The sequence below is a fragment of the Ahaetulla prasina genome, chromosome 1 (assembly GCF_028640845.1).
Source record: "Ahaetulla prasina isolate Xishuangbanna chromosome 1, ASM2864084v1, whole genome shotgun sequence".
NCBI lineage: Eukaryota > Metazoa > Chordata > Lepidosauria > Squamata > Colubridae > Ahaetulla > Ahaetulla prasina.
Window position 1 is genome coordinate 64,218,531 of NC_080539.1, and position 144,179 is coordinate 64,362,709.

The 144,179-nt window shown below is 37.8% G+C and overlaps 2 protein-coding genes across 2 annotated transcripts in view; both read left to right on the plus strand.

The window, feature by feature from the left end:
- The first annotated feature begins 26,253 nt into the window (after positions 1–26,253).
- CAPN14 (calpain 14) lies at positions 26,254–87,481 on the plus strand. Its single transcript, XM_058163795.1, has 20 exons — positions 26,254–26,572; positions 28,926–28,995; positions 30,544–30,665; positions 31,438–31,574; positions 31,688–31,862; positions 32,984–33,049; positions 38,433–38,518; positions 41,677–41,751; positions 43,511–43,674; positions 47,017–47,192; positions 65,038–65,240; positions 67,769–67,805; positions 70,490–70,546; positions 71,520–71,586; positions 76,694–76,758; positions 77,936–78,004; positions 79,657–79,735; positions 83,439–83,555; positions 84,853–84,908; positions 85,610–87,481. Exons 1-20 carry the CDS (start codon positions 26,324–26,326, stop codon positions 85,634–85,636), a joined length of 2,097 nt encoding a protein of 698 aa, XP_058019778.1. The 5' UTR covers positions 26,254–26,323; the 3' UTR covers positions 85,637–87,481.
- A 33,337-nt stretch (positions 87,482–120,818) lies between these two features.
- Positions 120,819–144,179, plus strand: part of GALNT14 (polypeptide N-acetylgalactosaminyltransferase 14) — a 362,037-nt gene continuing 338,676 nt past the window's right edge. The window contains exons 1-3 of the mRNA XM_058169982.1: positions 120,819–120,913; positions 122,335–122,447; positions 134,255–134,363. Coding sequence (XP_058025965.1) covers positions 120,819–120,913; positions 122,335–122,447; positions 134,255–134,363 — 317 coding nt within the window. The remainder of the gene's footprint in view (positions 120,914–122,334; positions 122,448–134,254; positions 134,364–144,179) is intronic.

Below are 144,179 nucleotides of genomic sequence, written 5' to 3' on the forward strand. Positions count from 1 at the left end.
TTGAAGTCCACAAGTCTTAAAAGAGCCAAGTTTGCAGACCCCTGGTTTAACTCATGAGTTTGCCCATCAGGAGATAAGGAGATCCATCAAGCTCTCAAGCCCAGCAGAGCTTATATGAACAATGGGTTCATAAAAAACCACTTTCTAAACATTAAGCTATTTTAAACATAGCTATTTTAAAATTAAAAGATATATTCTGAGCACCTTTGAAAAACTACTGGATGGGTGATCCATTCCAGAATAAAGGGAAAAAAGTCTATAGACTTTTTTTCCTTTATAGAGACTATAGAGACCTTTATATAAACTATAAAGATTCTCAGTCATCCAGGTCATGGTTGTCCCAAAAGTGCTTTTTCAGGAGGCAATTGGACTTTTTTCTTTTGAAGACATTTTGCTTCTCATCCAAGAAGCTTCTTCAGCTCTGACGGGATACTGGGGAATGGAAGGATTTATATTCCTTGCAGACAGCTGTTAATTTGAAGCACTTGGAGGTTTATCTGTGTCCTCAGGTTACCTGAGTAGTGTTCCTAGTTCCTGACACAGATAAACCTCCAAGTGCTTCAGTGAACCTCTAAAAGGTGCAAATTACCAGCTGTCTGCAAGGAATATACTATTAGCCACTATCCTGTCAGAGCTGAAGAAGCTTCTTGGATGAGAAGCAAAACATCTTCAAAAGAAAAAACAAGGAAGTCCTGTTGCCTCCTCAAAAAGCACCTTTGGGATAAAGGAAAAGAAATTAAGTAACCATTTAAAGAATTTAAAGAATTTAAACAAATAACAAAAACCTAGATAAGAATTTTAAATAGTTTGGAACAAAGTAAGAGGTCAGACAAATTTGAAATATTTCATTTTATATTTAGAATATTATTACTTTAAGATTTTTGAAATAATGAAAAACAAAACAATATCCTTGTGGAAACATAAACTGTTTAGTCTTTCAGGGAAGAAATGATTGGTTGATTTTAAAAAAAGAAGAAGCAAAAGAAATTTGAGGCAGGCTATGTGATTACACAAAGGAGACACTAGATGTGGCTAAAGATACCAGGTAGAGAAAAAAGAAAAGTCTGTTTTCTATTTTATTTTATTTTTGAATTTGATAACCAGAAATGAAACTTGCAAAGATGACAGATAAAAGTATTACACTGGGGACTTTTCAAAGGCTTTTTTGAAGAAATGTGAAAGAAGCTTGCAGCTACAATAACAACAACAATATATGCTCATGAAAAGGCGCTATTTAAAAAAGATCTTAAAGGAGAAATGAAAGATGCAAGGAAGAATATCTTGGAAGAATTTATAGATTGCCAGAATCTGTAACTAAAACAAAACCCAGCATATATGAAAATACCAGAAAATAAAATAGAAGTTTTGGACTGTAAGACAGAGATGAAAACTAAAGTGGAAATACAAATGATAAGCCAACGGATGAGAAACAACCTGGATAATGACTCATTACTGGGTTTACAAAAGCGGGCTGTTAAAGCCATAAAAAAACAACAAAAAACAACAACCCTGAGACTGAGGAAAGATAACCGATATTGTCCTAATTTAAGGATAACTGATATATATGTCAAAGTTAATGATGTCTTTGTAAAACAGCTTTCCCCTTTCCTTTACTGAGTGGACATATATTGATATTTCTTTCCTTAAAAACTCTAAAAATTTAAGACCCTCTTAAATTGTCAGTTTTTTTTAACAGTATGGCTTTAAGAGGAAATATAATATTCACATTAGTACTATAATGGACCACTACAAAGATAAAAATACAATGTCACAGCTCTGAGGAAGAAAAGGAAATTTTAGCTATCATTCATCTGATTCTGTTGGTTTGCATAATGGATTAAAACACATATAAACGTTCTCTAATAAAGAACACCAGGCTGTCTTCAAGGAGTTTAACACTGTTACCACATGGGGTATTCCTTGTCTTATTCTGAAAGCATGTAAAAATATAAATGACTATGGCACTTTAAAACAAAACTTACAAAAAAAAAAGAAGAAAATCCCTTAGACTATCCCGTTTGATGTAATTATTTTTCCTCCTTTCTTTTTAATCTTATTATTTATTTACAGAATGTAGAGGCTGCACCAGCCAGAAGCTGTTTGTACATCAAAATAAAAACATAATAAGAAAATGTTTCTCAGAATCAATTGTTCAGTCAGAAGCAAGCCATATTTCTGGAGATGAGATATAGCTTTATTCAACATTGATGTAGAAGATAGGAAATGGCCAATAAGATTGAGGCTCAGCAGAGTTGAACTTGGTCAATACTTCGGTAGCAGATCACCAGGGAATTTTAGGATTATAGGTTAGATTGGAAAGTCAGAAAGCATCCCGGAAGGGAAAGGGAAAGGCAAATTGAAAGAGAATATTTGTAGATCAGGGTTGAACTGTGGGGTCCTTGGTGCTCTCTGAGCTTGGTTATTTTCTTGCAGATCTTTCATTACCCAGCTAGATAATATCATCAGTCTGGAGAACACCAAGGACGCCACACTAATAGCAAATGATTCTATACTATTGTTGTGAAAACTGTATGGTTGTGTTTATGGGGGTCACCAGAAATTGAATTTGATTTGGAGAATTCTTCCCCTCATACTAAGGAGGAAGAATTTGTAACAATTTCTTTATACATTGCAGGTGTGTGTGTAAAAGAGAGCACAAAGTTACTGTTGTAGAAATCCCAAAATTTCTATTTGTAGAATTCCCCAAATCCCCAAAGCTTCAACTAAAAACTGTCTACTATTGACCTCACCCCATTCCTAAGAGGTCTGTAAGGGGCGTGCATAAGAGCACAAGCGTGCCTACCATTCCTGTGCTATTGTTTTCCTTCGTTATATCCAATTAATATAGTTATTACATACTCATACTTATATATATATGCTTATATATGGTATAGTTATTTCATGCTTATGCTTATATATACTGTGTGACAAAATAAATAAATATAAATAAATAAAAGAAAGAGGGAGTCTATATATTCTATCATGAGCTCTTAAATGAAATGTGGGATAAAAGAAAATAAGACAAAAGTGGCTTAATTACTTGACATTCTCAACTCTACTCTAATAGACCTAATAGGGAAAGAGATGAAAAGGAAACAAGAAGTTAGGCTGCTAAGCAAATCAGAAGTAGCTCAGCTCAGTTAGTCAGAGTGACTCAGGTGACTGTGCATCATGCTGCCGCTCTGCCACTGAAAGGAGCCAGTTGCCTTCAATGGAAGGTGCTATTCGATTACTTGTACTGAAAAAAAGAATCAACTGTTGATCCACTCAGATGTTATGTACAATTGTTATAAGAATTTTTGTCCCAACAACTTCCAAGTTGTTCCAAGAACTTCTAAGAATTGTTTCTAAAACTAAAATGGGAGAAGTAAATGGAAGTCAAATCAAACTTTTTTTAATTGCACACTAGCAAGTTGTGCTAGTGTGGTGTGGTGTCCTCCAGAAGGGCCTTCTCTGTGGGGGCTCCCACACTCTGGAACGAGCTTCCCCCGGGTTTACGCCAAATACCTGACCTTCGGACTTTCCGCCGCGAACTGAAGACACACCTTTTCATCCGCGCGGGGCTGGCTTGAATTGAATTTTAATGTCAAATTTTTATCAATTTTAAATGGGGTTTTAATGTATGGTAAATTTTAAATTTCCAGGCTAATTTAAATAAGTTTTTAAAATTTAAAATTTAAAAGGGCCGGTTTAGCTCAGGCTGGTAAGGCCTGTTATTAAGAACACAAAGCCTGCAATTACTGCAGGTTCGAGCCCGGCCCAAGGTTGACTCAGCCTTCCATCCTTTATAAGGTAGGTAAATTGAGGACCCAGATTGTTGGGGGGGCAATAAGTTGACTTTGTAAAAATATACAAATAGAATGAGACTATTGCCTTATACACTGTAAGCCGCCCTGAGTCTTCGGAGAAGGGCGGGGTATAAATGTAAACAAAAAAAAACAAAAATTGCATTTTAAATTGTACTTTGTATTGTTTGTTTTATTTTGCCTGTACACCGCCCTGAGTCCTTTGGGAGAAGGGCGGTATAAAAATCAAATAAATAAATAAATAAATATGTGCATTTCAATTCCCCAATTCTTAACTAAAATTGTGCTACTTGAGGAATTTGGGGAGTTGAAGCCCACAAATTTGGGAGGCAACCAGGTAGATAAAATCTGGTTTAGTCAGATTATGAGCTGCAAGCAATATTCTTTGCTGTAAAAGGCAGTCATGGCTGAATTAAAACAATGGATGAAACACATTCATCCAATTATCTCAGCCAATTGCCTCTCATCACTTTGGTCTGTCTTTTTCTGAAAACGATGCACAGCTAATAAGTCTGCTATTCGTAGCCTTTATTCTGAAAAAACCAAGCTTTTTGGACGTTTTCTTTCCTGAACGCAATCTTAGCATGTCATGAATGCATTCACAAAATGGTCGTCCACAAAATGACTGCTTTTGCAGGCATGACTAGTCACAAAATATTTCTTTGTCAGAAGGTGAGTTAGCCTTTCAGATGCTCTCAACAATAGCTGTAGATCTTTTTCAGGTCATAGCAATTGTTGATGATAAATATGATGCTAGAAGTTGGTGCTTTGCTTTGCAGCATGCCAGCTTGTTTATTTGTTTTGTTTTAATTATTTTATTTTACTTATTTTTATGCTGTCATCTCCCCTGAAAGGTGACTGGCAGCTTGCAGAGTATAAAAAGACAAAGAGAAAAATAATTAAAATATTAAAACAATACAAATGAAAATGTTAAACACACACACACAGTCACACGACTAAGATGGCATGGGATGAGATCTTCTTACCTTGTTCACCATCTCCATTGGTGAGCATCCCCTGCAGGGCCCCAAGCCTAAGCAAACCCAGATGTTAATACTCTTCCAGAAGGCCAAAAGTGTGGGAGCAGTTTTCACCTTGGGTGATAGAGTGTTCCACAGGGATGGGGTCACAGTGCAAAACACTCTTCTCCTTGACTCTGGCCAGCAGCATTCTTTTGCAGGGTCTGTAGCAGGCCTCTTCCACTGGTGTGAGTTGGGCAGGCTAGTCCCACTGTTATTAAATGTTTTTATTAAAATATTCTTTAAAAAAAATCAGATGGGGGAAATGAATCTGAAAAATATCCAAGAAGCCTGTTGGGAGGTACACTCATATCCATAGATAGCTAACATAATAGACAATGGCATTAAAAGTAACAGTGAGTTCAGCACATTGCTAGTAGATGGATGCCTATAGACTTTTATCACACTGACACTGTTTTCCTTCCCCAAATGCTTAGTAACAATTGGAAGCTAATTGTCCTTGAAACACTGAGAATACTCGACAACGTGTATCTAACCAGTGTTCAGTCTCTCTCTCTCTCTGTCTACCTTTAAGTAGTACTACTTAATTACTTCAAGAGTTGCATTAGTTCTTGTTTAAAAACAAGAGTGGGAGCCATACAAATCTCTTGTGGAGGGGGGAATCCTATTCCAAAGGGCAAGTATTGTGACTGAGAAGACAGTACAAAGTTTTTGACAACTGTGATCAATGGTAAGATAAGGCTTGACTAGAAGTCAAGTTCTTCAATTTCACTCCTCCCATGGAGTACATTACCTAACTCTTATAGAAAAGACAACAGCAATGTAATAAACATTCAGTAGATTTCTTGCAGAACCAGGAGAACGACCTGGATAATTTTCCTATATTGGATTCACAAAAAAGACTTGTTAAAAGATTTTTATGAGATGGGTCAAAAAAAGAAAAGAAATCAAGTTCTAAAATACTATTTGAAGGAGTTAACGATCGAGATTGTTAAAAGTAAAAGGAAGGAATATAAAGCTGGTTTATTTGATCAAGGTTAAAATATTTATTTCCTGCCTTTATTATTTTTTATAAATAACTCAAGTCACTGAACATACTTCCCCCTCCCATTTTCCCCACAACTGCTCTGTGAGGTGGATTGATCTGAGACAGAAAGACTGGTCACCTAGCCTGTTTTCATGACTAAGATGAGACTAGAACTCACAGTCTCCTGGTTTGTAGTCAGGTGCCTTAACCACTAGATCAAACTGATTCTCAATATGTTATATCAATAAGTTGTCTTCTCTAGCAACACTTTATGGACTTTTACTGACATCCTGACTGAATTGACAACGATTTCAGGATATGGTTTATAGATACAAGAAGGGATGTGTGAAGAAGTGATCATTTGTGGCATTTTAAACGAAGATGATATGTTACTAAAATTGTTTATACTTCTGGTGACGAAGAGAAAAATAATTCCTTTAGATATTTTCTTTTTCTCTTTACTATATTCTTATTTTTCTTTTCCTATCTGACCTGCTTTTTCTTTTTAAAAAGTTTGTATTAATTTTTATTTTTTAATATAATTTTAAATAAAATTACTATTTTTAAAAAGAAAGTTTCAAACAACAGCCTATTCAGGAAGTAGTTAAAGCAGCCCATGAGTCATTTAACAGACGGAATATAAAAAAATGATCTGGTTCTGTCACTATTTTAAAAATGCAGCAGCATATTGGCTTCCCAGCATATGACTCCTCAACCGGTAGTGACTACATATGCTTCACACAATGCTTTCTTCAAAAATATATTTCCTTATCTCTCTGTTTTTTCCTCTCCCACAAGTAGATTTATTTTATTTTCCTAAGATTGTGTGCTAGAACTCTTCAGTTTTCCCAAGAAGGTGAGGCTGTCCAGGATTTTGAAGCCATGCTACCATTTCATTTCAGCAGATTAAGTTGTCAGTTTTTCTCTGTTTCCAGATAGTTCATATAATACAGGATTTCTCTCAAGCTCTTATTCAGAACCAAACTGGAAGAACATTTGTTGTGTTATTTGGCCCCATATATATTTTTAAGAATTAGCCAGTGCTGGGAAGTGAATAGTATGGTCTGAATAATATGGATTCTTTGAGTTCCTGCTTCTGTCCAATCTGCTCTGGAACAATTATGAGGCAACAAAAGGAGAGAACTTATCATGTTGTACTCAGTGGTGGGTTTCATATTTTTTTACTACTGGTTCTGTGGGCATGGCTTGGTGGGTGTGGCTTGATGGGTGTGGCAGGGAAAGGATACTATAAACTCTCCATTCCCACCCCACTCTAGGGGAAGGATACTTTAAAATCTGCATTCCCACCCCATTCCAGGGAAAGGTTACTGCAAAATCCTCATTTCCTCCTGATCAGCTAGGACTCGGGAGGCAGAGAATAGATAGGGGGTGGGGCCAGTCAGAATGTTTACTACTGGTTCTCTGAACTACTCAAAATTTCCACTACCGGTTCTCCAGAACTGATCAGAACCTGCTGAAACCCACCTCTGGTTGTATTTCTGCTCAAGAGGATGGGGGAAGGTCTTGTTGCACGAGCAGTATCCTTATCAATATTTAACCCTACTCATCTTTTTTGACATCTAACAAAAGAAACTGTGCATGTGTACTATCCAGATCAAGGTTACAGACACTCTGAGAAATAATTTACATTCAAATAAAAGTTAAAATGGATATGTTAAAGATTGTAAGTCTTAACATATGTTCAAGCCCCTCCTTCAAGTCCTTCACAAAAATGGGTAAATTTTAAACTCAGTTTCAGGATGCTACTAAACACGCACTTGGCTGTCTCCAGATCAAAAATGCATTGCCTAATACAGTATGTGTACAGAACATTGTGAGCAAACATTGGCAGAAAGGATGGCTCATCCCTCAGCAAACTGGTGCTATTGTTTCAGGCAGCAGATACTAGAATATCTCCCCGTCACTCTTGAAATTATCTAACTTGCCAAAACCAAGTTTCAGAAGAGTCTTCCTTATTCTGAGAACTATAATTAAAAGACCTCCACAGTTATATAAGACTTTCCAACTATAGAGGGATCATCTTGGCTTCACGGTGTTTACTCTGGTATTTATAATCTGAAGCAGTAACTGCTGTTTACAGGAGTTTAGCCAGGTTGATACTCTACTGCAGTGGTGAAATCCAATTTTTTTTACTACCGGTTCTGTGGGTATGGGTTAGTGGGCGTGGTGTGGTAGGCGTGGCTTGGTGGGCATGGTAGGGGAAGGATACTGCAAAATCTCAATTCTCACCCCACTCTAGGGCTAGCCAGAGGTGGCATTTGTTGGTTCTCCGAACTACTCAAAATTTCTGCTATCGGTTCTCCAGAACCTGTCAGAACCTTCTGGATTTCACCCCTGCTCTACTGTCTTTGTGCCTTCATATAAGCATATAAACAATACCAGAAGCAATAGTATTTCTGGGTTAGGTCTTGCTTTTTAGCCCTATTGGTAATACAGCTAAAGGAGACTTGACTTGGACCACGGAAATGTTAAGTTTTACATCTAGTGGGAACACATTGCATAAGAAAATCTGGAATGGGAGAAGAGGTACATATCTAAATTATGTAGACTGCAAAAATGAATAAACGAATTCTCATGCAATCAGGCAAGCATATTTCATCCTTGCTCAGCTGACTTCTTTTCTTTTCAGTTTCAAAATCTTTAGGAATATTGAAATGTCAGTCTCTTGCCCATGTTTTCTACAATGTAATCTGTATTGTAGAAGTTCAATAATGTTTGTTTTTGAGATAGTGAACATTTCTTACTTACTCATTTCACTGTATTCTATATTTCTCAAGCTTAAACTGTAAGTTATCAACCTTTCAGTCTACTGGGTATTCATGTAATGTATCCACATTTTCCTTACTTCTCTCATATCAGGTCCCATGTGTGCCTAATCATAACCCAGATAATACCTTGGCAGCATTTATTTTCTTTCTTATTGTGAGTGACACAGGTCAAAGTCATCTTTACAGTGCTGGCATTAAAGTCATTTTCTCTACCATTTCTGACATCCTCTAAGAGCAGTCTCTAGATCAATGTTTCTCAGTTTTGGCTGGGGAATTCTGGGGACTGAAGAGCACACATTTTAATAGTGCCATGGTCAAGAAACAGTGCTCTAGATGAAATCTATTAAGCTTTGTCATTTGTTCCTTTGGAAGAAAGTCAGGTGATTGGCAATGACCAGGTACAAGATTGGGAACAGCAAATTTCATGCCAGTATAATTTTCTGCCAACTCAAAGATATGTAGACACCAATAACACTTGGTAGTGGGGAAATGCCTTCAACCCAGTGGCGAAATCCAATTTTTTTTTACTACCAGTTCTGTGGGCATGACTTGGTGGGCATGGTATGGCTTGGTGGGCGTGGCAGGGAAAGGATACTGCAAAATACCCATTCCCTCCCCACTCCTGGGGGAAGGCTATTGCAAAATCTCAATTCCCACCCCACTCTGGGGCCAGCCAGAGGTAGTATTTGCCGTTCTCCGAACTGCTCAAAATTTCCGCTATCGGTTCTCCACAGTCTGTCAGAACCTGCTGGATTTCACCCCTGCTTCAACCAATATGTGTAGAACTGTAAATAAAAATATGGATAAATTCTCTGGTGAGAATTGTTATTATTTTTTTTTTTTTGCATTGTGAAAGGATTTAAAGAGAGCTTAATTCGATGTCTGGAACTTGTTTTACTGGTTTTGAATTATTTTAGTGACCAGTAAATCAGTGGTAGGTTTCAAATCTTTTACTACTGGTTTTGTGGCTTGGTAGGTGTGGCATGGCTTAGTGGGCATGGCTTGGTGGGCATGGCAGGGGAAGGATACTGTAAAATCTCCATTCCTAGCCCACTCCAGGGGAAGGATACTGTAAAATCTCCATTCCCACCCCACTCTAGGGGAAGGTTACTGCAAAAATCCCCATTTCCTCCCAATCAGCTGGGACGTGGGAGGCAGAGAATAGATGGGGGCAGGGCCAGTCAGAATGTTTGCTACCGGTTCTCCAAACTACTCAAAATTTCTGTTAGCGGTTCTCCAGAACTGGTCAGAACCTGCTGAAACCACTTCTGCAGTAAATGACATATTGTGAGCTACGATCCCTAGTTAATTGTTACTATTGACTGTTTTAGATCTATTTAACCTATTTTTTCATCTACTTCATTGCCAACAAAATTACTATCTATAAGCTGGCTATTTTTAGACAACAGTAGTCAGAATTGTGCTTACTGAGGCTTGAAGCATTATACTTTCTAAAAGTTTGATGTATTGTTTTGCTCCTAATTTTTTTCTAAGTGGCAAAAGGAAGAATGGCACCACTATAAATTGGCATATAGATCGTCCTCACTTAATAACCAGAAATTAGAACAGGAACTCCACTTCTAAATACTGTGATTGTTAAATGAACCATCACATGATTACCGCTTACAGTTTTACTTCTTCATTGTCCATGAAATCTGCTTGTTGCATGCTGTTTGGGAATGGCATTCATGTGACCATGGGATACTGCAACAGTTGTAAATATGAAAATTGGCTGCAAAGCTGATTTTTTTTAATCTTACTATACCTTTGATGGGTCTCTAAACAATACAGTCTCTATGAGAGGACTACCTGAACTTGTTGCCAAATATATAGGGATGTGATCTGAGGGATAGTCTGGGTTATGGGCTGCCAAACAGGTACTGCAAGCCATATAGTTTTTGGCCCATGGATTGTCCATCCCTGTTCCTGTGTTGTCTGGATGCAGCCCTCTTTCCAGCACTCTGGGACCAATCTGGAAACGGACAACCAGCTCTTTTCTCAGGCCTTCCAGGGTGCTAATAATGAGTTAAAACTAGGTGAAAAAATAGGAAAGCCAATTCCTCACACTATCATAGTATTTCTATTTTCGTAAAACTCTAGTTCTCTAAGGTGAAACCTAGCAGATTAAAAAATGCTAAGGCAATGGCTGAGTTCCTATAAGATTCTGAATCAGAATTTACCACCCCACTTTAGACTAAACCATATACATTATTATTTAGTGGGATGTATGAACTCAACCACTCATACCACAGAGAAGTGGACACATAGAGTACAGGAGATGTATTCTATGGAAGCCTTTAATCTGTCCTAGATTAATAATTGGTTTGTTTGGGTGAAAGGCATCTAATCAATATTTGCCATCTTATTGGAAAGATATTTAAAACATTTTCAGTGATGCACAAATACAATATAAAAGACCAATAAACAGATCTTTAACATAAGTGCTAAACATTTTAACTTGTCCTAAAATGTGCAAATTTGAAACACAATTTTCATAGATATACACATGCCCTTTTATCAATGGAAGCAGATGGTCTTTCTGTATCTGTCATAAAATCATCTTAGAATGAGCCTGGTGATTTGGGCAACCCATTCACTATATTATTTGTTTCATACTGAATGATAGCTATTGTGACTTCTATTGCAGGTATGTGAAGCTTCATAGTTCATCCTATAATTTATGAATAACCAGTGATTTCAGTAATATGATTCATGGATTGGAGAGTCATTTTGTGGGTGGATATTGCATTTATGGGCCAGTGTTACAAAGAAGGTGTTCTGGAAATATATCAACTAATGAGAGGAAGGGATTACAAGACAGTAAGACAGACAGACATGTGGAACACACATCAAAAGGAATGTACCGACACCAGTAGTCATGAACATGCTCCCCAGGTCAGAAAGCCAGGGGCCTGGTAGGAAAACAATTGATATAATCCCCCTTGCCAGCCTGCTTACTCTCTTGCAATCCCTTTCCTTTATAACTCTCAGCTCTGCATGCAAAGAAAGAAAACCAAGTCAGGCACAGGATGTCTATTCACTGTAATGGCAATTACATGACTGAGCGATGCTGTGAATGTTGTAAATGTTGATTGCAAAGTTATTTTTTAAGCACCCTTGTAACTTTGAATGGTTGCTGCACAAGGCAGGTCCACTTACAATATATGCTCAAAATAGGATAAACAAAGGAATGAGTACTCTGATCCTGAGATGGAAGGGAAAGCATAGGAACATTCTTGGCTTTCACACTAAATTAAATCCAATTGGCCAGTCAAGAACCATATAATTGGAGATAACAATTTATTTCATGCAATATAAACGTTATCACAAGTTGCTTGGAAATACCACTCTAATCATACTTAGGGTTGGGTCTATTTGAGGACTGGGCCATTCTTTCTGTAAAATCTCTGGGTTATTTAATTTAGAGCTACTTGCATGGTTCACTGGCTGAGCAGTGACTCACTAGTCAGATAATATTTGCATGATGGGTCAGCTTCTTCTCTTTTTTTTGAATCAATGAAGGAAACACACGATCAGATCCTCTGAAATTCCAGACAAACAAGCAACTGCAATGAGAAAAAAATTCATATTATGGATTTAACAGTGTAAATGAAATATAGAATATGCCTCAAAAGAATGTTTTGCTCATCAGTTATTATTGTTTGCTTATATAATACTCATAAAATTAATGATACAGTTGGTCTTGAGCTGAATAATTCTGCATTGCTTTAATTTATTTCCAACTAAAGGCAAGAAATATCATCTAACATTCTGAAATATATTCAATATGTACTGAAAGGCAAAAATTATTTAGAAAATATTTGAAAAATTAAACTGTATAAGATGTATAATCAAATTTTTTAAGTGTCCATTGCCTTTAGCCTGATAAAGGATAATTTTTAAAACATTATAAGTTTTCTCCCATTGTTTTATTAATAAATTGGAAAAATAAAACTTAGAAATTATCTATACTAGGTTAGAACCACACATGCTTAATAAAGGCTAATCCTTTTCAGTATATATTATATAACTATTTTGATATGCATAATTTAGAAGCATTAAGTTGAACAAAAGCAAATGAATGCACTTAGCTAAGTAATTCATCTTGATTAGCAGAGTGGGCAAATTGACTCAAAAATAAACCATTTATTTATTTTACTCATTGGCTGAAAATAACTTCTAGAATAACTTTTGAACATTAGAAAACAGCAGTGCCCTCCTTCAAGTTTACAAACTAAAAGGTACAACACAAAAGGAAAAGGAGTTGGTAGCAGGAGGTAAATAGAAGATACTTTCCGTTTATAAAGTCTTTAAATTTATGATGTGATAAAATCATTTTTCATGATTTTACACTTCAGTAAAGAAGGAATATGCTTCACTTGGGTTCTTGGTTTTTTTTGTTTTACCAAACATGCTTTTCCAATTGTAGACCTCAGCATTTTGTTTCAGCTCTAAGATGTTCACTAAAAACAACAAAACCTAGATTTTAAAAAACGATCACCAAGATCATTTTACTGTGAACAAATTTATTCTTCAATTATTTGTGTGTTTGTTACTTTATTGGACTAACAACAGAAACACACACAAACAAACAAATGACAGTTTTCAAGCAGTTAAAAGAGATAATGATCACAATCAGTTGGCTTGGGTGGTTAAATAAGCAAAGGGGAAACAAGTTTTCACAGATGGCTAAATCCATAGTCCACCTTTATTGCTGTGAATAGTCCTACTTTTGAGGACTACTTTTTAGTAAGCTGCCTGAGATGCCTACCCTGGAGCATAAACCAAGGACAATTTGGGTCCACCTTAGGCATAAAAGTACAGTAAGTTTCTCTGTCATGCTTCCATTACATGTCATTTAGATTAGACTCTGCTTTACTCTGGAATGCCTTCTAATATATTAATTCTTTCTTATGAAGAGTTTGCATTGCACATGTTTTCTGCTTTACCTGTGACAACATATAGACTGCTTCACCAATATGACAATTGGATTTTCTTTTGGGATTGATGGACAAACAGTTAGAAAAAAATCATGGAATTTTGTTTTTGTGGATAATAACTGCATTTGTATTATTTTTTCTGAGATTATTTGTATGCATAAAGATGGAAAAATTCAGTGCTACCACAATGGAGGAATGGTTGGTCAAGATGACAGAACTGAGGGGGCTTAATTGATTTTATTGATGAGAAAATAGAGGAATGGTTGGTCAAGATAACAGAGTTGAGGTGGCTAAATTGATTTTATTGATGAAAAAACACAAGACCAATATTTACATCAATTGCTGAGTGGAAGCTCCATATAGACTTTTTGTGTGAAAAAGAAAAATAGGAGGTTAGGTTTTATGATTTTAATGACTGGACAGGATAGGTTATAGAAAGAAGAGAGTTATATTGAAATCATAGACTAAAAGGTAAATTTATAATCGTTCTTATAAATTGTAAAGATTATCATTTTTGTAAGTTTTTTCTTTCTTTTCTTTCTTTTGTATCTTTTTTTACTTTTTTCTTTTCTGTACTTTTAGCTTCCTCTTTGATTTCTTTCATTTTTTTTCTTATTTTATTTTAGTATGGATTAATTACTGTTGATCTCACCCCATTCCTAAGAGGTCTGTAAGGGGAGTGCATAAGTGCACCAACGTGTCTACCGTCCCTGTCCTAATACCCCTTTTTATTCATATCCATTTCATGTATCATAAATCATGTTTATACTTTTATCTGTAATCTTATATATGCTTGACAAAAATAAAATAAATTTTTATATTCCTTTTTTTAAAAAAAACCTTTTGATAAAATTCTATATAAAACTGTTATGTATATACTGTTATAATAAATAATTTGGAAAACATAAAAAAATGTGGAATAGCTAATAAAACCCAGAGGTTTTTTTGGTCCATGGGTATATCGATAGACTTCAGCTAAGAGGATCTGCTCTCTTACTCTGCATTGTTCAAATCTGTGCTGAAAGTCCCCAGTGTTCAGATTTGGGAAGAGATGTGGGAATGGAAAAAAAGGGAGAAAGGAGAGAGATGTGGTGTGGGCTGGGCTATAAGGAGGAAGAAGTATCCATTCACCAGTGGAGTTTATTCTTATGACAGGTGGCCATGGCTGATTGTAAAGCTTCATGAAAATGAGATGTATTTGCGACTTTTAGAAAGGATACATACCGAATTATTGGCTTGTCTTCTTTAATAAACGAAATTCTTTGAAAGGCAATAGCTGTGATGCTATTTATATTCAGAAAAGAAAGGCTTTAGATGAGTGAAATCTTGCATCACTGCAATCCATTTTGAATATGTATACATAATATAGAAATCAACACATTTGACAGCTAATTAAAGCCAGAAAAAACAATCTGAAACATTAAGCTAAATAAATCCTTCATATTTTGTCATCCCGTTTCAAAGATAAGACATGACAGGCTGTTTAGGAAAGTCAAAAGAAATACTCAGTGGTTGGCCAAATCATAAGGATATCAGATGGTCCTTTGCATACTGGATTAAAGTAACTGAATAGTTACTAAAATGGCTTTTCAAAACTGGGGACATAATTTAATTATATTTCAGCAGTGAAGGTAACTTTTAAAACTATTTCTCAGAAATTTGGATAATTAGCTTCATTGCTATTTCCCAAGAATTTTTCCCCCTATACTACTAAAACCACCTATACCTGGTGGTTTGCTCATCATTTTAGGTTGGCAACCACACTCCCATTTTGCATCTTGCTCAAACCAATGTTGTTCTGGGGATATTAAACATTGTGGAGACTATTAAGAGAAAATTTGGATTGTTGAAGGCTAGCTGAAGAATTCGGGGAGTTTAAATCCATTTAGAAGGTCTGCAGGTTGTGAAAATTTGACTTTCCCAACTGCCTGTAGCAGTTTCTATAGAATCTAAGCCTGTCCATATTATTATTATGGTTCGTCTTGCAGTCAGTCAGATGTTCAGACTGGATCTGGCATTTTTATCCACCCATCTGGTCTTTCCCAACGATCTGGGATAGGCAGATGTTGTGTTTGATGGTGTTGGAGGTATCATCGCAGCATGTAAATTGATCCAAGTAAACATGACTTTTGCAATTATTAAAGTGGCCTTTCATGCAATATTAGACCCCAATATTAGATAAGAAAGAGCCTCTATTAACCCTAACCCTTCCAGATCAATTCAAGATCCATATAGACAGAACTACTTGCTGTTTTTTTTAATCCAGAAGCTCAGACATCTAGAAACAAATACAGGCTTATATTTTCCTCTCTTCACTTTTAAACAAACATCTCTGCTCATTCACACACATATGTATATATTCTCAACTCATAGTCTAGCTGTCCAGGCTATCTACAGTATGTGTTACAAAGCTTCAAGATTGGATACTCACTTTCAATGGCGGGATGCTGCCAGTTTAACAACCGGTTCGGTGATAGTGCACTTCTCGTGCGCAGTTTTACAAATACTAACCTTCTGTGTTACTACTTGGGAGTAACACAGCTGAAGTGCGGTATTTGCCGGTGCTCTGAACTACTCAAAATTTCCGCTACTGGTTCTCCAGAACCTGTTAGAACCTGCTAAATAGCACCCCTGGGTAAGCTCCTTTACTTGCCCCAGCTCCTGCCAACCTAGCAGTTTGAAAGCATGCAACTGTGCGTAGATAAATAGATACCACTTTGGTGGAAAGGTAACAGCATTTCATATACTTTGGCATATAGTCATGCTGGCCACATGACTACAGAAGTGTCTTTGGGCAATGCTTGTTCCCTCAGCTAAGAAACAAAGAGGAGCCTACGGTTGGATATGATTGGACAGGGGAAACTTTTACCTTTACCTTTAGGGCATGGAGTAATTTTAGAGCACTCCACCTGTAGTTGTGGACAACAAAAAAATGGGTAATCAATAAAAGTGCTTCAAAATTATTCTCTAGAATTTATATAATTACAGGAATAGTTGAGATGTACTTCATACAATTGGTAGATTGCAGTTGGCAGATTGCTCACAGACTTTGTCCCCTGATTGTTCTTAGCACATTTTCTTCAGTTGATTAATTTCTGGGCACTGAAATGTCTCTGAGTGTTCATATTTGTGTGTGCGATTATGCTCATGTTTGTATAGAATTTTTTTTGTATGTTGTAAAGAAGTGGTGAGACTCTGCCTCCCCTCCCACCAGCCCACACCCCAAAAAATCAAAATTTATAGTATGTGCTAGATATCTATTAAAAATACAGATGCATTCCGGTGGCATGAGTGTGACCCGCAGCGTCATCTGTTTATGCTTTACGATTTGAAGGGAAAAACAAAACCATAAACAGGAGGAGGAAGTAAAAAGAGGAGAATCATGATGTAATTCTACCTGCTGTGAAGACTCTCAGAAGCCGCTTTGTATCTTTATTTCCTTTTAAAAAGTTTTTCTTTTACTTCTTTGCTATATTCGCATTTTAGCTTACTTTTTTCTCCTCTACTTTATATTAGGTTGTATTAGTTGTTTCCTTTTGAACAGTTTTAACAGGAAGTGCCTTTTTGTATGTGTGCAAAGTGTGTGTCATTTTTCAGATGATCTGACAGGTTTTTTTCAGGTAAGTCATATGACCAGCAAAACTTCAAAAACCTCTACTATTACACGGCACTTAGAACCCAGCTTTTGAACAGGTATCTTCCTTGAACTTGGTGAGTAGGTCTTAGCCTTACATACATAGGAGAGCATGGTATATGCATATCATAATTGTTTAAATAAGATATTGTTCTACCATCCCAAAATTGACAAAGCTTCTCCGGGATTTATTACTTTATTTTGGACAAGAGAAGGTATTTGGACAAGGTACGTCTTCTATGGTATAGACAAAAGTCAGCCTGTTAAAATGTTAGAGCTTCATGGCTTTGGCCAGCTAAGGTTTTAATATAAAAAGGGCATTGTGAAGTGATTTTTAAATTTACAATCAATTTTACATAATTTTAAAATTAACTTAAAATTTTATACTACAGTTAAACTCTACTTACTATGGGAATTGAAGTCCCCTATTGTGCTATGCTGAGAAATATATATATATATATATTTCCTGTGGCAGGATTGGCTTCATTACTTGTCAAACCTGGTGACTGGCTCCTTGTCTCATTTTTTGTTTTTATAAAATGGTGGAGATTCTTGACTAGATCTTTTATCTCTTTAAGTTTGGCAAATAATCATGGTTGGCTTATGGATATGATCAGAGTCAGGCAATAGCACTGGAGAAGAAACAACATTGTACCTTTTCTTCCCAGTGAAAAACATCCCACCAATTCATCATTTTTTCAAAAAATATAGATTTATAGGTTGCATGAAATCACTTTTTCTAAAATGGGAAAATATGATTAGAAGGAAAAATGACTTTTCAGTCATAGAAATATAGCAGGAATTCTGAAATCTGGTAATGGATAATGCCTTTCATACTTTGTTCATTAAACCAATAATTTAGTACATTGCTAGGAATCCTGAGTTTTGAAACACCAAGGACTAGTAAGGAAAATTATATTATTCTAAATATTTCTCTGATCTCTTTTTAGCTGATTTCATTCCCAAATAACTTCTAAGAATGTATGCCCGTATAACCTATATTTTCCAAAATACTACATTTTCTTATGAATGTTCCTATTAATAGAGATGTTGGTGTTTTTGTTACTGTTTACTTTTAATGTTTGAAAGAAAATTTTTACAAGTGACATAATCTGATTTTAACTACAAAATGTAATATGCATAATTTTGTTGGTTTAAAACCAAACCAACTATTTGATTTGTATGCTTTCCCTTTATTAATTCTGATTTAATTAATAATTCCTGACAATTAAGACACAATGCAGTGTTCTTTTCTCCAATCTGTTCCATCAGTTTTCTAATATCTTGTTGTAGGCAATGAGTTGTATAGTTTCTAAATTAAACTAATGACTGTATCCAAAGCAAGTTTTTGGCTACATGTTTATGAGGAATTTTCACATTGCTTTGGATTTATAGCAAAAGTTCCATGTGATCCTTTTCTCTTCTTGTGTGGCCAGTCAGTACTTGTTCAAGAGGAATTTTGTGAGTTCACTGCATTTTGTAGACAGTGGAATCTTAATACAGTTAACAATAATTTTCCACTGACAAAGGAATATTTACCATATTAATATTATAATTTCTGGATGATATTGGATCTCATTCTAATATCTATTTTGCTGTAATTTCTCTGGCAGTACTTAACATGCTCTCTTTTCTTTAAATGACACAGTAATTCAAGTGGCTTTAATGAAATATTCCATTGATCCAGCAGACTTGGAAAGTTCTAGCTTAGGCAAGGTGACATTTTAACATCATATTACTTTAGGAAATATTGTTCTGCTGTTCTAGATCCACATTTTCCTGAGTACGTCATTTTGGGCAGTGGTGCTAGGGGAGGAGCAGTTGAGCTGCTTCCTATTTCTGTGGTTAATGTTCTAGGACTTGGCATCTCTCCTCTGCTTTAACGTCTATCTTAAATTTCTGGGAGTTTAATCCGTATCCAGATCATACCCAATTATGTATTTCCACCAAAAGGTGAAGCTGGTGATACTGTGTAGTTCTTACTATGCTTTACTATATGTTGTGGGCCACCAGAGCTGGCAGCAGATTCGGACTGTGAAGAGGTTGGGGAGGAATGTGGGCCAGTCCTGGAGTCTGAGGAAGACTCAGACGATGGCTCTGAGTCGGAGGCAGAGTGGGGGCCAAGGCCATCTGGGAGTTCTTTGCTGCCTCCAGAGTCTGACATCAGCGAGGCAGAAGAACAGTGTGAACCTGCTCCCAGTGTCTGCATGCACAGAGCTGCCAGGAGACAGGAACAATTAAGGAAACAGGGTCGATTTGGGAGTAAGGCTTGGAGATGATTGGTCCCTCCCATAAGACATAAAAGAGAAGCAAATGGGACGTGAGCTTTTGCAGGAAGCAATTAGTTCATCTGGTCGGTAAAAACTCTGGAAAAGCTCTATTTGACTCTGTGCTAAGTTTGGCCTTGCCCTACGTTTGGCAATTAGTTCTCTGGCAGCATTCCAAGGGAGATAAGGTGCGTGTTTGTAAACACTCCTCTGAAAGACTGTTTATCAAGCCACGTGGATTGTAAATGAAAGTAATTTACAGCCATATGAATTAAAGAGATTTGCCGGGACTAAGATATAGAATAGAATAGAATAGAATAGAATAGAATAGAATAGAATAGAAAGACAAGATACACTTGTCAAGAATCATAAGGCACAACACCCAGTGACAGTCATACGGTACAATAAGCAATTAAATCATACTAGGAAACAATCAATATCAATATAAATTGCAAGGATACAAGCAACAAAGTTACAGTCATGCAGTCAGTGGGAGCAGATGGGCGACAGGAACGATGAGAAGACCAATATCAATAGTAATGCAGCCTAATGTGAATAATTTGACAGTGTTGAGGGAATTATTTGTTTTATAAGTTTGTGCTGTTTACTTTCTAGGGAAGCCTAGGTGAGAACACTGAGCCTGTATGGGTCTGAATGAGACCAGAGAAGCCTATAATTAGTTCTGGCAAAATGGAGGTCAAAACCATTTGACTCCATGCTGGCTCTTGGATTGGTTCCGGGTAGATTCACATTTCCCTGGAAGGAGAAGGACTGCAATTTGGGAATTCTCCTGGACTCATGGTTACTGCATGAATAGTAGGTGGAGTCTATGGTCAGAGAAATCTTTGCCACAGTTCTGGCTCTTTCTAAAGCAGGAGGACTTGATGACAATGACTCATACATTCATCACCTTATGGAAGAGCAGGATTAGTTTATTTTTGTCTGATTTAAATTTTATTTGTTTTTATAGGACAGTTTTGATAGTTTTTAAGTAGATAGTCTTTCTTTTGCTGTATGTTTTTATTGTGAGCCATCTAGAATCATTGGAATATGGAGGCAAATAAATATTGAAGTAAAGAGAATCCTAGGCTGCATTAACAGAGGGATGCAATTAAGATCACATGAAGTGTTAATACCACTCTATAGTGCCTTGGTAAGATCACACTTGGAATATTGCGTCCAGTTTTAGATGCCACAATGTAAAAAAGAATTTGAGACTCTAGAAAAAGTACAGAAAAGAGCAACAAAGATGATTAGGGGACTGGAGGCTAAAACATAAAGATTGGTTACTAGAATTGAGTATGGCTAGTTTAATGAAAAGAAGGAGTAGGGGTGACATGATAGCAATGATCCAATATTTGAGGAGTGAGGGTGTCAACCTATTCTCCAAAGAACCTGAAAGTAGGATAAGAAGCAATGGATGGAAAGAAGCAACCTAGAAGAAATTTCCTGAGAGTTAGAACAATTAATTAGTAGAACAACTTGCCTCCAGAAATTGTGGATGCTCCAATAGAAAGTTTTTAAGAAGAGATTGGACAACCATTTGTCTGAAATGGTGGAGGGTTTCCTGCCTGAGCAAGGGGTTGGACTAGAATACTTCCAAGGTCCCTTTCAACTCTGTTATTCTGTTAGATGATAAATAGATGGATGATAGATAGATAGATAGATAGATAGATAGATAGATAGATAGATAGATAGATGATAGATCAGGGATGTCAAACTGGCAGCCCTTGGGCCAGATGCATCACACGGAGGCCATGCCCATCTAGCTCCCTGAATGAGAAAAATGTTGCAAAACGTCAGGTGATGGCAATGTGACATGGTGATTTTGACACCCATGTGATATACATATATACATAAAGAAAGAAAGAAAGAAAGAAATACAGATAGATAATAGATAGATAGATATAAAGATAGATAGATGACAACAGACAGTAATATAATTACTTGGCAGTCAGATTAGAACTTTAACTGTAATTAACTAACATAGGACAATTGATTTAACACTGTAGGGTTAATCCATTGTTTGACTTTTGATCATGATCTGTTTCTTGACAAGTACTATAAAATCCATTCTTTTTCCAGTTTCCTGAATAATTGACATAGTTTCTTACATCATTATATTTTTATATTTTCAATGCAAAGTTACATTACAAATTGTCAAGGATACATATCTTGTGTGGCATTTTTATAGTTTAAAAGATTCAAACTCTTTTTCAATGTTGAGCACCATAAATCTTATTAATCTGACTCTGCCTACAAAGAAGCTTATATGACTGTGGCTTTGAGTTAAGATTTCCCTACATATATTGAAAGAAATGCTGATTTTTGCAATAATATTTAAAAAGAAATTATGAAACAGCAGTTTATTTTGATTAGTGGCTATATCCAGCAAATGCAAATATTCTCAGATCATTCATCCATCTAGCTCTCTTGTAATGTAATTTATAGTTATTTTGTTTTTATAAATAAGGGACACAATTTCTTTTAAAAAACATTTTGGTTTTATTCATTAGACATATTGAAAGCCTTAATGCAAATCTATCCTACAGAATGTAACTGAGATCTATGTGAACACATATACTTGTAGTTCCAATTTTATGAGGCCTTCAGAAGTCCCCTGGAAGCAGATTTCTGACAAGAAAGTGATGTGCCCTTCTGACACTTCTATAAGCATGGAAGAAAAGAAAAGAAGAAAAGAAGAAAAGAAAAAGAAAAAGAAAAGCAGGTGTAATGCTCATCTGACTTGAGATGCTAATACTTTGGAATAAATACTTACAGGCTGATAGTCTTGCTCAGTGAGAAATGAGCAAAACTTCAGCACTTGAACGTAGGACAAGAAGCAATGGATGGAGGAGAGAAGGAGATAGAAGCAAGATAGAATTAAGGAAAAAAAATTTTTATACTTAGAACAGTTAACCAGTGGAATGGCTTGCTTCAGAAGTTGTGGGTGCTCCAACACTGAAGATTTTAAAGAAGAGATTGGACAACTATTTATCTGAAATGGTACAGGGTTTCCTGCCTGAACAGGAGGCTGGACTAGAAGACTTCCAAGGTCCCTTCCAATTCTGCTCTTCGGAAGTAGAAGTTTCTGGTTGCTTCCAACACTATTGGAACATTTTAAGATGAAAAATGAGAAATAAGCCCATACAACTTTTCTTAGTGCATGTTTGTAATTATACCTAGAGAAAAAGGGAATTGTATCATGCCACACCACCAGAATCATAGAATATTGGATACACAGGTGACTTAACTAATATGTGTTACTATCAGTGTAGTGACCTATTTGAATCTTTGGCCAAATAGCTTAATTGTGGGACTTTGCACAGATTCATCTTGCATGCTGGTTATACCCTTTCTGAAAACAGGAGTATTTGCTCATTGTCACTCACGTCCTGGTCACTTCATGGCTAGATTACTGCAACGGAGTATATATGGGCTGTACTTGAAGAGCATCTAAATATTACTACTAGTCCAGAATGCAGCAGCAAACATAGTTCTGGGTGCTCCATAGCCTGTTCCTATTATACTGTTGCTGCACAAGCTGTAATAGCTTCCACTTTCTTTTCAGAAATTCAAAACGCTGATTATTACCTTTAAAGCCCTGAGTGGCCAGATTATATAAGGGATAGTCTCTGCCTTTGGATATTTGCTCATGCCACAAGGTCAGATAGGGTAGTCATGCCTCAGGTCTCTTCCCTTAAATTATGTCATCTTGTATGATCAGGGAGCATACCTTTTCTGTAGAAGTCCTTGCCCTGTGGAACACCTTTCCTCTTGCAACCTGGCAGGCATTTTCCCTTTTCATGGTTTGGAATGCCTCGAAGAATATAACAGAATACAATAGAATAAATTTTTTTTTATTGGCCAAGTGTGATTGGACACACAAGGAATTTGTCTTGGTGCATATGCTCTCAGTGTAGGTAAAAGAAAAGATACCTTCATCAAGAATCATAAGGTAATGATAGCCATAGGGTACAAATAAGAAATCAGGAAACAATATAAATATAAATCGTAAGGATACAAGCAACAAAGTTACAGTCATACAGTCATAAGTGGAAGGAGGTGGGTGATGGAAATGATGAGAAGATTAATAATAGTGCAGATTTAGTAAATAGTTTGACACTGTTGAGGGAATTATTTGTTTAGCAGAGTGATGGTGTTCAGGAAAAAACTTGTATCTAGTTGTTCTGGTGTGCAGTGCTCTATAGTATCGTTTTGAGGATAGGAGTTGAAACAGTTTATGTCCAGGATGTGAGGGGTCTGTAAATATTTTCACAGCCCTCTTTTTGACTCGTGCAGTATACAGGTCCTCAATGGAAGGCAGGTTGGTAGCAATTGTTTTTTCTGCAGTTCTAATTATCCTGTAAAGTCTATGTCTGTCTTGTTGGGTAGTAAAACCAAACCAACAGTTATAGAGGTGCAGATGACAGACTCAATAATTCTTCTGTAGACTTGGATCAACAGCTCCTTGGGCAGTTTGAGCTTTTTGTTGTGCTTTTTTGGTGACATTTTTAATGTTAGCTGTCCATTTTAGATCTTGCAATATGGCAGAACCTAGAAATTTGAAGGTCTCTACTGTTGATACTGTGTTGTAGGAGCTGAAAGTATGGAAGGGTTTCTCCTAAAGTCTACCACCATTTCTATGGTTTTGAATGTGTTCAGTTCCAGATTGTTCCGGTTGCACCACGAGGCTAATTGTGTAACCTGGCTCTTTGCCCTCTAGCTTCACCCTCTGCAAACATTAGAAGGGGTGAGACTGGAGCCCAGTCAACTGACTGGGGAAGGGCGGATGCATGCTTTTGGGGGGAACTGGAAGATTTTGTAATATTTTTTATTTATTTTGCATGATGTTTTTAGTCTTGTTTTTTGACCTGCCCATGAGGGTCCTTGGTGCTGTCTGAGCTTGGTTGTTTTCTGGCAGATGTTTTATTGCTCAAATTAGGTAACATCATCAGTGCAATTTTGGGTAATGAAATGTCTGCAAGAAGACAACCAAGTTCAGAGAGCACCAAGGACCCCTCATTATAACATATAAAATGAGCGGCCATACAAACAAACAAACGAATGTCTGAACTGTGTCTAAGAACAGTTTATCTGTGATGGTGAACTCATTCTCCATGCATATGATCTCTGCACATCATGCCAAGCATGCAGTCAGTCAAGAACAGGATTGGCAAATGTGTGGTCAACAGTGGTGGGTTTCACTTACCTTTGCTACTGGTTTGCTTGCGTGCGTGCCACTTCTGCGCATATGCAGAGTCTGGGTGGGTGCGTGGAGCCTCCCGCCGCTGTTACTACCGGTTCTGCCAAACTGGGGCGATCCAGTAGCAACCTACCACTGGTGGTCAAGTAGGGAAATCTAACACCCTGGCATATAATCTCACTCCTCCTTGTTCTTTGCAGAAAGTATGGACAATCATGCAAATCGCTGGTGTGAAAATCTGCTGAATTACTGGATGAATGGAAATTTTACGTGATCTTCCTTGGTCCCAACCAACAATTTTTTTCCTGTTCTGCCAAGCTTAGGGAGCATGCATAATAGCATATGGAATGATCATATCTATCTAACTACTGATATATTTTTGTTGCCTTTAAATCAATGTTAACACACTGACTGCCTGGACTTGTCCCTGAGGTTTTCTTGGCAAGACTTTCAGAAACCTTCTTCCTGAAGCAGAGAGAGAATGACTGCCTGAAAGTCACCCAGATGGCTTAATCCCTACGGCAGTAGTAGAACTCACCATCTTCTGGTTTCTAGCCTTATGCCTTAACCACTACACAAAGTGGCTGTCAATTATATCTATACCTAAGCAGGTATATATCTATACCATTTTTACCACTGGCCATTTTATTTAACAATTTTCTAAGTGCTTTAAGAACATTTAGTCAGGATATGGCTGTCAAACTGAGAATCACTCCCTCCCACCATTACAAACACCCTAAATGAAATCTTCATGTACAAAATAAGTTTAATGTTTAATCCTGGAAGGAGGAGCTCATTGGGGATTTTCAAAGTAATAATTATGCTATCTAATAAAGTTTTGATTGACCATATGAGAATACATTTTATGATTTTGAAGAATGCTCTGAAGACTTTTCTTAAAACCATCAAATGACTCTTAAGCACGTTATTACCTCTGCAAAATATTCTGAGAATACACTTTCTAGAGGTGGGGGATATTTGGTTTTAAAACAGTTAGGATTAGTATAGTCAGGAATCAAAACTCCAGCTGCAAAGTACAAAGCTGCTAAAACTATTTTTCCCTGTCTGTTTTAAATAAAAATGCTCAAGAAGAATAAATAAATTTTTGTTTAATAGACCTGTAATTTATATGCTCGACTAGTTTCCTTCCTTTTATTCAGTAAAAGCTGATTCCGAAATCCACATGACCTACATGGATAAATGCCAGTTTAGATCATTTTACTGACTTCAATATAATTCTAGTGTGGTTGCAAAGTAGAGTTAATAATAATATGCACCATTTTTCAAAATATGACATCATCTATACCAGTCAGGCATTCTTTAGAAATCCATATTAAAAGACTGTTCCTACAGCACAGACCAAAGTTCTTTATTTGTTTTTAATGTGCTTTGTATTCTATCGCTTTTCTCTTTTGAATTCCACTTTCCCTCCCAGAAACTTAGAGTGGTGTACATGATTCTTTGTTTGCTTTTTAAAATGTGATGTTGAAAAATTAACCCACCGCAATGTTTTAATTGCCCGGGAAGAGCCATAGAACAAGTGAGTGAGTGGACTTGCTTGCTTATTTACTTATTTAAAATGGTATCTTTCCAAACAGGTCAAATTTAGATTGAAGAACATCCAGGGAGTTAGAACCACTACACAGATCCAGAACAACATTGTGTGACACAGTTATGCCTTTTCAGCAGCTACTATGCATGCGCCAACAGAAGAGGAAGCGACAGCAATGGTGGCCCTTGAAGACAAAAAGCTTCGCAGAGCCCAATAAGCTTAGCCAACAGAACTATCACAGTTTGCTGGCAGAGTGCTTGAAGAAAAGGTGTTTGTTTGAAGACCCGTCCTTCCCAGCAGATGTGAGATCCATAGGCACAGGACCATTGCTCCAGAAACTGCCCCAAAAGATACGGTGGAAGAGGCCACATGTAAGTGATGCAATGTGCATTACAGGAACATTTTATTAAAAGAAAGAAAAGAAAATAGTTTTCTGAAATCTTAGAAGGTATGAGGACCTGTTTTACAAAGATAGTCTTTGTCTAATGACCGGTCATTTAGTGACCATTTATAGTTATGATGGATTCCCAAAAAGACAGTTATGACCTGGTTTTGAAGTTGGGTGACCCACCCCTATCACATGGTTGTATTTTGGATGCTCGGCAACCAACCTGCATTTATGGCTGTATGCAGCATCTCATGGTCATGTGACCACAATTTTTTTGCCAGAAACCAGGGTTTACTTTTAGTTTTCAGTAAAAAACACCCATTGTGAACAATAGGTTTGTTTAACAACCATGCCATTCGCTTAATGACTGCCACATAAAAAGTTGTAAAAGTGTGTTGGTCATGTGATGACCTGCTTAAAGACTGGCACAACATACTTACTCTATTCAATTATGATCATAAGTTGAAGGCTACCCATGGAGGTATAACACATGCTTTGCAATTCACAGATCCCAAGTTCAAGGCCAGATGATTTAGCTTTTTAAAGAAACCCACATAATGGGAAAATTATTAATTGCAAACTTCAGAGAGCTACAGTCAGGGTACGTCTGAACTTTCTACTCAATCCCTTGCCTATACCAGAGACTCAGTTTTCTGAATGGAGGTTATATTATGCCCACTATTCCCAACCCATTGCAAATATATCCTGCTCTTGTGTTTTCCAGCATCAATTCAAAAGTGCTATTTTTTAATGCGAGACTTCTTAAATCCTTCAGAGAGAGATGATCTCCGGCACTTTCTTCTGTTCTTAAGCCGGCTCTAATGGACTGCTTTAACTGAACTGCTCAGCTGACTAGCAGTGCTTTTCCTCCCATTTTTCTTTTAAAAAACCTGCAGTTGATTCATCAGTGGGCTGTTAACTCAATGAACTAGCCTCATTTCTAGAAGTTCATGTTACATTTAGCCAGTGGTGGGATTCAAGTAATTTAACAACTGGTTCTCTGCCATAATGATTTCTTCCAACAACCAATTTGCCAAACTGCTCAGAAAGTTAACAACCGGTTCTCCCGAAGTGGTGCGAACTGGCTGAATCCCACCACTGTATTTAGCCCTTACATTCTTCAGTGGCTTTTAAAAGTAAAAAAAAAAAAAGCCCCTAATGATCACATGGCTCAGCTGGGATCATCAGAGGCTTTTAAAAGCATTTTTTACAACCTCTTCAACTGAAGAGGTTGTAGAAAAAAATGCTTTTAAAAGTTAAAAAAAAAGTTGGCCATGCCCACCCAGTCACATTAACCCCCCCACCAAGCAAACACCCATAAGACCGGTAGTAACAAATTTTACATTTCACCCCTGGTTTGCTCCCTGTTTATGTGCAGTAGCTTGCCTTGTCAGTGTGGATGGGGGTATAGTTTTCTCCTTGGTAGTTTGATTAAGACACTGTTTTTTCTTTATTTTTCTAGTGTTAATCCCTCCTTATCTGGTTGTAGGTGGTTGGTGAGGATGGTTTTTTGTTCTTTTTGTTTCCTTCTTAGCTTTTTTATTATCTCTTTTGAATGATGTATAAGTGTGGCTTATGTCTACTATATGTGTCTATTGATGGCTGATTTGTCTGAATGCCAAGTTTTCAGGAATTGCTTGATATTTTTGGTTTTATTTGACTTTGGATTTTGTCTTGATATTTCCTTGTTGGTAGATATATTATTCTTGGGTGTATAAATGCAGTTTTGAGTGGATCATCATTTTTTTCTCACAAGAATAATATTAGTTTCAGTATTTCCCGGGAAACTAAGAATGCAATTATCTGATTGTGAAAGCTCGGGGGATAAACACTGTATCAACAAAAGATGATTATGTTAAAATATATTCACTTTATCCTTGAAAGAATGAGCAGGCTACAAATTTATGTTTACATGACAAATACATTCTGTTAACATTGATTCTTAAGAAAAGTTTGACTCATCATATTTCTAGGTCTTCTTTTGATTCTCATTTAAATATTCATCACTACCAAATGCTACTGTATTTATGTTTTGACGTATTCAATTCAGAAATGAAAACCTTCACTTGGTGAGGACTATTCTAATTTCTTGGGACTGGTCTCAAATCTCATTTTATAATGCTGGCAGGAAGCAATTATTTGTTTTTAGGCTGATCCTTGGTTATATGCCAGATTACAAACTCCCTATGTTACACTTCTTTCTTGAGTTCCAACATGTTTCATGTAATAGCAAAACAAAGATGCTTATAATATTATAAAAATATTTATACAATAATGCATTGTATAAACAGTCTTGTGTGGGTTTAAAGTGGCTTATATATACCTATATATTGCAGGAGCTGCACAAGAATCCAATCTTTTATTCTACCAACAAAAAAAGGCTTGCTCTATGTCAAGGACTGATAGGTAAGAAATATTTCAAGAAAGAATGTCATTTGTGTGAATATTTAGAATATGTCAAGGTTAGTTTAGTCTACTAGATCCATTTCAAGAGATGTAGCTCTGGAAAAAGCTCATTTTAACCTGGAATGGTCTGGCAGAAAATACTGTAGGCTGCTCCAAATTGATCTATGCAGCCTATATTAGAATAGAATAGAATTTTTTATTGGCCAGATGTGATTGGACACACAAGGAATTTGTCTTGGTGCATATGCTCTCAGTGTACATAAAAGAGAAGATCATCAAGAATCATAAGACACAACACTTAATGATAGTCATAGGGTACAAAGAAGCAATCAGGAAACAATCAATATCAATATAAATCATAAGGATACAAGCAACAAAGTTACAATTGTACAATCATAAGTGGGAGGAGATGGGTGATGGGAACGATGAGAAGATTAATAGTAGTGCAGACTTAGTAAATAGTTTGACAGTGTTGAGGGAATTATTTGTTTAGCAGAGTGATGGCATTCGGGAAAAAACTGTTCTTGTGTCTAGTTGTTCTGGTGTGCAGTGCTTTATAGCATCGTTTTGAGGGTAGGAGTTGAAACAGTTTATGTCCAGGATATGAGGGATCTGTAAATATTTTCATAGCCTCTTTTTGACTCATGAAGTATACAGGTCCTCAATGGAAGGCAGGTTGGTAGCCAGTGGTGGGATTCAGCCAGTTCACACCACTTCAGGAGAACCGGTTGTTAACTTTCTGAGTAGTTTGGCAAACTGGTTGTTGGGAGAAATTAGTAGGGCAGAGAACCGGTAATTAAATTACCACTGTTGGTAGCCATTGTTTTTTCTGCAGGTCTAATTATCTTCTGAACTGTGTGTCTGTCTTGTTGGGTTGCAGAACCAAACCAGACAGTTATAGAGGTGCAGATGACAGACTTTCATATTTGGAATTATCAGATTCTGCCTCTACTTATTTGGTATATGTGCAGTATAGCTTAAATGGCTATATGTTTTTAGATGAAATTTTCAGGAAAGTTAGCCTATGAAAAAGAATAAACTTTCATGGAAGGTTCTGTCTTGAAATAAGGCAGATTAAAACCAACTGCTCCAATTTAAGTAAAGGACATTTTGCTACCCATTTGGGATTTCTCCAGCAATAATAACATACAAAAATCAAATATAAAGTCAACTATGCAACCATAAATATATGCGAATGGAACAAAAATGCCATTTCTAAAGACAATGTTTGTAATTTGATTGTGTGCTGCCTAGAGTCACAAATGTGAAATGGGCAGCTATACAAATTATATAAACAAATAAAACTTCACTGCAGGTATAAAAGGTCTGCTTTCTAATCTAAGTTTCAGTTACAAATTTACTACTAAAGATGAAATGCATTCTACATAAAAAGGCACAAAGTTACATCTGGCCTCTATTAGTCAATTCCTGGTTAATTATAAAAGTAATAAATACCTGAATATGTACTGCCTTCTATTTAGTGCCTGAAATAAGGTGAACAAGCAGTTTTTAGGTTACCATCTGTTTTCCTTAACTATTTTGGCACAGAGAACTGCTGGTTTTTGGCTGCGGTGGAAGCTTTAACATTTCATGAAGACATTTTGTTTAATGTGGTACCACAAAACCAGAGCTTTGAGAGGAAGAAATATGCTGGAATATTTCATTTCAAGGTGAGCATAATCCCCAGTACATCTTTTTAGAGGTTTAGGATAGGAATTGCCATTGATATGGGCCTTTGCACAAGGGAATAATAAAATAGAGGGAAAATATGTGTCATGATGTCATTGCGTGAATAACATGTTTTATATACCATGTTTTATATTAGTCATGTGAAATGGTAGATGCAGATTACATAATATGTGTGTCATTTGAACAATGTTGCACGTGAGATTATTGTGATTAGAATTATTATTATTGCAAGGAGGAAAATGGCCACATAATCCTGTGAAACAAATCAAAAAGTTTATGTAATCTGGATACTTAACTTTTCCAAGCAAGAAAGAGCTTTTCATCTGAAGTATTTTAATTCAATCAAATGTTTGCTCCTCCTTGTCACTTCAGACCCTGCAGATCCATCTTACTTTCATATAACCTGAACTCATCTCTTCAAACATTATTGTTTTGGTCATTATCATACTACTGTTGCAAAAAGTTCATTTATACTTCCCTGCAGTTATGGCTTGATTCACGGGTGGTATTCACTCACCTTCGCTACCAGTTCACAAATGTGAGCGCACGCATGCCACCTCCGTGCATGTGCAGGACCTGATGATGTCCGGGGTGAGTACGCGGAGCTTCCTGCAGCCACTGCTACCGGTTCGTCTGAACCGGATAGAACCGGCTGAATATCACTACTAATCACCAATGAGCAGGATTAGATAATGCCCTTTCTCAGTCTTTGAAATAGAAGCATGATCCTTGTGTGTTCCCTTCCTTTTTCAGTTCTGGCATTTTGGAGAATGGATTGACGTTGTAGTAGATGATCGACTACCAGTAAATGAAGCTGGTCAGCTTGTTTTTCTCTCTTCTGTTTATAAGAACTTATTCTGGGGAGCTCTTCTGGAAAAAGCTTATGCCAAGTATGTTATTTCCCTAGCATTCTGTCATGGACCTTATTCAGTCTATTTAAAACCTAGTGTTATAATCATCTAACATCCATTTTAAAAAATACCTGGCAAAACTCTCTTGGCAGGCTGTATGGTTCTTATGAAGATCTACAGATTGGGCAAGTGTCAGAAGCTCTGGTAGATTTCACAGGGGGAGTTAATATGACAATAAAGTTGGCTGATGCACCACCTGATCTCTGGGACATCTTGACAAGAGCAACCTACAGCAGCTCGCTCATGGGGTGCCAGACTCATGCAGGGGTAAGAGCTTTCCTTCCTTTCTCTCACATTATTATTAACTATTATTATTATTATTATTATTATTATTATTATTATTATTATTATTATTATTATTATTATTAATTAATTAATAATTAATAATTACACATTATTATTACCTATTATAGTACACCGAGAGCATATGCACCAAGACAAATTCCTTGTGTGTCCAATCACACTTGGCCAATAAAAAATTCTATTCTATTCTATCTATTCTATTATTATTTGTCCTGTAATTCCTTGTATGTCATTTATTGAAGTAAGTGAGACATTTCCCCTATTAGTTGCCCAACAAAGAACATTATGTGATAAAAGAGATTATTTTAATAAAGGAGACGAAAAACAAGATTTTTGGTGCCTTCTTTTAAGAGCGCAAATGCCTCTTAAAAATACTATAAAAAAGAATAAGTTTAGTATGAATCTCGTTATAAGAACTTTGCTTTTTTTTAAAAAAAGCCTAAAACACTCGCTTTAATGAAAGACATAAATTATTTGTCATTTAAGAGTATCTTTTCTATAACCCTTTTCTATAACTGTCTGAGAAACATTTTGGAAGGAGTCATATAAATTGAATTATATTCTATACAAATATGTAATTTATTTAAAAATGAAGCCTGCTAATCAGATTTTTATGATTTTACACGTGGAGAGTAAAGATATTGCTGCTATTCTTCTTTTTCTGCACTATTCTTTTAAATCTCAATTTATGCTGCATCTCAGCAATTTTTTTATTTTTCTAAGCTGAACATTTTAAAATTCAGTAGCTGAATCATCCCCATAACTTCGTAATAGCTTGCAGAAAGTTTAGTGAGGAGTTTAGCTTAGTGGTGGGATTCAAATAATTTAACAACCGGTTCTCTGCCCTAATGATTTCTTCCAAACAACCAGTTCACCAAACTGCTCAGAAAGTTAACAACCGGTTCTCCCGAAGTGGTGCGAACTGGCTGAATCCCACCACTGGTTTAGCTCAAACTGTTTACAAGTATTCACAATGAACCAACTACCAGCTGTTTTTTCTTAAAAGCAGACTGTATTGGTTCCACTAGGAATGAAGAAAATAGTTCATAGCATGGTGAAATATACTGATTTTGTTTTTCCTACAGCCAACAAGGGTCCTAGCAAATGGCTTAGTGGCTGGTCACGCCTATGGTGTGACTGGCATTCGAAAGGTAAGTGCACACTTGCTTTGATCATTCCCAACATAGTTTCCTTAATGGGTTTATATTCTTACCTTCTATCTTAACATGACAAGGAAGAAATTTAGAAATAAGCTGTGGGTTTAGCATTTTTAAGCAGTGTATGAAGCCAACAGTTCATTTTGAAAATATGGCTTAGCTTTATTGACTCACACCTGACTATCTGATTTTCTGGCTTTCATTTTGTATTTTTGGTTATCTGTTGTTTAACTTAACCCAGGATTAGACAACCTTTTGGGGACTGAAGGCCAGATTTAATATTTTTTTGTATGCCAAAGGACACTGTAGTCGGGGCACTAATGCAAGTGCCATGTTGAGATGGGTGGAATCAGAACTTTTTGTTTTGACTTTTCTTAAGCTTCAAGGAAGAGTTTAGTGGAGCTTTTTTAAAACAATATTATGATGTCAGTTTAAGAACTTACACTTTGTTGCTTTTGGTTTTGGTGTACATTTTCTACCTCAAAATGAAGAATAATTCTGAAGCTGATGTTCAGCAGCTAAAAGATTCTTAGGGAGCACAATAGAATAATGTGGAGGCTGTTTTGTGGATTTTGTATTTTTCAGTAAGCCATGATTTAGGTTAAGTTAAGTTGTTAAGGTAACTTAATGACTCGAGATCCATCCCACCACTAAAAGAATCTAACGGCAAAGAATATAATGATGAAACAGTTAAAGCAAACCTCTTTAACACATTCTTTGGCTCAGTCTTTGTTAACAGTAACTGCGCATACCCAACATTCCCCAATTGTACCAACAATGAGTACAACGACCTAACACATATAGATTTCACAGAAGATAATGTTGAAAAAGCTCTTCGCAAACTGAAACCATCCCTATCTATTGGACCTGATGGACTGTGTGCATACTTCTTAAAAAAGCTTTCCACTAATATAGCAGAACCCCTTAGCATAATCTTTGAAAAAGCTTTCATGACCAGTTCCCTTCCCAAACTTTGGTCACTAGACACAGTCATCACTGTCTTCAAAAAAGGAGACCCCAGGCTAGTTGAAAATTACAGACCAATCTCTCTATGCTGCGTCACCTGTAAAGTAATGGAATCTATCATCAACCAATCCATTACCCTCCACCTAGAAACAAACAACCTACTCTCTAACAAACAATTTGGTTTCAGAAAAAAATTGTCATGTAATTTACAACTTCTCCACTGCAAAAACATATGGACTACAAATCTTGATCAAGGCAAAACAATAGATGCAATTTACATAGACTTCTGCAAAGCTTTTGACTCAGTGGTACATGATAAACTTCTCCTAAAACTAAAATCCTACGGCATCTCCGGACCCCTCCACAATTGGATAACAGCTTTCCTGTCAAACAGACAACAAGTGGTCAAAATTGGCAGTGCTCTATCAAATCCTGTTCCTGTCAAAAGTGGCGTTCCCCAAGGCAGCGTTCTTGGACCAACATTCTTCATATTATACATTAATGATCTCTGTGACTATATTATAAGTAATTGTGTTCTCTTTGCTGACGATGTCAAACTATTTAACACCACCAACAATACAGCTACCCTTCAAAAAGACCTTGACTTTGTGTCAGAATGGTCAAAAACTTGGCAACTCCAAATCTCAACCAGCAAATGCTCTGTCTTACACATTGGAAAAAAGAATCTGAACACTAAATACAACCTTGATGGACATTACCTTACAGATGACCCCCACCCTGTTAAAGACTATGGAGTTTTCATATCAAATGATCTAAGTGCCAAAGCCCACTGCAACTACATCGCAAAAAAGGCTTTAAGAGTTGTAAATCTAATCTTGCGTAACTTCTTCTCCAGAAACACTAGTCTACTAACCAGAGCATATAAAATATTTGCTAGACCAATTCTTGAATACAGCTCGTCTGTCTGGAATCCATACCAGACATCAGTACAATTGAACTTGTCCAGAAATACTTTACAAGAAGAGTTCTCCACCCCTCTGAATACAACAAAATACCTTATGCCATCAGACTTGAAATCCTGGGTTTAGAAAACTTAGAACTCTGCCGCCTTTGACATGACCTGAATTGAACTCATCCATTACAATGTCCTTCCTGTTGAAGACTACTTCAATTTCAATTGCAACAATACAAGAGCACACAATAGATTTAAACTTAATGTTAACCACTCCAATCTTGATTGCAGAAAATATGACTTCAGTAACAGAGTTGTTAATGCTTGGAACATACTACCTGACTCTGTGGTCTCTTCGCAAAATCCCAAAAGCTTTAATCAAAAACTGTCTACTATTGACCTCACCCCATTCCTAAGAGGTCTGTAAGGGGCGTGCATAAGAGCAATACGTGCCTAACATTCCTGTCCTATTGCTTCCTTTCATTATATCCAATTAATATAGTTATTACATACTTATGCTTATATATTGCTTATATATTGTATAATTATTTCATGCATATGCTTATATATACTGTTGTGACAAAATAAAAATACCAAAACACCAGTTTTAATTGCTATTGCAGATAAATTGCAGTCTCTGCAAATAGGCCATAAAAGCCAGTCTGAACTAATGGTTAAGGCACCAGGCGAGAAAGCAGGAAACCAAGTTCAAGTCCTGTCTTAGGCATGGAAAGCCAGCTGAGTGACTTTTGGCCAACCACTATCTCTCTCTCTCTCAGCCCAACCCACCTCACAGGATTGTTCCTGAGGGGAAAATAGAAAGAAGATATGTTGGATACAATTGCTACCTTGAGTTATTTGTAAAAACAACAAAGGTGGGATATAAACAAAGAAACAAATAAAAATTGGCTCTTCAAAATCTTTAGTTGGGCTATTGAACCTTACTTTAATCAAGCTCATAAAGCTTTGCTGTGTTGCTGCTGATGGCAGATAGAAGAGGGTCACTGAAACCTCTGCTTGTAATATTGCCCTTATACAATTGAAGATTAGCTACTATAATACCAAGTCCTGATCACTTCAATGGCCTTTTTGAAGCAGAAGTATGGGGGCCCTTAAGGAATATGCTGGGGCCTGCACCTGGAGCAAGGAAAGGACTAGAGCAAAGCAGAAAACACTAGGTAAAAACCTGCATTTTTCTTAGACCAACCCCAACTGATTTATTTATAAGCTGAATCCCCATTCCTCTTACCTTAGCTAGGCTTAGAGTCACTAACTTCAATTTTAACTGACTGAAAATTCACAGTAATGAAGAAGGGGCTGGGGAACCACAAAAACCTTTGTAGGGCTGTCACATATAGACCAAAGCTATGAATGATATTTTGCAAAACCTGTGAAGGCACAGAGCCAGCTACGGAGTTGCTTTACCATATTCCCTTTAATGGCATGAATAAAAGATAGAAGAGTAATAGGTAGCCTCTTGTGTAAATCAAAAGCAGTAACTCATCCATTACAATGTCCTTCCTATTGAAGACTACTTCAACTTCAATTGCAACAATACAAGAGCATACAATAGATTTAAACTTAATGTTAACCACTCCAATCTTGATTGCAGAAAATATGACTTCAGTAACAGAGTTGTTAATGCTTGGAACACACTACCTGATTCTGTGGTCTCTTCGCAAAATCCCAAAAGCTTTAACCAAAAACTTTCTACTATTGACCTCACCCCATTCCATAAGAGCAATACGTGCCTAACATTCCTGTCCTATTGCTTCCTTTCATTATATCCAATTAATATAGTTATTACATACTTATGCTTATATATATCCTTATATATTGTATAATTATTTCATGCATATGCTTATATATACTGTTGTGATAAAATGAAAATACCAAAATACCAATTTTAACTGCTATTGCAGATAAATTGCAGTCTCTGCAAATAGGCCATAAAAACCAGTCTGAACTAATGGTTAAGGCACCAGGCTAGAAAGCAGGAAACCAAGTTCAAGTCCTGTCTTAGGCATGGAAAGCCAGCTGAGTGACTTTTGGTCAACCACTATCTCTCTCTCTCTCAGCCCAACCCACCTCACAGGATTGTTCCTGAGGGGAAAATAGAAAGAAGATATGTTGGATACATTTGCTACCTTGAGTTATTTGTAAAAACAACAAAGGTGGGATATAAACAAAGAAACAAATAAAAATTGGCTCTTCAAAATCTTTAGTTGGGCTATTGAACCTTGCTTTAATCAAGCTCATAAAGCTTTGCTGTGTTGCTGCTGATGGCAGATAGAAGAGGGTCACTGAAACCTCTGCTTGTAATATTGCCCTTATACAATTGAAGATTAGCTACTATAATACCAAGTCCTGATCACTTCAATGGCCTTTTTGAAGCAGAATTCCTTAAGGAATATGCTGGGGCCTGCACCTGAAGCAAGGAAAGGACTAGAGCAAAGCAGAAAACACTAGGTAAAAACCTGCATTTTTCTTAGACCAACCCCAACTGATTTATTTATAAGCTGAATCCCCATTCCTCTTACCTTAGCTAGGCTTAGAGTCACTAACTTCAATTTTAACTGACTGAAAATTCACAGTAATGAAGAAGGGGCTGGGGAACCACAAAAACCTTTGTAGGGCTGTCACATATAGACCAAAGCTATGAATGATATTTTGCAAAACCTGTGAAGGCACAGAGCCAGCTACGGAGTTGCTTTACCATATTCCCTTTAATGGCATGAATAAAAGATAGAAGAGTAATAGGTAGCCTCTTGTGTAAATCAAAAGCAGTAACTGATCCATGAGCTCTGCTGACAGTAGCTAAGCTAAACTGAGCAAATTTTATCTTGCTAAAATGAGGACAGTGGGAAATGGAGGGGTCTAATGTTTTCTTTTGCAAATCATATGGCCAAAATACTGAGCACATGCACTATATCTAGTTTCCACTTTGCATACCGAATGCAAGCCACCCAACCACATTTTAACTAACTCAGCCCATGTGGTTAGTTGCTGATTCAGTATGCTGAATAATAGATACTAGAAATATATCTCACTGTGGTAAAGAAGACTAGAATGAGATTATTTCTGTGTCCAGTCTATAGTTCCAATGTTGAATATTGATGGGCAACTTCAGATATCTCATAGCTCTCTCAAAGATATCATAGTTATCTTTGTATTTTAGACAGGGTGTCCCTTCTAATATAGATTATCTTCTTTAAAGTCAGAATCACAGCCTTCTTCCTGTTCTCCAGCACGTTGCCTGTACATTTGGCTTCTTTTGGCAAATGGCAAACAATTTACTGATGGATCAAAACCTGGCAGAATATATTATTGGGCTTATGGAACCTGGATGCCCTTACAAATATTTAGGCATCAAGTTACTCAATATTTACTAAACCCATACTGGTATCTTGTATCTTACTTAAAAAGTTATAGTTACCCAAAGCAATGGAAAGTTGAGGAATAATTCTTACTGTACCAATCTGTTATTGTTTCCCAAAGGTGACATGCAAACATGGACCTGAAAATTTAGTAAGGCTAAGAAATCCCTGGGGAAAAGTTGAGTGGAAAGGGGATTGGAGTGACAGGTGAGTCCTTACAGCAAAATGAAGTGACACTTCAGATGGATGCAATCTCAATGCCACCCGCAGGCAGAGATCAACACAGACAAGGTCATCAGTTAGAACACAACACTGAGCTGTTTTGAAAGATCAGACAGCACTAGTGGAACTGAACTTGGGTGAACCTTAAATACATTACTCCAAAGACCAGAGAATAAACATGGTGGTACAGCTGGATGAAAAAGAAACTTTATAACTTTCCCTGGTTTCACCCAAGATAGATTAAAATCTCAGCACTGCAATTTATTTACTAGGAACTCCAATTAATTGGAGACTTTTAAACATGTCTTGATCAAAAGTGAGAATATCAGCAACTTATATAAGCAGTTATGATAGGGACTGAGAAAATCCATAGGAAGTGAATCTTTTTCTGCTAAAGTTTTGATAAAGCTTTCCTTGATAGCACTGATTTTTAGTTGTGATACTATTTATTTGTTGATTTAAAGATATAGAATCAATAATAGCAAATCAATCTGTAGTTTAACAGAATGTGAATGTACTAATTATATAAAAATGAACCTATATATTAACAATAATATATGTGAGGAATCCATAGAAAGTAAATTCCTCTTTTTTTTTTATTCAAAAAGTTTTACAAAAAAATCCCCCCCCCTTTCCCCCCAACCCCCCTTCCTTCACTAATCCCCTCCCCCCCCTGACTTCCCAGAACAAGCACAAGGTATAGTTAAAAATAAAACAAACATATGCTAAGAAAATTTTCCCCCAAAACTATTATACCAATTTTCCCTCTCTAGCTCTGACTTCCTCCTAACATAACCAAAATCCTTAAAAAAAAATTAACAATTAACAGTAATAAGATATGTAAAGCAATAGAACAAATTAATCCTAAAGTGTTTAAAACCAGCTAAAGCATAAAAATCCAATCCCATTCAGAGAATATCTCCCTTATAGCTTCTATAACCATATAATTTCCCCCCCCAGGTCTTTCTTACATAAGATCTTTCGAGAATATTCTATTTAAAATTCAATACAACACATTATAAAATTTCAATACAGAAAATTACAATATCTATTCAACTTTAGTCCTTCCTCGTCAAAATCCAGTATAAATCCAAATATCTAGTCTTTTATGATAGATATAAAACATATAATCAACCCATTTCTTCCAGATCTTCCTCACATATTGTCTTTCAGGGACACTAATATTTTTGTCTGTTAATATTTCAAAACAACCTTGTTTCAAGGATAATATTTTTGTCTCTTGCCATTTTTTGATGCATTAATCTCTGTCTTTCCTTCATTACTCCTTTTGAAAAGTCAGTCACAATATTTCCTAGTAGTTCCTTATTTCCAAGAATCCACAAATTACTGCCGTATATTTCATCAGTCCAAAAAGAGAACTCTTGGAAAGCATTAACCCTGTGAGTTTTTTCGGTTCGGGAGACAGCCTTCTGTAGCACAAATTCAGGCATTTCATCCAAACTATTTAAAGAAAACTTCTTTACATCAACTTGTTTATTCACGATCATATCTTCATATTTATGCACTTTTGTTTGTATCTCCTCCATTCCATTTTCCAAGTCCTGATTACACTGGTTGATTTCCTCCAAGCTCTCATCCAAAACGTCCCCATTTTTTATCAATTCGTATTTTTGAATAATTAAATACATTCTTTCTGTGTAATCCTGTATAAAGTCACGAATCCATTCTTCTGAAAGAACCTTCATGGCAAAGTTCTTGCTGAGAATCCCCTTATGAAATACTTAAACAACGTAATATAATCCAACAATCCACAGTCCAACACAATAAGATAAAATCTCCATTCAGTTTCGATTTCGCAGCAAGGCTCCTTCCCTTTCCCTTCCCTTTATTGCTCTACTTTCAGTTGCTCTCAGACGCCATTTTAAACAATTAAAGGAAGGGGGGAAAAATTCTCTTTTTAAAGAAGGTGGAAGTCAGAAAGTCAAAAATACTTGCAAACCAATAATTGTTCACTCATGCTTCTTCCATCTGCTTATAGAAATCCACAAAAAGAAATCAATTGTTAGCAGAAGTGGACACCTTCCTCTTTTCCTGCTTTTGCAGAAGCGCACTGAATACTGGAGATTAAAGGAGGATTCAATGGGATTCGACCTTTCGGGACTTTGCATAACAAAAACAAAGCCCCTAGGGGAATCTACCACTCTCCCCCCCTGCTCTTTCTCTCTCTTTCAACCAGAGAGGGAAATTGAAGCCGGGAACAGCTGTTCGTTGCTGTTTTCACCGGCTTTTACCATATCCAGTGCGGAGTGCCATAAATTAGCACCCAGCGAGAAAGGTGGCGCCAAGCGGAAGTCAAGGCTTCCTCTTTATATGCAAAAACATTTTGCGGATTAATTAGGATAAACAAAGAGGGAAAACATTGAATTTAATAAGTATTTATGTATTTTGTACTTTTAAATTTAAATTTAAATTGCACTGTTTAACATCTACTCATTCAGCAACTGTATGAAGTGCTGAATGAATCATCATAATTGTGGTTGTTATGTTGTCCCTGCGGTCATATGATTGAGATTCAGGTGGTGAGTGATTGGCTCACAATTATGACATCACAGTGTCCCAGGGTCACATGATCACTATTTGTAACCTTTATTTCTGGCTTCTACCTAGCAAAGTCAATGGGGAAGTTGGCAGGAGATCGCAAATGGCAATCACATTACCATTTCATTGTAACCATGAAATATTTGCCTAACAAGAGCAAATGGGGCTGACAGAATTGCTGTTGTAAATTGGCATGGTTGCATGACTTCATGCCTTATAACCACATTATTTAGTAATAGAATTGCTGGTCTGAATTACCATGGGTAAGTGGGGACTCCCAGTAACAAATCAACCAAATTTCAGATAGTATCTGAAAATTCAATTTCCTCTGAATTTAGTAATGCAATTTTCCAACTAAATATTATATATCAGGTAAATAAACATGCCCCATTAATTTAGGGCTGGAGAAATGAGAACGGGTAAATTTTGGGTGTCCAGAGAAAGCTGTAATTCAGCAGAAGCTCTTTCTGAACGGAATGTGTTGCCTGAGAGTTCAGGCCTTCACTGAACCTGTAATTCTTATTGCATCAAAGCTGAGTGAGCTCTGTTGTACAATCATCTTTTTTTTTTCCATTTTACTTTAGCTCTGGAAAATGGGAGCTGCTCAGCCCCAAAGAGAAGATTTTGCTACGAAGAAATTCCGATGATGGAGAATTCTGGTACTTTCATGAAATAATAAATTGGCTGTGTCTTTCAATCTATTCTTTTTCCAGATGCTTTTGCTCAGTATGGGTATTATTTCGAACAATCTTCTTTGTTTAAGTTCCTGCCTCTGAATAGAAATGGTAATGCTAAAGCAGGGAAAGATGAAAAAGGGGATGCCTGTTGCCCCATCTCTCATGGGGTGAATATCACACACTTTCTTCAGTGATGTGCTTCACTTGAATCACCTTCCAGTTGAACTGCTTCATCAAAGCTTTGCACAGCCACAATAGGGTTACTCAATCCAGGATACCCTTAGTTCTAGCAATCAGAAATAGTAAATTATGTGCCAGAAGAATATATCAAATTTTAATATTCAATATATTCAAATTTTAATATTCAACTGTAGAGCTAGTGTGTAATTATCATGCTAAAACATCAATCAGGTAACAAATAAAAATAATAATCAGATACTTGGTGAGTATGTATCAAATTTTGAGTAGTCAGAATCAGAGGTGGCATTTGGCCGGTTCAGGCCGGTTCAGGCGAACCGGTAGGGGTGACCTACAGGTGGGCTTGCCCACCCACCCGGGTGCAATCCCATCCTATATCACTGTGTTTTTGATGCCGCATGCATGTGTGGATGGTGCACGCGAGTGAATTGCCGTGTGGTTTGACATCGCACACATGTGCAGCTGGTGCACGAGAGCAAATTGCCATGTTTTGTGATGCTGCATGCATGTGTGGATGGTGTGTGCGTGAGCTCACATTTTTAGTGCTGAGTGAACCAGTTGCTACAGTATGTGAAGCTCACCTCTGGTCGGAATGAATATGAATATTTGACTCCATGTATGTAGAGGAGGATTGTTAGAAGCACACCCCAAGAGCTAATAAGAGACTCTTGCACAAAGAATATTTAGTTCAGTAAAGAATACTTAGTAACCAATAACAAAGTAGGGATTTTGATAATGTCAGGGAGTAGATCTGTTTAGTTTGCAAAAGAAAGCATTAAGGTAGCAATAGAATTTAGACTTATATACTGCTTCACAGTGCTTCACTATCTTGAAACTTCCAAAGAGTATTATGCAAAAGATGAAGCTAACTCGTTTTCCATTGCTCCAGAATGCAAGCTTACAAGTAATGGTAAGAAACTGCAGAGAAACAGTTTCCTCATTAAATATTAGAAGAACTTCCCAACTATAAGAGTCGGTGTAGTCTCAGAAAGTAGTGGACTAAGTAGTGGATCAGTTACAATTATTGCTGCATTTCCTAAATGGATTTGGAGGAGATGGGATGAGATTTGAATCTAAAACCTATTATAAAACCAGACACATCTTATTCACACAAGCATATGCACAATTGTTTCATACATACTCGCAAATGCATACACTCACGCTCCATAACTACAGAGCCAGAAAGTTAGTTATTCCACGTTTTCATATTATAGCATTTTTTACCACTAGGTGGCAATAGCAACATAGATTTTAATGTTATGCTTTTTGACAAATAACATTCCCCAGGTAATTTTTCTTTGCTCTTGCCTTTTCACTCTTGCACTCACATTCATGTTTTAGCACTAATGATATGTCAGGCATGTTACACAAATCTGCATTTTCTTTTATCTTCTCCTTTGGTGATACCTATCCTTTTTATCAATGCTAATTAGACAAGGTGACAGGTGATTAAAAAAAAAGGTAGGTTGTTGGCCATGCCACATAATCAAAGCCCTGTTCCTGGTTTACATATCTGGTCATAAAACAATGTCTTTCATCATAGGATGTCACTGGAAGACTTGAAAATTCATTTTGTGGATCTGATGATCTGTAAATTGACTCCTGATCTCATGAGTCAGGAAGATGGGAAGAAGTGGATGTGCTCTATGCATTTTGGCAAATGGATCAAAGGAAGCACAGCAGGTGGCAGATTGAAGAACTTCAGAGGTGAGACTTCCTGGGGAGATGAAGTTTGAAAAAATAATGCCTTGGTTTAAGGAGGATCTGCTCCCTTATAATAATGCCTATGGAGCAACTTGAAGTCAATCATATAATATTGAATGATATGATATCAAAATGCTGAGTTAACTCCTGCTGAAGAATTCTTCTTAAACTATTTCTGTTGAATAATGATGTGCTTCAGCATGCACATCAGCTTATATGTGAAATTGCAGAAAAAAAAGAAAAAGAAAAAAAAGAAAAGTGTTTCCCCCCCATTCCTTTGCAGAGTTGGTGGGCAGTTTCCTCACAAGCAGGAACTGATAAGAATATCAACCACTTTCAGGTTTCAACAGATGTATTGCAGGTAGTCCATGCTATAACTTGTTGCTGGCAATCCTTATGATTTATATTGATATATTGATCATCAATTGTGTTGTAAATGTTGTACCTTGATGAACGTATCTTTTCTTTTATGTACACTGAGAGCGTATGCACCAAGACAAATTCCTTGTGTGTCCAATCACACTTGGCCAATAAAAAAATTCTATTCTATTCTATTCTATTCTTAACAATGGTAATAGGGACCAGAATGCCCATTGCTAAGTGATGCGGTCATAAAGTATGATGTTATGTGACTGCATTTGCTTAGCAACAACAACCCTGTTGTGATCGCAGGACCTCACTAAGCAAGTGACTAGGACTTTTGACTTCCTGCCCGCTTCCTTATTTACTTTGCTTGTGAGAAGCAGGCAGAGAAGTTCACATGTGGCGATCACATGACCTCAGGGACACTGCAACAACTGCAACTTTGAGGATGAGATGTAAGTCCTCTTCATTCAGTGCCTTCAAATGAATGGTTGCTAAATGAGGACTATCTATCACAGGTTGTCTTTTACCGCAATTACGCAACTGTCCCAATGTAGCCCCAAACCACTTTGCTCTATTTTGGATTCTGCAGATTGTTCCAAGTTTACATACTTGCCCTCCATAATAACCCAGACAAAGGAACTGAGTGAAGCTCACAAGAGTTTTCATTATTTCCTCTTAAGCAGGGGAAAAAACACAAAATGCCAGGTTATTTATTGGTCTTTTGGTATGGGATGGCAAAGCAGCTACTTTATGCATTTGTTGTTCCAAAACCAGTGACTCCAAACCCAATTCTGCCTTATCTTGATGGGTATTGTTATTATTCAGTTTGATGCCATTTGACTCCAAACAGCTTTGGGGAAACCACAAAACACCAGACATAAAAATAAAAAATATAATAAAAAGCAATAAGTAATCTAGCAGAGAGGGTTCTAGTCATCAAATCCCACAGTCTTGGAGAACAACTAGGTCTTTATGGTCCCCAGAATGTCAACAGGATTGGAGTCATCTGAGCAGCAATGAAACCTTATTGCAGAGAACAGCCATTGTGACAGAGAAGGAGCACTTCTTGGGTATTGATAGATGACATGGTTTAATTGGAAGAATGTGTCAATTTAAATGTGTCAATTTAAATCTTAAATTAGCTGGGCAGAGGCCACCTCAAATATCCAAGGTTTATGCTATGTAGGGCTTTATACATCATAACCAGTACATTGAATCATACCCAATGCAGGTTTGCAGAGAAAAGATGTCGCATATCAGGGGTGAAATGCTACCGGTTTGGACCGGTTCAGGTGAACTGGTAGTAAAAAATGCTACTAGTTCCGGTGAACAGGTATTTCCGATGATTGGCTGGGTGATGATCAGCTGTGACGCACGATTTATATTAGTAGAATTGTCAGATTTCCTGCTTTCTAGCTAATCTAAATTGCGTGGCAGAGCTTATTCCCCCCCCTCGCTGTTCTACTTACCTTTGCAGATTTGGAAGGCTTCAAAATGTTACTTATTCAGTGCTGTGTGGGTGTGCCCCAGGTGCACATGCACGCACTCGGTAGCAGACTCACAGAACCAGTAGCAGACTTCCGAGGATTTCACACCAGTCACATATACATATCACTGCCATGCCATTGTATTCTGGACCAGTTGAAATTTCTGAGTGGTATTCAGTGGCAGTCTCCTATGGAGCACAATGTAATATTCAAGCTGTGAAGTGTTTAGGGCATGAATGTCTGTCTGAATACCTTCTCATCTGAGGAAAGGGTGCAACTTGTACATCATAGTTGCCACGTGTCCGGTTGGAGCTGTGAATCCATGAAAGCCCCAAGTTGGGCACTACTTTTGAACAGAGACATGCAATCCCCTCCAAGGCTAAAAATACAATATCCCCCTAAACTAAGTTGCGTCCCATAACTGTATCTACCCAGTCTTGGTGGAACTTAATCAAAAACTTCCACCACATTTAGATCCACTCAACTTTGATGCAGTGGGTCAGGACCGTCTTACTTGACTGGACTGGGGCTGAAGGATCTAATTGGGTCTCATCAGCTTATGGATGATACCAAACCCCAAACTGGTGGATAAGCTCATCCAGCAATTTCACATACAGTAGATATTGAATAAGAGTTGGAGAAAAATCAAACCTTTCTGGCACCCCGCAACAGAGGAGTTGAGAACAGGAGTGTCTCTTCCATCTAACACCGACTAAAACCAGTCCTGAAGGAACAAAGAGAAGCACCATAAAATGTCTTCTCCCTCATTCCCAATCCTTCGAGCCAGTCCAGAAAATCAAAATTGTTATACACTATTTTCTTTAAAAAAAATGGATCTGTAGGAATGGTAACAATTATTTAATTTCTTTTGTTTTATATCAGCTGTGTGTTTGATATGTTGCTGTAGGACCTATAGTAGATTGTGAAGGGCATTGATTGGGTAATAGTTTTTGCACTCTCTTATTAGTAAGCAAAAGATTTCACAGTATTCACTATTTGCTGTGTGCTCCAATGTCTGTAGCAGTGAAGATGATCAAAGATACAGCTTCAAAAAGGATTTAGAACAATTGGCAAATATAAATGAAGCCATATGGAAATGGCCACAGTCTTCCTGAAAGTGTTTTGATCCTTTCAAGTATTTTGGCTTGCAGGTTCTTTAATTCATGATTTGGCCATGTTCGTTAAGGCAAGTGGGAGTTACAGTCCAAAATATTTTGGGAGCACCAGATGGATAACATTCTCTATTATGAAACTATATAATTGCTAAGGAAGACTTTTAGTTCTTTTAATGTACACAGTATTACCTTGGAAACCAACTAGATCAATAAAACAGTTTATAGTCTATGTGACATTTTTCTTAATGTTAACTCTATTCCATTTTTGCGGATTTTTGTTGTTGTGGTTAGCAGTCTTTTCACATAAATTTCACAACCAGGCCACAGAATTACATTCTGGGGACTGAGGCCTGCATTTTTGCCCTTTCCTCCCTCAGGCTCTTTTTGGATGAATCCCCAATACTTGTTGAAAGTATTGCAAGGCAACGGAAGCAAAAGATCTTTATACGCCTGCAGCGTGTTGGTGTCGCTGATCCAAAAACATAGTGGCAAACATCGGAATCGGGTCCCTCATTTGCACATAGGCTTATCACTCTATAAGGTAAAGAGAATTGTGCTTAAATGGGGGTTTGAATTGCTCAAGATGAAGAGAAGGAAGCTCCTTGGCTTTGCCAAGCAAATACTAAAAAAATTCAATTTCTTTTCCAATACGGGACTGTGATCTTAACCAACAGAGATGTCCCAGTTCCATCAAATAAAAGCTGAATATTTAGTCATTTTTTCTTCGCTTTTACTCCTTTTCTTTCTAGTTTGTATTTAAGTTTTCTTGTTGCAGTTAGAACTTGTAATAACATATAAAAATATTTAGCCTTATAAAGATTGTTATTAAATTAAGATAAAGAGATGATAAACTACAGGCAGAAAAAAGAAGAGGGGCCAGGATTACAACAATATCATGTAAAGAAAATATAGATAAGATCCTACACCCAAGTTTTGTACAGCAATCAAAACCTTTCCTAATTTGACAATTCCCTAGTAAACACACCAACATTTTCTACTATATTTAGCACAATTTCTTGTACACTTTAAAAAAGGTGCAAAGGGTTTTAAAGACAATGTAGGCCTAAACAATCCTCCCTGCAAAAGATTAATCGACAATGGTAGAAGGTCTGGTTTAGTGGTGGGTTGCTACCGGTTCGCCCCGGTTCAGATGTAGTAGCGGCGGTGGAAGGCTCCGCCCACCCACTTAGACATCATCAAATACACTGTGCGCATGGGCAAAAGTGGTGCGTGCATGAGCGAACCGGTAGCAAAGGTAAGTGAAACTCACCACTGGTCTGGTTGATGAGTTTAGTGCTTTCATGTTCTGCTTAGGTCTACCACTTAACAATTCTCACTTTTAAAAGTCTTGGTGTTTACTTGTTATCACATGTCCTTTCTCTTCCTTCTAGGTGGACCAGGAGGTATGTAGAACCTTTCCATCTTTTGTGTGTGTGGAGGGCACAGTTTGATACCATGGTTCTTATACATTACTTCCCTTTGCTTTTTTACCAAATTAAGGTTAAGCAGAAAATGTGCAACTTCAATGAATGCAACAAAATGACTTTCTGCTGTATTAATTTCTGCTGTGAATATGATTTTCATTTATTCAGAGTCTGAATGTTGGAGACATAATGTTGAAGGTAGACAGTCTGAAGTGCAATAGACTTAAATTAATAATGAAGAACATGTCTCAGTGATTGCAATGGATTTATTTTAAGCATCATACAGCATAAACTATGTGGGTCTTTATGTGAAAATGTTGAAATATATTGTTTTCAAGGGGTGAAATATTGAGACTGAAATCTTAATAATTTTTGCTAGAAATTATTGTTGAAATTGTTCACAATCTTGATTATTTTTTTTTTGCTTTTCCAGACCTGAACACTACCCAATGTGAGTGTTTAGATATGGCATTCAGATGTAAAGTATTCAGTACTCCTTGTTCTTATTTTAGATAAGCTTCTTAAGGAAATTAGAAAAAAAATGACTGTTAATACCGAAGTGATTGCATACATTTCAAGATAATGCACTTTTATGGCTTAATTAAGGATTAATGGCAATGTTCTTGGGATATGCACAGAAGCAGTAGACAAGGCTGAGTGAGAAATAGTTTTATTACATTTTTTTTCCTTTCCCCCCTTTTCTTTTCTGGTTCTAATAATTATACATTTCTGGGAAATGTTCTACTACCTTTTTGGCTGATTTGTGGAAATTACTTGTAGATGCCACTAAATCGATATAAACATTTTTCTTCACTGCATATAGCTAGCCTTAAATAATAGTTCTGAGTTACTTCATCTCAAATATGTTGAATTTTTCAAATTTAATAAATGTATTTTGGGATGAGAAAAGCTGCATTCAGGACATTAGATGCCATTGTTCAGTAGAACAGCTTTTCCAAACATGAGCATTCTCTAACATTTGATTTCTATCTCTTTGGATTCTTAGTGAAGTTCCTGTAGTTTGGTGACTTCGGGGAGAGCAGAAATCTAATATTCTAACTGTTTTTCATGTTTTTATTTTTATTCAGAAATTGTAATTTTTCTTTATTCTTTCTTTTCTTTTCGCTCCACTTTTCCTTAATATCATTTTTAGATACTATCAGAAATTGACCTGACCACATTCAGATGATCACAAAATTTATAATAGAATAGAATAACAGAGTTGGAAGGGACTGCAAACTTGGCTCTTTTAAGACTTGTGGACTTCAACTCCCAGAGTTCCTCAGCCAGCAAAGCTCTGGGAGTTGAAGTCCATAAGTCTTAAAAGAGCCAAGTTTGCAGACCCCTGTTCTACTCCAACCCCCTGTTCAGGCAGGAAACCTTATACCATTTCAGACAAATGGTTATCCAATCTCTTCTTAAAAACTTCCAATGTTGGAGCACCCACAACTTCTGGAGGCCACTAATTAATTGTTCTGTCAGGAATTTTCTCCTTAGTTTTAGTTGCTTCTCTCCTTGACTAGTTTCTACCCATTGCTTCTTGTCCTACTCTCAAATGCTTTGGAGAATAGCTTGACTCCCTTTTCTTTGTGGCAGTCCCTGACATATTGGAACACTGCTATCATGTCACCCCTAGTCCTTCTTTTCATCAAACTAGACATACCAAATTCCAGCAATCATTCTTTATATGTTTTAGTCTCCAGTCCCCTAATCAACTTTGTTGCTCTTCTCTGCACTCTTTCTAGAGTCTCAACATCTTTTTTACATCGATTATACATAATATCTATATTTTTTTCCAAACATGTTCGTTTTACAAATCCATACATTAATGTAAAAGTGTACACATTTTCACTTACAATTCAAGTCCATTTTCATGTGCTTTGAAAATGGTTTGGAAAATCCTCTCAAAAGAATCTGTGAGAGTACAGTACCTCTGTTTTAGCAGGCCAAGGTCTGCAGGGACCTCGGGGGAGGGAAAGTTGGCTTAAGGCCTGTGGAGACCCAGTGGGACAGGAAGAGGAGGGAGATAGCTAGGAAGGGGCACTACAGCATGCCTGCAGTTGGTCATAAAGGCAAATGACTGCAGGGGCACTGCAGTGGCTCTAATTTCAAAACTGGGTCATAAGTAGCCTTTAGTGTGTGTGTGTGTGTGTGTGTGTCTGTCTGTCTGTCTGTCATAACATTGAACAGTCACTAAGTGGCTGTTCATAAATTGAGGACTACTTGTATGGTTCCAGGCTAATGATCCATGAATGAATAACATACTCTGGACAGCTTTGCTTTAAATCAATACACTGGACAATAATTTTTTCAAAAGTTTTGTTTTCTGAAAAACTTTTGCTAATTATGATAGATCCCTTCAAATTGAATACAAATGTAATTTCTGAATGACTGAGTCACACAGGAATATTGAGAAATATGAGATTAACTTTTAATGATTATAATGTATTTAACTGCATTATGTTTCTGAAGTACTGCATGAGGTCATGGAGGCTAAAAGTGTTTTGCTGCTGATTTTTGTTTGTATTCAGTGTCTGACACATCTTGCTGCGATGTGAACAAAAGTTATCCAGCACTGACTCCAGTTGCCCTGATACTGGTTTTCCATTGTGGCAATATGTTGGTGAAAACTTTCACCATGTCTATCACTGATTACAACTAGATTTTTAGGAAAGAAATTCAACTATGGATGCAGAAAAATAATCTTTGGTGACATGTTGCACTTCATGGTCTTGTATGCTGTAAGAAGTTTGTCAACCAGCTGAATGTAGTTTGGTGCTCTATAGATGCCAAGAAAAATTTCAATATCCTTGAATGCTTTCCAGGTGATTTTCTCTGGCCCCACTAACGGATCTTCAAACCACTTGTTATTGATAATGTATCTGGACTGTGGACCAACAAAAATGCCTTCCTTAATCTTGGCATCATTTATTCTCAGAAATATCTGTGTCAAATAATGAAAGCCTTCACTGTCTGTGTTCATTGCTTTCACAAAATTTTTCATTAGTTCAGGTTTTTTTTTTTTTTAATTGAAAGAGTTTTAAAAAAAACAAAAACATTTTCCCCCCTTTTTTCCCCCTCCCTCCCAAAAAAAAACAACACCCCTCCTCCCCACCCCCGGCTTCCCGGTCAATCACAAGGTAAAGTTATACATAAACCAAACATAGAATAAAATTTTCCCTTCCAATCCAAATAACCACATCCAAAGCTTTTCGTCTCCCAACCCCCTCCCCATTACATAAAATAACTTTCTAATTATTCAAAGGCAATCTGATATTTCTTAATCTGATATCTGTTTTGTAGATAATCAATCCATTTTTCCATTCAATTAAATATCTTTCCTGCGTATTGTCTTTTAAAACGCTGAGATTTTAGCCATCTCAGCCAAATTAATAACTTTCAATATCCATTCTTCTATTGTAGGTATCTCTTCTTTCTTCCAGTATTGTCCAATCAACAGTCTTGCTGCTGTTATTAAGTTCAGAATCAATTTAGTCTCAATCCCTGTACAATCCGTTATAATTCCCAAAAGGAAAAATTGTGGCAGGAACTTTATCTTCTTCTTCAGTACATTTTGAATAATCCACCAAATTCTTATCCAAAAGACCTTAATTTTCTTGCAAGTCCACCAAATATGAAAATATGTAGCATCATCACAATCACACCTCCAACATTTCGCTTGGATATTAGGATACATACATGATAATTTTTTGGGATCTAAGTGCCATCTATTAGTTCAGGTTTTATGTGAAGCGGAGGCAAAAATATCTTTATTGGGCAACAAGTGGTTCATGTACCATATTTTTTTGACCTGGAACCAAAATTCTTTCAAAGTGGCCCTTTATTTTTAATACAATGCAACTCTCTTGCACAGCTATCCCATTCACATATGTAGCACCAGTACTTAGTATACTCAGATTGCATTCCAAGCAGCCAAGTTGAGTCACTACTTTTACATATCCACAGATATTCCAGTTGTATTTGGTGTACTGGATGTGCTTCAATATAAGTTCCATGTTTTTGTTCTTTCATGTATCTTTCATGTATGCTGCATAGCTAACAGATACTGAAAGGTGTCCATTGCCATTGTGTAAGAAGACTTCTATAAAACAGCATGTGATAGGTTAAATCACAGGTTATTTATGTGATTAGCAGCCCAAAATCTATAAAATAAGCCCAAGAGTGTTGAGGAAGCAAAATCTTTGTTGTCCAGTCCAACCTAATAAGATCAAACTTTATTTAGAACAATACCAATAGGGTAACATAATCAACATAAAGCCAACAAACTCACCATCAACTCAAAACATAAATGGCGTAAAACTGTTATGAGGGTAGCCTGAGAATAGTCTGAAACATAAAAAAGAGAGTGAATTAGTGCCAAGGTGAAATCCATATTGCAAATCTATTTGCCACTGAAAGTCTCCTTGTGTATTTGTAACCTTCAGTTGAAGGAAATAGTGAATCATTGAATTTTAGATGGACTAGCTTAACAAATGCACCCCAAATATGGAACCCATGGGACTGAGATTAGACAGAATTGTGGTTGTTTCAGCACCACCATGCTATAGTACCTCTGCACTGTCATGATCAGCTGTGGACATGTAATAATTTCTAACGTTCTCTGCCAGCTTCCTGGCAGGAAGGAAGGTCAATGAGGAAGTCAGCAGGAAGTCAAAGATCATTCCCACTGCTTTTTGCCTGACAGCGGTCATTCTGTTTGTCTATTTGGCAAAGAACTATCTCTGAAATGGTGACCCAATGGGTTATGAATCGCCTAGTAAGTAACTAAAAATCCCGGGTATATTATATTTCCATCTGGCAATGAAAAAACTACAATTAGGTGTCATATGAAGTCCTCTAATGAATGTGTTCCATTAGAATAAGAACTAAGATTGATGTTAGCCTAAAAAGATAAATCAGACTAAAAACTGTTGCCATATACACTAGTTAGAGCTACTTTAATGGTAAGAGCTAAAGTAATAACAAAGTCTTGCAAATCTGAATGTATTGCCCTCTGCCTCACTTTATCTTAGTGTGTGCTAGGGAGGTCTGTTTGAGATGTTTACTCAAATTAATTTTTTGGCCCAGGCTCATGCCCCTCTTATCTGACTGTTGTCTTGGTTGCGGCTCTTTCTACTGTCCTTCAAAGTCATTACCTATTCCCTCTACATTTTTGCCTTTTATTTATTTATTTGATTTATATATATTTAGAATAGAATAGAACAGAATTTTTTATTGGCCAAGTGTGATTGGACACACAAGGAATTTGTCTTGGTGCATATGCTCTCAGTGTACATAAAAGAAAAGATACCTTCATCAAGGTGCAACACTTACAACACTTAATGATAGTCATAGGATACAAATTTAACACTTGATACAACACTTAATGATAGTCATAGGCTACATTTAAGCAATCAGGAAACAACCAATTATAGTATAAATCGTAAGGATATAAGCAACAACGTTACAGTCATAAGTGGAAGGAGATGGGTGATGGGAACGATGAGAAGATTAATAGTAGTGCAGATTTGGTAAATAGTTTGACAGCATTGAGGGAATTATTTGTTTAGCAGAGTGATGGCGTTCGGGGAAAAACTGTTCTTGTGTCTAGTTGTTCTGGTGTGCAGTGCTCTATATCGTCGTTTTGAGGTTAGGAGTTGAAACCGTTTATGTCCAGGATGTGAGGGATCTGTAAATATTTTCACGGCCCTCTTTTTGATTCGTGCAATATAGAGGTCCTCAATGGAAGGCAGGTTGGTAGCAATTGTTTTTTCTGCAGTTCTAATTATCCTCCGAAGTCTGTGTCTGTCTTGTTGGGTTGCAGAACCAAACCAGACAGTTATAGAGATGCAGATGACAGACTTTTATTTATTTATTTGATTTATATATATTTATAGAGTCATACATACATGACTCTAGATCATGTATATGAGATGATGTAGGATTGACTATCAATGATAAGGGAATCAGTAATCATGAAATATGATGCAAATCAGCACTTTGTAGGACAGCAGTGAAGGCATGGAAAAGATACAGTGACAAGTCACTAATTATAAAGAACCAAATTGTCCAGACAATAGCTTTCCCTGGGTACTCTGTGGAATTAAGGAAAATGGGAGTTTGAAGATGCAAATGGAAGGAGCAATTACACTTTTGAAGGTTTTTTTTAAATTTACTTTTGTCACAACAGTATACATTAATATAGCTATGCATATCCTTTACATACATACATACATATATACATACATACATACATACATACATACATACATACATACATACATACATACATATATATATATATATATATATATATATATATATATATATATATAGGTCTTTGGTTGTTCGGGTTTTCTCCCGTGTAAAATTGGAAGTGTCTTGGCGACGTTTCGATGAAGTCTCATTTGTCATCTTCAGGCTTCAGCTTCGTGCTTCTGGGAGCAATGTGTGATCGCAGCTGTTTTCGGAGGAGTGAAGAACTCTTCTAGTAAAATATTTCTGGACGCGTTCTATTGTATTTATGTCAGAGATGTGGTGTGGGTTCCAGACTGATGAGCAGTATTCAAGAATAGGTCTGGCAAATGTTTTGTATGCTCTAGTTAGTAGTGTAGAGTTTTTGGAAAAGAAGCTGCGTAAAATTAGGTTAACTACTTTTAGAGCCTTTTTTGCTATGTAGTTGCAGTGGGCTTTGGCATTTAGGTCATTTGATATGAGAACTCCAAGATCTTTGACAGGGTGAGGGTCGTCAGTAAGGTAATGACTATCAAGTTTGTACTTGTTGATAGGATTCTTTTTTCCAATATGTAAGATTGAGCATTTGCTGGTAGAGATTTGGAGTTGCCAAGTTTTAGACCAATTGGAAACTAAGTCGAGGTCTTCTTGAAGGGTAGAAGTATTGTTAGTGGTATTAAATAGTTTGACATCGTCAGCAAAGAGAACACAATAACTTGAGATGAGGTCACAGAGATCATTTATGTATAGTATGAAGAGCATTGGACCAAGAACACTACCTTGGGGAACGCCACTTTTGACAGGAACACGATTAGATATAGCGCTGCCAATTTTGACCACTTGTTGTCTGTTTGACAGGAAGGCGTTTATCCAATTGTGAAGAGGTCCCGAAATGCCATAGGATTTTAGTTTGAGGAGTAGTTTATCATGTACTACTGAATCAAAAGCTTTGCAGAAGTCTATGTAGATTGCATCTATTGCTTTACCTTGATCAAGGTTGGTAGTCCATATGTTTTTGCAATGAAGAAGTTGTAAGTTACAAGACAATTTTTTTCTGAAACCAAATTGTTTATTAGAGAGAAGGTTGTTTGTTTCAAGGTGGAGTGTAATGGATTGGTTTATGATAGATTCCATTACTTTGCATGAGACACAGCATAGAGAGATAGGTCTGTAATTTTCAACTAGGCTTGGATCTCCTTTTTTGAAGATGGGGATGACTGTGGCTAGAGACCAGAGTTTTGGAAGGGAACTAGTTTTGAAGGCTTTATTAAAGATTATGCTTAAGGGTTCAGCTATATTAACTGAAAGTTTTTTAAAAAGTATGCACATAGTCCATCTGGTCCAATAGATAAAGATGGTTTCAGGTTGCGAACGCCACTTTTGACAGGAACAGGATTAGATATAGCGCTGCCAATTTTGACCACTTGTTGTCTGTTTGACAGGAAGGCGTTTATCCAATTGTGAAGAGGTCCCGAAATGCCATAGGATTTTAGTTTGAGGAGTAGTTTATCATGTACTACTGAATCAAAAGCTTTGCAGAAGTCTATGTAGATTGCATCTATTGCTTTACCTTGATCAAGGTTGGTAGTCCATATGTTTTTGCAATGAAGAAGTTGTAAGTTACAAGACAATTTTTTTCTGAAACCAAATTGTTTATTAGAGAGAAGGTTGTTTGTTTCAAGGTGGAGTGTAATGGATTGGTTTATGATAGATTCCATTACTTTGCATGAGACACAGCATAGAGAGATAGGTCTGTAATTTTCAACTAGGCTTGGATCTCCTTTTTTGAAGATGGGGATGACTGTGGCTAGAGACCAGAGTTTTGGAAGGGAACTAGTTTTGAAGGCTTTATTAAAGATTATGCTTAAGGGTTCAGCTATATTAATTGAAAGTTTTTTTAAAAAGTATGCACATAGTCCATCTGGTCCAATAGATAAAGATGGTTTCAGGTTGCGAACGGCTTTTTCAACATTATCTTCAGTGAAGTCTGTATGTCTTAGGTCGTTGTTTTCTTCTGTGAAGTTAATATGAGTTAAGTCATTGTTAATATTATTGGTACGATTGGGGAATGTTGGATATGAGCCATCACTGTTTACAAAGACTGAGCCGAAGAATGTGTTTTGTGTTTTGTGAAGAATGTTTTTTGTGATAGAGGAGACTCTTGAGAATACAACGGGTAACAAAAATCAACAAATGGATCATAGAGGAAGGCAATCAGAGTCCTTACTCAAGGCATTAATGACAAGGCTCAAACTATCATATTTGGCATACATTGTGCCCAGGTTTTCAGCTTCTTGAAGGCCATAGCAGTAGGAAAATGGAAAGATAGAGAACAACTTGCAGCAAGTTGGATAGACCTTTTTTAAATTAAATCCAGTTTACTGCTTACAGCTTCCCTTAAATGAGCTTGCACTTAATGAACGACAAAACTCAAATCCCAAAGAGATTGTGCAACTTGTCAAAAGCACTCAAGTTTTATTAAGGTCTGAGAGTAGTACACACATTCAAATTCTGACAACCCTCCAAATGTTCTGAAATTTTACTTCAGATTTAATGAGAATATTCTGTTCCTGAGTGAACCCACCAAGCTTTTGTGCTTTAAAAGCTAAACTCTACATGTTGCTTTGCTGTGAAACCTGTCAGGCTGTCATTGCTTCCCATAGGGAGCTCTTAAGGCTATAGGGGATGGCTAGCTATATTATCCGGCTAGAGCAGGGAAACCGAATCTATTTGTCTTTCATGTGGCGCTTTGGACCAATTGGGAGACAGCACTTTGCCATTTAAGTTCATTGAAGCTTGGAGCTGGAGACTGCTAAGAGGTAATTTCAGACATGTATTGAACACCAAGATTAATATAGTGAAGTACAAAACCAAGAGCGGTTTTAAAATTGGAAATACAATGAATCACAGCATTGACCAAAGCATAAATGCTTTGCATTTAATATATGATGCATTCTAAGGGGCAACCCCACCCTCTTAGCAGATGATAAATGGCTCCATTAGCAAGAGAGAAATACAACGAGAGTGAGGGAGAGGGCAAAAGTTGCTTTGCAAATGCTCTTGTGGTAACAAAGTCCATTGGAGAGTAAAATGTCAGAGTCATTGTGAGGTATGGCTGGCTCTGGGAGGCTCCATTTTTCTTAGCCAATGTAATTATTGATAGTCTTTCTATGCTGAGTATTCTCTTTAGTTGTTGGTGATAGAAGTGCCTAATCAAAGGGCAAGTTTTTCTTCATGGTCACATGCGGTGCTCAAACGATATCTACAGTTGTAATTCTAAGCATGCTTACACAGAAGTAAGTCTGATTAAGTTTAAGGGAGCTTTTATGGAACAAACAAGGAATACTGTAAAGAATATAGACTTGGTATTTTGGGGTTTCATACAAAAAGGGAGCGAAATACAATTTGAAAACATTTGGCTTGCCCTATTATTGCACATTTTTAGTTCTTGTGTTCACTTGTGTCTGATTCTCAGAGAGTGCCTGGACAAGTCCTTGCAGTTTTGTTGGCAGGTTTGTTTCAAAAACCGTTTGCCATTACCTCCTTCCTAGGGCTGAGAGAGTCACTGGCCCAAGGCCAGCTTGCTGGCTTTGTGCCTAAGGTGTGACTAGAACTCACAGTCTCTGTTTCTAGTTTGATGCCTTGATCACTACATCAAACTGTCTCTTGCATGATCCTGACCATAATAGACACAGTATTGAATCATTGACGGGTGCATGATGTGCAGAATATGCAAACTAGACATGATACAAAATACAGCAACTTCAGCAATGATGCATATATCCTGATACAGTTAGGTGAACTTACTTTGTGAATACCTTACTCATACTTTGTGAACTGCATTGGCTGCCATTTGGCTTCTAGATGCAATTCAATATGCCAGTTGTCCCCTTTAAAGACTACAAAGCTCCAGACTTGATCTGATGGATCACCTTTGCTTGTATTTATCTCCCTGTCCAGCCAGTTCAAATAGATTCAACCTTCTCCAAGTCCTGCCCCTACAAGGTCTTGGAGACTCTCTTGGAAACTGTTCTGAGCTGATTATTCAGAGGGCCTAAAACTGTATCCAAAGAAAGCATACGGCAAGAGAGAAGGATACCCTATGCATTTTAGAATATTATTGGTGTGGAGGCTGGATTGACTAATATTGTAGTCCAGGGGTCTCCAACCTTGGTCCCTTTAAGACTTGTGGACTTCAACTCCCAGAGTTCCTCAGCCAGCTTTGCTGGCTGAGGGATTCTGGGAATTGAAGTCCACAAGTTTTAAAGGGACCAAGGTTGGAGACCCCTGGACTAGTCATAGGGAGTAAAAAGTTTCAGGAGAAGGAAGAAATCTTGACCATTCCCAGCAGAGTTGGTTTCACTTATCTTTATGTCTGGTTCATAGTGCGTGCACACGCTCACTTTGCACACGTGTATGCTGTCTGTGCATGCACCCAGCCTTCTGCACATGCACTTTGCTCGCTCGCACACCTTCCACACATGTGCCCGGCCTTGAAAGCATGCCTAAATAGCACAACTTGGAGCCGGGGTGGGTGGGCAGACCCACCCGCAATCGCCACTACTGGTTCACCCGAACCGGTGAAAACCAGCTGAATACCATCTTTGATTCCCAGTGAAAATCTGCCACCCTGGACTTCCGGTGGTGCCACTTTCTTTGCTGGGCACCTAAACAAGGCGCTCCGTGCTGAAACTTCGTAAAAGCCGGCAAAACAGTGAAAATCAGCTGTTCGCTGGCTTCAAGCTCTCTCCCTGAAAGAAAGGGAGAGAATAGAGCAGCAGGAGAGTGCTATATCTCCCCAGGGGCTTGGCTTTATGAAGCAGAGCCCCAGAGGGTTGAGTCCCGCTGAACCCCGCCGAGCTCCGAACTTCAGCGTGCTCCTACAGAAGCAGGAAAAGAAGAAAGTGTCCATCTCTGCCCAATTGATTTTTTTCTGTGGATTTCTATATGCAGACAGAACGAGCGCGAGTGAACGATTATTGGATCGCAAGTATTCCTGACTTCTACCCTTTAAAAAGAATTATTTTTTTCTCTGCTTTAATTAACCGTTTAAAATGGCATCTGCGAGGAAGTGAAAGTCGGAAGCTGGCTGAGTAACTAAGTAATGTTATTTGTGGATTGTAACGAACTGAGCTTTCCCTTATTCAAAGGGGGAAAGAAAAGAAAAGAAAAGTTTTAAAGTTAAATTTTTCATCTTAAAAACTGAAATGGCTACTAAACTACCTAAGGCTGCTGGCAGAAGGGGATCTGAAGTAGCTGTGGAAGATATGATTAAGGAGCAAGGAAAAATGTTGAAAATAAGTTTAAGGAGATGATGGAAAATAATGAGAAAATAAGAGAATAAATAAAAGAGAATAATAAAAAAACAAGAGAAGATATTTTGATGGCCTTTCAAGGTTTAGCAAAAAGATTGGAGGACTTGGAGGAGGAGGTGCAAGAAATTGCCCAGTCAAACCAGCAATTAGAAAATAAAATGGGAGGAATGCAAATAAAATTGGATAAAAATGAAGATCAAGTAGTGGTGATGCAGTATAGGATGATGGGAGGAGCTCTGAGAATTAGGGGGTTACAGGAGGAAAAAGGTGAAGATTTAAAGAAAATTTTATCAGAAGCTTTGGCTGAATTTATTGAATCTGACCCACAAGAGGTTGCTTATCAAATTGATAAAATATACAAAGTTAATTCCTGGATTGCTAGGCAGAAGAAACTTCCTAGAGACATTGTGGTTTATTTTGTGAAAAGAACAATGAGAAATCAGATCCTGCAAGTTGCATGTCAGAAAAAGTTGAAAATAGGTTTTGAAAGAGATTCCTCCCAAGATGCTGAGGGATAGGAAAGACTTTATATTTTTTACACAAGAACTTAAAAAGTACCAGATTCAATTTAGGTGGGAGGTACCAGTTGGTTTGACAGTGTATTATCAAGGAGGAAGATATTGTATTGATACTGTGCTTAAGGCCAAAGATTTTCTCTTTACTGTGTTGAAAGTTGAAATAGAAGTAATAGAAAAAAGATTTCAAGAGACTCAAATGAGTATGGAAGCTGAGGTGACCCGATCGATATTATCATCTGAGGAACAACCACAAGAACAAAGGGTGATGAGGGGAGCCCTCAAGCGTAAAGAAAAGGAACAACAAATTCAAAGTTACAATCCTGAACAAATTCAGGATGTTACTACAGAAGCGGTGGGAGGAGCACGGCCGAAGATACGGGAGGAGGATCTTCAGCTGATTGTTCAAAAGCTTCAGGAGGCCAGTAATGGCAAATAAAATTCTGACCTGGAAAGTCAATGTTTGAATTCAGCTCAAAAAAGAAGAAAAATATTTCATTATTTGAAACAATTTAAAAATGATGTGATTTGTTTACAAGAGACACATATTAATCTATCAGATCAAAAATACTTAATAAACTCAAAATTAGGAAAATATTTTGTTGCTTCAGCTTTGGATAAGAAAAATGGCACAGTGGTATATTTGAGAAAGGATATACCAGCTAAGTTAATTGAGGCAGATATTCATGGAAGATATATTGCCATTGAACTTACACTAGAAACAAAAAAGATTCTTTTGCTTGGTATATATGCACCTAATCAGCAACAAGAAAAATACTACAGAATGCTGCATGATAAGTTGATTCTATGGGATTATAGATCGTATATTATATCAGGAGATTGGAATGGAGTAATATATACACGAAAGGACAAGAAAATTTCTTCTAAAAAGATACCTGCACATTCAAAGCTGCCTAAATCTTTTTTTGAGATGATAGAAGATTTTGAGTTGAGAGATGTATGGAGACTGCGGAACTTGGGGGAAAGAGACTATACTTTTTTCTCTGATAGGCATCAATCCTTCTCATGTATTGATTTTATATCAACTTCTAATGATTTGTTTTCTAGGGTAAAGAAAATCAAGATATTTTCAAGATGTTTATCTGATCATAGCCCAGTTTGGATGGAATTGCAATATGAAAAAGAAGGCAGAAGAACATGGAGATTAAATGAAAACTTGTTTAGATATCAGGATAATGTAAATCAATGTAAAAAGCAGATGAAAGAATTTTTTGATTATAATTTGAATAAGGGAACATTGATAAAAATGGTTTGGGATGCGAGTAAAGCTTTTATGAGAGGTATATTAATATATATTAATAATAGACGGAGGAATAAGCAACAAAGACAGCGTAGGTATTTAGAAGAGGAAATTCATAAGAAACAACAATTATTAATACATAATCCGCATGATCAAAAACTTAAAGGTGCAATAAAGATATTACAGAGTCAATTTAATATGATAATGGCTGGCCAGGAGGCAACAAATATACAATATGCCAGACATAATACCTTTTGTAATGCAAATAGACCTGGCAGGTGGTTAGCATATATTTTAAGGAAAAACAAAAACAATGCACTATAGAAAAAATAGAATATAAAAGTAAAGAGAGATATCAACAGGATAAAATTAAAAAAGTTTTCTTAGAATACTACACAAATTTATAAGCTACAGATAAAATATTGAATATGGATATTGATAATTATTTGAAAGATTATAAGGTTAAGAGATGCAGAGAAAGCTTTTGCATTGGGATTTTTTATTTAAATTAATAGATAAAATGTAACCTGGAGATGGTTTTGTGAGAATAATTAGAGCGATTTATGGAGAGCAAACAGCCCAGATAATAATTACTGGTAATTTAACAGAAGCCTTTAAGATTGCGAAAGGAACAAGACAGGGATGTCCTTTATCACCATTATTGTTTATTCTAACTCTGGAGCCACTATTGGATAAAATACGAGAATCAAAGGAGACAGAGGGAATTAAAGTTAGACAACATGAATATAAACTGAGAGCCTTTGCAGATAACTTGGTGATTACTCTAACAAATCCTATAAATTCAAGTGTATCTCTGTTGGAAATAATTGATCGAAATGGAAAGGTTTCAGGGTTTAAGGTAAATCAGAATAAAACAAAAGTGATAATAAAGAATATGACCAGACAACAGAAAGAAAAATTAGAGGAAATAACAGGATTTGAAATTGTAAAAAAGGTTAAATATTTAGGGGTTTATATTACACCATCAAATGTGAAATTGTATAAGAATAATTATGAGGTGTTATGGCAAAAAGTTCAGAAGGAGTTGACTGTTTGGAAAAAATTGCAGTTATCGCTGCTGGGGAGAATAGCTGCTATTAAAATGAATGTTTTACCTAGATTTTTATTCCTGTTTTAGATGATACCAATAATTAAGAAAGACAAAAATTTGGAGGAATGGCAGACTGGAATTAATAAATTTATATGGGAAGGTAAAAAAGTGAGGGTTAAAATGAAAATAATTCAAGACTCAAGGGAAAGAGGAGGCTTAAAAATGCCTAATTTTAAATTATATTATGAAGCAGCTGCTCTCTCTGCAATAAGTGATTGGTTTAATCTAACGGAGGAAAGAATCCTGAATATAGAAGATTATGATTTACTATATGGATGGCATGCATATTTAATTTATGACAAAAAAGTGGATAAGGCTTTTAAAAATCATGTGTTAAAAACTGCTCTCTTGCATGTCTGGAAAAAATATTTTTACAAACTAAATTATAAGGTTCCTATGTGGGCAAGTCCCAGACATACAATAGAGAATATAAATATAGAACAGAAACAGGAAATGATTACATATAAAGATCTTTTGTATACTGAAAGAGGTAGTTCGCAATTAAAATCTCCGCACGTATTAAAAGAAGAAGGCAAAAATTATACTTGGTTTCAATATGGGCAACTACGTGCTAGATCAGCGGTTCTCAACCTGTGGGTCGCGACCGCCTTGGGGGTCGAATGACGATTTGCCAGGGGTCGCCTAAGACCATCGGAAATATGGGAAGTATACTTGCGAGTCGAAGAATCGCGCTCCAATGGTTGACTCCACAAGCCAGCTGTAGGCTCTTCAAATCGCTAGTGAAATTTGGCTTCAGGCGCATGAATTAAAAAAGAGAGAAATCTTTGCTCTGATGTCTTCCTCTCAAGCCAGCTGCAATCACTCCCAATCGCTAGCCAATAAAATAAAATAAATTTATGGTTGGGGTCGCCACATCTTGGGGAATTGTATTAAAGGGGTTGCCACATCGTGGGGAATTGTATTAAAGGGGTCGCAGCACTATAAAGGTTGAGAACCATTGTGCTAGATGGAAGGAAGATCAGAAAATTGGTATAGTGCAGAATGAGGAAAATTTGGTAAAGCAAATTAGAAACCAGTCTCAGGAGCATATAAAGAGATTGTATAATGTGTTACTTGAAATAGATTCTGAAAGGGATTTGGTAAAGGACTATATGATAAAGTGGGCACAAAATTTTCAGGAGCCAATATTGTTGGAAACTTGGGAAAAAATTTGGGTTAGAAATGTTAAATTTACGCAGGCACAGAATTTAAGGGAACATTTTTACAAAATGTTTTATAGATGGCATTTAGATCCTAAGAAACTATCGTGTATGTATCCAGATATGCAAGCAAAATGTTGGAGATGTAATTGTGATGATGCTACATATTTTCATATTTGGTGGCCTTGCAAGAACATTAAGGCTTTTTGGATAAGAATTTGGTGGATTATACAAAATGTTTTGAAAAAGAAGATAAAGTTCCTACCGCAATTTTTTTTACTGGAAATTATCACGGACTGTACAGTAATTGAGACTAAATTGATTTTAAATTTAGTAACAGTGGCAAGACTACTGATAGGACAGTATTGGAAGAAAAAAGAACTACCTACAATAGAAGAATGGATATTGAAAGTTGCTAATTTGGCTGAGATGGTGAAAATCTCAGCCTTTTTGAAAGACAATACATAAGAAAGATACTTAAATGAATGGAAAAAATGGATTGACTATATCCAAAATAGATATCAGACTAAGAGATATCAGACTGCCTTTGAATGATTAGGATGTATTATTTCTGATTGCTATGGGGGAGGTTAGGATTTGATGAGAATTGTAGGAGTTAACTGAGTTAGGTGGAAAATTTTTTAGCATATGCTTGTTTTATTTTTAACTATACCTTGTGTTTGTTCCGGGAAGTCGGGGGGGGGGGAGGAGGGAGGGGTTTTTTTTGAAGGGAGGGGGGAGAGGGTAGACAGGGGAGGGGAAAGGGGGGAAAGCTTTTTTTTGTAAAAACTTTTTCAATATAATAATAAAAAAATCTGCCACCCTGCACTTAATATTAATGTTTTTAAACATTCCAGCATGGCTTTAGTGTTGCATTTCATCTAGAAATATCTAGAAATGATCTCCTGTTTTTAATACAGGAACAGGATGGTATGTATATTTGTTCCCAGAACCTGAGCCAACACTGTGGGCAGCATGAACATGTAAACCTTCATAGAATAGAATAGAATAGAATAGAATAGAATAGAATAGAATAGAATAGAATAGAATTTTATTGCCCAAATGTGATTGGACACACAAGGAATTTGTTTTGGTGCATATGCTCTCAGTGTACATAAAAGAAAAGAAAAAGAAAAAAAATACCTTCATCAAAGGTACAACATTTACAACACAAATGATGGTCATAGGTTGCAATTTAACCCTTAATGATAGCAACAAAAAGTTACAGTCATACAGTCATAAGTGGAAAGAGATTGGTGATGGAAACGATGAGAAGATTAATAGTAGTGTAGATTTAGTAAATTATTACTTTTTTTAAAAAAAATATTCAATCATCATGAGAAATGCCTTTGATTTATTTTCTTGTTTTATTTTTTAGTCCTGTGATAATAATAAAAAGCTGCCTCCTTCTTTCTTCATCTGGAATGCACCTTTGGGTCAGTCGCTCTTTGTGAATGATCGGGAAGTGACTCAGGATTTCCGCCTCCCTCCTGGGACTTATGTGGTGGTTCCCTCTACCTTGGAACCTCATCAGGAGTCAGAGTTCATTTTGCGAATCTTCTCCAGAAAGCACAGTTTGCGGTAAGAACTCTTTGTTTGCAAAGACCATCCTAACACCCGGACTTCTTGTTTTTAATTCCTCCTGTGCATTTCCAGCAAAATCTCTGCGCCTTTCTCTTCAGTTCTGCTTCCTTTTATCTCCTTTTTCACCACATTCAGTGTTTCGTTTCTTCAAACATCCTTGTTGTGACCAAAGCCCAAGTAGTGATTACTAAACACAATTCAGTCCTCAACAAACTTATTTTATTAAAACAGCTGAGAGTGAATTAATTCTCAGTTGTTTTAATAAAATAAGTTTGTTCAAAAACAAAATTCGTTCAAAACAAAATTCTTAATAACTAGTCCATCGGCCTTATCACCAACTTTTGATGTCTTTGGTAACCTGCCAAAGGCTTTTCTTGGCAAAAACCCCACAAAGTTCAAGAGACACTGACAAAAAGCATGGAAATCAATGTTGCTTTCCTACAAAGAACCCAATCGCTCGTTGCTGCTCTTTTAAGCCTTATGGGAGTGGCCAATCATCTTCTGGCCTTATTCCCGAGTTGTCCTTTTTTCTTCAGCTGCTCTTGCCTTCTGGCAGCTCTTTGCATGCGTGCACTAGGAACAGGCTCCTCCTGTTCCTCTGCCTCTCTGCTGTCCACCTCTGGAGGCTCCAGAGTCCGCGCATTGCTCCCAGATGGCCCTGGCCCCATCTCTGCCTTTGATGCAGAGCCCTCATCCGGGCCTTCCCCTGACTCCAGGACTGGCCCATTATCCTCCCCAGCCTCCTCACTGTCTGACTCTGCTGCCAGGTCCACAGGTTGCTGGCGGACCACAACATGCTGTGAAGTGTCAGATACACTGGGATGGTAATTAGGTAACCAGTAGATCTTTCGGTGTAGATTTCAGGCTTGTATGAAATACCCTGCATTTTATAGAAACCAGAGATTTGCCATTTGGATGTGGATACCAAAGAAGTAAAAGAGTTCTGAGATGAGAAATTGCTTTAAAATAACAATGGAACTCACAATCCTCCGAGCCACAATCCACTGTGGTTATCCAAAGCTTTCTTAACTTTACTAGGACAATTTGGAGGAGGGTGTCAGAAAGATTTGCTGATCTACCACAATCAGGCTTCCGTTACTGCTCACTCATCTGAATCAGCTGCATGAGCAACCTAAAAGTCCTCCGTCATTTGTGAGTCTCAAAAATCACTCATGCTGTTGTGACCTAGGCTTTCTGAGTCATTAAAACACACAAACAGTCCCAAAAACCTCTTTTATTGCAACAGCTGAGAATTATGTTCATTCCCAGCTAAGTCCCAATTAATTGCAAAAAAGTCCTTTGGGAGAAGTCCTTCGGGATTATCACCAAACTTTATCTCCTTTGACACGCTGCCAAAGATCTTACTTGGCAAAGCCCCGCAGAGACTAGAATCACACAGAGATGCCGACTTGAAACAGAGTTAACAACATTGCTTTTCTGCAAAGGCCCAAGTGCCTTTGCTTCTCTTGTAAGCCTTATGGGAGGGGGCAATCATCTCCTGGCCTTATTCCCGAGTCATCCCTTTTGTTTTAGCTGCTTTTGCCTTCTGGCAGCTCTTCACATGCATGCACTAGGAACAGGCTCCTCCTGTTCCTCTGCCTCTCTGATGTCTGGCTCTGGAGGCTCCGGAATCTGCCCTGGCCCCATCTCTGCCTCCGATGCAGAGCCCTTGTCCAAGCCTTCCCCAGACTCCAGGACTGGCCCATGTTCCTCCTCAGCCTCCTCACTGTCTGACTCTGCTGCCAGCTCCGCAGGCTTCTGGTGGACCACAACACATGCAACCTGCTATGTGAGCTTAGGTTGCTGATGCCTCTCTTTGATTTTCCTCCTGTACTGCACCCTCTATCTCTTACTTATGTCATTGCTATGATAGTCCAAGGAAAGATAGTAGACAGTCCACAAATTAATTTCCTTGTGTGCTCTTGCCTCTAGTATTGGTTTCATCAAGATTGCTGAAGAAGCAGTGGCTCTTCTTAAGAATCTTGATCAAGACTGTCTCTTGGTGAAGTGGAGAGACAAAATTAAAATCTCTTTCTACTAAAGATTTTGTTATATAGGTTTTCTGCATGGAAAGAGAAAAAGGAAATAAATGGCATTTGTCAATGTACATGTGTTGCCTATGTGTACTTTAAAAAAGGAATTCTTGTAGTGAATTCTACTATAAAAAGGTACAGGATATATGAAAATTTCTCTCTGATAGTAATTTCTTGGGAGGTCTTCCATTTCCATAATAATTTTTTTGTCAGAAATGGATGGGTACTATTAGTTGTATTGCCTTCAAGCAAGGTCAAATCACAGAGAAGCCAAAAATTAAAATATCATGTCCTCCAGATTTATGGGTTTTATGAAACAGTTTTTTAAATAATATTTTTATTAAAGTTTAAAAATCTAAAATATACTTTGAAGCAAGATAAAATAGATCTCAAGATCAAGCTAAAATAACAGATCTCAGTCTAGATAAATCACAATACTCCCTTCATTGTTCTAACATTCATGATGGTTTCTTTCTTCTTCTTTTTTTAAAGTGAATTGGGTGGAGACTCAAGCTGTGTCGTTTCAAAGGTGAGATGAGATTAGGAACCATGCCGTATAGCTCCTACTTTGTTTCTGTCTCTTGTTCTCTTCTGCTTAACTGCTCTCAGAGGCATAACCTGAATGGGGATGAGGCCTTCAGTGAGCTAAATTTACAAATGGATTCTGATTGTCAGTTGTGACACCTGAATGTCAGAATAAAAATGAGAGAAAAAGTAGGAGTGATCGAGCAGTCCTTGCAGTGTGCTTTTAAAGGGTAGCAGAAAGGAAAGGAAATATAACTTATTGTACTTCATAATGTGGACATGGCAACAGAAGATCTCTCCTTCATCACTCATGTGCAGTGAATATTTCTTTTGTCTTAAACCATAATAGCTGATCTAGAAAGAAAATCTTGAGAACTCACTAGGTAAATGCCACAGGGACCCAAAACACACACACTGAATCTTATTAAGCTGTGGCTAAAGTAGAATAGATAAATAGATTGCTATTGAGAATAGCATTATTTAATCTCAGTTTTAAAAGGACAGTGAAGGCCTGCTAGCATGCTTTCTATCCAAATCTGAAGAGGCAGTGAGCCTGTTTAAACCTCCTAGTGATGTTGACCTTGAGGTTTAAGTCAATGTCTCTACCTCTGTTCATCTTTTTTGACATTAAAATCTTTGTATACATTGTTGGGAGCCAAATGTCATATGCTTTTATACGAAGGGTGGGGAACCTTTTGAAGCTAAGAGCCTTCCCTAAAAAAGAAAATCATCTGCATTTGTTGCCAAAGTTCCAGAAAGGGGATTTTCAAGAGGCTGAAGATATTGTGTGGATCAACAAGGCAATTGCTATCCATGAATTGCAGAATATGGCAGATGTTGAAGACTTAAATGGATATCTCATGACATTTATGGAGAATCAATAATGTATCTAGGGCAGGATAGTTTTTGATTCTTTCAGATTCTGAGGCTTTACATTGTATACATACATAATTGGACCTGGAGAGTCAGTGTCATATAGTAATTAAGGTTTTGGACTAGGACCATGGAGACTCAAGTTCAAATCCATCTTTAGCCGTGGAAACTGACTGGTTAACCTGGGACCAACTACTAGCCCAGATTCACACATTGTAGTTGTAGGGAAAAATGGAAGAGGGAGTTCTATATATACTGCCTTGAACTCCTGAGGAAAGATAGGCTATACATCTAATAAATAAATATGGTGAGATACAAGTTGCTGACAGTAACTTGTAGGCAGGGGTGGGTTTCAAAACCCGTTGCTACCGGTTCGCTCATGCTTGCACTCTCGTGCACACAATACTTCTGCACATCCACAGAAGTGTCTGGGTGGGTGAGCGGAGCCTCCCACTGCTGCCGCTACCAGTTTGCGTGATTCAGGACAAACTGGTAGCAATCCACCACTGCTTGTAGGGGAAGTCTATTCTCAAACAAAGGTGAATATGCAGGTCCCAAGATCATGTTGCCAGATCCAATCTGGGTCAGTCACTGGGACCAGAGGTTTAGTCTTCCAAGTTTTCAAACTTCTGATGGACTCATCCTCAGGGAACTTCTCTTTCTCTTTCTCTCTCTCTCCCCCTCCCTTTCTCTCTCCCTCTCCCTCTCCTTCTCCCTCTCCTTCCCTCCCTCCACAGTATGTGCTTTTGGGCTATTCTGTGCATGGTTGTATGTGGCTTTTGCTTGCTGATTGGGGTGTTGACAGTAAGTCATTGGCTGTTGTTTCTTTGTGTTGCCAAACCTTGTCTCCTAAGTACTTGATAAGCTGGTGGTAAATCAGCACTCCTATTGACTGATGTGGGGCCCGTTTCCCAGGCTTCAATCACTTCCCTGGCTGTTTTTGTACCTGCTTGTCTAACAATCTTAGTAACTACAAAATTGAATGTATGTCCTTGTTCATTACAATGAGAGGCTACAAATGAGTTCTTGTCTCCTTGTCTGACCACTCACTTGTCTTGTAAACTGATGGTTAGCTTTCTCCCCACCTGTCCTACATAGTCACAGGGGAAATCCATGCAGGGGATCCAGTAGATTACATTGGAAGTATCTCCTACCTCCAAGCATTACAATGTATAATTTATCCTCATATGGTAGCCTCTGGGCAGAGTGTGATGCCTACTTGCATATCTTGGAGGGTGCATTCTATTGCTTCCAAACTGTTTTTGATGTATGACATGGTATGCCGTGTAGTTGGTCTTGTACCTTGTTTCTTCCTTTCTCTACCCATTGGGTTGTGTAGACATCTTGTAACAAATGCTTGTGGGTACCCATTCTGCCTGAATTGTTCACATTCTCTCCAGTTGTTTAGCTTGCTAGGTACTACAATGGATTCTATTCTGGGTAGAGAAGTTTGGGAGTTGAAGATCACACATCTTAAAGTTACTAAATTGAGAAACACTGCAGTGGAGACTAATTTGGATATTCTTGACATGATGATTGTTCACTCAACGATATTTTCACATGCAATATGAATGTCAAATGTCACTTGAAATATCAGTGTCATAGGCAGGTGTTTTGCCCCTGCTGGATAGGAGCAACTTTTCTGCACTTGGTTTTCTTAGAAGTACATCTGTAGTCATTAAAGCTCCACAATGCTTCTGGTTCATCTTATTGAATATATTGCATATTCTGTACTCTATAAATCTCATATTGGTCCATTCTGAAAAATTAGATTTTGCCCTTCCATAATTTTAATTTTTGTTCTATTCTTTATAGGAAATAGTTGATAAACACGAAGATTGTGAAGAATTCTTCTCTAAGTACTTTGATCAAGTGAGTATTCTTTCTGGTACATCTGAGGACTTTTTCTGAACATGCCTGACCAAAAAAAGTTTCTCAGAAAAATTATGGGTTTTCCATTTGTCTGTTGGTGTGTAACTATTAATTAAATGAAATATACTCTAATTGGGTTCACATAGCAAACTAAACCATAAAATGGTTTGTGTGGGTTTTCTCTGCTATGTAAAAACCATGGATTTGTGTTTAGTATGTTGCATGAAATCAGGCAATTTTGGTGAATTTAACCATGATCAATAAACTACGTCTTAGCCTGAAGTGTAAACCACATCTTTGATGATAATTAAATTCTTGAAGATTCAATCATCAATGTCTGATAAGAAAAAAATGTCCTTCTCCAGTGTCAAATGTCAGTATCCCTTGATTGCATGACGTAATCACTGGACCCAGAATGTCATAAATGAACCATCCCATCTGGTAGCACACGTTGGGATGTTGAAGACGTCAGGTTCAAACTCCATGTTGGGAATTGCGTGGTGGACCTGAAATCCAGACAGGCATAGCTAGTTCTTGCTGAAAGTACAGCAACAATGGTCCTGCTTGATATAAATGAACTAAAAATCTATATGACCAATAGAGGACAGTAAAAGCACAGAAAATCTGAAGGTTTTTATTAGGATCTACTGGGATTTCTGCAGCCCAGACATAGTATGTCTAATATAAGACAGATTGTATATGCTTGAACAGAATAATATTTTTAATATATCATTGCCTAATAGATGGAGGAAAGATGGGAAAAAATTAAATTAAATTAAATTGAGAATCATAAACCTTTATCTTTTATTGCTTTGACATAATTCAAAAATGGATTTTTAAAAAAAACCTCAGGTTTCTATATTAAAAAAAAAGATAACAGGACTACTGCCTATCTTCCCTTCCCCATTAGTAATTTTAGATGTAAAGATGTTAATCACTGGATTTTCTATAATTTTTGCCTCCCCTGCTTTAGTATCCTGAAATAAACGCAGTGCAGCTGCAAAGGATCCTAAACAGCATGGCATGGACAAGTATGTCTGGTATGGGATTCTAAAACTCAGTATGTATTTTATGCACATTTTCACACAAACCTACATGAAATCTATGAGTGATGCAAGCAGTGCCCTTTCCATCCATCCATATTTTAAGTATTTTAACTGCTTTCAGTGCTTTTTAAGTAGGAAAGTAGGCGGAATATTTGAAATCAATAAATATATAGGTTAGTCTCACAGGCTTTTAAAAGAGAATGGGATTTAATTTCCCCTTTATCCTTCATAGCACAGGGTCTCGTGTTACAGATGTCTAAACTGCAACATTTACATGCTCTTAATATCATTTTTAATGCAAATGAACTCATATTCATGTAGTGCAAGTTTAGTGATTATGCTTTCTTCATGGGAGAAGGGCTGCAAATTAGTGATAGTTCCTGTACGTAAGTGCAAATGCATTCATAGTGTCAGGAAAATCTACTTCTATCTTATCATATAAACTACAGATGTTCATATAGAGCAGGGATGTCAAACCTGCAGCCTGGATGCGGCCATGCCCACTCCTGGTTTAGCAAAGAGGGAAAAAGTTGTGATACGTCATGTGACGCCACCATGATGCCACGAGTTTGATACCCCTGATATAGGGGCTGCCATAAAGAAGAGGGAGTCAAGCTATTCTCCAAAACACCTGAAGGCAGGACAAGAAACAATGGGTGGAAACTAATCAAGGAGAGAAGCAACCTAGAACTAAGGAGAAATTTCCTGACAGTTAGAACAATTAATCAGCAGAACAACTTGCCTCCAGAAGTTGTAAATGCTCCAACACTGCAAGTTTTTAAGAAAAGATTGGAAAACCATTTGTCTGAAATGGCATAGGGTTTCTTGCCTGAACAAAGGTTGGACTGGAAGACCTCCAAGGTTCCTTCCAACTCTCTTATTCTATTCTATATAGGTAGTCCTTGACTTACAACCACAATTGGAACCAGAACTTTCATTAGTAAGCAATGTGGTCATTAACTGTGTCAATTTTGCAACTTTTTTTTTCCATGGTAGTTAAGCAAATCACATTATTAAGTGAATCTGACTTTGCTTGTTGGAAGCCAATGGACTCAAATGCATTCTATGTGCGTGGTAATTCATTTATTTAAGTTTATACCTCAGTCTTCCTCAAGGAGTTCAGGATAGCATGCCAAATATCCCCTTCTATTTTTTCCCCCAAGCATCAAATCTGTGAAGTAAATTGGGCAGAATCCCAAGGACAAGCCAGTGAATACATTATTTCTGGTGGGACTGGAGATAGACTTGAGATTTCAGGGCCCTAGTTTAAGATCTTAATTATTATCTGTCTGTCTCTTCTCTTTTCTTACCCTGTTACATGCCTTACGTATGTTCCTTTTAAATTTATGACAGCAAAAATCCTTATATTAGTTTTTCCAACTTTCATAACTTTTCGATGTGTGGTCTTCAGTACTCAGAATTCCCTACCCAAGCATGGGCATTGTTGAGAATTTTAAAAGTTGAAGTTGACTTTTGCACCCTTGCCAACTTTGAAAGTTGGTAAGGGTGCAAAAATCGAAAGACATTTAGAATAGAATAGAATAGAATAGAATTTTTATTGGCCAAGTGTGATTGGACACACAAGGAATTTGTTTCATTTAGGTTTCTGCTGGAATTTTTAATATGATTGCTTCTCTTCATTATATTGAAAATGTTTGTACATTTCATATGCTAGTATTTCATGTTTATTATATAAAAAATAAGCCTCCCTCAAGTTAGATCTGCTTCTATAAATTATAACAAAAATATCTCCAACATTCAACTGTATATTTGATTAAACAAAACATGGTGTATTATTCTAAAGAATAGGTTTCTTCAGCATACCAATGAAAACTCATCTTATTTTCCTTGTTGATAACAGTAAAATAATAATCTATAAAGTAACTGCCAATGAATAATCTATTCTTTCCGCATCTAACACAAACAACATCCTAATATATTGCTTATAAATTTAGCATTCATGCCACCAAACAGGCAACAATTAATAAGATTGTGTTCCATACCCTCAATTTGAATGTGCAGATATTTTGGCTAATCCACTTTCCAGAATACTTTGGAATAGTGCCTTCATCCATTATAATGGAAAATATCAGATGAACATGTAAGTTAGTAAATGAAACCATTTGTTCTTGAAAATTGTCCAAATGTAGTACTTTATTATAAGGGACATGGTGGTTCAATGGCTAAGATGCTGAGCTTGTTGATTGAAAGGTTGGCAGTTCAGCGGTTTGAATCCCTAGTGCCACATAATGGGGTGAGCTCATGTTACTTGTCCCAGCTTCTGCCAACCTAACGGTTCGAAAGCATGTAAAAACAAAACACAAGTAGAAAACTAGAGACCACCTTTGGTGGGAAGGTAGCAGTGCTCCGTGTGCCTTTGGCGTTTAGTCATGCCGGCCACATGACCATGGAGAAGTCTTTGGACAGCACTGGCTCTTTGGCTTTGAAACGGAGATGAGCACCACCCCCTAGAGTTGGGAATGACTAGCACATATGTGCGAGGGGAACCTTTACCTTTACCTTAGTACTTTATTATGAACCTCTTTAAAACAGGACAGGAGTCAAGAATGCAACAGTTATAGGCATGAGGATATCTACTGGAATTTTAGTAAGATGCTAAAACTTGCAAAATCTCAAAAGCTTACAAGCTTTTGGTTGTGCAGCCTGAAATTGCATAAGGTTTCATATATGATTATGAAGTTTTTGTGAAATTCCACTTGAGAATCCCCAAACCTTTCAGCCAGCCATATAATCTTCTCTCTCAGGTCCTCTCCAAGGATACCCAGAACCAAACCTTAAAGAAACATTTTGCAATTTTTGAACTTTGACTAATTTTAATGGTTTAGAACTACTTCCAAGAAATTAACTCCTGAAGGATATTTTGCTCATCTACTACAATTTATTTGATTCTTTCATGACACAAATCTTTAAAAACCTGTGATAAATTGAGCTTGTTTATGCACTGGTCGAATACAATTAAATAGACTCTCTTCTGACATCATTTTGTTGAACTTTAATAAGCAACAATAAATCATTGCCGTAAGAGAAGAGTAGTACATAATAGAACTGTTGGGAATCCTAAGGAAAACAAACAAACGAACATTGATTAAAAAAATATTTTAGAATTTCTCTATATCTAGTCCAAAACTCTTTAAAGATTCCAAAGGACCATCTTTTCTCCAGGAACTAAATCAATTGCTACTTTTCTATTAACCAGTTGGTATTTTAAGTTCTAACTGCATTTGGAAAACTTGTAGGTAATCTAGCTAGTAGTAGCAGTAGGCTGCAAGATGGTTAAAATCTTTTCTCTCTCTCTCCTCTTTTATTTTTTTTACTGAAACATGAAGTTTACAAAAACACAGCATTTGGTGAATATAACAGATAAATAGGATGGAAAAATCTTGATTGGATAAGAACGGAAACCATTGAGGAAGTTAACGAGATAAAAGCTTTTGTAGCATCAGTTCAGAGCAAAAGTAGGGATGGGGAAGCAAAACCTTCATCTCCTCAGGCCATGCCAGTCTTTTTAGCTTCCCCAAGAGTGAGAGTAGACAGCTATTTCATCGCTCTTGAACATCTTTCCAAAGTAACCCATCAGGCATGGGGAAATCTATAACGAAACTAACCAGGCTGTGCAGCTCATCTTTTATTCTTCATAGGCAATCAATTTTAAAGCTTTCATTTCCAAACTTTACAGTGCATGATTCATATTTAATAAACAGGGCAATAATGAGATTAAAACATCATTGGTTTCTGTAGAGAAGGGATCAGTGAGTTATGAGCCTGGCGCCTGCTCGGTAAAAGTCTGCAGGCAATCTATAATCATGATTTGCAACAAGATTAGATGCTCTTTCTGTTTCATTTCTTGTCATTCGTGTATCACTAGGACTGCTTGGGTCTAGCTTTTAACTTGCCTATTTATTCTGTCTGAGAGAGGCAGAGAGAAAGAGGGCAAGAGGGAGGAAGAACGCACAACTGTCAAGATTTATCCATGTTCCTGTTCTATTTCAGCTGGTATAGTTAGAGAAGGGACAAATCAAGCAGAAAAAAGAGAGACTAGTGACTTCTCCCAAGGTCATTCAGACATTCTGCTAAGCAGACTTCCTTGGAACTAGAAATAAACAGCAGCAACATTTTACCAAGATGCCCAAATAAAAAAGCCTAAGATGCATTCCATCATCATCATTATTGTTTTGGCAATTGATCTAATACCTTCTCCAAGCTGGAAATCTTAGGATAAATTGAACGAATTAAAGAGAATTAGACATACCAATGAAGGCTTGTTCACTCAGATAGCTTTATGGGTTACAAGTAGCCTTCTTTTGATAAATAACTGCTGCAGGAGCAAGAGCATCAGAAAGTTATTGCCTCTATGGTGGAAAGATTTGGTATGGCCCACAGTGGAGGAATGATTGGTGATGATGGAACTTAGATGGCTAAATTGACTTCTTTGATTAGACAAAAGACAATACGTACGTTTTTTGCTGACTGGAAATCCCTTAAGGACTTTTTGCATGGAACAGAAAAAAAAAATAAGCTTATGATTTGTGGTTTTGATGATTAGGCAGGGGAGATTATAGAAAGAAGATAGTTATGTGAAAGCATAAAGTAAAACGTAAATTTATAAATGTACTTACATCTGATATAAAGATCCGAAGCTACTTCTTTGTCTCTTTTTTCTTTCTCTTCTATTTTTCCTCTTACTTCCCCCCTTTCTTGCACTTTAAGCTTTGATTGTTTCTTTTTGTTTTATTTGCCTTTTTTTTACTTTATGTACGTTTTTCTTAAATTATTTAAAAATATACATTTGTATATGTGTAAGTCTCTGTGTTCCTTTCTTTATTTGAGGGACCTCTCAGAAGTAACTGCTTGACTAATGTGAAGAACAGGATAGTTTGTCATTTAGTATTTTGTGTGAAATTGGGAAATTATGGTTTATTTACAAATCAGGGTTAAATAATCTGGATTAACATTTTGCAGCAGCTCATTCATTTTTTTATGTTCACATTGAAGATACATTGACTCAGGTCCCTACTCTTCTATGGTGAATATGGTTGTATTATGATTATACATTTTCAGTTCTTTCTTTTTTTCCCTCTAGATCATCAAAATTATGGGATGAGATTTAGCCTGGATGCCTGCCGTAGTATCTTGGCCCTCTTAGATGTATCCTGCTTTTGGTTCTTAGTTGTGTCACCTATTTTGCTAGCTTGACTAATTGAAGAATGCAATTCTTGCAGTGGTAAAATCCAAATGTTTTTTACTACCGGTTCTGTGGGCGTGGCTTGGTGGGCATGGTGTGGCTTGGTGGGCATGGCAGGGGAAGGATACTGCAAAATCCCCATTCCCTCCCCACTCCTGGGGAAAGGATATTGCAAAATCTCCATTGCCACCCCACTCTGGGGCCAGCCAGAGGTGGTATTTGCCGGTTGTCCAGACTACTCAAAATTTCTGCTACCGGTTCTCCGAACTACTCAAAATTTCTGCTACCAGTTCTCCAGGACCTGCTGGATTTCACCCCTGAATTCTTGCCTTTTTCTGTAATAATTACTTGTTTACAGTTCTTCTGAACTCAAAGGGAAAAAGGAAAACAAAGGAGTTTATTATGAGTGTGCTCTATATGTTGTCCCTGTCAGGGTTCCGATGGATGCCCTAATTAAATCATGAGCCTCGAGCCAAGCTTCGAGATGGCAACCCGAGAGCAGGCCTGGGATGCTTTGTGAGTTGACAGTCCCTGACTCTCATCACTGTTTTGTGCTACTCTCACTTATCTCTCTGTTTCATATTCACATTTCCTTCCCTTAAATATTACCCTAAAGATTGAGATCCTCGCAAACAGTTCAAGCCCAACAGCCTTGCCATGAGGGCTGCATAATAATATCAGGACAGTGAGAAAGAATGAAAGGAAGAAGCATCTTCCAGTGGATATGAATCTCTTTGCATGTAAAACAAGCCAGAGTACTTGGCTTAAGCCTTAGGAAGGACTGCAGGATTTAGATGCATCTATATCAACAGTCCAGCCTTATAAATTATTCATCTGAGCTAACAGGGGGTTATTTTTCCTCCCGTGTCTACTCAGAACTGACATCTGGCTTTGCAATCTTGGAAATTAATGGTGAAGAGATTCTTTTAGGAATTGGTACAATGTTCCCTAGGGCATAATTCAAAGACCTTCAAAATCAGGACCTAGTTTTGACTTTGAGTACACTAGACACAAGGCATGCTTTACTGAAATAAATTCCTATCCTCCTTTTTTGCCAAGCTAACTTGGTTTCCAGCTTTGCTATCTCTTCCTAGCCCCAACCTTGTCTGTCATATTGTATGCCTTGACAGCATAACTCAGCTTAACAGTACTGGAACCTTGAGCATTCAAGAATTCAGATTTCTCTGGAAGAAGCTGCTCCTTTACCAGGTAAGCAACCATGTGGATATGTGTGTGTGTGTGTGTGTGTGTGTGTGTGTGTGTGTGTGTGTGAGAGAGAGAGAGAGAGAGGGAGGCAGGGAGGGAGGGAGAGAGGAAATGGTGGGGGGGGACAGTAAATCACCAATAGATCACTGGGAAATGGAGAGAAGAGCCCTTATGGTTTCTCCATTTTTGCTCCCATTTTTGTGTGTATCAGTGTATCCCCATTTTAGACAGTATCAGTGATGAGCTGAGAGTGAATCACTATGCACAATTGCTTCTAAACCCTGTCAGCTCCACTGTAGATAGTAAGGAGAAAAACAGCTTCATACTGTCATTCCAAGGCCGCTAAACTTCAATAGCTAGAGCATTTGGGCTTATATGTCACTTCGTAGCATTTTACATCACTTTCTGGGCAGTTTACAATATATTTACATATTGCCCCCTCATTTACTGACGATGGAAGGCTGAGACAACCTTGAGATCCATCAGGATTGAACTCCAGGCTGTGGGCAGAGTTTGCATGCAATACTGCTCCTGTGGCAATCTCACAGTTTGACTGATACAATGACATTTAACTGAGGGTGACAGAAACCATGAGCATTATATGTTCCATTCTTCTTATAAACATTTCAAGACTTCCTGACCTCACATGGAACTTTATGATTAATTGGAGTCTCTCTACTATAAATATGTGTGATCGTGGGAAAGTATTTCCAAGAATCTGGGCAGAATCTGGGATTCAACTATTGCTGATATGTATCTTTTTGTGTTTTGTTTTTGGAGTTCATAGATGACTTGTTTTTCTAATAAAACAATGTAACATGCATCTGTTGGGTTTCTGCTACCAATGTCCCAGCAAACTTTTAAAAAAGGGATAACAGCTGTTTGAGAAAGGAACAGCTGCTTCCAAGATAAAACATTTAAAAAAATTTTTGGAAACGGAAAGAAAAGAGTCGTTGATAGCCACCAAGATCAGGGTTAGGTTTTCCTAAAACATTTTCTAAAATAGTTTCACCCACCATATGCCAAAATACCAGATCGTTAATTTGCAATAAATGAAGACAAAAAACTGGCAATTTCCCCTACAGTTAAGGCTATTCAAATTCTCTGGCAAGAAAAGCTACCATATGTAACCAGTACAAATTGTACATGCAGATGTGCATTATGTTGTACCTAACTTCACCAATAATTGCCCATCTGCTTAATTTAAGGAAAATGGGGAAAATATAGGCTAAAATACCTTTCTTCATTATTGCAAGTTGTAGAGATTTAGCCCACTTATGTTCTAATCTCTACCCCCTTGTGAATTGTACCGTTTTAGGAACGTCTGAAAGTTTCCCTCCATTGTGGAAGAAAAAGTACAGCAAATCTAACCATGTTTTGCACAGAACTGGATGTTTTAGAAAGCACAGACATCCTTAGCTGAAGAAGCATTTTAATTTTTCTTAAAATTTTCCATCCGATGAAACATTCCTGTCTTACATTTTGTAAGCAACCTTTCCAAGAGTTCTGCGATTTCTCAGCCTCTCTTTAGCTAAAGCTGGATCTCTTTGGTCACGGAAGAAAAGGGAGACATTAATGGAAGGTTTGACCAGCAGGCAGCTTAGCATGATTTCATGTTATTAATTTCTCTTTTTCTCTCAAAATTCTCATGGCAGGAAGTTTTCCAGAGAAAAGATACCCATCAATTAGGAACTTTGGATCAGTCAGAATTGCGTGTTGCTATGCAAGAAACAGGTAACCAAAAATTAAAGTAGCAATAAGATGGTTTTATATCTAGATGTCATGATTTGTTTTTGACCCTCTAGTCAGATATAAAATAGCAAACTCCTGAGTCCTTCAGTTGTTCCGCAAAAATATCCTATAGCTGCCAAACCTTATAAATGAGCAAATGGTATAAATGGTGGTGACTGTAACTCAGCCACATAAGCTTTGAAAGCAAAAACCCTGGTATCAGTCTTGGAATTAGCATTTAAAAAGCTTTCAGGTGACAAACCTGCTGGACAATACCCTCAGAAAGAACTTTGTCCCTTATATCCACCCCAGGTGCTTTAGGTGTCTATGAAGCTTAAGGTACTGTTTTTATTTAATCTGCTCAGCCATCCCTTTTCAAGAATGCCTTTGTGTGTTTTGAGATGCATGCCTTTCTTTGCTGCTCCTTGTACCATACCTGACACTTAGAATTAACCTCTCAGCGGCAGATGCTTGGACTAGCCTCCATCTAAAGCAGGTTTTTTTTTGTTGAGAGACCAGTCCAATATAATCATCACCAACTCTACTAATCTACTCTGACTGATTTACAATACACACACACACACTCCCTTTTTACAATCCTATAATCTACACACACACATATGTGCGTGCACAAACTCGGATATTTTCCTATATATATACACCTGCTTTCTCTTTTTAATATATTCTCAGTATGTTTTATGTGATCAATGTTAACTCAGTTTTCTGTTTGGTCTAAGGCCAAATAAATAGATAAAATTCCTAAAAAGCAGACTGAAACTTCTCTTGTACTGTCATGTCATCAGCCATAGCCCCTCCAGCGTTGGGAGGCCAAAGCAATAAATTAATACAGTATGACTCCTAGCTCTTAAAAAATGACCTGCCTTGGCCTGTGCAGTGGCACCCTATGTATGACTATAATGACATTGCATTCACTGACATCCTGGCCCGTCTCCAGAATGCTGTGTGTGATGCAGTATTTATGAACAATGAAGTAGAACTGAAACATCCTACATTGGGGTTTCCATCCAGTGGATGATTTTGGGTCAATCACTGTTTTTATTCCCAATCTGACAGTTTAGGCAGCTTTAAGAATTATCCCTGTGGAGAAATCCTGAACCATCTCAAGATTCTAACCTTGACTGTCTCAGCATCTCAGACTAAAATCACTCAACTTCATCTGTCTCTGGACAAGCGCAACACATATCCAGAATTCTCTTTTAGTATCTGGACTGTGGATATTTCTAACCTTCACTTTAAAGGCAAGACCTACCTCAGTCAGAGTGTTGCTTCTAAGCACTCAGATCACAGTAATATCAAAATGAAACCCTCCTATTTATGCCATCTTGAGTTTTTACATAAGGAACATCAAATACATGAAACAAAATCATTCTTGCCTGGCCACACATCTGCATTTTTATACATTTTACATAAAACCAGATCAACTGGTAGTAATGTCTTCACATAATAGACAATAGCCATTTAAAAACTTCATTAATCTCCATTATATAGAGTTGAATTATCCTGCTGACTTTTATTGTTGCACTGAAATGAACCAAAAATTAATTTTACCTTGTGAAATGTTTTTAAAATGAATTTGATTAAAATAGTTGCAAGGTAAATGATTGTAAGGTGACAATATGGAATACTGTTAAATGAGATTAGTACAGTATTTAATGAATCTGAAATTTTAGCTTAATTATCATTATTTAGTTTGACATTAACAAATATAAAGTATGGAAGTTACAGTGAAGATTATGTACAAACCAAAATAAAATTAAAGTTCATCACATTTCACTTGCATTCACATATGGCAGCAATGAGCCAATCATAAATGAAAAACATAATGCAATTAAAATACCAGATACAACATATTGAATTAATGCACTTTGACTGATTAAATTAAACAACTCATTATTAATGGGCAGCAGATTCCATTGCTTCTCCTGTAAAAGATGTTTACATTTTTGGGACTCTCAGCCGTGTGTTTTCATAGTTTCATAAATGGCAGAAGAAATTATGGCTATAATTTCATAATTGATGAGATACATCATTCTGTGTGATATTAAAGGAGGTTAAAGATTATTTCCATATTATGGAGTTGGGATTAATCATTCTAATTGCTGTTGCCACTACGATAAAGCCAGTGTGATGTAGCAGGAAAGTTTCAATTCCAGTTTTCTGTAGTAGGAGAGCTATGGCTGTACTAAAATCAATGCAGTTCACAAACCTATCAATACTTCTCAGCTTGCCTAAACTGAGATAATCAGCTGAGCCACAGGGTGCCCCAAAGTAGTCTTCCTCAGATCAGTGCCTTCCAATTTTTTTCAGGCAAGTTTGGTTGGAAAATTGGGCTCTGTATGGCTTTATAATGTTTTTATCTTTGTACCTGGATATTCTGTGATTTCTTTGTAGGCGTAAGCTGCTGAGAGTCTTTTTGATTGGGCAGCATGAAAACATATTTAATGAATAAATAAGTAATAAATACATTTGGAAAATACTAGGTAGGAGAAAGTCTTTACTTCACTCAATGTGAATTACCTGCTCATTAGGGATCAGCCTCTTTGCTCCAGCAACTACTTACTTTGTCATCTGAAGGGTAGTCTCGCCATTGAATTGAAATGGAAAATAACCACCCACCAGATACCAGCCATGCAGTTTTGGATTTTGGCTATTGCCATGGCAACATAAATTGAAACCACTGGAGTTTGGAACAGGATTTATAAAAGGAGCTCCTTTTTGGCACAGTCATATAGTTCTCTTTTACAGAGAGACATTGTTGTGCGATGTGAGGGGGGAAAAAAGAGGAGATAAATGCTATAAAATACTTGCAAATAAATGATGAATTTATAAAATCTCTTGCATATAATAAAGGACACCTTTTCTTTGTCTTGTATATGTTAACCACTATAATCCATTATACTGTAGATCCAATGATGTGTAATGGATTAAGAATTGAGTTTGACCAGCGGCTCTGGGTTCAAAACTCTGCTCAACACTTAAATCCATTATACGATTTACTGTCGGTTATTAATCTCTCGTGGCATAATAAAATATACATCTCTAATAAACTAATCCCTATTGGAGACACTACTGAATTTTTAAAAAGGTACCTGAATGCATACATCTATAAAGATCTTTGCTAAACTAAGTTCTACTTTCTTAAATGGCTGTTTCCACATGCCTCCCACCGACCCGTACGCTCTCACAGAGAGGGTCTTCTCAGGGTGCCGTCCGCCAAGCAGTGTCGGCTGGCGGCCCCCAGGGGAAGGTTCTTCTCTGTGGGAGCACCTACTCTCTGGAACGAACTTCCCCCCGGTTTACGCCAATTGCCTGACCTTCGGACCTTCCGCCGGGAACTGAAAACTTATTTATTTATACAAGCAGGACTGGCCTGACTTTTTAAATTCTAAATTTAAATTTTAAACTTTTAATGGTAATTTTATTGGGTATTTTTATGGTCAATCGACGGTTTTAATTTGGCCTTTTATTGAATAAGTTTTTTAATGGTTATTTTAATATGTATATTAAATGTTTTAAATGAAGGCTGTACACCGCCCTGAGTCCTCCGGGAGAAGGGCGGTATAGAAGTTTGATAAATAAATAAATAAATAAATAAATAAATAAATGGGATTTATTTAAAATAAATAAATAAATATGGTTGATTGCAGTCTAAGCATCTTTTGTGGGTACTGTTATGTTTCCAAAGGAATCTCACTTAGCAATGAACTTTGCAAGCTGTTGACAGTCCGGTATGGAAATCCTGATCGAAAGATCACATTTGAGAACTTTGCCTGCTTCATGCTACGTGTGGAACTCATGATGGGTAAATAGACTTTTCACTAAATTTCTTTCATGGGACTCCATGGGAATTTATTTCACAGATTACCTTACGCAGAATACAAATGAATGTTTCAATGAGCTCACTTTAGATCCCTGCAAGAAACATGAGGGGATTTTTAAAAAAGATTTGCAGATATCATTAGAAGATAAAGAATTGACAGGGTTTTTAAAAAAATTCTATATCCCGTTTTAAAAATTCTATATCCCGTGCTCCAACACTGGAAAGTTTTAAGAAAATGTTGGATAACCATCTGACTGAGATGGTGTAGGGTTTCCTGCCTGGGCAGGGGGTTGGACTAGAAGGTCCCTTCCAACTCTGATGTTATGTTATGTTATGTTTTTAAAAAAACAAAACAAAACACCTCGAAAACTTATTCTTGAACAAACGTAATCAGGCAGCTTACAATGAAGCAAAAGGAAAACTCATTAGATGGAACAAGTTTAAAAAGTATTAAAACTGACTGTAAGTAATACAAGCAAATAACCAAACAGCTACAAGGAAAACAACTGAAATAACAATATGATAGAAAAGCAAATGAATTGGGAGATAATGTCTCAGAAAGGAGATAGCTTGTTTTATTGGTTTATTTACACAATTTATATGGCCATCTATCTCATGTCACAACACCCCATGATACATGGTGAAAAATAAGGGTACCCTTCTTCCCCAGGCTTAAGCTACTGGGTTTAGGACTTAGTACTACAGTACCTCTGAGGTTTTTTCAATGTACTATCTGCTATACTTCAACCAAGGGACAAGTAAAGGTTTCCCTCCAGTGATTAAAGGATATAAATTGGTTCAGATTCCCTATTAAGGATGTGGGAATGGAGAGAGGTTGATAATAAGATGCTCAAAAGCAAATGTCTTCTGAAGGAGCACCTCTTCCAATTGTGACTCATGCTTTCCTCACCTCACATTTAGATCATCTTTGCTGTACAAAGGGCTCTTATAAAATTACTTGGAAATCTGGAAATGCAACAGTCCGACTGTAAACATGTAAATTTAGTAGAGCCATACCTTTGTTGCATTGTTTAACAATAGGCTTCCAGGAAGGTTCCAGTTTTCACCCTTGAAGTTTTACATAGTTTGAAGTTTGCGAGGCATTTAAAAATTTGATGCTGCGTCTGCAAATTGCTTACACTGAGAGGACATTTTTCTCAAGGACCCTTCATTGCTACAACTGATCTGGCTTTTGAGGTGCAAAGATATGAAATAACCTGGCTTGCCTTTTTTCCCTCTGATTATCCCATAATTTCTCCTCATTTCCTCTCTTTTACAGAAGCCTTTTATAATATGAGTAAAGATGGCAAAGGTATCTACCTTCTAGAGTCTGAGGTAAGGATGAGATTTCTATGATCCCGGGGGTGGGGGGAACCCAAGATATATGTAGACTATGGTTCCCAAGGATAAGGAAGGTTCTTTAAAAAAATGTAATGGCTAATGTCAGCACCTCCTATACTATTCCATGTACCCAATGTAAGTTCTTCTTGTGCTAGTCCAATAAATTGTGGGGGTGGGGGAGATATTATCTCAGAACTGCTTTTTGAGGCAACTGTACTGAAGCTGGATGAAGAATTATGCCAAAGGAGCTTCAGGTTCTGAGTTATAGTTCATAAAGTAAAGTAATTCTTAAAGCATTCAAATAGTATTAGTATAGCTGGTATCTAGTACATTTGCCTGTGAGTCTACTGAGAATCTCCCTGACTTAGCCTTGGCAAGGGAAGACAGTGAAATACCTCTCCTGCCACCTGATCTGAAAGCATTTTCAGAGCCTGGTCCATATAATCATGCTTGCATACACATATATACATATACTGTAGATACACTCTTTTCTTTAGATAACTATCGATAGTTGTGGAATTGTTAGGAATAACCTCCTCATGTTGCTGACAGAAAGAGTTGCTTTAGCCTTGATTTAGGACAAACAACAATCCAAGATTTATTCTCTTATTGGGACCAATAATAATGTTTAGATAAAGTATTGTCAGTGAATATGAAATAAATGATTCAGTTTATTTCTCCATATTGTTTTGCAGTGGATGATGATGACACTATATTCATGAAACAGTAAAAGAGAAGAACTCAGTTGAGCTACATTGGCCGTTCAGACCAGGAAGCCAAAATCATTAATGCTAATGCGACTTTTATTATAAGATTACCCTAACAGAATTTTGCAAGTCTGAATGTGCAAGTCTTCCTTTCCTGCTCTTATGTTCCAGAGAATTATGGAACACAATTATGAGGTGCTTACTCAAATTACATTCCTGTTTTGGACTCAGATTTTATTGATCAGACCATTTGTCTAGGCTGTAGCTCTTCCTCCTGTCTCTCAAACTTCTTTTCACAGCCCATTACAAGAGTGAAGGCAGCTTCTTATTGAGTGTTTGTGTATGGTGCTTGAAGCTCAGGCTTATCTTTCTTGTAAAATTCAAAAGTGTTTCATGCATCATAAAGCAATCTGTTAAGGATTGCTTGTGGATTTAAAATACTTCGAAAGTATTATATGACTTTGTTCATGGGGGTTTATTTTTAAAAGTAAGTAAAAAAAAGTAAAAATCTGGGTTACAGAGCAACTACTTGGGCAGCAGCTTGGATTGACTATCAGGTTAAGCCATAAATCATTTTAAAACTTTTTTTTGCAAATCTGCAGTTAGATCACAATGGCTACACTTATATATTCATAGTAGCAAGGGGCAAACTAGCACAAAGCGATCTAAATGGCCTCATAGCAATTTTTCTCAAGAACCATCATTATCCAATTTGTTTGAGGCTTAAGAATGGTTTTGGTGGCTGTTTTCCCCCTCTTCTTCCAGTGGTACTGCTGGTTTGTAGCAAAATTGCAAAACTATCTCTCTCTTCAACCCATTGCAGCTTTCCTTAATTTAAGTATTAATTTCATTTTAAATTTACGTTTATATACATTTGTATTTATAATTTCATCATATTTATATTTTGATAGTATTTAATACTTTTGTATTTCGTATTTGTTATTTGTTATTTTTAATAGAAAAAGAAGAAAAAATAATAGTAAAAATGAGATATTTGACTGTGAATATTAACATGGTCTGCAAAGTTTGGATAGCTGAATCACTGTGAAATCTTACAAAATGCCATATCTTGTCCTTGCTTTCAGTCACATCTTTGAGTGTTAAGGCTCCATTTTGAGGCTAGAGTTAAGTAGCTGGACTACTTAAGATTTGTACAGCTGTTTTATTTATGGCTTTGATAAATTTACAGTTAATTTATAGTTACCTATCTAAAGTTTATGAGTCTCTGTGTGATATAAATGTAAAAGAATCTATGCAATTTTCAAATTGATGGCAGAGCAGAAAATATACAGCATTCTTATCCTACAAAAAAGCTCTGTAAATCCATAAATTTCTGATAGAATCAGGGATAAATTGTCATTCGGTTGTACCTGATTGCACTTGTTGCATTTCTCACAGGATCAGGGGCTAATTTTAACTGTAAAGAAAACTATGTAGTTGTATGCAACTAGATAATGAGAAAACTTTATAAAGATTAAACAAATAAATAAAACTTAAGTGACAGAAATGTTAGCAATTTTGTTACGTTAGAACTTTATTGTGAAAGACAAAATTTTAACTGTATTTTTTATGTTTTAAATGAACACACATTTGAAATGGCTACTACAAATGTAATGCAGAATATTGTTCCTGGATTCTTTTATGTATCAGTTTTTATATGTGTTATATAAATTTAAATCTACCCTTTTATACACGAAGTCTCTTTAACATATATTTTAATTGTGACAATATCAACAAAACAATTGATTATGAGATTGCTACATATAATGTATTTTCTCTGTATGTCAATAAGGTTTTTTTTTTTTACAACATTTAAAACAGCCCTGAGCGGTGCTTTCAAACTATGAAGAGGCACTTTGCTGGAATTGTTATATCAGATCTGTAGATAAAACAGTCTGTTTTGTGTGGATCACAATAAATATTTTTAGCAAGGTTATTGGCTTGGACTTCTTGTGCATTATATAACTGAAATACTTATTATATAATTTTTATGCCTAACAAAAGAAGCATTTCTGAAATTCTGACAAGACTCATTTTCAGTGTCTGTAGTTAAAATGATATAAAATACTTCTGAGAGATGCATTCAGCTGCATCTATAACATTCATACAAAATCATTTCTCTTTTACCGGGGACCATTGCAACAACAAGCAAGCAGAATAAACTAGACAATATTAAACACAGAGCTTATAAAATCCTGGGAAGCCTTTGAAATAAAAAGGACATTGATGTGGACAAGCCTTCTTCTACCATGATCCACTTTTCCCGGGGTGACATTGCTTTTCCCTAACATTAATTCATGAAGCAGAAAAGGGTTAATATGGAAGTAGGCGAATGACAGATGATTCAGCTACCAACAATAACATGGAACAAGATTCTGTATTTCACTCACAGTCCTGGGGTATTCATTGGATTCAATGCATTTCAGTTTCCTTTACATTTCCACCTAATTTTAAACCGGTAGCATACAAGAACCTTATTGGGCAAGGTAACATAGAGATGATGGTGATGAGATTTATCCAGTCTTAGGTACTGAACAATATTTGGAACAGCTGGAGGGACTGGGTGTGCTGTCAGGGAGATGAAGAGACAGTGGGAAGATAGGATAAGATAATTGTTTCCAAATATATGAAGGGCTGCCATGCAGAACTTGGGGCAGAATTGTTTAAAGTTTCTAGAAGATAGTCCAGGAACAAAAATTGCAAGGAAATAGATTTCAGTTGGACCTCATGAAAAATATCCTAAGAAAATATCCCATCATGAAAGCTTAGGAGGAAGTGCTGCTGAAGACATTTAAAAATGGGTGGCCAGATCTTTGTGATATTGGAGCAGCTGGTTGACTACAGTACCCTTCAATAGTTACCACAATCTATATGCAATTAGAGCAATCATGATTTTTAATTCATCCTTTTCCATATGCACTTATCAATAGACTTAGGTTTAAACCATTATTTGAAACAAACAGAGCTTTTTATAAGCAGATATTCACCAAATCATTAAGTTGTGATCCTCAAATGGCCCAGCTTTTTTGTACTCCTCATATCATTCTTCACACCCAATCTACCATTCATGTTACTTATCAAAACATTTCCCCTATGGAACACATCCATTCATTCAGAAAAAATTCTCTCCCAAGACATAACTGTAATATCTATGATTATCATTCACTATAACATTACATATAACGCTCGCCAGCCTATGAATTGCTACTTATATATGCAGGACAATTTAGATTATACAAATGTATGTTTCTGGCATATACTTTAGCCTTTTCTTTTAAAAACACTATACTTTTACATCCTATGCATATGCATTTATCAATTCCTCACCACCACCTCCATTTGGGTCTATTATATCCTTCCTGTTTATCTTCAGTTCATAGATAACTTTGTTTTCTTTTTTGTTTGTTTGTTTATTTATTTATTTGCAAGCTGTACCATTTATCCCTCTTAGATTCCAGATCACTAGATGAAATATAGATTTTGTCCTTCTCTGCCTTTCACTGCAGCTTTGAACAATCAAGGATTTCACACAAAGCTGTTTAGTGAGAGAAAGAAAAAGTACCAGGTTACCACACTGACTGATCAAATGATTCTTCCCTCTTACTTCCTCATACTTGGAAAGCATCCCTGGAAGCAGGTGGACTGCATATGTGAAAGAAAAAGTCACATAGGTTAAACTCTGGTTACATTAGGAATTTTGAAAGCATACACTTTAAAGATGGCTGATATGGCCCTACATTTTTAACAAAACATTTACGCACCATCTAAGTGGTACTTTGCAGAATTGCAAAGCAATATGGCAAACAATAAGGTATTTTTCTTCCAGATATCATGTTGCATACTCTTGCTGTTGTTCAATTCTGGATTTACTCCTTACTGTTCTTCCCTAAATTATTCCAGAGGTTTGTGGTCTCCTGAGCTTCTGTTCACTAATGAACAGCATATTCATAGAAGAGCAAATACTGGATTCTGGCTTCTCTTGCCTGAGGATGAGAAATCTGGGCTCCTCTACATGTTACCAAATTGTAGCTCACAATGGGACTAGTCAGGAAGCCAGGGATGAAGTTATGTTGGCGATTGCAGTTCTGGAGTGTAAGAGATGAATGAATCCAGAGAATTGTAGGGGATCCATAAGGAATTTGGTTCATATAAAGAAATTTAGCCTAAACCAAACAGACTTCATCATTAGGATGTAAATAATAAATTTAGCTGAAAAAGCTCAGAATAGAGCAACAAATGATCCCTAAGCTCATATGAGTGCAAGAGTGAAGTTCAGGTAGAACGGACCTGCACACTGTGCCATGAAACAGCTTCTATAGTTAATGGGATAAATCTATAGTATTGTAGGTTGCTATGGCAATGCCACAATTAGATTAGATTAGATTAGATTAGATTAGAATAGAATAGAATAGAACAGAATAGAATAGAATAGAATAGAATGAGGTGGAAGGGACCTTGGAGGTCTTTTAGTCCAGCACCCTGCTCAAGCAGGAGAACCTATATCATACATATTTATTTATTTATTTATTTATTTATTCATACTTTTATACCGCCCTATCTCCCTAGGGACTCAGGCATATAAAAAACACATAAATATACAGAGTAAAACATTAATCTAAAAAACTTATTAAATAGGCCAAATATTTAAAATAGACATATAAATAATAAAACCCGGTTAAAATTTAGTTTAAAAAATTTTAAAAATATTAATAAAGCCCCAAATTAAAATTTGACACTATTATGCCAGTCCCGCTTGAATAAATAGGTGTGTTTTGAGCTCACGACGGAAGGTCCGAAGATCAGGCACTTGACGTAAGCCAGGGGGAAGTTCGTTCCAGAGCGTCGGTGCCCCCACAGAGAAGGCCCTGCTCCTGGGGGCCGCCAGCCGACACTGTTTGGCGGACGGCACCCTGAGGAGACCCTCTCTGTGAGAGCGTACGGGTCGGTGGGAGGCATAAGGTAACAGCAGGCGGTCTCGTAAGTACCCGGGTCCTAAGCCATGGAGCGCTTTAAAGGTGGTAACCAAAATCTTGAAGCGCACCCGGAAAACCACAGGAAGCCAGTGCAGGCTACGGAGTAGTGGTGTTACGTGGGAGCCACGAACAGCTCCCGTTACCACTTGCGCAGCCGCATTCTGGACTAACTGTAGCCTCCGGGTGCACCTCAAGGGCAGCCCCATGTAGAGAGCATTGCAGTAATCCAACCTAGATGTAACCAGAGCGTGAGTGACCGTGCATAAGGCATCCCGGTCAAGGAAGGGACGCAACTGGTGGACCAAGCGAACTTGGTAAAAGGCCCTCCTGGAGACGGCCGCCAGATGTTCATCAAAGGACAGCCGTCCATCCAGGAGGACGCCCAAGTTGCGGACCACCTCCTTTGGGGCCACTAACTCGCCCCCAACAGTCAGCCGCGGATGCAGCTGACTGTACCAGGGTGCCGGCATCCACAGCCACTCCGTCTTGGAGGGATTGAGCTTGAGCCTGTTTCTCCCCATCCAGACCCGTACAGCTTCCAGACACCGGGACAGCACTTCGACTGCTTCGTTGGGGTGGTCCGGGGTGGAAAGGTACAGCTGAGTATCATCAGCGTACAGATTATAACTCACCCCGAAACCACTGATGACCTCACCCAGCGGCTTCATATAGATGTTGAACAGGGTAGGCGAGAGAATCGACCCCTGAGGCACCCCACAAGTGAGGCGCCTCGAGGACGACCTCTGCCCCCCGTCAACACCGTCTGCGACCGGTCAGAGAGATAGGAGGAGAACCACCGATAAACGGTGCCCCCCACTCCCAATCCCTCCAACCGGTGCAGTAGGATACCATGGTCGATGGTATCAAAAGCCGCTGAGAGGTCTAATAGGACCAAGGCAGAGAAGCAACCCCTGTCCCTGGCCCTCCAGAGGTCATCCACCAACGCGATCAAAGCCGTCTCCGTGCTATAACCGGGTCGGAAGCCGGACTGGAACGGGTCTAGATAGACAGTTTCCTCCAGGTGCTGGGGGAGCTGCCATGCAACCACACTCTCTACAACCTTCGCCACAAAGCGAAGGTTGGAGACTGGATGAAAATTTCCCAAAATAGCTGGGTCCAGGGAAGGCTTCTTGAGGAGGGGTCTTACCACCGCCTCTTTCAAGGCGGCGGGGAAAACCCCTTCCATCAAAGAAGCAGTTATAATCCCCTGGAGCCAGCCTCGTGTCACTTCCTGAGCAGCCAGCACTAACCAGGAAGGACACGAGTCCAGTAAACATGTAGTTGCATGTAACCTCCCCAGCAACCTGTCCACGTCCTTGAGAGCCACAGAATCAAACTCATCCCAAATAACATCGGCAAGACGTGTCTCTGTCATCCCGGTTGGTTCGCCGCAATCTTGGTCCAAACTATCCCGAAGCTGAACGATTTTATCGTATAGATAACCGTTAAACTCCTCAGCTCGTCCCTGTAAGGGGTCATCCCGTCCCTCTTGATGAAGGAGGGAGCGGGTCACCCGAAACAAGGCGGTCGGGCGGTTATCTGCCGATGCAATGAGGGTGGAAACGTAAGAATGTTTCGCCTCCTTCATTGCCACTAGGTAGGTCTTAGTAAAAGACCTCACTAGTGTCCGATCAGCCTCGGAACGGCTGGACCTCCAGATGTTCTCTAGGCGTCTTCTCCGGCGTTTCATCTCTCTCAGCTCCTCGGAGAACCAGAGAGCCAATTGAGATCTATGCCGGGTCAGAGGCCGCAAAGGCATGACACAGTCCAAAGCCCCAGCCGTGGCCCGTTCCCAGGCCGCAACCAGTTCTTCAGTCGTGTCATGGGTAAGATCCTCAGGAAACGGCCCAAGCTCCATCAGGAACCTCTCCGGGTCCATCAGGCGCCTGGGACGGAACCAACGCATTGGTTCCATCTCCCTGCGGTGGTGGGCGGCGGTCTGAAAGTCTAGGCGAAGAAGAAAATGATCTGACCATGACACCGGTTCCTTCACTATATCTCCTAAAACCAGATCATTAACCCACTGACCAGAGATAAAAATCAGGTCTAGCTCTCTGTATCAGCCAAAATATCATGGTGTGTCATCTTTAACATAAGTGTCATGGGTTGCCATCACTGGAGTTGGGGAATGTCCCGACTGTTACCATTTGGTTGGCAGAGAAGAGAGAAGGGATTTTCTCAAGGTGTTTCTCTAACAAGGGCACAAGTTTCCATCTGTACAGAAATGGCTTCACCAACTTCAGTAGCCGTGTGTATTTTCTTCTGAAAGTAATTGGGAAGGAAAAGCAGGACTAGAAAGACTTTTGCAGAACCCTAGTTTTCAAAACAATTATAGTTATTCTGGACCAGATGGAAAAAAATATTAAAATCCATTCAAACTCTAAAGTTATACCATATCTTTATTAGCCCTAAACCAATCAATAGAAAAGGGTATGGCAGGGTAAACTTTAGAATTTTCCAAAATTTAATGTCACTTCACTAAGTATTATTTTAACTCTTTAAGCAACAAAATTGTGCCCGCCTTATCCATTCATAATATGGGGGACAGGTGGTGAGACCCTGAGTTTCCAATAACCACATAATGAATCAATGTCCTTTTTGGATTTATAATTTACTAGCTGAATGCCTGTGCTTCGCTACAAAACTATGTGCGCGGGCTTGATAAATTGACACTTGCAGCTTGAAACTTAATGTAGACTGTGTAACTCCATAGCATCAGAGTGTGTTAATATAATGCAACTGGCAGTTGGAACAGAGGGGGAGGGGGAGTAGAATGTCCCAGCCCATAGCATCCATCGGTATTCATGTGGCTAGCATCCTGTCAGTGTGTGAGAGAGTTGAGGGGTGTTTGGAAACTCAAACAGTATTTGTGGTGTGAGCAAGAAGGAGACAGGAAGGAGGCTGGGCGTGGCTTAGCTTGACTATTCTGTAGTAAAGCTACTTGCTTGTGAAAGTAAAACTGAAAGTGAAACTCCTCTGCTTGTGTTTTGCATTTGGAACAGATTTCTCTTGAGGTGGGGAGAGGGAGTGGAACTCCTTAGCTTCAGAGCATGTTAATAATAATATAGGAATATATAATAATATAGGAATATACTGCCAAGATGGCGCCGACGAAGGCTGCCTCGGTGAAATGCTCTCTAATTGTTTCTTTATTTCCTTGATGAACGTATCTTTTCTTTTATGTACACTGAGAGCATATGCACCAAGACAAATTCCTTGTGTGTCCAATCACACTTGGCCAATAAAAAATTCTATTCTATTCTATTCTGAAATACTAATGCTCTGATGGTCATTTCGAAAAATCCTTTCTTAGTGAGCATCTAGAAGCCAAGAGGAACATACAGTATGTGGTAAATTTCAAGTTTGTAGGCTTTATGTTCTGGAGATTCTGTGATTAATGCGTGAGTGGTTTTGCTTTTATATATATAGATTTTGATATTAAGTATTTTACAAGAAGGAAGGAAGGAAGGAAGGAAGGAAGGAAGGAAGGAAGGAAGGAAGGAAGGAAGGAGTATGTGCGGTTTTTTAAAGTCAGTTCTTGTTGACAATATTCATAAAATGACAAGCTGGTATACCTAGCATGTGTTTCTTTTGTTTTTTCTACCAGAAATATTTTTAACATATGGCAAACTGCAGCTGATTTCCTTATTGAGTAGGTTTTTACAAAATGAAATACTGAGGTGCCAAAAAAAAAACATGGCTCCCTTCGCTTTCCCTTCCTCCTATGTCTCACACTGGATTGTACCTGAAAAGGAGCCTTGCAAAGCTTGAAGTTCAATTTATCAGCACAGTCAAGATTGATTTGTTACACCATCTATGCTGGGGAAATGAATATCTCCATTCTGTTCCCATCCAGTCCCAGCAGATCTTTGTTTTCCTCAGGTCACCTGTGTAATGTAAGGAGCTGACATTTCTGAGGAAAGAAAGAAAGAACAAAAAGAAAAAAAAGAGGGGAGGAGTAGACATAGTCTGTGGAATATAAATTAACTATCAATATCCAACAAAGAAACTGCCAAGAATTAACAAGTGTTGGAGTATAAAGCAAAGTCTTGGTGTTAAGAGGGTTAGGTAGAAATTGCTGTGAAAGATAATAGCTGAAGAAAGCCCATGTAAATATTTAATTTAGGAATTTTTACACTGATGGGCTTTTAACTGTACCATGTGACTTATACCCATTATAAATGTGTAGTTTGTTCATCAGTGGAGTTTATGTTTTCTTTTGTGTTTCCTTAATGTGTTAATGTTGACAGCTGCTTTGTCATCTGCTTGGTGGAAAAGTGTGATACCCATTCAATAAAGAAAACTATAAACAATAAATGAATATCTCACAAGTCAAATTATAAACTTTATAAATTATAACTGATGGTATCTGTAGGGTAATTTTCAATGTATCTGTGCATTGCCAAGACAACACAGTTCTCTAGCAAAACTGTCATTCTCATCATCAAAGCAAAACTAAAAAGAATAAAAACAACAGCATTCTAACAGTTCCTTTACATAAGGAATGAGTGTATTTTGCTTTACCTCGCAATATAAATCCGAGAACAAGAAAGCAGCCAAACCACTAAAGGCTGCAAATTTAGAAGGGAGCCATAAGAAAAGATGGAGATGTGATCCTCTTTAGATGCCAGCATTTTTAAATGATAGAAACTCATTTTATAATTCAACTAGCAACCTTATTCATGGATTTCTTCAAGTAGAAGTAGCCCAGGTTTATTACATACTTAGTACTTGGATTCTTTGTAAACAAGTACTTCAGCATTAATCGCCTGAAGCCTGGAGATCCCAGTTAGTTAGTATGAAGCTTATTTTTAAAGATTTAAACTGTCTTTTTCTCAAAGACATGTCAGGATGAAACATTAGGTTTAAAAAAATGATAGAACAAAACACTGCCATTAACTAGGCTAAAGATTAGTCTCCAAATCATATAATTGAAGTCCCAATCTACTAACTGTAATGTAAATATTCTACCAGGAACAGTTTCATAGAGTATGCTAACAGAATAAGTGAGTTGGAAGGGACCTTGGAGGTCTTCTAGTCCAACCTCCTGCCCAGGCAGGAGACCCTACATAATTTCAGACAAATGGTTGTCCAGTCTCTTCTTAAAAACTTGCAGTTTTGGAGCATCCATAACTTCTGGAAGCAAGTTGTTGCACTGATTAATTATTCTAAGTGTCAGGAAATTTCTCCTTAATTCTAGGTTGTTATTCTGACAGAGGCTATAGTGTAGTCTTCTTTGATTCTTGTTAATTGATATATTGTATATATGCTGAAACTTTAACTCCCACAATCCTCAGACCTTCTCTTGTGGCTATCCAGAGTAGGAATTGCAGTATGTCCCATGACCTTCAGATATACCAAAAGAAGATACGTTGCTATGTTCCTGCACCCGCACACATTTAATTATTTAATGTTTATGCTGCCATATAAATGATGTTCAAATGATGCACATTGTAATACCCTGTCATAAGAAATAATAGTGACTCTAGTAGAACACTCTTATGACAGCTACAGAACAATCAACTATTTAATAAATAACAGTAAGGCATATTATTTCCCAAAGGAGTGGCTGTACTAAGAATAACATCCCTCTGGAATAATTTGGGTTTTATTGCTTTCTGAGGGAGCTAATCTAGTGTCCAAGGCAGGTTGTTATCACAGTGTTGGTACTACAATGTTAGAAAATAATTTCCTACATTGAGTTCTGTTTATCTCGTAAAAATGTTGGATTACTGAATTCTTATCAAAAAACGTATGTACTATATGCGTAGTTCTGGTTAGAGAAGATACCTTGGGTCAGACCATAGAGAGCTGGGTAGGAAAATTGTGTTTGGAAGCACATCAGTAACTGTATGTATGCATTCCTAATTTTAGTACCTACTACAACAGGTTACCACATTCTGTTCCAGGTGTAATTTCTTTTCTTTTTTTGCCTTCAAAGGTAACTCAGGTAGAGCCTTTCACAGGAATCTATGGTAATACAAACATGTTTTCCTAAAGTTAGAAATGAAGTCTAGATTACCATGCTTAAAAGCTAATATCATCTTTAGTTAAAAAGCTAATAACAAAGTCTAAAATTCCAGGTTACATTTAATTTATAGATCTTTTTATTTTCAGCATGCAGAATTGAAATTGGATGTATAAGTTTGGTTACACAGCAGGTGGCTATATCTAAGCAACTTTGGTGGATTTGAAAAAAGCTAAGTAACATTAGTCTCTTTCATTGCAGTACCTAGATGGTAAATGACAAAAAATGTTAGTTGTTAGGCTAGAAGGAAATCATGGAAGAAGGCTGTTACAAATTACTTCCTTATTTCTCCTACTGTTCCACTCAGACCATTTATATTTTGGGATGGACACCATCAAAGAGTTTCTGAATTCACAATCTCCAAAAGTTACAAAGCTATTGGAGATGCAAGGGAGGAGAGGACACTTGTATATGTCCAACTCAACTGTACGCAGGTAGAGCCAAGCATAGGATTTTGATTGTTTTAATAGTTCCAGGACCAATTCAATCTAGATCTCCTGAGAAATAAATTCCACTGAGTTTAATATGACCCATTACCAGATGAGCACAAAAAGGATTGCTGCATTAATCAAGAATAAAGATCTGAAACTTATATTAAAAATTATATTCTTATCTTAGAACTGGCAACATAGCCCAACAATTACCTAAAGCCATTGAGTTGCTATGAAAAATGTTGCTAGTGCTGATAAAATAACAAAATGTATTTTTTTCAATATAATACTCTGAATTAATCATGATTAATGATTTAAGCTCCAAAGAAATCAACTCAGTTATTGGAATCAATATTTTCAGCTGGTTTAAAAATATTTTTATTATGCACTTTGTCACATCATTTAAATAAATATGATGGTATGGAAATAATTACAAATTGCTTCATTTCAGACACAGCTCTTGAAAAATCAAGATTAAAATATTGTAAAATACACAAATAAAACATGGTGCAAAATATAAAACAAGTTAAAAATTCTACAGAATTAAACTAAAGCAAATGCCAAGGACAGCATCAGCACATTTTTAAAACTGAAAGCCAAAAAACCCAATAACATCAGGGAAGCATTTACAGTAGTCCAAACAGGGGACATCCCCCCCCCTCTCTGAAGATGGCAGCAGGAACTGTGCAATCAACCCCTGTCTTTTATGCAAGTTGGGTGGCCATATACATTCTGAAGAACTAGATTAGATTAACCAATGTTTCTATAGATAAGCATACATAGTATTTTAGCTTGACTTTATAGCCCTTGCCACTGAATCACTGAAAATCTCTGAAAAAAATTACCCTACTTCAGATACATATCCAAAAACATGTAGCTAACTTTAAAAGCCGCTACAAAAATATATGCCACCAAATAAAGACTGAATGCACCAATTACCACATCAAACAAGAAGAAAACCTTTTGCACACGAAATCCGATCGCGCCTTCTATAATTTTGTAAACAAAAAACTTAAAGACTCAAGATCCATCCCACCCCTAAAAGGACCTAACGGTAAAGAATGCAATGATGAAGCAGTTAAAGCAAACATCTTTAACACATTCTTCCGCTCAGTCTTTGTTAACAGCAATAGCTCATGCCCAAAATTCCTTAGTCGTACCAATAATGACTACAACGATCTAACACAAATAGATTTCACAGAAGATAATGTTGAAAAGGCACTACGTAGACTAAAACCATCTCTATCTATTTCACCTGATGGACTGTGTGCATACTTCTTAAAAAAGCTTTCCACTGTTATAGCAGAACCCCTAAGCATAATCTTTGAAAAATCTTTCAGGACCAGCTCCCTATCCAACCTATGGTCACTAGCCACGGTCATCCCTATCTTCAAAAAGGGAGACCCCAGTATAGTTGAAAATTACAGACTAATCTCTTTATGCTGCGTCATCTGCAAAGTAATGGAATCAATCATCAACCAATCCATTCCCTAGAAGCAAACAATCTACTCTCTAATAAACAATTTGGTTTCAGAAAAAAATTATCCTGTAATATATAACTTATACACTGCAAAAGCATATGGACTACAAATCTTTTTTTTTATTTTGTCACAACAGTATATACAATCATCAACATAAACAATAATTCATCATGAGAGAAAAAGTATATATAAATAAAAGTATAAGTAAAAGTATGCATATAATACTATAATGAAGAGAACAATAGGACAGGAACGGTAGGCACTTTTGTGCTCTTATGCACGCCCCTTATAGTCCTCTTAGGAATGGGGTGAGGTCAATAGTAGACAGTTTTTGGTTGAAGATTTTGGGGTTTTGAGTAGAGACTATAGAGTCAGGTAGTGAGTTCCAAGCGTTAACAACTCTGTTACAAAAGTCATATTTTCTGCAATCAAGTTTGAAACGGTTGACATTAAGTTTAAATCTATTGTTTGCTCTTGTATTGTTGCGATTGAAGCTGAAGTAGTCTTTTACAGGAAGGATATTACAATAGATGATTCTGTGTGTTAAACACAGATCATGTCGGAGTCAGCGGAGTTCTAAGTTTTCTAAACCCAGGATTTCTAGCCTGGTGTATAAGGTAATTTGTTGTTTTCAGAGGAGTGAAGAACTCTTCTAGTAAAATATTTCTGGACTCGTTCTATTGTATTTATATCAGAGATGTGGTACGGGTTCCAGACTTGAGCTGTATTCAAGAATAGGTCTGGCAAATGTTTTGTATGCTTTGGTTAGTAGTGTAGAGTTTTTGGAAAAGAAGCTACGTAAAATTAAGTTTACAACTCTTAGAGCTTTTTTTGCTATGTAGTTGCAGGGGGCTTTGGCATTTAGGTCATTTGATATGAAAACTCCAAGGTCTTTGACAGGTAGGGGGTCGTCAGTAAGGTAATGTCCATCAAGCTTGTACTTGATATTGGGGTTCTTTTTACCAATATGTAAGACTGAGCATTTGCTGGTTGATATTTGAAGTTGCCAAGTTTTAGACAAATCTGAAACAAAGCCAAGGTCATTTTGAAGAGTAGAAGTATTGTTAGTGGTATTGAATAGTTTGACGTCATCAGAGAAGAGAACACAATGACTTGAGATGAGGTCACAGAAATCATTTATGTATAATATGAAGAGCGTTGGTCCAAGAACACTACCTTGCGGAATGCCACTTTTGACAGGAACAGGATTTGACAGAGCGTTGCCAATTTTGACCACTTGTTGTCTGTTTGATAGGAAGGCATTTATCCAATTGTGGAAAGGTCCTGAAATGCCGTAGGATTTTAGTTTTAAGAGAAGTTTGTCATGTACTACTGAGTCGAAAGCTTTGCAGAAGTCTATGTAGATTGCATCTATTGCTTTACCTTGATCAAGGTGGTAGTCCATATGTTTTTGCAATGAAGAAGTTGTAAGTTACAAGACAATTTTTTTCTGAAACCAAATTGTTTATTAGACAGTAGGTTATTAGTTTCAAGGTGGAGTGTAATGGATTGGTTTATGATAGATTCCATTACTTTACATGAGATACAACATAGAGAGATAGGTCTGTAATTTTCAACAAGGCTGGGATCTCCTTTTTTTGAAGATAGGGATGACTGTGGCTAAAGACCAGAGTTTTGGAAGGAACTAGTCGTGAAAGCTTTGCAGAAGTCTATGTAGATTGCATCTATTGCTTTACCTTGATCAAGGTGGTAGTCCATATGTTTTTGCAATGAAGAAGTTGTAAGTTACAAGACAATTTTTTTCTGAAACCAAATTGTTTATTAGACAGTAGGTTATTAGTTTCAAGGTGGAGTGTAATGGATTGGTTTATGATAGATTCCATTACTTTACATGAGATACAACATAGAGAGATAGGTCTGTAATTTTCAACAAGGCTGGGATCTCCTTTTTTTGAAGATAGGGATGACTGTGGCTAAAGACCAGTTTTAGAAGGGAACTAGTCATGAAAGCTTATTAAAGATTATGCTTAGGGGTTCTGCTATATTTATTGAAAGTTTTTTTAAGAAGTATGCACATAGCTCGTCAGGACCAATTGATAATGATGGTTTCAGGTTTCAAAGAGCTTTTTCAACATTATCTTCTGTGAAGTCTATAAGAGTTAAGTCGTTGTTATCATTTTTGGTACGATTGAGGAATGTCGGATATGAGCCATCGCTGTTTACAAAGACTGAGCCAAAGAACGTGTTAAAGAGGTTTGCTTTAACTGTTTCGTCCGTACATTCTTTGCCGTTAGGTTCTTTTAGTGGTGGGATGGATCTTGTTTCTTTAAGATTATTGTTCACAAAATTATAGAAAGCACGATTGGAATTTGTGCATAGAAGATCTTCTTCTTGCTTGGTGTGTTAAATGTTACATTCAGTTTTAATTTGGTTGCAAATATTTCTGTAGCGGTTTTTGAAGTTTGCTACATAACCCTTTTTGTTTCTTCTCCAGAGGGACCTTTTTTTGGATTGAAGCTTTTTTATTGATATGGGTAATTTTTTTTTTATTTTAGTGGTGATTTGTGGAACGTATAGTTTGATGATTTTATTGATTTCAAGAAGAAATACTTTATAGTGGTCTTCTGCAGTGATACAGGTTGAGGATAGATTTTGCCAGTCAAGAAATGAGAGATCATTATTTATAAGGTCATAGTTAGCTTTTTTAAAATTGTAGTTTCGAGTACTATTGTTATGACGATTTATGTGAGGGCGTATGTTTAGACAAAAGTCTATCATGCAGTGGTCACTGTTGGAAAAGGATTCTTTTATTTGTAGTCCATAAATTGTGTTAGTGTTATTGCAAAAGATGAGGTCGAGGCAGTTTTTGAGTCTGGTATTGTTAGTTACTAGTTGCTCAAGACCTAGGTTTGTAATTGCATTGTATAGTGTAGTATGGATTGGTTCAGTTGTACATTCAGTTGTTATCCAGTTTATAGAAGGTAGGTTTAGATCTCCCAGGAATATGAGAGGATATGGGCAAGAGGTAGCCCATGTTAGTAATGAGGTTAACGTATTTGCATGAGTAATGTCGTAATCAGGGGCTCTGTAGCATAGTATGAATCTAAGTGTGGTGTTTTTTTTTTTTATTTGCATTTATATCCTGCCCTTCTCCGAAGACTCAGGGCGGCTTACACTATGTTAAGCAATAGTCTTCATCCATTTGTATATTATATACAAAGTCAACTTATTGCCCCCAACAATCTGGGTCCTCATGTGTTGGTGGATAGGTCACATATAATAGTTTCAGGAAGAGAGAGTTTCTGTGCAATTTGAATATTTTTTAAGTTCAGTGATTTTTTGTAAAAGATAGCTACTCCACCAGCCTCTGCGATGTTCACGATCTGATCGAAGGACTTGATATTCTTTGTTTGAAATAATGGAGTCAGTGAGGGATGAGTTTAGCCATGTTTCACAAACAAATATGATATCAAATGTACCGTTGTTTAATAAGAGGATAAATTCAGGTAATTTGTTTACGATCATTTATGATCATTTATGATCATTTATTGATCAGGGCAAAGCAATAGATGCAATTTACATAGACTTCCATACAGCCTTTGATTCAGTGGTACATGACAAACTACTTTTAAAACTAAAATCCTATGGCATCTCCGAACCCCTCCATAATTGGAAACTGGGTTCCTATCAAACAGACAACAGGTGGTCAAAATAGGGAGCTATTAAATCCTGCACCTGTTAATAGTGATGTTCCCCAAGGCAATGTTCTAGGATCAACACTCTTCATACATAACCTTTGTGATCATATTATAAGTAACTGTGTTCTCTTCGCTTATGATGTTAAACTATTTAACACTACTAACAAAGATCTTTGTTCAAAAAGACCTTGACTTCAAAAAGACCTTGACTTTGTGTCGGAATGGTCAAAAAATTGGCAACTCCAAATCTCAACCAACAAATGCTCTGTCTTACACATTGGCAAAAAGAATCAGAACACAAAATGCAAGCTAGGTGGACATGACCTTGTAGATGACCCTCACTCTGTCAAGGACCTTGGAGTACTCATATCAAATGATCTAAGTGCCAAAGCTCACTGTAGCAACATCGCCAAAAAGGCATTAAGAGTTGTAAACCTAATCTTGCGTAGCTTCTTCTCCGGTAATATTACACTATTAACCAGAGCATACAAAACATTTGCTAGACCAATTCTCGAATACAGCTCATCTGTCTGGAACCAACACTGCATTAATACAATTGAACGAGTCCAGAAATATTTCATAAGAAGAGTCTTCCACTCCTCTGCTCGCAACAAAGTGCCTTCTGCCACCAGACTTGAAATTCTGGGTTTAGAAAATTTAGAACTATGCCGCCTTCAGTATGACCTGAGCATAGCTCATAAAATCATCTGCTACAATGTCCTAACTGTCAATGACTACTTCAGCTTCAACCGCAACAATACATGAGCACACAATAGATACAAACTTAAAGTGAACGCTCCAAACTCGATTGCAGAAAATATGACTTCAATAACAGAGTTGTTAATGCCTGGAATGTACTACCAGACTCTGTGGTCTCATCCCAAAACCCCCAAAATTTTAAACTAAGACTGTCTACTGTTGACCTCACCCCATTCCTAAGAGGTCTGTAAGGGGCATGCATAAGCGCAGCAGCATGCCTACCGTTCCTATCCTAATGTTCTCTTTAATTGTATTCATTTTATGTGTTCAATTCATGCTTATATAATTATTTAATACAATCTAATAGATTATATATTATCTAATATGTACTCGACAAAATAAATAGAAATACCGATACAGATTAACAGAGTTGGAAGGTACCTTGTAGGTCATTTAGCCCTACATATTTTCCTAGAAGGTGAAAATAAGTAGTGGGGAATACTTTTAGATCTCATTTATCTAGCAACTAAGAGATTATTTTTGGCTGGCAATGTCGTATGTATTGATTTCTAAGAAAAAAAGTCTTAAAACAGAGCATTAAATCGTGGTACATATGTTGGACAACTTGTGACTGGACTACTCAGCTTGATTACTGCACTAGACTTGACTGTATTACAAAGCTATCAAAAAGTTTTTGTGAAAGCAGTTTTCCAGAGTAACCCCAAGAGATTCTAATTTTAGAGTAATGAAATACTTGGGGTTTTTTTTGTTTCTAGGCAAATTATAAAATCTAGGTCATTAGTTTTAAATGCCATAATGGCTTGGAGCTATATCATCTCAGACAGCAAGTTTGTGCGAGATGTACCACTCGCTAAGATCTAACTGCATTTGTCACTCAGCAATCAGGCAGCAACTGAGAATCAAACCTTTACTATGGATATATCTGACCTTTGGAATAAACTCCCTAATATATAGACTAAATTTGGTGGATTTACAAATAATAAAACCCTAAAAAAAATATCTGTGGCTAGGTTTTTTTAGTACACGTTACTTTTTCTTGCTATTTTTGGTGGTTCAATTTTTATTTGTTTTAAAGTATTTAACACTTCAATTGTCTGTTTAGCGCATTTGATTTTCTTTGTAAATCACCTAGTGTGATAAAGACCATGGGTTTAAACACGACAAATATATAAATATTGATTAAAATTCAATTAAATTAACAAAGAAAAGAGGAGGTGATTGAAGTGTTAATACTCCATCAAATTACTGTATTTCATAAAATAGAACAGCTTTCACTAAAACAGGGTGATTGCAGATAACTTTTTGAGGCTTTTCTTTTAGAAAGTGACCTTGAATTTTGTTTTTGAAACAAATGGATGAACCTCATAATAAATTAGAAATAATGATCTGTGGGACTTTTTTTTTGTCTCTGTAGATCTGTTAGATTAAAAAGAGGAGATCTCCAAGTACATTTATATTAACTCTAGAGATTCCTGTTAAAGACTACTTCAGCTTCAATTGCAATAATATAAGAGCAACCAATAGATTTAAACTTAATGTTAACCGCTTCAATCTAGATTGGAGAAAATATGACTTCTGTAACAGAATCATCAGTGCTTGGAACACATTACCTGAATCTGTGGTCTCTTCTCATAATCCCAAAAGCTTTAACCAAAAACTATCTATATTGACCTCACCCCATTACTAAGAGGACTATAAGGGGCGTGCATAAGAGCACAAACGTGCCTACCGTTCCTGTCCTATTGTTTTTTTTCTTACATATATATGCTTATACTTCCTTATATTTCCTCATATACAAATATAATCTTTTTGTGTGATGCTTATGTACATTGTTGTGACAAAATAAATAAATAAATAAATAAATAAATAAATAAATTATCATAGATATCTTCAATAAAATAAGAGTTCTCTTCCTTGAAATACATCCATATGTTCTATTTTATAAAACTGGGATCCAAAGATTGAACAAATATGGGTTTTCAAAAAACCCTCTTTTTACAAGATGCTGCGGCAGAATTATTTCTTTAATCAAGTAGCAGGTGATAAAGGGATCTTTGTGTCTGTAGTGATCACAGCAGATTATTCTCTGGTGACCCGAAGATGGAATCCTAAGAAGTAAGATTGAAGAAACGAGATATAATTATGTGGAAAAAGGCAAGAATAATACTGGTCCAAATTGCTTTTTTAGTTGGTGTAAATCTCTGTTTTTGTTTTCTGCCTAGAGTTTCTTGGATAAATTGATGACTTTATAATCAACTGGAATTACAGTCTTTGGAAGATTCCTTTGTCTTGTGAACAAACAGATTTCTTTCTTGCCTTTTTTTGCAGGAAGAAAAAGAATTGAGCAACATGATTTTTGTATTGTTACTTGGTCATTCCCAACAACACTAAAAATGCCGTACCACACACAAGCTACCAAATATTGAGTTGTCTCTTTCTCCTCTACTCCTACTCCTAGAATAGCCACTCCAGGTAGTGAGCATGCTTCTTGAATCTTGCTGTTGAGTAGCTGCTGGGCTACAAAGAGCAGCAGTCTGATCCAAAATGAGATGGGATCACACTATGCTATTGCAGTATTTCCCAACTTGGCAACTTTAAGATGTGTGGACTTCAACTCCTAGCATGTTGGCTGTGGAATTCTGGGAGTTGAAGTCCATCTATATCTTAAAGATGTTGAAGTTGAAAAACACTATGCTAGTAGGCAGTGATAAAGGTTCAAACAAGTGCCCAAATTGTAACGTTAGTGAAAAAATAGAAAAGACCAATTTAACAACAAAAAATTCTGGAAATCCAAATTAGGAGAATAAAAAATACTACCAGAGCAGAAATACACATAGGTTTATGTTTATGTATATGAAAAAATGTTTATGTGAGTGTAAAAAAGAGAATAATTCCTAAGTTTATCCATATTTTAACAAGTGACCAGGTATCTACTGTAGAGTTTTCTTAAAAAAAAGTAGAGTAAAAATAATATAGCAGAGTATATAGAATAGAATAGAATAGAATAGAATAGAATTTTTATTGGCCAAGTGTGATTGGACACACAAGGAATTTGTCTTGGTGCATATGCTCTCAGTGTACATAAAAGAAAAGATACGTTCATCAAGGTACAACATTTACAACACAATTGATGATCAATAGATCAATATAAATCATAAGGATTGCCAGCAACAAGTTATAGTCATACAGTCATAAGTGGAAAGAGATTGGTGATGGGAACTATGAAACGATTAATAGTAGTGCAGATTCAGTAAATAGTCTGACAGTGTTGAGGGAATTATTTGTTTAGCAGAGTGATGGCCTTCGGGAAAAAACTGTTCTTGTGTCTAGTTGTTCTGATGTGCAGTGCTCTATAGCGTCGTTTTGAGGGTAGGAGTTGAAACAGTTTATGTCCAGGATGCGAGGGATCTGCAAATATTTTCACGGCCCTCTTCTTGATTCGTGCAGTATACAGGTCCTCAATGGAAGGCAAGTTGGTAGCAATTATTTTTCTGCAGTTCTAATTATCCTCTGAAGTCTGTGTTTTCTTGTTGGGTTGCAGAACCGAACCAGACAGTTATAGAGGTGCAAATGACAGACTCAATAATTCCTCTGTAGAATTGGATCAGCAGCTCCTTGGGCAGTTTGAGCTTACTGAGTTGGCAGAAAGAACATTCTTTGTTGTCCTTTTTAATGATGTTTTGATGTTAGCTGTCCATTTGAGATCTTGCGATATGATAGAACCCAGAAATTTGAAGGTTTCTACTGTTGATACTGTGTTGTCAAGTATTGTGAGAGGTGGAAGTATGGAAGGGTTTTCCTAAAGTCTACCACCATTTCTACGGTTTTGAGTGTGTTCAGTTCCAGATTGTTTTGGTTGCACCACAAGGCTAGTCGTTCGACCTCTCGTCTATATGCGGATTCGTCATTGTCTCGAATGAGACCAATCACTGTTGTGTCATCTGCGAACTTCAGTAGCTTAACAAATGGATCATTGGAGATGCAGTCATTGGTATACAGAGAGAAGAGAAGTGGGGAGAGCACACAGCCTTGGGGGGCCCCTGTGCTAATTGTACAGGTATTTGATGTGATCTTGCTTAGCTTCACCTGCTGCTTCCTGTTTGTTAGGAAGCTTGTGATCGACTTACAAGTCTGTTCCGGTACCTGTAGCTGGTTTAGCTTAGTTAGAAGAATGTCTGGAATGATGGTATTGAATGCTGAACTAAAGTCTACAAAAAGGACCCTTGCATAGGTCTTTGGAGACTCAAGATGTTGTAGGATGTAGTGCATAATATATATATATATATATAATTTTTTTACTACCGATTCTGTGGGCGTGGCTTGATGGCATGGCAGAGGAAGGATACTGCAAAATCTCCATTCCCACCCCACTCCAGGGGAAGGATATTGCAAAATCTCTATTCCTACCCCACTCTGGGGTCAGCCAGTGATGGCATTTGCTGGTTCTCCAAACTACTCAAAATTTCTGCTATTGGTTCTCCAGAACCTGCTGGATTTCACCCCTGGCATGTATGTATGTGTGTGTGTGTGTGTGTGTGTGTGTGTGTGTGTGTGTATAAAACATTTTTAAAAATATATATTTATAGAAGGCAAAGAATATAATAGTACAAAGAGTCTGTTTTTAGTTTGGAATTGAATTAAAACTCTTATTTAAAAAAATACAATAGAAAGCATGTTACAGCTAAAGCAATATATTTTTTAAAGATAAGACAAAAATGATAATGAGATTGGAGAACTGTATCTAACCCAGGAAAGACAGTGATTTCAAATTTTCCAAATCAGCAAGATGCAAATTGGAGAGACAATATGGCTCTTTCTCTTTTTAGCTTAATTAGAGGAAGAAATGCAGAGCACGCAGAAGATATGAGGCACTGCGTTTTTCTTTTTTTTCCTTTTTTTTTACATATGGTGGAGTTCTAGGTCCTTAGACAATCTGTTTTTATAAACAAATAACACATCCATTTACATAACTAGTCCACATCTCTAATGCAAATCATCTGCCTTAGTGTTGCTCTGTAGAGAATAATATTCCATATTAATTACCATGCATATTTACTAAATAAATTCACTCACAGTAGCTAGAAGTCCACAAAAAATGCTTTGCTAAATGGGCCAACTAACAGACTCAAGCTGCGGTTTTTGTGATTGGAGCAGTTTCTCTCAGCTATGTCATCTACCCAGCCAAAAGTCATATGTCAAAAGTGACACACCATACTGCAATCTTCCCCCCCCTACCCCTTTTTGGGATGCACAACAATAACAGGGTATTTTGCTGTTTTTAAATGTGAAAACTAATTGATATGGAAAGTAATAGATAAATTCTTTAAATAAACAAACATATAAATAATGGAGACTCAGGAGACATTCTGTTGGGTTGTTTGTTTAGTACTGTGACTTCCACAGAAAATCTGTGCTGATAGATTTATTCTTGTTTATTCTTGTTCCTGGTAGTATTTCCATACAGTTGTCCATTTCTATAGGCATCTTTTCCCCATTACAAATGAAGTCATCATTTAGGAGCTGTGATGCTTTAAATGGAATCACTGTGCATTGGAAACTAGGCAAATGATAAAATATTTACACAAATTTGGGACAGCCATCCAGATTTTGTCCTTCAAAATAGCACAGGCCTGTAGAGGAATGCACTATTACAAAACAGTTTCCTCAGAGTTAACATTGTACATATTGTAATTGATTAATCCACGATATAGAACTATAAAGGGAAAAAAATGGCTTATACCACAACTATAAAAGGGGAAGAAATGGCTTAAGAACATATTCATCACAGAATTAACAGATATCTCAAAGTCCATCTACTTGATCCCCGAAAATACAGAGGTCTTCTGTAATATATTCATGCTGAATAGGTCTTCAGGTTCCATCTGTAGTTCTTCCTAGTCATCCGTCAAAATTTGAATATGTTCATCCAACTTTGGAGCAACTAAACACAAAGTGGTAGAATGATATACCGTATTTTTCAGAGTATAAGATGTACCTTAGTTTTTGGGGAGGAAAATAAGAAAAAAGCTGATTGGCAGGTGGATTGGTCTCCCAGAATACCCCCAATCAGCTGTTCCCAGAGGTGAATTTTAGCAACAGGTTCCTTGGTTGTGAGCTCTGTGCCTTGCTTTTTGGGTTTTTTTTTCCTGCCTCTGAAACTCCATTTCAGAAAAAACCTTTTTCTGCCTCTGAAAGCCTCCAAAACAGAACTTCAGAAAAAAAGCCTCTGAAGCTCTGTTTGGGGCTTCTTTTCTGAAGCTCCGTTTCTGATGCCTTTTCAGCCTCTGAAACCTCCATTTGAGAAGCTGGGCAGGGCTACATTCGGAGTATAAGATGCACCCAGATTTTCATCCTCTTTTTTGCAGGAAAAAGGTGCATCTTATACTCTGAAAAATACAATATGTCAGACATGAAAAAGGTGCAACACCATGGCTCCATGTAGTTTGCCAGCATCTCTTCTATGGCCCTCAAAACCATTTCTAACTGTTGTTAACAATTTTAAGTGTTTTTAAAAACATTATTATAGTTAAGGGCAAATTAATCACCTTAAGGCACTTTTTATCAATTCATCAAAATGGCCCTTAGCCCCTTTTAGAATATGCCCTTCAACATATCATGTAAAATCTGTTACATTTCTCAAACAGATGGAAATTCTCTACTTCTATACAACACATCATTAGCCTTTAAAAAAAATGAAGATGGCTATAATTTCATAATTAACTCTTCTCCAGCTGAAACATCCCAAGATTTTTTAAATGCCATATGATTTCATCTTTAGTTCAGGCTGCTAAGACTTGTAGTCTAATGAAATTAAAAAAAATCTTTCTGCATAAACACACAGATGAAAGATAGATATCTACATCTTGTAACATATGTCTCCTATAATCAGGATACCCATTTACTGTGAATTAGGGATTTAGTTTGCGGGCACACTTATTTCAATATATATATATACACTTCTCGCAAAGCAATGTTTCTGTTATAAAATGCCTTTTGTATGCATTTTCTTAATACATTCACTTTAACTTTTTTTTTAGTTACAAGCTGTGCTGAAAAATTCTAAGAAGTGCTGGTGTCAGCATGCATTTACATTTTTGGTTCAATTTATATTCAGGAAGTCTGAAATCGGTGCATTTACATTAAGTTTGGACAGGACAAATACATTCTCCATTTTATGCTCATTTTGGCTATATATGTGTCACACTCTTTATGGTGAGTGAGATATACATAGAGAAAGAATATACCCTCAATTGTTCATATGTCTAAAAGTGTGCTGAAATCTGTCTCTTACTCCTATCTTATTATTGAATTCCCTTTAGAATCTCTTTCTGTGATGTTTACTTCTTGGTGGTGGCGGAAAATACAGTTGCTGTTGTTTTCTCTTCCCATTCCTTTATTCTATCTATAACCTTCCTTGCAGTTACATTTCCAATGTGGAAAAAAAACCTCCCAAGATTATTCCTTCGGGATATCTTTCTTTGGAATTTCAGCAGGGCCACAGATTTCTAAATAGTGATTTAGATATAAAATATACAGCCACCGCAACCCATGAAAATCCAAGTAGCATTTTTCCTTTGAATTCTTTTCTATTAAATAGAATGAGGATGCTTTAAAAGATGCAAAAAACATATCAAAACAAAACAACCACCATCTAATTTGTCAGTCTACAGGTCAGTCTGCCTATTACTAGGAGACAGAGAGAAAATTAAAAGAGAGACGGGCAACTGGTGTTCCAAGAGTTGCACATTTGTCCCCATGCCTCTTTTTATAACCTTGGGACTCTCTCTGAACATTATTACTCCAAACTGGAATTCCTCATGGAAACAGAAGAGAAGTGGAAGGCCCTAAAATGACCTTAGTCCTTAGTTCAGGGGTATCAAACTTGCGGCCTGCGGGCTGGATGCGTTACGCGTTGGCCATTCCCACCCCCGGTTTAATGAAGGGGGAAAAAGTCATACATCACGTGACAACAATGTGACACTATGAGTTTGACACCCATGGTTTAGTTTTTTTTTAAAAATAAATAAATAAAATGTTGTATTTTTTCAAACCCAAGGGAATCTGCTCAAAAGAATTTACTACTCCAACCCATTTACATGAGACATTTGCTTCATTGGCCCCAAAGTTTACTCAGTGCTAAACTAACTTTATCTAAAGATATTTCTGCACCGGCTTTATGTTGGAGGGCAATGCCAGGTTTTTTCTTCTTCTTTGCACAACTTGTATATCTGTGCTTCTCTTGTTGTAAATAACAACCCATTCATTCAAAAAAAGGTAGTTAAACCATTTGTAATTTGAAAATTGCTATGGGAGGTGGAGATCCTCCTAAGATTTTAACCATTTCTAATTATGCTCTCATGCATATGCATTGCCCACCTGCATGCTCAATCATTGCAGAGAAAGCAAGAGCGAGAGAGAATGGGAGCAGAAGGCAGCTCTACAAAGTAGCTTGTGCTATCTTATAGGGAAAACATCCAGGTGAAATTCACCACCTCCTTCCTCTTATACTGGATAATCTTCTTGAGCTAGAATGAATTTTGCAGCTTTCTCCCAATGCAATTAAGACAAATTCACCTGCTTTCAGCTTCTACCCTGTCTGGTTTATTCCTTATCAAAGGATTATTGCTTATTCAGTGGAAATTATTGTAGCTTCCTAATGTGTGCCGTTAAGAATTCTGATTGCCAACTTTTACCTGTTTTGCATCTGCAGATTATTCCAGTCTAATGGCATCAACTGCAGCCAATATACACTATTCTGTATATATGACTTGAGGTTTCAAAGGAGGGTGTTCTTCCTAGATTTTAATACATGCTACTTTTCCCCCCCTTTGCAATTATGCAATGAGCATATGGACAAAATGCCTGCTGTGGGAGATTGGCTTCCGTACAAAATGGCCATTTCTCAGAAGGCAACCTGTTACCCAGGGTACCATTTACAATCCAGGTGGGACTTTTATAAAGCCCCAAACATTCCTAAAAATAAATGCAATGATAGTGTCTGGTGTTTTGCTTTGCAGTATCCCAGCAATTTCCCTCCCCATGTGTTTTTTTGAAATAGTGCATACTTTAAAAAGTCAGATACAACAAAAGTCTGGTGGACTGCAAAGGTGTCTGAGGTAAGTCCATCATGCCAGTTATTCTTATGGAATAAATCCTTATCTTTGATGTATAATTTTATCAATACAGAACAGATGGTATATACCTGTGGTGGGTTTCAAATTTTTTTACTACTGGTTCTGTGGCTTGGTGGGTGTGGCTTGGTGGGCATGGCAGGGGAAGGATACTGCAAAAATCCCCATTTCCTCCCGATCAGCTGGGACTTGGGAGGCAGAGAATAGGTGGGGGTGGGGCCAGCCAGAATTTTTACTACCGGTTCTCCGAACTACTCAAAATTTCCGCTACCGGTTCTCCAGAAGTGGTCAGAACCTGCTGAAACCCACCTCTGGTATATACTAATGTCTCCCTAAAACTGGTATCCATCAGGTATACAGGTCGTTCTTGATTAACGACTGCCCTGTTTAGCAGCTGTTCAAACTTACAACATTGGTGCTAAAAAGTAGATTTATGACCAGTTCTTAAACTTAGAATGGTTGCATTGTTTCCATGTCATGTGATTGCAATTCAGTCCCATTGGAAATCAGCACACATTTACAGTGCTCACAGCATTCCACGGTTATGTGGTTATCATTTGAGACCTTCACAGCCAGCTTTCAACAAGTGAAGTCAATGGGGAAGTTGATTTTGAATATTGTGCTCTTTGCGAGGGCGTTAAGATGGAGTTGCTGTCTGCATTTGGGAAAAGCAACTGCAGCCAGGTAGAAATGCTTCCCACTTCTACTTCTCCAAGAACAGGCTCAATACATCCTTTCTCCCACAGGGCTGTAAATGTTTACAACCCCAGAAACTTCGGAGGAGATGAATCCCTCCCTCCCTCTCCCACTCATACAATATACTATAAAAATCCATGCTAGTGTTCCAGGTGTGTGGTTCATTGAGCCAAACACTGATTTTTAGGAACATGCCAACATCCCTAGGCAGCCTAACTCAAGCCTACAAAAGTTTGTGTGGGAGAAAAAAAAAGACAGCAAGAAGACAAGGAAGCAATAACTGTATAACTCTTCTACACAGGCAAAAGGGTTCTCAGTCAACTGTCAGGCTCATGAGCTAGGATAAAAAGCCTATTGTGGTGTGATTCCAGCCTGGAGCTTGACTTTTTCCTTGGCCTAAAACTTGGCAGCAACCAGAAAAGGGGCAAGAACATTGAGGCAGCACTTAATTCCAACAACTGCAAGAACCTCTGTAGGGAGACTAAGTTCTTTGCCATTTTACAAACTTTAAGACTTTCAGTTGTTATAAGTATTAACCTTCAATGACTTAATTATGTGGCTACATCAACTTGCAAGGCCTAGGAGGGTGGTGTGAACCTAGGCAACACCAATAATTAGGAAAGGTATGTGATGCAATAAAGTATTTTGTACGGTTAACTTCTACACTCTGGTGTGCCCAGTCCTTGGAAACCAAACCACCTTCACAGGAAGCCATCAGTAAGTTTCAAGTCACAGTCAGGAGATGTCACATTTAATGACAGCAAGTAATTTGATTAACAACTGCAGTGGAACTAACACTGCAAGTCAGTCACAGTCATATGATGTTTTGTTTAACAACTGCACCGCTTAATAATGAAATTGCCAGTCCCGAATGCAGTCAATAAGTGAGGAGTACCTATATTACAAATATAAACCTCAGGGCTTCCGGCCAGTTGTAGTTCTAGTATATCTGCAGGACATCTGGTTAAGAAAAGCTACAAGCACTTAAAGGCTCGATTCTTACTGATTTAGCCTAGAGGCTGCAATTTTTATAAAATGGTGCTAAATGTGAGCAATACATGTGCCTTGATTTCTAAAAAAAACCCCAACAAATGTATTGTCTAGCAAATTCTGATCTTTTCTTAGACATGAGGGGAAAGTGATTGAGAAGTACTCCTCTAAATATTACATGTTTATGGCTAGAATATAAATATGGCACATATTCTGGCAATATCCCTTTGAGCAATTTGAAGGTGAATAAAATGTATTACATTTTGTCAGCCATTACATTATTATACTCTATTTATACTCTATTTCAGGGGTGTCAAACTTGCAACAACATGTCATCGCGTGACGTATTGCAACTGGTGGGCGTGGCCAGTGTGTGAGGCATCTGCCCTGTGGGCCGCGAGTTTGACACCCCGGCTCTATTGCTTCATGCAGAGGCAAAAGAAGAAGGACAAGAGTGGACAATGGATGCAGCAAATGTTATGCTGGTATGATTTTCTGCTAACTCTGTGATAGCATATTTGATGGATACAAAAAAGAGAATGATCAGAAACAAGCTATCTCTCTCTAAAGAAGAGAGCAAGTGCATTATGTAGAAAGGGAAAGGGGTAGATAAGGCTACACTCAGACTAGCTTTCAGGAATAGTTTCTTTTAGTCCTTTATCTTGTGAAATGCCTGCAGATGTCTTTGGAAGTGACTTCTGTAATATTATTTGAATTATTCTTCATGCTCTTTTGGAATCTTCAGTGAACTGGAAGAGTAAAATCTCCACATCAGCAAAGGCAAAGGCTTGAATACCAGATGGGTTCTGTGTTGTATTCAGATGAATTAATACATATAACTCAGTCTCCAGAATGCCCTTTCTTTCGTTTGATCAAGAAAAGAATGGGAAATGAGTTGTTTCTTTTAAATTCCATCTTCCTAGCCATAATACCATAGTGACCGGCACTGAACTAGGAGAATACCTTATAGGATTGCCCAAGGCTACTACTCACATTCGATATATATCACCTCTGGTCAGCAGACTTCTAAAAACCATGTCCTGGGAAATTACATAAGAAGTATTGACCTGTTGTATGCCTTCTAAGAAGAGGAAGCAGTTGCCCATTGTATGAAATAAGATGCTAGACATTGGTCTAATATGGCAATACTTGATTTACAATCTTAACTCTATATTTAATATTATACACATAAAATTGAGAATGAACAAATGGTCTATTGCATCCTTCCTTGCATACAAACCTCCTAGCAGCATATGGGAAACAGTGAAATATGAGGTGGACTTATGGTTGGATTTCAGGGCTATTTTTATATAGTTTACAGATGTTTCAAGACTTCTGGGCTTGTCTTGAGAGTGAGATGACTTGAGGTCATTTTGTTGCAAAATGTCAGTAATAGGTCACTGCTAACAAGAACCCGTATCAGATATCACTAAAATTCAATAGAAGAAAATCCTTTGTTACACAAAGGTAACATAAAATAAAGGCAGAAATGTACTTTAAATTACTGTATTTTGTTTATTTATTTATGAACAATATTTTTAACCCACCCGAATCCCAGAGGACTTTGCGTGGCACGCACCACAAAAACAAAATAGAAAATGAACATAATAAAGATCCTCTAATCTATGATAGATGCCCTTAGTGAAATCAGCTGGGACTAACACATAGTTGAAATAAGTCTACTTAAAGGCATTAGGGCAGGAGGTTAAGTGAGCTGGGTGAAGTGGTGTATTTACTATGGGTATATGAATTGGACACAATGTTTTAATTGCTTTTTTGGGGTTCTTTTGTGAAGTTTTTCGTTGGTTGTTAACTAACCAGATTTTTTATGGCGGGTGAGTGACTGTATAAATTGATTGCTTGACTGAATGAATGAACAAACTGCTACTTAAGTTGTTGGGGGGAAAACATTACTAGATCCAGTAATTCCTGAAAGAGGGTGGTTTATTCATTGTGGAGGTCCAAGATTTCTCTGGTCTGAAGTTTCACAAGGTAGCGCTAGGGTCATGGCAAGAGTCGGGTGTTAATGCTGTCCTGGGTTTTGGTGAGTTGGGTGGTCATGTATAAATAAATAAACAAATGCATTCTATCTTCAGATCTTTGGATTTTAAGAAGCAGGATAGAAAGAGTAATGATGCTTTTGAAATTTGGCTCAATATTTCTCTTCTGAGAATATCTTGGATAATGAAGGGAAAAAAACCCCCCAATCATCAAATAAATCAACCCAGGGTTTCTATTTCATCTGAGATATAAATGATCAGTCTCAAATTTATTTATTTAATTGTTTATTAGATTTTTTTTAATCCTGTCTATTTTTATAAATAATTCAAGGTGTACATTTACAGAATACTCTTTCTTTCTCCCATTTTCCCCACAAGAACCTTATAAAGTGGGTTGAGCTGAGAGAAAGTGACTGGCTCACTTTCTGACTGGGTCACCCAGCCAGTTTTTCATGCCTTGGTCTTTTCACAGTCTTTTACTTGCTAGGCCACCATTTTATCCACCACATTGAACTGGCTGTCATAGTTCATTATCTCATTATCATACTTCTGACATATTATGTGATATTTTACCTCTCTGGAGAAAGTTGTAATGCTAGAAAAAAGGAAAGAGAAGAAGAAAATAACCAGCAGCAAGATAGTTGGACTTAATTAAGAGTAACAATCAATGCACAACTGGGATAGTTGAAGGATCAAGTTTGGGAAAGACTTGATGGCACATAATCAGCAACTTCAGATCACACTGTATCTATTCCAGACAAAAGGCGACTTTTAACAATTATCATTGAATGCTATGATCAATTCTGGTAAGCCCATGTTTGCCATGGAAATCATGAGCTGCATGAGATGCCTTCTGCAGGATATGATGGTTGAAATCAAGAAAGATCAAAAGCTATAGGAATTCCAACCTCAGCCTCAAGGATAGGATTGCCTTTAATGTTACTTAAGTTCTAAACCAAGAGCATAATTAAATTATAGTGTTGTAGAAATTCTCCAGAGGAGCATTAAGCTGAGAGGTCATTGTGATCTTCAGGATATTAGGGTCTTCATCATTAAATATTTGGGCAACAGCATAGGCCTATTAAATAACAGATCCTCTTTTATCATTTTTTAAATGAATTACATTTCCTCAGAATTGAAGTTGTTAGTTAGCTAGAGATGTCAACAAAGAAAAGTTTGCTGAATTAAAAAGAAGGACAATATTTTAATTATGCAAGAAAAACAATAACAAGCAAACTATAATGACAAACCTTTCCCAATAGCCATGGTAAAAATAAGAAAATATATGCATGCTCAGGAAATACCTATTCACTAAATGGCTTTATAATTTTAACATCAGTAGAGAAAGAACTGGCTAATTATGGGACCTAATATTATGTATTATCACTGAGAACTCGTGGAGAAAATTTGATGAATAGATGATTAGAGAATGACATATGTAATTTTTATCTTCATAAAAGGAAACAAAAGAAAAATTCAGAGAATTAAAGAAAAGTTAGTTAGACAACGATACTTGGGAAAATTCTAGAGAGAATATAAAGATTTTGATCAATAAGTACCTTAAAAATAATGTAAAAATTGCCAAAGTCAGGGCAGAGTTATGAAGCACATTGCCAAGCTAACCTTTTCTCGTTTATTGATTTTCTTCTTTGTTAGTAGATTGTGGGAATGTCTTAGTTTGTTTCAGTGAAGTTGGCTTGAAGAGCAGCTATTTGTAGTTCCTCATTCATTGGATGGAGCCCTTTATTCTTTATCCTTCAATTTCTATTGAAGACTTAGATGAAAAGGGCAGAGAGAATGCTTATCAGCTATGCGAATGATACAAAATGGATGGGATGCCAATAGCAATAGCACTTAGTCTTATATATCTCTTTATCGTGCTTTACAGTCCTCTCTAAGCCATTTACAGAGTCAGCATATTGCTCCCAACAATCTGGTTCCTCATTTTACTGACTTCAGCAGAATGGAAGGTTGAGTCAACCTTGAGCTGAACTAAGACTCAAACTGCTGGCAGTTGGCAGAATTAGCCTATAGTACAGCATTCTAACCACTGCGCCATGATGGCTCTTGATAAAACTTGACAAAAATCAAGTTGAAGATTAACTTGAAACGCTAATGAAAAAAGTATGCATTAAGGAAATAGAAATCAGATGAATGGTAGAGAAATGGATATCTGACTTGAATAGTCCTTATGAAAATTAAGTACAAACTAAAGAAGTCAGTGTTTATAAAAAAGACATGTAATTTTAGGCTACATCAACAGAAGCACAGTTTCTACAGAAACCATAATTCCACATTATTCTTCTTAGTCAAACTCTATCTGGGGTACTATGTTCTGTTTTGGATATCATGCTTTATGAAGGATTCAGATAAACTGGAATAAATTCAGAGAAGAGTAACAACAATGATTAGAGCAGTAGAAAATAAATATCTTGAGAATTTTGAGGAGTTTTAATGTTTATTCTTGAAAAAGAGGACTGAGAGAGGATATAAAAGATATTCTGATAAGTACCTGAAAAAAAATATTACATAGCAGAAAGCAGCCCAAACCTGTCTCTACTATCCTAGGAGGCAGGATTTGGAATATGGATATTTAAGTTCCATTTCAAAGAGAGGCGGTGGCTCAGTGGCTAAGATGCTGATCTTGTGGATCGAAAGGTCCGCAGTTCAGCGGTTCGAATCCCTAGGGCCGCGTAACAGGGTGAGCTCCCATTACTTGTCCCAGTTTCTGCCAACCTAGCAGTTCGAAAGCACGTAAAAATGCAAGTAGAAAAAATAGGGACCACCTTTGGTGGGAAAGTAACCATGTTCCGTGTGTCTTTGGCATTTAGTCATGTCGGCCACATGACCACGGAGATGTCTTTTGACAGTGCTGGCACTTTGGCTTTGAAACGGAGATGAGCACTGCCCCCTAGAGTCGGGAACGACTAGTACATATGTGCGAGGGGAACCTTTACCTTAAGTTCCATTTGAATATTAGCACAATGCTCCAGTTCAACACTTGAGCCACTTATTCAGGATACTGGTTGGCTTGCTTTCATAGGATTTGTTTGAGAGGTGGACAGTAACCTGTTATGCATGCTTTAAAACTTAATTCTCTGCAAGCAAGGGAATTAAACTTCTTGGCTTAATTGGTCTCTTCCAACTCTGATTCCATGTATTTTTCCATTTTCTATTTGATGGTTTCTAATGCTAATGCCAGATGAGATCACAGCATCTCAAGCAGAAATAAAAGTGCTTCCAAATGCACAACATTTAAACCAGGGCTCCCCAACCTTGGCAACTTTAAGCCTGGTGAACTTCAACTCCCAGAATTCCCCAGCCAGCTTTGCTGGCTGGGGTATTCTGGGAGTTGAAGTCCTCCAGGCTTAAAGTTGCCAAGGTTGGAGACCCCTGGTTTAAACCACATATGCTGTCTGTTGTTTGATGCTTTAGATATAAAGCAAGCTGGAACCTTGTTAGCCTTACTAAAGAAGAAACGACAAGAGATTTCTGTTAAAATATCTATTTTAGAATGATCTGTTTTAGTAGGTAGGATGCCCATTTAGAAAAACCTTAAAAAAATCTAGGATATTTTGAGAAAATAAGTAGAATATCCCCTCTCAGATCAGAAAAACTTTGCATTCTATTACACCAACAGCATGAAAATTGCCTCAGAACTAGATTGTATTATCACAATATACCTGTTCTCCAGCTCCCTCCAGCAAATATAAGGAAATAATAAAAAAAAAAGATGACATGTCTCTTGCTTGTCACCTTTGCTCTACTGTTCAGCAGATAATTTTAAGAAAAGAGAAGCTCACATCCAGTAACATCAGCAGAGGCTGGCTGCAGGTATGATTCACTAATGCTCAGGTTTACTTTTTGATGAGCCTCCAATCAAGACTCCCCAGAATTGATATATCAGCTAATTAAGGATGCTGTGTCCATGTGCCCATTCTTTTCATAAATGGACATTTTATTGCTCTAATAGGGAGTTAATCCAGTCCAAGATGTTTTAGGTTCCTTCACTAGCTCCAAGACAGGAGCTAATTGGACAAGCTCATGGATACCTCATGAACAGATTTCCTAAATCAAAGATCTACAGATAGAAAAAGATGAAATTATAGTTTTATTCACTGGCACAGCACTTTTTACACACATAAACCCAGAACTAGCAAAAGCACTACACAACACACCCAACCTTACCCAATACCCAGAATCATGGACCTGCCAACCTCTGCCTCATTGTCTATTTTCAATTTGATGGACAAAATCAGAGGAACACCTACAGGATCATCACTCTCAAGACTTATAGGAGATGCTGTAATGCAGGATCTAGACAGTATAACACACTCTCTCACACAACCAAAACTATGTATCCAAAATATAGATTATTTTGATGTACTAAAAAAGGAAGAATTAGAAAAACAATAACATCTTCAAAAGAATAAAATTCATAACGGAAGAAGAAAACCTTAAACATACTTTGATGTTATTTTTCAATTATCAGGTGTTTTATTCCAAATAAATTCATTCGGAGACTATTTCAGTTACCTTTGCTATAAATATCAAAATCATTATTGTTGTCATGAGGTGATAGCAACCAAGGAAAAATTAAATTTATGATCAGGTATTCCAACAGTCTGGAATTATTATGGTTCAATCATCACCATGAATTCTAAATACATGTTGATGACTTTAAGTAATGAGTAATTTAATTTTTTAAAGGTTGGCAAAATCTTTATACCAAATAAAGAAGCAAGGCAGAAGAGATATAGAAAGCCTTTAGCATTTATGTGACTCAAATTTATTTCTCATTTTTAGAGGAGATGGACTTTTAAAATAAACAATCTTGAGTGCAGAAATTTAGGTGAGGGACTGATAAAAAGTCCTTACAATATTTTAAGGGGAAAACACTGAATTATTTAATATCTTTGAAATCTTTGCAATTTATAAGAAGAAGTTGACATTTGGCAAGGGATTTCTCCAGGGATCTATGTACTTACTTGATTCTATTTTTTTTCCAAATATAGCACATCAAGGTAGTCAAAATAAACACCTCTGGAAAATCCACATATACATGGAGTTTTTTTTCTGGAAACTGGCATGACGCAAATCATGATCTTGTCACTGCAGGATGCCATGACTGTCATAAAGGTAACTTATTGCCAAACACCCAACATGGAGTCATGTGACCATAGGTGAGTGGGTGGGGACAGGGCAGTGCAATAATTTTGGGTGAGTGGGGGAGGGTGCTTTATATGGGCCATAGATGCAATGGAATGTGCATCTGCAAGTAAAACAAGGAGAGAACTTTACCAGACTTGGATCAAGAGACTGCATAGTCCTGAGCTGAAGGAGGAGGAGAGGGGGAAAGAGATTCAAGGTAACCATTAGAATCTCTCAAGAGAAATCTAGAAACACAGAAAGTTATAGCTTTAATTTGGCAAGATTCTATCTATTAGGTGTAAGCAAAGAAAGAACTGGACTCGGTTGGATCTCACTGTCTCATCTCCAGGCTGGAGTCTGACAGTAAAGCATCTCTTCCGTGGTTATTGTAAATGTGATGTCATTAAGCGACTGGTGGTGAGGCAAAGGCTACCTGTATTGGAAAGTCTCCTGGCAATTTACAATTTAAAAATAAAATTAATGGAACAAATATATGCTCATTCATAAAACTCTTAAACCATCAAGATTCTCTTGATAACTCTACATTGAAAGTAGACACAAATCTTCTGTTTTCAGGCTGCTTGTTTCTGACCTTGTGGCAATTGTCTTCCACAAAATTCATCAACTCTCCCAATACATATTATTCAAACAAACAAACAAACCAATTTTTTTTATTAATCAAATTTACATAGACACCTATCTCACATGAATTAATTCTGGGCAGCGTACATAAAATCCTTAACATACATTTTTAAATTCACTGCCAAAAACTTGTCAAAATTGCACTCTTGAGCACCACAAGAAAGAGTTCCACTTAAATCTCTGCATATGCCATACAGATGTAGCTGTAATAAAGAAATATTGTTTTCTGTTGCTACCCATCTCCATGAAATTTCTTTATTGGGAATGGGGACCCTTTAATATTCTCATTTGAACTGAATGGATCAGACAGATTGGTCTGTTTAGGAGATACCTGGAAGCCAAATTGTAAAACATTTATTGGTTAAAACCAGCTCTAGGAACTGCACACAGTAGCATGTTCAGAGCCAATGCAGTGCCTCCAAAATCAGTGTTATTTAGCTATAGCAGCTGCCCTACATCAGCAAGCAGGATGCTGTAGTTTGCATGAATTGGAGCTTCTGGATACTCTTCAAAAGCAAAGCCATGTAAAGTATACTGCGGCGGAGGTATGGGGACATTTATTACAGTTGTCAAGCTTTCCTGCTCAAAACTGGATTGCAACTGGCCCACCAGCCAAATTTTGGCCAAGGCTTCCCTATGTACAACCTCTATCCTATGAGTCTAGAGAAGTTTTAAATCAACTAATGCATACGCAACTTATTCTATCTTTTTTCTGGGACTTCATCAGTGCTTGATCACGGGGTGTCCTTTTATTTGTTTTTACTTATAAGGCTAAGCTTTAAAGTTTAATATCCACGTAATTCTTATCCAGCAATCTAGATCAAACAGAGAATAATAAATTGAGCATAGTAACAGATCAGTTCCTACAATCCAATATTGGAATGGAGGGAAAAAATCAGAGTGAGGGGAACGAAGAATTTGAAGGTAAGCTTGTACTTTGGGGAGTTATTTGAAATGAGTTTAGAGATTGGCAGTCAGCTCCCAAGAAGAAGCTATCTGTGTCTAGATCATTCCTCCATGGATCCTTTTATTAACAGACAAAGAGTTCTTTCCAGGTAGAATTGAAAACAATTGCCCCAAGGAGGAAAGGAAAACAGTATGATGAAAATGTTTCCTAAACATGAGTCCGAACAGATATTTCCCCCCCCCCTCATGATTCTTCTAGAACTGAATTGCTAAACATAAGAGAAAGGGTTTGTATTAGCTTGAACAACAAATGAGGCAACCACATGCCAATTTTGTCTAAGCCCAACCCATGGAATCAATTTGTAGTTCAGTGGGTCACTGTAAACCTATAACATTTGGGTTAGTTTAATTATTTCTAGTTATCCTTGGATAAGAGTAGCTTATGCTCCTAGCCAGTACTTCAGGTGACTGATGATGGTAAGCGATGTTGAAAACTGCTGGAGGTAATTTCCTGTTTTGGTTTCACATCCAGCACATTCTCCATTAATCCATTCCTGCATGCAAATCAGAGTAAGCAGATGCACCGCTCTGTTCAGCTAGCAAAAATAGCTTGATGTTTATTATTAAAGATTAGCAAAACAAAAAAAAAAACCTAGAGGAAAAATAGGACACACACAGACAGGTGAACTGCAACTGAAGAAATAGATTGCAAAATAAATTAAACTCGGACCTTTTACAGCCCACTGGAAATACTGTAATTTTGTAATTAGCATGCTCGTTCCCCAAAGGGAGGACTTTAATCCTTTAATGTACATAATGGTTACAGACTCAAGAAGGAAAACCTGGCTGAACCTTGTTTTTTCTACATTTGGTGGGTGAGAATGATGTGTCCAACAAGTGACAGGAAAATGATTTGGAAAAGTGCTGCAGACCTCATGCAAGCATGGTACCTGTTTGCAATTTATTAAAGTTGCCTAAAAAAGCTGTTACTGCTTCGAGGGCTGCATTAATTTCAAGGAGTAGAGTGCTTAAATCAGCAATATATACATATATATTTCCAGATTTGTGCATACACGTGAACAAAAGTCAGGCTTGCTTTAACAAAGAGCAGAGAGCTCTTTGCTTGCTTGAATTCTTAAGCAATTTGGTATCATTTTTCAAACAGCCATCCTAAATAACTTGGAGCTTTTATGACGTATAAATCTGTTGAATTTGAGCTACCTGCTTCTCCCCTGTTAAATGGTGCCCTGAACTTTTGCTCCAAATTCCTGCTCAGGTGGCATCCATGATTATGACTGCAGGTTTCTTTTGCCTGGAATTTGGAACCCTTTCAAGCTGCCTGCATAGGAAGGCTTTTAAAAATGGCAAGTGCTGCTGCCATTAGCAACTGGAATCATTTTATCCTTTAATAATGGACATAGGTCAAGTCATTGTTCAAATTGCTTGAAAAGCCTCTATGAGAAAGGTTAGTTTCCCCTGCCTAAATCAGTGCCGTGGACATTTCCTTCCACTGAAATCTCCCTTGAGCCACAGAATGAAGTAGAAGTTCTAACAAAGAGATACAATTTTGTTTTAATAAATCCAGAATAGAATGGAAAATAAAACAATGATTACTTTTTGCCCATCTCATGGGAATAGCAGCATTAGAAAACAAAGAAACCCCAACTGACTGAAATATTCTATTTTAAAAGAATGAACAAATCCAATTTCAAGAACTTTTCAGGGAGCTCAGTAAATTGGAGATTGAAGTCTGCTGGCCAAAGCAACAGATAAAATCATATTTCAGACTTATGGCGCATCAATAACTAATTTGATCTTTCAGATGATGGATATGTACAGTAAGGCTTTGTGAATTTCATCAGTATTCAACATCTATATGAAGCCGCTGGGTGAGGTCATCAGTGGTTTCGGGGTGAGTTACCATCTGTACGCTGATGATACTCAGCTGTACTTTTCCACCCCGGACCACCCCAACGAAGCGGTCGAAGTGCTGTCCCGGTGCCTGGAAGCTGTACGGGTCTGGATGGGGAGAAACAGACTCAAGCTCAATCCCTCCAAGACGGAGTGGCTGTGGATGCCGGCATCCCGGTACAGTCAGCTGCATCCGCAGCTGACTGTTGGGGGCGAGTTAGTGGCCCCAAAGGAGGCGGTTCGCAACTTGGGTGTCCTCCTGGACGGACGGCTGTCTTTTGATGAACACCTGGCGGCCGTCGCCAGGAGGGCCTTTTACCAGGTTCGCCTGGTTCGCCAGTTGCGGGATGCCTTATGCACGGTCACCACGCCTGGTTACGTCTAGGCTGGATTATTGCAATGCTCTCTACATGGGGCTGCCTTGAGGTGCACCCGGAGGCTGCAGTTAGTCCAGAATGCGGCTGCGCGAGTAGTAACGGAGCCGCTCGTGGCTCCCACGTGACATCGCTGCTCCGTAGCTTGCACTGGCTTCCTGTGGTCTTTGGTGCGCTTCAAGATTTTGGTAACTATCTTTAAAGCGCCCATGGCTTAGGACCCGGTACTTACGAGACCGCCTGCTGTTACCTTTTGCCTCCCACCGACCAGACGCTCGCACAGAGAGGGTCTCCTCAGGGTGCCGTCCGCCAAACAGTGTCGGCTGGCGGCCCCCAGGAGTAGGGCCTTCTCTGTGGGGGCAGTGACGCTCTGGAATGAACTTCCCCCCGGTCTGCGTCAAGTGCCCGATCTTCGGACCTTCCGTCGTGAGCTCAAAACATATTTATTCATTAAAGCGGGACTGGCATAATTTAGTGATGTATTTTAATTGGGGTTTTAATATTTTTTAACTTTTTAATTTAAATTTTAATAATCGGCCTTTAAAATTTGCTCTTTTTAATTGTTGTTTTAAACTGTATATATCTTTGTTTTTACTTTGGCTGTACACCGCCCTGAGTCCTTCGGGAGAAGGGCGGTATAAAAATTTAATAAAATAAATAAATAAATAAATAAATTTCTTTTGGTTCCCATTCTTCTTTCACACCCCTAGACATTGTTATATGTTTTGTCTGAGGAAGCAACCTCACATTTTCTTTAAACTGACCTATAGGCAATGAATTTCGGTATCCATTCCATTTCAAGGATCTGCAAGAACCATGGCACTTTGAAGAAATTGGGATGACATTCCTTTTCATTTTACACCCCAAAGACTAACTGCCCCCCTTTTTCCTGAAGTTCAGTAGATGCAGCCTTTCCTTCCAACAGATCAGAATTCAGCACAGGTAAGAGCAACTGCCTTTTTCATTCATTTTATATAGATTTAAATGGCCTTCTACAAACTAGGAAGAAAGTATAACCTCATTCTGATGATGAGAAATAAATCACTGGAAATTTATTAGAATTGCTAGGACCTTGTCAATATCTCTTTTTTCACACCAGAGGGAGATGTTTCTCAAAGTAGCAAGGCAGCATCTTTTGATTGCATTTTTGTCAGAAAAGCTATATTTATTATCTTATATGTAATTTAATTTCTACTGTATTTACCTTACTGTTTTCTTCCTTGGCTCTGAATTTTTTAATTTTCAATAAAAAATTGTTCTCTAAAAGAGACAAGATTTTAATCTCACCTTGGGTTAATATGCCACAAGTTTCTTTATTGTGATTTGTATATTAAAGATACACAAATTTACTCTTAAAGTTTAAACTTCCTTAAAAAACTTTTGCCTACACCTTTGTGCCTGTGGATGTTTTTCCCTTTCCAGGAGCATGCATAATATTAAAGCTTAATTTAACTCTGTTTGACTTAACTTTCAAATAGGGATATTCAGAACCAGGCACTTAATGCAATCTTCTCTGCAAAGTTTGAACTAGAATAATTTGTGAATACAATATTACTGCAACACATATGCTGGATATTAAACAAAGCCTGCTGGATATTAATGAACACAGTAAATTTTTATTATGTACACATTTGCTGGTTGTAACATTACTGGACATTTTATATACACACACAGTACCCATAAATTTTTCATGTGCTGAAATAAATTTTGACTTTAATACCTTGTAATTAGTTCAGTCTATTAACAAAATAAAAAACAGAACAAGAAGCTATAGAAGTTCCAACGTTATGGTACTGCCAACTTCTTTCTTTCCTGCATGTTGTTCATGTTAGATGGGAGTGATGGGTTGCGAAGTTCCAGAATGCCTAACAATGTTTATCTCCCAAGTAAAGTACTATCTAATTCAAAGATGGATATATTATATCATGGCAGTAATGTATGAATTCTATAGTCAAGTCAATGGTTGCACATGTAGGGTAGGTATGGCTGAGTTGCACAAAACAGGATGATTGATCCCTTCCCCCAAATAGGTTTACTTTAAAACCAGTAAGTATGCAAAAGAGCAGCAAGAGTTGCCATGTTTTCTTCACACCAAGGTGCCTATATCATTAATAGATGTGTATCAAGAAACTGAAGATAACACTGTAGTTCTGAGCCATACTAGCTAGATTTCTATCTGGTAGGTTTTTCAGAAGACTATCTAGAGCAGGGGTGTCAAACTGACAATGACACATCATCATGTGATGGATCACAACTTTTTTCCTTTGCTAAACTGGGGGTGCGCATGGCCAGCACGTGATGCATCTGGCCCTTGGGCTGCGAGTTTGACACCCCTGATCTAGATAGAGGGTAAGAAATCTGCTAGCTCTATATCTCTGCAATATAAGAAATTATTTAATGAAATTTGTTCACCTACAGTGTTGAAGAAAGCATTCTTGGCAGGATTCTTAAACTATAAACCATAGATAACAAAGCACAATGGCTGGTTAATGTAACATGCTAGCTAAAGCCAAACAAAGAACACATTGTTGTTGTTGTTGTTGTTAGTTGCAAAGTCGTGTCCGACCCCATGGACAACGTTCCTCCAGGCCTTCCTGAACACATTACTTAATCAATCATGGAGCATATTTGTAGCTCAGGGTTGAAATGAGGGGTTCTTGGTTGGTTTTTTGCAGATTTCATTATCAAACTAGGTAATGTCATCAGTCTAGTTATTAACACACTAGCACTGATGTTATCTAATTTACATCTCAAAGAAAACAACCAAGCTCAGAGAGCACCAAGGACCCTTCATATTGCTTAATATGTATCCAGCTAGGATGATAGAATGTTCAGTTTTTCCTTTGGCTTTGTATTTCTCTAAGTGAATTTGGATCAGTCATTATTTTTAATCTAAGTCATTTCACAGGCCTGTCATACGCATACTATTGGAGAGAAGGAAAGAAGCATTTTATATTCTCAAGCTCCTTTTAGGAAAGGTGAAATAAAAATGTAATTGGTATAGATAGGCATCTGTCAAAAGCTGTAATGATGTCAATGATACGAATGATTATTATTGTGTGCAATTATGAACTGTGCAATTATTTATATGATGACCTTGTAACCCCCATGGTATTCACTTACTCTGACCAATGCTCATATAGTACATTTCCTAAAGGATGTACTAGTCTAACTCAGTACACAGGAGGGCTTTCTGATCCCTATTTACATTTGTTTATCTCCAATAATGTAAAATCTGGCCCAAGATCAACCAATTGATTGCCATCACCCAACTGCCAATTGCCATCATGCCTAAAGAGGGTGTGGAAGCTGGGTCTGCCGAACCCTTGCCCTTTATTTTGATTACTATACTGCACTGTCTGTCTCTATGCGTACAACTGATGTCAGTGTCTATTTTTGTCACGCCAGGGCCATGATGTTAATCACATGCTAGCTCTCTCACCTTTCACAGGTAGGTAGGTAGGGTTGTACCAATCTATTTAAAGACACACAAAATAAAGCCAGGGATTTCTGGAAAAAGCAACACGGTCATGTTGGCCTGCTGCTTTGCATAGAAATATTCCATGCAAGTATCAGCCAACCTCATTCAGGGGTAGCTGTGCTTATGCCAAATTTTTGAATTCAGCAGGAGAGAATCCTCTGCCAAAGCCTTTGCCAGAAAATTTTGTGAATCATGCAGATCATTTGGCTTTAGCAAACTGGCAATGCTTCATACCTACATGAGCAGTTCAACCACATCTTACTGTGTTTCGTGCTGTAGCTCAAGGACCTGCATATAACCTTTTTCCACCCGGTGTTGCTGCAATGTTTCAATAGTTTGGGAGAAGAGCAAAGGAACCAATGAGATGTAATTGGGTCTCATCCACATGCTTAGCTTGTTTGAATCTGCTCTACTGCCTCCTGCAGTGAAGTGTCACCTGTCATTTTTCCCCTTCTTCTCATTTTTCTTTTCTTGTTTATATTCTATGCTAGCTGAATCCAGTCTCCCTCCACGCTAATGAACTTTTCAGGCCTTACTCTAAGCACTTGCCACGTATAACCTGGAAACCCAGGTTATGGGGGTTGTGGGGAATGCAAATAGTCAATAAACAAGAAGCAAAAGAGGGAAAGTAAAGGTAGAAAGGATTACACTGGACTGTATAGAATGTGTGCAACCGACATTATGGCTTCATCATAGTTCTGTTTCTGCCTCCATTGGTTTATGAACTATTTGAGCTTTTTATGGGCTTTCATTCTCTAGACCAGGGGTCTGCAAGAGCCTTTTGATTTTAATCAAAGGTAAAATAAAAACTCAAGATAGTTGATTCAAATAACACAAAGGTTGGTGGTGTCTGCCTTTGCTACAACATTCTGCAACTGTTAGAAATCGAGCTTAACAGTCAAACTTGGAGCTATTAGGAGACACAGAGAGAAATACAATAAAGTATATTTTGGATATAAAATGCTTTGTGTCTCTCAGGGGAAATTAATACGTGGCTATAACTTTTATTGTGAAAAAGTTCTGAATGACAATTACAAGTGTAGTCAAACCTATTGGAGGAACATCACACATTTTGTTGTAATGTTTAATTGTACTGAAATTAACACCAGGTCGAAAATAATTGCAAGCTTGTTTATATATGGGCCTTAATGATAAAAAACAGTCCAGAACAAATTAGCAATGCTTGTGGAAAAAATATAATATTGCCTCTTTGCGTTCTTTTAGATATCTGTTTGGAATTAAGTTACTACAGTAGCCATAGACATTGCCTCATGCAGTATTATGCCTGGAAGTTACCAAATGATGACACCACAATTGTCACAAGTTATGCCAAACAAAGCTAATAAAAGATGCTCCTGGCTATTGTTTTAATCTAGAAAACCAGAGGTTATTTTTTTTGTAGACGTGCCTCCAAACTGCATAACTGCTCCTTCTGGGAGAACATAATCTAAAACTGAAAAATAGAAGCCTATCATATTTCATGATGAATACATCCATGTTACCTGGATATATTTTTTTAAATTTTATTATCTCTTATCCAACCCATTATTTAGCACAGGCTAGTTTTCAGAGAGCCTTTAAATTATATAAATTTTTTATAGAATTTATTGGCCAAGTGTGATTGGACACACAAGGAATTTGTCTTGGTGCATATGCTCTCAGTGTACATAAAAGAAAAGATACGTTCATCAAGGTACAACATTTACAACACAATTGATGATCAATAGATCAATATAAATCATAAGGATTGCCAGCAACAAGTTATAGTCATACAGTCATAAGTGGAAAGAGATTGGTGATGGGAACTATGAAACGATTAATAGTAGTGCAGATTCAGTAAATAGTCTGACAGTGTTGAGGGAATTATTTGTTTAGCAGAGTGATGGCCTTCGGGAAAAAACTGTTCTTGTGTCTAGCTGTTCTGGTGTGCAGTGCTCTATAGCGTCGTTTTGAGGGTAGGAGTTGAAACAGTTTATGTCCAGGATGCGAGGGATCTGCAAATATTTTCACGGCCCTCTTCTTGATTAGTGCAGTATACAGGTCCTCAATGGAAGGCAGGTTGGTAGCAATTATTTTTTCTGCAGTTCTAATTATCCTCTGAAGTCTGTGTTTTTCTTGTTGGGTTGCAGAACCGAACCAGACAGTTATAGAGGTGCAAATGACAGACTCAATAATTCCTCTGTAGAATTGGATCAGCAGCTCCTTGGGCAGTTTGAGCTTACTGAGTTGGCGCAGAAAGAACATTCTTTGTTGTCCTTTTTTAATGATGTTTTTTTAAATTTTTTAAATTTTTTAAATTTTAATTTTTTAAAGATGTTAAAGAGGAAAAACATGTGTGTATCATTTCCATTTTGGAGAATATTATTGTGAGATCTGGAGTTGGGTGGAAACCTAATAAACAGAATGCAGCACAATGTGTAGCAAAGCAAAATGTAAGACTGTGAGCTAAACACTTAGCATCCTTTCTCCAAGTAGTAGAAACCCATGATGAAACATTCCCTATGTTTGGACGATTGTCCAGCCATTAAGGATTCCTTCTGTCCCATTGTTTTTGTGTATCTCCACAAACCATCTACCTGATTTTTTTATACTCTCCCAAGAGTGAAATAATATATTTTCAAGTTTCAGAAAAGTCTAGATTTGTTTTTGTCACGTGATAGAGAACCCAATTTTTGGGCAGCCATGTAACAACTCTAAAGCAGATTGATTTGCTATATCCAATGTACATCTCTAAAAACAAATGAACATGGTCTGGAAACTTGCTTGTTTCCCCCTCCATGGGGGTGTCCCTACTATTTATTTATTTATTTATTTATTTTATTTATTTACATTTATACCCCGCCCTTCTCCGAAGACTCAGGGCGGCTTACACTGTGTTAAGCAATAATCTTCATCCTATTTGTATATTATATACAAAGTCAACTTATTGCCCCCAACAATCTGGGTCCTCATTTTACCTACCATATAAAGGATGGAAGGCTGAGTCAACCTTGGGCCTGGTGGGACTTGAACCTGCAGTAATTGCAGGCAGCTGTTGTTAATAACAGACTGTTTAGCAGTCTGCGCCACTCAAGGACCCTAGGTGTCCCACCTATTGGTATTTTTTTAGGTTTTCTGGAAAGAGATTTGTTCCCTGTTGAAGATTTTACTTTTAAGTGTTTGTGACAGCTCTAAAAGCTCACATCCTCCTTTCCAACTCCAGTAATTAAATTCCACCTACCTGAATTTCCCCCTGCTGTTTCAATTGAGCAAATTAATCTTCATACTATATTTTAACTGTAATTGGAAATGTTAAACAGCTGTTTTTGTTAAAAGAAGAGATGAAATATAAAAGTGACTGTATCTTGGGTGTGGAAAGCACGTAATTTTCCTCAACAAAATGTTTGGATGTTCTTTCTCTGCTTAATTTGTTTAATTTATGCATTAACAAAATCAGAAATCACCCTGTATCTTTTTGTTACAAATTTTCACAACAACAAATTGTTTTTCAGAATAGATCTACATGGAAGTAAATAAAATAAAGTTGTGCTGTGTTGCTAGGAAAAAATGACTTTTTAAAGCTTTCCCACCAATTATCTTTTTTGTCAGCAATTTATTCTTTCCTAAAGCATAAAATGATAGTTCGACACAAAATATCAATTGTCTATGCACAAACTATTATATGTGATTTCACTGTGTTTTCATTTGGTAATATTGATGAAATGTAAGTTTTTTTTAAAAAGAGAAAAAAATATCCATTGCCATGGAATAAAGTGAGTCCTTTTACTACTCACTTTAGGCCGGTAAAGGAAGAATTGTCTCCAGGCAAACAAGTAAGAAAGTACCTTTAAGTTGGAAAGCAAAGTTGGATCCTCCTTATAGTAGTGGATGTATCAAATGCCTTGCATAGGTATTACAAAAATGATTAAACACAAAAGACCTCTGTGTACTGGAAATTCTAGGTATCTTCATCACAAACCAAAAAGTTATCAATTGTTGGTAGTTACTGCAGAAACATCATGAAATGTTATTAGAAGAGGCAGAAGGTAGATCAAGATTTACTTAGTGCATCCCTGGATAATTTACTATTTATCAGCTATTACTAACTAGATGTAGGAGCATCCTAGACCCATCTGCCTCAGCCTCATGTTAAGTAGTAACAGACTGTGCGAACTTTAGTCTAAAAGAACCAGAAGTTCGGTTGCTCTTGCTATCTACACTAACCAGGATTTAAGATTTCCAATTATTTAACAATAAGAACAACAAAGCAGCCCCTCCCGCAAATATTCTTGCTGAAATAGCACCGCTAGTAATAAAATGGGTAGCTAGGGTGTGAAAAAAAACCCTTCTGTTTGATTTTGGTGATTCGAATAAGATTTCTGGCTTAAAAGTCTTTAATGATGAAGAAGTGAATTTTGAGCAAAGACAAAATGTCACAAGCTTGGAATCTGCCAGCCCTACCTAAGAAGAATTACTTCTCAAGATGTGCCTCTGCAGGCAGCCTCTTCTTGTGGTTCTTCCTTTTGCTTCAGGGACCACCAGGAAAAGATTATGCAAAGGAAGCACTCTAGATGCGGGCTGCAACTTGCAGTATAGGGTATGCTTGGAGTACCTTTCTCTTCTGTCCAGACCCTCCCCCAAAGGGGAATCAAGCAGGAGAGTTTCCCCCTCCCAACCTCCCATGAAGGGAGGCATGTGAGCATTACTGCCTGACACGGAGTAAAGCCGAAAAAGTATTTTTATGCAGACTGTCCTGCCTACTCATTGGTGTAAATAACGGGCAAAGGATAGACGAGGGCGGGATGAGGAACCGGGAAAATTGCGCAACTGGAGGCTATTCTTTTTCCCTCGCGCGATTCGTCTTGAAATAACTTTAGCTGACTCGCAGCAAGGATGGGTGCCCGAGGGTTTACATGTAATCGGACACAAACGCGCAGGGCATCACGTTTTTCGCACCCAGCTGCTCTTCCCCTCCCGATCCTCTGAAGCAGGGCCCGTAAATGCCAAGGAAATACCAAGTGTGTGAAGGCGGTCAGCAGCCGTTAGGATCGCAAGTGGTTGTTGCGCTATCCAGCCAAACCGCATCTTTTCCTCATAGATGGCTTTCTTTTTCCCTCCTGACCGAGCCGGGTCGGGAGAACTCGCTCCAAAGTTGCCGCCTTTGGGCTCCTCAGTCCCATCCCGACTCAGCCAGCCGAGTCCGCGCCGGAGCCTGAGTGAAGCCGGTCTCTCGAGCTGTCTCACCCTTCTCGCTCGCCGCCAATCCCCGCCGGAGCCACCTCCGGGCTCCGGCGATCTCAGTCCTCGCGGGGAGCTGGCATCAACGGCGCGGCGGCTACAGCTGCGGCAGCGAAGCTAAGGGCAGGAAGGCGGCTTGCGAGACAGCCCTTCCCGGCGGGTGAACTTGACCTGGGTAAGGGATAAGCAGGCAAAGCGAAACGCGCCACCCCGCCTGCCTGTCAATTCGGGCCGGGGGTGCGCGGTCGGCGGGGAAGCCTGGCTACTATTCCCAGGGCAGGAGGAAGTGCGGCGGACCGATCCGCGGGCGGGATTTCATCCGAAATCGGTGCCAGCAGAGGCGGTGGGGTAGAGGCTCTCTCGCTTTACGCCGGTGGCTTGAGCCACGGAGGGGGTCCCTTCCCTCGGCGCCCGGGGAACCCGGCAGCAGGCGGAGCCGCCGGGGGACCGCTCTTCTCCGATCCGCGGCTTGGAAGACCCATCCGTTCCGTTTCCCCACCCTCTGGCGCCTCCTCCCCTGCCCGCCAACCCCACGCGGGGAGGACGGCCCGGGACTGCCAGCGCCGCTCTCGCTCCTCTTCGTCCTCTCCTGGGCTGCTCCGGAAAGGGGTGGGGGTGGTTACTTCGCCGTGCCCGTCGCGAGGCTCGCCTGAACTCATCCCGCCGGCAGCGCTCTTGGCCGCTTCAGAGGGGCGGGAAGCGTGCCAGTCAGCTCCAACCCCGCCCCGCCTCACCGCTTTTCGAAAGCCAGAAGACTTTTTTTTCCCTTTCCCCCCCCCGTCTCCCCCTCCGCCGCTTCCCTCGCTCTTCTCCAAACTAACGATGAGGCGGGTGAGTCGAAGGCTGGCGTTGTCTGTCCTGGGGATCTTGTGGATCGCCGCTCTCCTTCTCTTTCTCGGGGCCAGGAGGAAGTTGGAAGCGGCGGGACCCGAAGGGCGGCAGACGCCAAAGGTACGTGAAGGGCCCGCCCCGCCTTACCTCGCCTCCTCTGTGGGATCTTGGCGGGGGATAAAGGGGCCAAACGGGACCGGGCGATACCGGTGCGAGGACAAGGGTTTTTTTTTAACGCTGGCCGGGAACGCGCGACAGACTTCGGATCCGAGCGGCCAAGTTGGTTCGGGTACAACAAATCAGCATCTCCAAACCCACGTGGTGACCAGACACCTGCTCGTCTTTTGCTCGGGCGGAGCTTGGGTTCCCCACTTGGCGGCTGCGGTTGCTCGGCGGAGTGAGCCTCCTTGCTCAGATCCCCGTTAAGGTTTCCCCGCCAAGTTTCGCTTCTGTTGCTTGTTTTCTTTCTTTTTCTTTTTTAAACCCGCAGGGTTTAAGTGGGAGAAAGGAGAGTGCGCTAGCCGTTTGAAAAATGGTCCTGGGTGACTTGATCGGGGTGCCTTTCAAAGGCCTTTATTTACCGAGCGTGCTTTGCCTAGGTGAACCGAACCATAATTCACGCAGTCAACACAAGTTTCTGGTTCCACTAGTAAATCATTTGGACGGGATGGTGACTGAGTTTATGCAGCGCCCCAGGCTAAAGCGGACTTGGCTCGGATGTGAAAAGAGGTCTCGCGGAGAGTGATACTTGTTTGTCTGTTGCATGTATGTGTGTATGTATGAGTGTGGTATTATAAATCTACACACACACGCCCGCGCGCGCAGTGTGTGTGTGTGTGTGTGTGTGTGTATGAAATGTTACACTTTAATAAAAACATAAAACACTGCGCCTGAAAGCAAGTCCTTGTAGTAGAGGATCTTCTGATTCCTCCACACCCCTCCCCCACTTAGCTGTCAATAGTCTGGCCCGAAGCCAATGAAGGAATGCATAGGTGCCCTATAACACCAGATCCTAAATGATGCTTCTGGCACCCTTAAAGGGAGGTTGTGGAATAGTTGGAAGCTAAAGCATCATTCAGGAATTATATGTTTGGTCCCTTAAGTATAGTACTTGCTTGAAATAGATAGGAATGGAGATTGCATTTCCCCCCCATCCCTTCAGTTTTCAGGTATTTTCATAGGGAAATGCTAAAGGCTTTTAAATCTGAAATGAGTTCACTTCTTAACTGTCCTACAGCTGGAAAGAAAGTGAGAGACAGTTTTAAACCAAATGTGCATTTAACTAAGAGGATTTCTATATTCAAGTTGCAGAAATGGGAACCAAGGAAAACAAATTTCAGTGTCATTTGTGAAAATGGCCTTAGTGCCTTTAAACTGTTCTTGTTTAATAGGATATTCAGCTTTTGTGAATGGTTACAAGAGTCTTTAAATTAAAGTGGTTTAGTGTTGTTCTTGGGGACAAAGTGCACTACCTAGGTCTATAATTTGAAGATTAAATCCTGCAAAATATATGTATTTGGTTCTGCTGTACAATGTTATATATACATGCGCGCACACACACATCACACACACAAACTCATAGTGTATCTTAAGTAAAAGTTTAACTTCTGATATACTTTCCAAATAGCAATATTCACTCAAAAACCACAATATTCTTATGACTTTACTGCATGGCAGGACTTACATTATTTTAAGAATGTTTTGCAGTATAATCCTGTGCATGCTTACTTGAAGGTAGATTCCACTTTATATAATCCCTGTTCATGCTTTTTCTGAAATTAAGCCACACTAAACAGAATGGGACTTCTTTCCAAGTAAGATTTCACTATCTCATCACACAAATTCTTTAAAGATTGTATTTCAGTGGGTCTCTTCCAGGTCTTTTGTTACCTTGATGGAAACCTGTTTAATGAAGTTAAATAGATACTGCTCCAAATTGGATTAGGCAGACTTTGTACTGAAGACATTCCTAAATTTTGAGGTATTTGGCATAATTTGGTATATTTCTAGTGAAGTAACACAGAAACCCATTCCATATTTCTGTAAGTAGCAGTGTTCACCACGATTGTTCCAACTTGTTATCTGTAAGTAAAGAATCATTTCTCCAGCAGCTGAGTAAGTAGGTAGTTCTCGACTTATGGCCACAACTGAACCAGAATTTTCATTGTTAAGTAAGGTGGTTGTTAAGTGACTCACTGCAGTTTTATGATCCTTTTTGCCATGGTTGTTAAGCGAATCACTGCAGTTGCTAAGTGAACAATGTAGTTGTTAAGCAAATTTCCCATTGAGTTTACATGTCACAAGTCAGCTGGGAAGGTTACAAATGGCGATCACATGACCCTGAGATATTGCAACCTTTGTAAATACATGCCAGTTGCCAAGCGCCCAAATTTTGATCACATGATGTGGTATTGCTGCAGCTATCAACTAATCTCCCTTTATTTCTTTGTCGGTAAATATTAATTTAACACAAAGATTGCTGCATCAGTTGCAAATGCAAAGAATGTTGTAAGTCACTTTTTCCTGGTCTGTTGTAGTTTTAAATGGTTGCAAATTGAGGACTACTGTATACCCAAACTGAAACTGAAACTTAATAAACCATGTAGATTAGCCCAGGACAAGTATAATATCTGCATATAGCAGAGAGTAGATAGCTTGTCTCCGTAATGTATGGTTTGAAAATGAAGGACTTCATTATCACTCATCAAGAATGATTTGTATATCCTGTATATTCTTGGAAATGTGCGAGTCACCCCTCTGTACATTGTGTAATATGTTTTTGCTTCAGACTGAATGTACATTTTGTCAAATTATTTGTTTTAATCATGATTTGTGGAATAAGCCACATTGGCCAAGATTCCAGAATAGCTTATTTGCTGCTAAATTGTAAACAAATCACATTATGCCTCGGAGCAATGCATGAACCCATTTGTTATTGTTGATTGGGACTGGCAGAATGTGTAAGCAAATAGCATTATGGTTGGAAGATTGGTTGAAAAGAATGGCTTTATTTAGAATATATAATCTACATTTATTCGGGGCACATTCATATATGAAGGCAGATGCCGTATAATAAAAATGCATTTATCATCTGAACTGAAATTGTTAACTTTCTCAGTTCAAAAGACTTTCATTTTTCCTTTGGGTGTATGTTGTCTGCTAGAGGTTACATTGGTTTGCTTCCAATGCTTAATGATTGTTCAGATGTAATGATTTTGGTGAACGTCGCAACCTTATATTAACTCAGAGTCCGATTTATTTTTAATAGGTGATATGCAAACTCTGACTAACCGTGTTTCTGTGGAGGTCTAAAAATGCAATAATTAAACCACTGGGCAGTGTCTCAATCAAGCTTTCCACTCATGTCACTGGCTGGGAATGTTCCGGGCAAGAAAAAGAAGCAGTTTCTTTCTTTCTTTTTAACTGCAGCCTTCCCAGCTGTAGATGTGCTGGACTGAGGAATAAGTAATCTTTTTTTTCTAAAAAATAATTATATTTTAATACAGTATAACCTTACTGAAATTTGCCTTTTTTAATAAATAAAGCAGAAAGAAGTTGATTTCAAAATCTTGAAATGTGAAAGAAACACAGTTCGTTCCCCCCCCCCCCAATCTAGGACTACAGAGCTCTGAATCCTGATCATGAATCTCAGTTATGGTTGTAAAGATAAAGTTGACATCCTTTTTTCTTTTCTGACAGTCTGCTCATCTCTAAGATGTATAAACAAGGAAAAGAACTCTTTTTTCGATGCTGTGCCTACTGACTTAAACTGATACTGTTGAATGAGAATTTTGTTTGCTTTTTTAAAAATACCTGAACAGAGATCACAAACATCTCCATTAGTAGAACAGAAAGAACCTGGATTTCAAAAACTTTTTACTGTGGAACGATCAGAAATTTTCCCTATCGTTGGCAATAAGCACCATTCACTTCCACCATCATGGCTGAGAATGATTGGAATTGTGGCACAGTACATCCAGAGCCATGTTTCCCAACATTTAAGATGTGTGGACCTCAACTCCCAGAATTTCCCAGCCAGCATGGGAAAATAGCTAGGGAATTCTGGGAGTTTAAGTCCACACATCTTAAAATTGCCAAGGTTGAGAAACACTGATCAAGAGCAGGGTTGTCAAACTTGATTTCTTTGAGGGGCCACATCAGGGTTGTGTTTGACCTTGAGGGGAGCAGAGTGGGCATGGGTGGGGTGGGTGTGGGCAGCTTGACAGCCTGCATCCCATGCGCGGTCCTTCCGGCCTCCGTTTTTGGTTATTATTATTATTATTGTTTCGATTTCTATACCGCCCTTCTCCCAAAGGACTCAAGGCGGTTTACAGTCAAAGTAAAATCAATTAATACAAAGGAAAATGTAGAGTTGGTTGAAGAACTTAAAACCAATAAAACCCCTTATTAAAACCCCACTAGGCCAGTCCTGCACGGTGAAACAGAAATGTTTTCAGCTCACGTCTTCAGCTCCCTCCTGAGCTCCATTTTTGCTGGCAGAGGCACTTTGGGCCGGTCCTTCGCTGTTTCTAGGGCAGCCCTGTGGGCCAGATCTAAGCACCCCATGGGGCGGATCCAACCTGCAGGCCTTGAGTTTGGCACCCGTGATCTAGAGTGTTCTTTCTAGAGTGTTCTAACGTGGGCATGTTTTGCTTCTGATCCCCTAAAGAGCTTTTTTCCATAAGATTCTTTTCTTCTCTTCTCCAGCTACCATCTTCCAAGCTGTTTAAATTCAACTTTTAAAAAAATAGCACGATAGCCACAACCGTGAAAAATAAAACCCTTCAGATTTATAATTCGAGAGCCGCTTCCTCCTCTTCCTTCTCTTTCCTGGAGTAGATTGAGCAGCAGACGTTTACAAGAATGCATGATGTGATGCTTTTTCCCACGGGAACAGAATCAGCACTTCAGTCTGGAGACTAACAGCAACTTAGCAGGCAATCACCCCATCAGCTGTGGGGTTGAGTTAGGCAATATCAGCTTGTCTATGGTCAGAAAAGTGCAAAGCTTGACAGAGGAAAGAACTTGCTGATAAAGCTTCACAGTGCTTCTCAGTGTAAAGGCTTTTTTTAAGTAACTGCTTGAAAGAGGCTTGATATTTGCCTTTTGTAAAACAACATGCTTGGGAGAGAAAGGCTGTGCTTCTGCACTGGAGCCTACAAGGCAGTGCTCCCACCTAAGCACATTTTTGAGTTTCTCCCATGTATATAAATTTTATTTATTTATTTATTAAATTTATATTGCCGCCTATTCACCCATGGCGACTCAAGGCGGCTTACAGAATATAAAAACCACATTTTAAAAAGGTAAAACTAATAAAAAAATCAAATAAATTAATATAATAAAATCACCCCCCACCTCCTGCCCCAGTGACAGCTGATTGTATGAGCCATTTAATGGGCTCCATCCCACTCTGGGTTCCCCAGGCCCGTTGGCAGAACCAGGTCTTCAGCGCCTTCCAGAAGAGAATTAGAGTGGGGGTCGTTCTAATCTCTGGGGGAATGATGTTCCAGAGAGAGGGAGCCACTATGGAGAAGGCCATTCTTGTGGTTTATCTCCTGTGGGGATGGGACCCGTAGCATTCCCTGCCTCCCCGCTCTGATGGGTCGGGTAGATGTGACCGGCAAGAGATGGTCCCTCAGATAACCTGGCCCCAAGCCATGAAGGGCTTACAGGTGACAACCAGCATCTTGAATTGTCCCCGGAAGCAAATTGGCAACCAATGCAGCTCCCGCAGGAGAGGTGATACATGCACACCCATCTCTAAATGATTTGCCCATCTCTTTTGGCAGGAAACAAAGGCGCAGAACATTGGAAATTTTATCATGAAAACTATGGTGATAATGGAAGGTCAGATTGAATCCAGGTTTAGGAAACGTTGTACGAAAACAAAGTAATGTAATCTGTGCAAGTCACATAAAGTTGTATGGAAGGCATTTCAGGACTCCTCAGTTTGATTTGTATTCGCTTTTCCATTTTATTCAAATACTGGTTAGTACATCCGTTTATGACTTTGATTCCTCCCATCCAAAAATGTCCATTCATTTTTATGTCCCTTTTTAAAATATTTGCATCTTTGTACTTTCTCTGATATATACATTTTTTCCTATGCTTTACAATATTAATTTTTGTTCAGTGGGTTCTTAATGCATACATTTTTTAATGTATAGCTGCACACGCAAGCATTCCACAGTTTGCCTGAAAATTTGGGAAGTACACATATTGTGAATTTTTAAAAATGGCCAAGGAAAGTTTTTTGAATCTGTTCCTAGGGAAACCTTGACATTCCCACATTTCAAAAAGGTTAGCATTCTGACAGTCACTTTTCAACAACATGGAGGTGCCATTAGCCTGCTTTGAAGCTGATCATCTTCTATGGCTCTTTTAATGGATGCTTGCATGAATTATTTATGTAAGTTATGTTCAAAATTGTGCCTCTTGAAACTTCTCCTTTCAGGAAATATTACATTAAAATTATTTCAAATTATATTACATGCACATAGATTTATTCACTTATTTATAGCCTGCCTTTATTTTTTTTATAAATAATTCAAGGTGCTGATCTTTCCTATTATTATCTTCCTCCTCCTATTTTCCCCAAAACAGAACGACTGTCAGGGTTTCAAGTAACACCCCCAACAGAATCAAAACTCTGAGGCAAGAATCTTTCTCAAAGCAAGAATTTATTAGATATGTCATATTCGCACATCTGTGGAAAATCCAAATCTGAGGTCCCCGTGTTTTCATGACCCAAAACCAAAGTCAAGATCCATCACCTTCCATTCCCACCTGCATCACATGGCCCAATAAGGTTCCCAATAAGGTTACCATCTCAAATTCAGCCAACTTCCAGTCACTCCTCCCCAGGTGCTGGTGAGATGTCCTTGAGTCCCAAGGGAAAAAATGTTGTTTATAATTACACACCCAACACCAATCTCTCCTCCCGCTCCCATTCCCACAGCCTGCTCAACACTGTTGCCCTGAAGGCTTTCATCAAAGTTGGCTCCAGGGCTGACAACAACTTTGTGGAGTGGGCTAGATGCAGAGAAAGAAGTCCAAGATGGACCTACAGAAAGAACAATTCAGTAGAGTTTATAGCATTCAACTTCCATATCATTCTCCACCTGAATAGAGAAAGCTGCCTTAGACTAGCTCATCCTTATCTAATTTAATATCCTCCAGATACGTTTTACTTCAAATCCCATGATGCTATGCTAGCTGCAGAATCATGGGAGATGAAGTTAAACAAGTCTAGAGGACACCAACATTGTCTATACTGACCAGCAGCATCTTTCCAGGTTTTATGACATTAATATTTAGTATCCAAATCCACCTGCTCCTTTTATTGAGAAATGCAAAACACACGAAGAGAACTAAACTATTTCTCTCCAGCTTTGCAGCTGTGTGTGTTTGGTGGAGATGACGGGAATGTCGCCAAATGAAAAGAATGTAGGACTCTCATGCCTGCTCATTATTTGAGTAGCAACTGAAATTTTAGGTACCACAGCTTTTTATACATCGCAGTAAGGAATGTCTTTTTATGTGGTTGTTGTAATTCAACAAACTTCATTCAGTATTTTACCATTTTTTGTCTCAACTGTGAGATTCTGGGCAATTCACAAGATAGAAAAGATAACAAGCAGAAGTAAAATGTAACACTTCCCATTGAAAAGAAACTTGGCATTGCACTGGGGCCAAAAGCCCATTGAAATAAAATAGTATTCAGATCCTTCCTAAATAAGAAAGAAGTCAAATTTCACTGTACTGTCTAGGGAAGCAGAATTTAAAGATGGAGAGGGCCATATACTTTTGCATTTGTCTTTGCACTTGTCCTTATATGAAGACGGGATTCTCAATAGGCACTATCTATATGTGGTAGGGTAGCCCCTGATATATCCTGGTGCCCCACAACACAGAGCATTGTAAGTAATTCAAGATTTTTGAATTACCAGCAGTCAGTGCAGCAACTCCAGGGTAGGGATGATTCTATAATAATATATCTTCAGAATTGCCCTCTAGGTATGTATATAGGCAGAAAGGACTACCATAATAAATGGTTGAGAACAGAACCTGTGAAATAATTTTGAATGGTGTCTGGGTGGCAGGGAGAAGTGAAAAAGGAATGTTTTCAAAAGAGGAAGAAAAAAATTGCGTCCCCTTTATGTACCTTTGTGCCATGCTGTATGCATTTGTTTGGTCATTTTTTGGGGGGGGAAAAAACCTTGATTGATTTCCAGGGGGTAAAGTTAAAAAGCCACCAAAATAACTTTCTCTTGCAAAACCTCCTAACACAATTGGAGTGAGGCGAAATTGCTTGCTGATGGGAAATGAAATGTCCCCAAGCTCTGAAGATACACAATATGTTAAAAAACAATATAGTAGAATAATATAGAACAACAGGGTTGGAAGGGACCTTGGAGGTCTTCTAGTCAACCCACTGCTTGAGCAGGAGACCCTATATCATTCTGGACAAAAGGTTGTCCAACCTCTTCTTGAAAGCCTCTGGTAAGGGAGTACCTACAACTTCTGGAGGCAAGCCATTCCACCAATTAATTTTCTCACTGTCAAGAAATGTCTCTTTAATTCTAGGTTGGGGCTCCCTTTCATAATTTTACACCCACTACTTCTTGTCCTGCCCTCAGGTGCTCTGGAAAAAAAGGTTGACTCCCTCTTCTCTTCTCCCTCTTCTCAAGTGTTGGAAGAGTGCTATCATCCATCCTCAATCTTTCTCTTTATTAGACTAGACATTGCTGCAACTGTTCATACACCTTAGCCTCCAGATCCTTATCATCTTTGTTGTTCTTTTCAACACTCTTTCTAGGGTCTAAGCATCATTTTTGTATTGTGGTGACCAGAACTGGCTATGGTATGTGGTCTTGCCAGTGCAGTATAAAGTGGTACTCTACTTCACGTGATCTTGGTACTATCCCTCTTGATGGCAGCCTAGGACCGCATTGGCTTTTTTGGCAGCTGCAGCACACTGCTGGCTCATACTTAAGTGGCTGTCCACTAGGACTACTGGATCCAATTCACAGTTACTGAACCAGGTATCACTTACTGTATTGTATACCTCTGCAGTTGGCTTTTCCTGCTTCTATCCTCTCGTCTAAATCATTTATGAAAGTGTTGAAGAGTATTGAGTCTTAGAAAGAACCACTGCATGCTTCCCTCCATTTAGATGTAGTTCCATGAGAATTACACATTAATATAGTTGGTCATCCAGTTGCAAATCCATCTGGTGCTGATCAGTGGTGGGTTTCTACTGGTTTGCCCCAGTTCGGGCGAACCAATAGTGGTGGCAGGAGGCTCCTCCTGCCCACCCGGACATTATCACGGATGGTCTACGCATATGCAGAAGATTCTGTGCATATGCAGAAGCACCCCATGTGCTCACAGTTCTGAACCGGTAGCGAAGGTAAGTGGAACCCATTACTGGTGCTGATGGCAGTAATTTTCATGTAATTTCAAATATGCCTAGTCAAGCCAAATACAATTTATTGGTCCCTGTAGGGTAGTTGAAATTCTTCTATCTCTTGAGAATGTAGAAGTTTTATTTGATGTATACTTATCCATAAGCACAGTATAAGTAAAGTGATGTAAAATATAACTATAGAACAATATCAGCAGAATACCAACATAATAATCAGTGTAAAACATCTTTTAATAGCATCCAAGAATGCCTATGCAAAGAAATATTCTTCCATCTTCATAAAGGTCTCGGGGGAGGAGAAGCATATTAAGAGCTTTTTTTTAAGCTCAGGAGAAAAATGAACTGGGGGTTGGACTAGAAGATCTCCAAAGTCCCTTCCAACTCTTGTTATTCTGTTGTTCTGTTATTCTGAACTCCAAATGAAGTTTAGAGGAGAGTTCATGTCAAAAAGTAGGAGCTAGACATAATTGCTGTGTATAATGATTTGTTCTTCCTAAACAAATAAA

Coding starts and splice junctions, on each gene's coding strand:
- CAPN14 (XM_058163795.1), top strand. CDS start 26,324: ATGCCTTTTCAGCAGCTACTATGCATGCGCCAACAGAAGAGGAAGCGA. Junction 31,575..31,687: donor CTGGAAAAAGCTTATGCCAA/GTATGTTATTTC, acceptor CTCTCTTGGCAG/GCTGTATGGTTCTTATGAAG. Junction 78,005..79,656: donor AGAAGCTGCTCCTTTACCAG/GTAAGCAACCAT, acceptor TTCTCATGGCAG/GAAGTTTTCCAGAGAAAAGA.